Raw genomic sequence first — 144,179 nt, 5'->3', positions numbered from 1 at the left:
CTCATTATCTCTAGCCGCTTTATCCTGTTCTACAGGGTCGCAGGCAAGCTGACCCTATCCCAGCTGACTATGGGCAAAAGGCGGGGTACACCCTGGACAAGTCACCAGGTCATCACAGGGCTGACACATAGACACAGACAACCATTCACACCTACGGTCAATTTAGAGTCGCCAGTTAACCTAACCTGCATGTCTTTGGACTGTGGGGGAAACCGGAGCACCCGGAGGAAACCCACGCGGACACGGGGAGAACATGCAAACTCCGCACAGAAAGGCCCTCGCCGGCCACGGGGCTCGAACCCGGACCTTCTTGCTGTGAGGCGACAGCGCTAACCACTATACCACCGTGCCGCCCAAGGGAAGTTGTATAAAGTATTAAATGCAGGGGTGCTAATAATAGTGGCACATGTGGTTTTGTTAAAAATAATTATTTGTCGATGAGGGATTTGTTTTTCTCTGAATACATTTAGTTAAAGGTTGGAGTTTTCTGTGTGAGATGAGACAACTTCACCATAAGGTGGATTTTTTAATCACCCTTTTTACTCTTTACAAGGGGCGCTAATAATCGTGGAGGGCACTGTATATACAGACTAATATCCTTGATATGTCACAAGGCAGTGGTTTAGTTACATAGAAATCTGATTGGCTTCATGATCTTTTAAGTTTAATCCAACTGTGAAACAGGTCACAGACCTTCATGTTACACAAGTCTAGTTTTTCAAAACCTTTTCCATGTTTCTTTTAATATTTTAAACCAGGGGTTTTCAAAGTGTGGGAGAGTCAGCCATAGACATCCTATTATTACATAGACGGAGCATCCAACGTAAATTCTAAAAGCGCTGACGAGACGCGGGGCCGCCATCTTGGAGTGGTGATACGCTGTACTCAGTGTAATGCGCTGGCAGCGCTGGCTCGCATTTTTTTGTCATACATGTAGCTATGATAAAGGATAGCGGCGGGGTTATTATTCATAGTTGGCTTCACGTTAATAGAATATCCTGATATTAAGTTAACAAACGTCGGAGATTGCTGAAGTTGAGGAAACAGTGATTAATATCCGACAAAAAATGTGTGAATACTAAATACATTAGATATAAACAGCTTAACGTTTTTCTATCGGCTACAACCACCAATCTGTTGCAATGGATAGGGTAAATTCAGGTAAAGTGGGACACTTTTTTAAATAAAATGCGGTTTTAACAATCTAAATCCATTATGATTCAAATGTGTGTATGTTTTCTTTAAATAGATTGTTAAGAACATATCAAAGGGGAAATTAATCTAGTCAGTGAATTTATAAGGGCCTTTTACATCCTTCAACACAACCTGACACCCCTTTCAGCAAAGCTGATGTATTCAGGTTGAGTGGGGCACTTTGTTTGGTATGTAGGACAATGTGTGATGAGCATATATTGACCACAAACATTTTTTTTTTGTTTTAAAGCATATCAAAACATTTATTTATAACAAATTAATGTCAAACATAGGAGACGCAGGCAAGGAATAGCTATGGTCCTAGAAGAAAGAGGGATGAACATGGGATGAGTAATTTTTCACTTCACAAATATCACCTTGACACCACTAGTTTATGGCTCACATCCACATTCTTTCTAGTAGTCATCACATATAAAAACAAGTTATTTTTGAGTGTGCCAAATGAGTTGCGGCAAAACAAGTGAGATTTTAATATGTCCAGAAACATTAAGATATGACATTTAAATTAGAAATACTCACATCATTAGGCTGAGGTTGTGGGTGTGAGGTTGCCATTTCTGGGGAATCTTCAGAGGCCACCTACAGGCTTTCTTCAGCTCTTCTGGCGGTAGATGTAGCCCTGCCCTTCACCAACTGAATTGAAGAAACATCATGAATAATACAATCTATAAAAGGATAGGTTTGTTTGACAATATAATGTTTACATGTACAGTAGTGCTTAAAAGTTTGTGAACCCTTTAGAATTTTCTATATTTCTGCAAAAATATGACCCAAAACATCATCAGATTTTCACACAAGTCCTAAAAGTAGATAAAGAGAACCCAGTTAAACAAATGAGACAAAAATATTATACTTGGTCATTTATTTATTGAGGAAAATGATCCAATATTACATGTCTGTGAGTGGCAAAAGTATGTGAACCTTTGCTTTCAGTATCTGGCGTGACCCCCTTGTGCAGCAATAACTGCAACTAAATGTTTCCGGTATCTGTTGATCAGTCCTGCACACCGGCTTGGAGGAATTTTAGCCCATTCCTCCATACAGAACAGCTTCAACTCTGGGATGTTGGTGGGTTTCCTCACATGAACTGCTCGCTTCAGGTCCTTCCACAACATTTCCATTGGATTAAGGTCAGGACTTTGACTTGGCCATTCCAAAACATGAACTTTATTCTTCTTTAACCATTCTTTGGTAGAACGACTTGTGTGCTTAGGGTCGTTGTCTTGCTGCATGACCCACCTTCTCTTGAAATTCAGTTTGTGGACAGATGTCCTGACATTTTCCTTTAGAATTCCCTGGTATAATTTAAAATTCATTGCTCCATCAATGATGGCAAGCCATCCTGGCCCAGATGCAGCAAAACAGGCCCAAAACACGATACTACCACCACCATGTTTCACAGATGGGATAAGGTTGTTATGCTGGAATGCAGTGTTTTCCTTTCTCCAAACTTAACGCTTCTCATTTAAACCAAATTGTTCTATTTTGGGCTCAGCCATCCACAAAACATTTTTCCAATAGCCTTCTGGCTTGTCCATGTGATCTTTAGCAAACTGCAGACAAGCAGCAAGTTTTTTGGAGAGCAGTGGCTTTCTCCTTGCAACCCTGTCATGCACACCATTGTTGTTCAGTGTTCTCCTGATGGTGGACTCATGAACATTAACATTAGCCAATGTGAGAGAGGCCTTCAGTTGCTTAGAAGTTACCCTGGGGCCCTTTGTGACCTTGCCAACTATTACACGCCTTGCTCTTGGAGTGATCTTTGTCGGTCGACCACTCCTTGGGAGGGTAACAATGGTCTTGAATTTCCTCCATTTGTACACAATCTGTCTGACTGTGGATTGGTGGAGTCCAAACTCTTTAGAGATGGTTTTGTAACCTTTTCCAGCCTGATGAGCATCAACAATGCTTTTTCTGAGGTCCTCAGAAATCTCCTTTGCTCGTGCCATGATACACTTCCACAAACATGTGTTGTGAAGATCAGACTTTGATAGATCCCTGTTCTTTAAATAAAACAGGGTGCCCACTCACACCTGATTTGTCATCCCATTGATTGAAAACACCAGACTCTAATTTCACCTTCAAATTAACTGCTAATCCTAGAGGTTCACATACTTTTGCCACTCACAGATATGTAATATTGGATCATTTTCCTCAATAAATAAATGACCAAGTATCATATTTTTGTCTAATTTGTTTAACTGGGTTCTCTTTATCTACTTTTAGGACTTGTGTGAAAATCTGATGATGTTTTGGGTCATATTTATGCAGAAATATAGAAAATTCTAAAGAGTTCACAAACTTTCAAGCACCACTGTATGAATGCTAAGAGCCTTATGGTGATACATCTACTTTTTGGAGGTGAACCGGGAAGCTGAAAAGGGATGGAATAGCTCCATGACGTAGTCGGACAATCTGACCCGTCCAATCAAAATCAGCCTGCTTAAAATGTTGACTGCAGACTATTGAATGGTCACTTGCAGTAAATCCTTCTCTCCTCAAAGCCACTTCCCACTTCTTCCTCAAGTCTTTGTCCTTGGGAAACCTTCAAAAGTGTCAAGAGATTGATGACGATGTAAGTGCTAGTTCATTGTGCTGTGGTTTAGTAAAAACAAAGTTATGGTGTTACATGGTAGTAAACTCAATCTCCCATGATGCTGTGCATATCAGGCACGCGCATTGTATTCCATGATTTAACTGAGTGACAGTTCTAAATCAGTTGGTTGATGTTACCTTACCGCAGCGACTTTGTATCTTTTTAACTGTCAAACAATAACCGTTTATTGCAACACGCCTCATCTGTTATAAATAGTTGTGTATGAGGAACAATTTGTTTGCTCACTTCTCTCGAAAAGATCATGGAATGAGATGGCGAAGTGTAATCTTGTAGCATTTCCTCTACTGTTATTTACAGGTTACTTTAACCGACAAACTTTTTTTTTGAAACCGAGAACAATTTGACAGGTTAACGTAGGTTAACAGCCCTACCCCTAACACAATCTAGACTGTACATTTATACCCGTTGGCGTTCACAATCATCATAATTTCTTCATCATTTATTTCGACTTTATCATATTTAATTTCATTCATGTCTATTATTGTCATACTCTTATGTATTAGACTAGTGCTACCTGATGACGATTTAAGTCTCTTATGGCCCTTTTCCACTACCCTTTTTCAGCTCACTTCAGCTCGCTTCAGCTCACTTCAGCCCGACACGGCTCGTGTTTCGACTACCAAAAACCGGCACGACTCAGCTCGTTTCAGCCCTGCTTAGCCCCTAAAACTCGCACCGTTTTGGAGTGGGGCTGAAGCGAGCCAAACCGTGCCGACTGAGGTTGGGGGCGTGAGCAGACACTCCCCTGTGCACTGATTGGTGAGGAGGCGTGTCCTCACATGCCCACACACGCCCCGCGAGCGCGCTGGGATCTGTAAACACCGCAAACCCGGAAGGAGAAGAATTACGAGAATTTCTGAAGCCTTATGCGCCTCGCCTCATCTATACGCTCTTGCCAGTATCTGTCCGCGTTGTCGGTGACAACAAGCCACAGCACCAAGACCAGCAACACTAACGACTCCATGTCCTCCATGTTTATTGTTTACTATCCGGGTCGTGAGACTACCGCTTAAAAGCTCACTGAATCAGTGACATACAGAGCATCGTGGACGAGTTCGCGGAGCGCAAGGCTCGCCGTATGCCCTTCAAATAATGCGCGCAGTAGGCTATTGATGTTTTTTTTATAAGCCATGTACAGTATGTCACCTAATGTTTTTTTGTTTCTGAGTTACATGTTCGTTTGAAGGACTAAATGTACAAAATAACATAGTTGCACCCCGTAGTGTTGAAATTGGTAAACACAGTGCATTCAGTGAGGTTTGCACCGCCCTCCTTTTATTTCTGACTCTTCCTGTCAGCGTTGCAGCCTCTGAGCGCTCATTCGTATGCCCTTCAAATAATGTGCGCAGTATAGGCTATTGATGTTTTATTATGAGCCATGTACAGTATCCTAATGTTTTTTGTTTCTGAGTTACATGTTCGTTTGAAGGACTTGATGTACTAAATAACATAGTTGCACCCGGTAGTGTTGAAATTGGTAAACACCGCAGTTGCGGACATTTTGTAGCCTAAAATGATGTTATGATAAGCTTTAATAAAGGGCCCGGTCATTTGCCCCGCCCCCGGCCCGGCTCTGACTTGTTCCGCCACTGTCACTGATGTCACTGTTTGCGCTGCTTAACGACATCACGTGACGTCCACCCACTTTCGCTAACTCCACCCAATGTGTCCACCCACTTCCAGCCAGCACGGTTCAGCGCGGTTGTAGTCGAAATGCAACTCCAACAGCCCCGCTCAGCCCGACTCAGCTCGACTCGGCACGGCACGGCTCAGCCGCGTTTGTAGTGGAAAAGCGGCATTAGCTCCTTCTCAGCTCTGGTAATATACTATTTAAAAAAAAAAAAAAATAGTACGGTAATGTTAAATCTTACTCGTGAAAAGTAATCCCCCTGCTTCTGTTTGAAATGGTTCGCTCGTTTGAGCAGGAGTACGCTGAGCACCAGCCTGGCATCTTGTCTCTTGTCTTCTTCTTCAGTCGTGTAGTATGGTGCAGTAATAGACGTTACCTTGATATATATGAGGCCAAGTTTACATTAGACCGTATCTGTCTCGTTTTCTTCGCGGATGCACTGTCCGTTTACATTAAAACGCCGGGAAACGGGAATCCATCAGGGTCCACGTATTCAATCCAGATCGTGTCTGGTCCGGTGCTGTGTAAACATTGAGAATACGCGGATACGCTGTGCTGAGCTCTAGCTGGCGTCGTCATTGGACAACGTCACTGTGACATCCACCTTCCTGATTCGCTGGCGTTGGTCATGTGACGCGACTGCTGAAAAACGGCGCGGACTTCCGCCTTGTATCACCTTTCATTAAAGAGTATAAAAGTATGAAAATACTGCAAATACTGATGCAAATACTGCCCATTGTGTAGTTATGATTGTCTTTAGGCTTGCCATCCTTCCACTTGCAAGTGGTAAGTGACACGCATGCCCGACATGCACTGGGATCACACACACAGCGGCTCAGTCCCAAATCACTGCTCGTGCACTCCACTCTCGTGCTCTGTGAGCTGCGCAGGGCCGGAGTGCGCACCCTCCAGAGGGCACTCGCTGTACAGGGTGGAGTGATTTGGAGCGCAGGATGCCTGCGGAGCCGAGCGTATCCATGTATTGGTGTTGCTGTGTGCACGCAAATCGTGTATTGGCGTTGCTGTGTGCACACTAATCGTTTTAAAAACGTTAATCTGATGATCCGCTGATACGGTCTAATGTAAACCCCACCTGAGTATCTCGCGCTTATCTCACCACTCCAAGATGGCGACCGTATTTCTCGCATCAGAACAGCTAACGCTCCGTCTACGTAATAATAGGATGTCTATGGAGTCAGCCCCCCCTCAGAGAGCAAATAAACAACAGCGCCCCCCCCACAATTTTTGTTGTTGCTATACTTAATGTTCCATTCGTATTTTAAAAAAAATGGTTGTTGTACACATTTTTTTTTCTTTTACACATTGAAAACATCTTTTTTTACACATTTAAAACATATGAGGTTTATTAAAACATCTTTTTTTACACATTTTAAACATCTGTGCTTTTTTAAAATCTCTTTTTTTACACATTTTAAACATCTGTGCTTTTTTTTTTTAAACATCTTGTTTTACACATTTTAAACATCTCATAGCATCATTAGCTAGCACCTCTTGGCAGACAACACACTGTGGCAGTGGAACATCTTCAGATCCAGTCCATGAAAATCCAAACTTTAAATAATCGTGGTCATACTTCCTTCTTTTTTTGCTTGGCCCAGACTCTGTCTCCTCACTCACTGTAGCTTTAGGTACTAAAAATCGATCCATTTCGTCTCTGGCAAAGGCTAGCTGAAGTTCGCTAAATGTCCGCAATACTAACTTACTCTGGTTTATTTTTCCTCACGTTGCGCCCCCCCTGAAGAACTCTGGCTCCCCCTAGGGGAGGCACGCCCCACACTTTGAAAAGCCCTGTTTTAAACTAATACCATGTCAAGTACATAAAAAAAAAAACTCCTTGACCTTTTCCATTTCTGAAGTCAAAGAAACTGGTGAACACAATGTTTAATGGCATCCTTGGTATCTTACAGGGCGGTTTATGTTCAGGCAAATTCATTTCAATACACATTCCATGACTATTTTAAACCCTTTAAGGATATAAAAATCTCTTCACCTTGTGCAGTCCAATCAGTCTTGAAATGTTTGTACTGTATAAATACAGTAAACAGGATTATTTTAGAATAAACGTTTTACTGAAGTAACAGAAACTTGTCAATTCTATGAAACTATCAAGTTTTGTAGCTGTCCACACAATATACATTGCCATTGTGCCATTGCACTTGGCACATTATCTGCCATCATGCCCATATCATGGGCACAGGCTCACACAAACTGGACTGTCTGAGTGTGTTGTGTGTGAAAATCCCAGTTTCTAAAATACTCAAACCAGGCCACCTGGTACCAATATCCATGGCACAACCAAAGTCACAAAGATCACACTTTTTCTTCATTTTGATGTTTGATGTGAACATTACCTGAAGCTCTGATACGGTACATGGGCACCATCTGGGTGTTGTATGAGCTGCAGGGAAGACTTTATTTTTGCAGTGCTTGCCTTTAACTACTAAAACCTTACACAAAATAAAGGAACCATGATGGAGTTAATTTTTTATTTAAACATCAAATGCAATGGTTAAATAGATCAACAGTGATCATATTTTGAACAATCATAAACGATCAATCATAGCATACAAATGTATACACATACACACCAATATGTTTATACTATAACCAATAATCTTACATTTTTCAACTATTTTAGCACTTATAGCTTTAAAAAATGCATCATTTTTAAGTCTCTTTTAACTCCTACTCCTGAAATTTTCATAAATCCAAAAATTTACCAATAATAATATCAGTAAGACCAACAATGTAATTGTTTAATCATATTTTTCATAAATATTGCAATAATGTTATTCAATACAGTCCCTTCTGTAAGAGTTCGAATGATAAGGGCAATTTATGTTTGTTTGTTTGTTTGTTTGTTTTGCTATATGCTGAAGATATCTGTTTCAGATCAAAGGATGAGTATGAGATGATAGATCAAATTTCAGCTTTCATTTCCTGATATTTATATACAGGTCCTTCTCAAAAAATTAGCATATTGTGATAAAGTTCATTATTTTCCATAATGTAATGATAAAAATTAAACTTTCATATATTTTAGATTCATTGCACACCAACTGAAATATTTCAGGTCTTTTATTGTTTTAATACTGATTATTTTGGCATACAGCTCATGAAAACCCAAAATTCCTATCTCAAAAAATTAGCATATCATGAAAAGGTACTCTAAACGAGCTATTAACCTAATCATCTGAATCAACGACTTAACTCTAAACACCTGCAAAAGATTCCTGAGGCTTTTAAAAACTCCCAGTCTGGTTCATTACTCAAAACCGCAATCATGGGTAAGACTGCCGACCTGACTGCTGTCCAGAAGGTCATCATTGACACCCTCAAGCAAGAGGGTAAGACGCAGAAAGAAATCTCTGAGCGAATAGGCTGTTCCCAGAGTGCTGTATCAAGGCACCTCAGTGGGACGTCTGTGGGAAGGAAAAAGTGTGGCAGAAAACGCTGCACAACCAGAAGAGGTGACCGGACCCTGAGGAAGATTGTGGAGAATGACCGATTCCAGACCTTGGGGGACCTGTGGAAGCAGTGGACTGAGTCTGAAGTAGAAACATCCAGAGCCACCGTGCACAGGCGTGTGCAGGAAATGGGCTACAGAGAAGCAGCACTGGACTGTTGCTCAGTGGTCCAAAGTACTTTTTTCAGATGAAAGCAAATTTGGCATGTCATTCGGAAATCAAGGTGCCAGAGTCTGGAGGAAGACTGGGGAGAAGGAAATGCCAAAATGCCTGAAGTCCAATGTCAAGTACCCACAGTCAGTGATGGTCTGGGGTGCCATGTCAGCTGCTGGTGTTGGTCCACTGTGTTTTATCAAAGGCAGGGTCAATGCAGCTAGCTATCAGGAGATTTTGGAGCACTTCATGCTTCCATCTGCTGAAAAGCTTTATGGAGATGAAGATTTCATTTTTCAGCATGACCTGGCACCTGCTCACAGTGCCAAAACCACTGGTAAATGGTTTACTGACCATGGTATTACTGTGCTCAATTGGCCTGCCAACTCTCCTGACCTCAACCCCATAGAGAATCTGTGGGGTATTGTGAAGAGGAAGTTGAGAGACACCAGACCCAACACTGTGGATGAGCTTAAGGCCGCTATCGAAGCATCCTGGGCCTCCATAACACCTCAGCAGTGCCACAGGCTGATCGCCTCCATACCACGTCGCATTGAAGCAGTCATTTCTGCCAAAGGATTCCCGACCAAGTATTGAGTGCATAACTGAACATAATTATTTGAAGGTTGACTTTTTTTGTATTAAAAACACTTTTTTTTATTGGTCAGATGAAATATGCTAATTTTTTGAGATAGGGATTTTTGGTTTTCCTTTACTTTTTTGCCAAAATCATCAATATTAAAACAATAAAAGGCTTGAACTACTTCAGTTGTGTGTAATGAATCTAAAATATATTAAAGTCTAATGTTTATGAGTACATTACAGAAAATAATGAACTTTATCACAATATGCTAATTTTTTGAGAAGGACCTGTATCAGTGTGTTAAAGAAATGAGAACGTGGCATACTGTCTAATTTTTAGGCAAATAAAAGTGAGTGTTACAGTAATAAAGTAAATAACACTATTTTGTTGCATGTCCCTTGCTTGCAATAGCTGCAACAAGCTGGTGACATGACCAGTGATGTTACCAAACTGTTGCATTCTTCTTTTGTGATTGTACCTCAGCTTCTTTCAAGTTTTTCTTTCTTTTGGGGGTTTCTTCCTTCAGTCTCCTCTTCAGGAGGTGAAATGCACACTCAGTTGGAGTAAGGTCTAGTAATTGATTTTGCTAGGGTTAAACCGTTTACACTTTTTCCCCTTTGTTGTATTGGCAGTGTGTTTTGGGTCATTGTCTTGCTGCACGTTGAAATTTCTCCCAATTAGATTGGATGCATTTCTCTGTACAATGTTTCTGTAGACCTCTGAATTCATTCTGCTGCTTACCGTTATGAGTAACATCATCAATGAAGACGAGTGAGTCTGTTCCAGAAGCAGCCTGTTAGGGTTTTGCTGGGATTCGAACCTGGTTCGTTGGTGTGATAATCCAGCAAACCCCCACTAGGCCACCAGGGGGATGACTCAAATGCAGAGGCGTGAGGCGGAAGTAGAAAAATAATCAAAAGGTTTATTTAAACTATATACACTATATACAGGGCAAAACAAAAGACAAAAAAAAACCAAAGAGTATAATCCAAAAGAAAAGCAAAGTGCAAAAATTCAAAAGCTAAGAAGATCAAAAAACACAGTACAAAGGAAACTGGAGATAAACATAACAGCACAAAGACTCCGTGACAAGAGGACTGAACTCAGGGGTATAAATAGACAAACTAATTAAGGACACAGGTGAAGATAATTAGGCAATTAACACAAACACAAAACACAGGAACAGTGGCGGCCTCTAGAGGCCAAAATAAACACGACATGAAAAGGAAATAACAGCGGCCTCTAGAGGCCAAAACAGTCCTAGTCCTAACAGGACCCCCCCCTCTAGGAGCGTCTCCTGACGTTCCCAGGGCGATCCGGATGGGCCGAATGGAAGTCCCGACATAGTTCTTTATCAAGGACATCCCGAGCAGGAACCCAGCAGCGCTCCTCAGGACCATAGCCCTCCCAGTCCACCAGATATTGCAACCCGCCGCGGACCCGGCGGGAGTCAAGCAGGCGATTCACAGTGAACACAGTCTGCCCCTGGAAGATGCGGGGGGGTGGGGGGTTCCTAGGGGCAGGGGCATACGTAGACGTCAGTACGGGCCGTAACAGGGAAACATGGAAAGTGGGGTTGATCCTCAGAGTCCGGGGCAACTGGAGCCGGTAGGAGACAGGGTTCACCCTGCGCACCACCTTGAAGGGGCCAATGTAGCGAGGAGCAAGCTTGCGGTTCTCCACCCGCAGTGGAAGGTCCTTAGTGGACAGCCAAACACGCTGCCCAGGGCGGAAAGCGTGTGCAGGTCTTCTATGGCGGTTGGCCTGAGTCTGGTTGGTTCTGGAGGTCTGTATGAGGGTCTTCCTGACCTTGCTCCAGGTCTTGCGACACCGTCTCACATATTGGTTGACCGAGGGCACCCCCGCGTCCTCCTCCTGGTCCGGGAACAGAGGTGGCTGGAACCCGAATTGGCACTGGAATGGCGACAGCTTGGTGGCCGATGACTGCAGGGTGTTGTGGGCGTACTCCGCCCATGGCAGCCAGGTGCTCCACGATGTCGGGTTATCCATAGCCAGGCCTCGCAGGGTGGTTTCCAGGTCCTGGTTGAGCCTCTCCGTCTGACCATTGGACTGTGGGTGAAACCCAGAGGAGAGGCTGGCAGTGGCTCCGATGACCTTGCAGAACCCGTGCCACACTCGGGAGGAGAACTGGGGCCCTCGGTCTGAGACGATGTCCTGTGGAAGACCAAAGACTCGGAAGACATGATTAAACAAAAGTTTCGCAGTTTCAAGAGCAGAGGGGAGTTTGCACAGTGGTATGAAGCGGCAGGCCTTGGAGAATCTGTCAACTAAGACCAAAATGACCGTGTTACCTTGTGACTCAGGGAGACCCGTGATAAAGTCGACTGCCACGTGGGACCAGGGACGCCGGGGAATGGTCAGAGGATGCAGGAGACCCTGGGGACGCTGTCGTGGGTTCTTGGTTCTGGTGCAAACCTCACAGGACAGGACAAATGACCTTACTTCCTTCTCCATGTTAGGCCACCAGAAGTGTCTTTTCAGGAAGTCCAGGGTCCTCCGAGCTCCCGGGTGGGCGGTGAGAGGGGAAGAGTGACCCCACTGGAGAACCTTGGCCCGGGCTTGATGTGGGACGTACAAGAGGCCTGGTGGCCCCGTCCCAGGACCGGGGTCCTGGCGTTGGGCTCGTCGGACAGCCTCCTCAATACCCCAGCGGACAGGGGCCACAATCCGGGACACAGGGATAATAGGCCCGACTTCATTCTCCCTGTTAGTGGCAGAGAACAGTCTGGACAGTGCGTCAGGTTTGGTGTTCTTGGAGCCGGGGCGGTATGAGAGGGTGAAGTCAAACCGACTGAAAAACAGGGCCCACCTAGCCTGTCGAGGGTTCAGTCTCTTGGCTTGCTGGAGGTACTCCAGGTTCTTGTGGTCAGTCCAAACCAGGAATGGATGTTGTGCTCCCTCCAGCCAGTGCCTCCACTCCTCAAGGGCCAGTTTGACCGCTAGCAGTTCTCGATCCCCCACATCGTACCGGGACTCAGCAGGACTCAGGCGGTGGGAGAAGTAAGCGCAGGGGTGCAGCTTTCCTTCCGAACGTTGAGAGAGCACCGCGCCGACACCACTGTCCGAGGCGTCCACCTCCACGATGAATGGTTGGGAGGTGTCCGGGAGAACCAGAATGGGTGCCGTGCAGAAGCGGTCCTTGAGGTCTTTGAACGCCTTTTCTGCCTGAGGAGACCAGCCATAAGATCCACCTGTCCCTTTGGTGAGGTCTGACATGGGTGCTGCCACAGAACTGAAGTTCCTGATGAACTTGCGGTAGAAGTTAGCGAATCCTAAGAACCGCTGAACCTCCTTAACGGACTTGGGAGTAGGCCAATCCCGGACGGCCAGGGTCTTGGCAGGGTCCATTTGGAGTTGGCCTGTCCGTACAATAAATCCCAGAAAGGAGACCTCGGGAACATGAAATTCGCATTTCTGGGCCTTGGCGAACAGATTGTTCTGTAGCAGCCTCTGGAGAACCTGGCGGACATGGTGGCGGTGCTCCTGCACGGTCTTGGAAAAGATAAGGATGTCGTCGAGGTAGACAAAAACGTATAGGTTAATCATGTCCCTTAAGACGTCGTTGATTAGGGCCTGAAAAACAGCTGGTGCGTTGGTGAGTCCGAAGGGCATCACCTGGTATTCGTAGTGCCCAGACGGGGTGTTAAAGGCAGTCTTCCACTCGTCTCCCTGTCGGATACGGATGAGGTGGTATGCGTTCCGTAGGTCCAACTTGGTGAAGACGGTGGCGCCTTGGAGCAGGTCGAAAGCTGTGGACATCAGCGGAAGGGGATATCGGTTGCGCACAGTGATCTTATTCAGGCCCCTGTAATCAATACATGGTCGGAGCCCCCCATCCTTCTTGCCGACAAAGAAGAAGCCGGCTCCAGCAGGTGAAGTGGAGGGTCGAATAAACCCAGAGACCAGGGCATCTTTGAGGTATTCCTCCATGGCCTTGCGTTCTGGCTGAGAGAGTGAAAACAGTCTGCCACGAGGAGGGGTAGTCCCAGGGAGCAAGTCGATGGCACAGTCGTAGGCCCGGTGCGGAGGAAGAACGGCGGCCCTGCTCTTGCTGAATACCTCCTTGAGATCCCAGTACTCTGTGGGAACTTGAGATAACTCGGTGAGATCAGGGGGCTCGGCAGGAGACACAGGAGAGCTAGAGAGCAGACAAGAGGCATGGCACACAGGGCCCCATTCCACAACCTGGCTTGTTACCCAGTCTATGCGAGGGTTGTGGCGGGTAAGCCAAGGAAGGCCTAGAATCACTGGGAACTCTGGTGAAGGAATCAGGTGCAGGGATATTTCTTCCTTGTGACCTTGAGACTGGAGGAAAACTGGAGAAGTAACTTGGGTGACTCTTCCATCACCTAACGCTTGGCCATCGAGGGCAGACACAGACAGTGGGACTTCAAGAGGTGCAGTCGGAATATTGATGCTTTGGGCGAAGTGAATATCCATAAAGTTCCCAGCCGCCCCTGAGTCTATCAAAGCTTGACAAGAGTGGACAGACTCACCCCAGGAGATGGAGACCGGGATGTAGATTCCTTGGCCAGGGAGTCCGGGAGAGAGGGTAGGCCCCGTCACAACCCTCCCTCGGCTGGACGGGGCGGTCCTTTTCCCAAGAGTTCGGGACATGATGCTCGGAAGTGACCAGGCTTGCCACAGTAGATGCAGCACTTGTCCCTCCTTCTGCGCTCCCTCTCAGATGCGGAGAGGCGAGTACGACCCACTTGCATGGGTTCTGGACAGTCACTGAAGGAGGTAGACGGTCTCCAGGTAGAGGTAGGGAGGCTGGGGGGTCTCAAGGCTTGGTGGCGTTCTCTCATCCTGTTGTCCAGACGAATAGCATGTGAGATGAGGGTTTCGAGGTCACTTGGGCATCCAATAGAGGCCAGACCGTCCTTGATGGGGTCAGACAGACCATGGTGGAAGGCTGACACCAGGGCAGTCTCGTTCCATCCACTTACTGCTGCGAGTGTTCGGAACGAGATGGCGTAATCTGCGACGCTTCCTCCTTGCCGGATGGACATGAGCTTTCGGGCTGCGTCGGTACTGATGTCTGCCTGATCGAAGACCCGAAGCATCTCTTCAGAAAACAGCTGGAAATCAAAGCACTCAGGTCCCTGTCTTTGCCAGATAGCAGTAGCCCAGGCTCGCGCCTTACCAGCTAATAAGGTGATCACAAAGGCAATCTTGCGGCGATCCGTAGTGTAGGTGGTAGGCTGAAGCTCAAAGGTGAGTTGACACTGGGTAAGGAACTCTCGGCACTCACTGTGCTTGCCGTCATACCTCTGTGGTGCAGGAAGGCTGGGTTCGCGAGGTGAAGAAGGCAGCATTGCAGGAGGCACTGGAGCAGGAGTGGGAGCTGGATCAGGAGCAGGAACTGGATCAGGAGCAGGAGATGCAGGCAGAGATGTCAGCTGTGCCAGGGTTTTCCCAATTTGCTGAAGCAGTTCCTCGTGGCGAGCGAGGGCCTCACGTTGGCTGGTGAGCGTACGTCCATGAGCGTCCATGGTCGCTCCGAAGCGTGTCAAAGCTGCCATAATTCCCTGAAGGTTGGCCGGGTAGACAGTTGAAGCAGCCTCTGCTGAGTCGGTCATGACGGAGTCTTTCTGTTAGGGTTTTGCTGGGATTCGAACCTGGTTCGTTGGTGTGATAATCCAGCAAACCCCCACTAGGCCACCAGGGGGATGACTCAAATGCAGAGGCGTGAGGCGGAAGTAGAAAAATAATCAAAAGGTTTATTTAAACTATATACACTATATACAGGGCAAAACAAAAGACAAAAAAAAACCAAAGAGTATAATCCAAAAGAAAAGCAAAGTGCAAAAATTCAAAAGCTAAGAAGATCAAAAAACACAGTACAAAGGAAACTGGAGATAAACATAACAGCACAAAGACTCCGTGACAAGAGGACTGAACTCAGGGGTATAAATAGACAAACTAATTAAGGACACAGGTGAAGATAATTAGGCAATTAACACAAACACAAAACACAGGAACAGTGGCGGCCTCTAGAGGCCAAAATAAACACGACATGAAAAGGAAATAACAGCGGCCTCTAGAGGCCAAAACAGTCCTAGTCCTAACACAGCCATGCAAGTTCAAGCCATGACACTAACTTCACTGTGCTTGTCAATAAGCTTTATGTTTTGGATCATGAGCAGACCCTTTCCTTCTCCACAGTCTGTCTTTTCCATCACTTTAGCAGAGGTTAATCTTGGTTCCAGAACTTTTATGGCTCGTCTTTGTATTTCTTTGCAAATTCCAGTCTGGCTTTCTGATTCTTATTACTGACAAGTAGTTTGCATCATGTGGTGTTGGTCTCTATATTTCTGCTCTCTAAGTGTTTTTCCAACAGTGGGTTATGATGTGTTCACCCCTGCCCTGGTGAGGTTGTTCATGATATCGCTGACTGCTGTTTTTGGGTTTTTCTTCACATCTTCCACAATGTTTCTATCATCAGCTGCTGTTGTTTTCCTTGGCCAACCTGTTCAGTGTCTGGTTTTTACTACATCAGTGGTTTCTTCCTTTTCCAGGACCTTCCAAATTGTTATATTTGCTATGTGCCAATGCTTGTGCAATGACTCTGATAGATTTTCCCTTTTTTCTCAGCTTCAAAATGGCCTTCTTTTCTTCCACAGACAGCTCTCAGCTCCCTCTTTTTTAAACAACAAATGCAGTCTTCACAGGTGAAACCCAGGGCTCAGAGCAAAACTAGGTATACAGAGCTATTAATTCTTTCACCAATCAAACAGGGTACAGCTGGGCAACAAGAAACATCTGTCAATCACATGTTCCAATATTTATGATCACTTCGAAAATGGGTGGGTTGAAACAAAAAGGTGCAATGTTCCAAGACGATTAACACATTGAGATATTGATATACTAGTGCATCTCAAACAATTAGAATCTCGGGGAAAAGTTCAGCGTTTTCCATCAGTTATTTAAGAAAGTGAACATTGAATATATTTGAGACTAATTACAGATAAAATAAAACGTTTCAAGCATTGTTCTATTTTAATTTTGATAATTATGGCCTACAGTGCAAAAACAATTTTAAAAAAATCTCAAAATATTAGAGCATTTCATTTCAAGTTTAAAGGACCCATGGCATGGTGGTTTGTTGATGCTTTAAACGGGATCGTGGAGGCTTCCGGATGTTATATCCGCAGCCTTTCTCGAAATGAACCCTCGGAACGTAGATATAGCCTCCTGGAAGAAAGCCCCATTTCAGCCCTTTTCCCAGTGCGTCGTTTTGCTAATGAGAAGCATGGAGGCGGGGAAGGGTAGAGGGTGGGGGCGTGCCATGGGGGGAGGGGGAGGGGCTGCCGTCTGCCTCCCAAGCCGGCCGAGAGCGCTCCTCGTCGGGCACGGCCAGGCGGGCGAATGCCCTGGTCCGTCCGCCCTGTCTAAAAAAATGGTACAACTCAAGCCCATGGTAAAACTGGGACTTTGTCGGGTTTTTTTCAGCCTGAGGCCCATGGTAAAACTGAGCAGTTTTACCATGGAGGAGTGGGGACTTTGCCGTTTCCTCCCCCCAACTCGCCCCTAGGAGAACCGCTGCCCCCACGGGCGGCCGGTGCCGCTGGAGGGCCGCCCACGCGACCTCGGCTCCCGACAAAAGATTGGATCTAGGGCTGACTTTCAATGGATCGCAGCGATGGAGCTGCTCTGCCACTCACGATACCCTGGCCCAGAATCAGGGAAAAATACCGCGCGCTGACGTTATTAAGGTGCGACGCGAGGAAATAAAATAAATTCAACAAATGTTTGGGTTTTTACTGAACAAACAAACAAATAAAATGAACGAGTGACTTAAAAAAAAGAATGTGGGTGTCTATGTAAAAACTGTTTTGATTGGCTATTATAACAGAGGCGCAGAGTACCTGGCTAACTGCAGGAAGCGGTTAGCTGCACAGCTAATGTAGCCATTGCAAACGCACCGATTTTAAAACACAGCAAAACGACTTAACAGTTATACACTTACTTGTTCGGTGTTTGTGGCTGATGCGGCAGGGATGCTTAGTACGGGCCCAGGCTTCAGTGACAGTTGATGTGCAAAACCTGCCCTGTACTGTCCCAAGCTGTGGAAACATTCCTCAGGAAAATGCTTCCGACAAACATACACCGTCTTAGGTAGACTCGACGGCGTATTATTGAAGTAAATAAAATTAAGCCACTGCGTCTTCAGGGGCTCTCCCGTCGGCAGTAAAAACAGACTCTTTTCTGTGTTGTCACATCCATGTACAGCGCAATTTCCGTGTTTCGCTCGCTTAGGTGATGCCATGTTGTTGTGTCCTCTATGGTCTCCTCACTACAACTGGGCGGGCAATCCATACGGTGGGTGGGAATCCAGAGGGGGGGTGTGGGGATCATCTCCCTTGCTGACGTAGTAAAGGGAAGAGCTTATCAACGCGCCGTTTTGACGCGCCATTCTCAAATGTTGGGCATAGTTTGGTTTACACATTATGAAATTTCTAGCCACTGGGGTGACTTAAGAAGGTCAGAGGAACTCATTTTAACGTTAAAAAACCTCAGAAAGTGAAAATTTCATGCCATGGGACCTTTAAGTAAAACAGTCTAAATACAGTGCATCTCTCGGTCTAGTTCAGTACATGCAACCACAATCATGGGGAAGACTGTCGATTTAACGGTTGTCCAAAAGACAATCATTGACATCTTCCACAAGGAGGGTAAGCCACAGAAGGTCATTGCTGAAAAGACTGGCTGGAAAAGGTGCACAAGCAACAGGGATGACCGTAGCCTTGAGAGGATCATCAAGAAAAGTCGATTCAAGAACTTGGGAGAGCTTCACAAGGAGTGGACTGAGGCTGGTGTCAGTGTATCAAGAGCCACAATGCACAGATGTCTTCAGAAAAAGGGCTACAACTGTCGTATTCCTAATATCAAGCCACTCCTGAACCAGAGACAACATCAGAAGTGTCTTACCTGGGCTAAGGAGAGAAAGAACTGGACTGTTGCTCAGTGGTCTAGAGTCCTCTTTTCAAATGAAAGTAAATTTTGCATTTCATTTGGAAATCAAGGTCATAGGCTCTGGAGGAAGAGTGGAGAGGCACAGAATCCAAGGTGTTTGAAGTCCAATGTGAAGTTTCCGCAGTCTGTGATGATTTGGGTTGCCATGTCATCTGCTGGTGTTGGGCCACTGTGTTTTATCAAGTTCAATGTCAACGCAGCCATCTACCAGGAGATTTTAAAGAACTTCATGCTTCCATCTGCTGACAAGCTTTATGGAGATGTCGATTTTCTTTTCCAGCAGGACATAGCACCTGCCCACAGTGCCAAAACTACTACCAAATGGTTTGCAGACCATGATATTACTGTACTTGATTGGTGAGCCAACTCACCTGACTTGAACCCCATAAAGAATCTATGGGGTATTGTCAAAGGGAAGACGAGAAGCACCCAACCCAAAAATACAGACCAGCTGAAGGCCCCTATCAAAGCAACCTGGGCTTCAATAACACAGACTGATCACCTGGTGTAAATGGTTAGCACGGTCGCCTCACAGCAAGAAGGTTCTGAGTTCGAGCCCAACGGCCGGCGGGGGCCTTTCTGCGTGGAGTTTGCATGTTCTCCCTGTGTCTGCATGGGTTTCCTCTGGGTGCTCCGGTTTCCCCCACAGTTCAAATACATGTGGTTAGGTTAATATGGGACGGCCTTGGGCTGAGGTGCCCTTGAGCGAGGCACCTAACTCCCAACTGCTCCCCAGGCACTGTTAGCATGGCTGCCCACTGCTCTGGGTATGTGTGTGTGCTTATTGCTCGCATGTGTGTGTTCACAGCTTCATATGGGTTAAATGTGATGAATAAAGTTGTTGCTGTTCTTCCTCTTCTTCTTCTTCTTCTTCTATGCCATACTGCGTTGATGCAGTAATTCATGGTAAAGGAGCCCCAACCAAGTATTGAGTGTATAAATTAACATACTTTTCAGAGGTTGGACATTTCTGTGTTGGAAATCCTTTTTGATTAATCTTAGGAAATATTCTAATAATTTGAGATACTGGACTTCATGAGCTATAAGGCAAAATAATCAAAATTAAAACAAAAAAGGCTTGAAATATTTCACTTGGTGCATAATGAAGATAGAATATATGAAGGTTTACCATGATATGTGATGTTCTAATTTTTTATATGCACTATTGTAATGTGTATAAATATATACAAAGCATGGATATGCAGCAGTCTGCCGTGCTGTACGATGTCAACACCGTGCTGTCACTTGCACACCAAAATAAATAAATAAATAAATAAATAAATAAATATGTATATGTATATACTGTATATATATATATATATATATATATATATATATATATATATATATATATATATATATGTGTGTGTGTGTGTGTGCATATATATATATATATATATATATATATATACCATATGTACGGTGTAGGCTGCAGCTAACACCAGCAATGTCAAGGGTTTGTTCGATGGAATTAAGAAGGCCATTGGACCTACACAAGCAAAGTACGCCCCACTGAAGTCGTCAACTGGAGAGATCATAACTGAAAAGTCTAAACTGATGGAGTGCTGGGTTGAGCATTATAGCGAGCTTTATGGTGGCACCAGCTCCATTTCACCTTCTGCTCTCAACCAAATCGAAAGGCTCCCCACATTGTTCGAGTTAGATGCGATTCCCACCAAAGAAGAGCTCTCCAAGGCTATCACAGAAATATCTTCCGGCAAGGCTCATGGAATAGATGGCATCCCGGCTGAGGTCTTCAAATGTGGTGGAAGCAAGCTCCTCGACACCCTCCATCAGCTTCTCTGCAAGTGCTGGGAGTTCGGATCTGTCCCACAGGAGATGAGAGATTCCTCTATTACTAATCTGTACAAGAAAAAGGGAGACCGTAGTGATTGAAATAACTACCGTGGTATCTCACTACTATGCATTGTTGGTAAGCTGTTTGCTCGAGTAGCTTTGTGCCGCCTACAGAAACTCGCCAAGAGGGTCTACCCCGAATCTCAACGTGGTTTCTGTCCCAATCGCTCGACAGTGGATATAATATTCTCTCTGAGGCAGCTACAGGAGAAATGTCGAGAGCAACAAAGACCCCTCTTCATCGCCTTTATCGATCTAACAAAGGCCTTTGACATGGTCAGTAGGGAAGGTTTGTTCAACATCTTGCAATTAATTGGTTGCCCTCCTAAACTCCTCAACTTCATCAAGTCGTTTCACGACAGGACCCGAGGCACTGTTAAGTTCGACGGCAACACGCCCGAGGCCTTCGACATTAACAATGGTGTTAAACAAGGATGTGTACTAGCTCCAACTCTCTTCAACATCTTCTTCTCCATTCTCCTGAAACATGCTTTTGGGTCAGCCGATGAAGGCGTCCTGCTACATACTCGATCAGACGGGAAACTATTCAACCCAGCTCGTCTCCGAGCCAAGACCAAAGTCCGCAAGTGTACGCTACGCGACCTTCTATTTGCTGACGATGCTGCTCTTGTTGCACATAGTGAAAGAGAGCTGCAGATCCTCCTGGACCAATTTTCAAGCGCTTGTGCGCCATTCAGTCTTACTATCAGCTTGAAGAAGACGAAAGTCATGCACCAAGGCTCTGAAGCCACGCCTACTCTAACCATCAATGACTACACCCTGGAAGTCGTTCCACAGTTTACCTATCTTGGATCCACCACCATTGCAAACAGATCCCTGGATGCGGAACTCGGGAAAAGAATTGGTAAAGCAGTAACAAACATGACGAAGCTTTCCTCCCGAGTGTGGGAAAATAAGAAACTGACTACCCAGACGAAGATTGCTGTATACCGTGCCTGTATTTTGAGCACCTTGCTCTATGGCAGCGAATCATGGTCCACCTATGCAGGGCAGGAAAAGCGATTACACACTTTCCATATGAGATGTCTACACTGTATCCTTTCAATTAAATGGATGGATAAAGTATCCAACAACGATGTACTTGAGAGATCTGGTGTCCCCTCGCTTTTCACCCTACTCAGGCAACGCAGGTTGAGGTGGGTGGGCCACGTACATCGGATGATGGACGGTCAAATCTCAAAGGACCTCCTTTACAGCAAACTGGAATACAGTTCAAGGCCCGTGGGTCGTCCGAACCTTCGCTTCAGGGACGTATGCAAGAGAGATATGATTGCAATCGGCCTGGCTGTTGATAACTGGGATCTGCTTGCTGAAGATCGCACCAGATGGAAGACCAGTTGCAACATGTCCCTTGAAGCAGGAGAGAGGAGGATAAGAAACGAGGCTGTGGCGAAAAGGGAGAGAAGAAAGGTGGCTAGAAATGCTCCGTCAACATCGGATTTTGTGTGCGTTGGCTGTGGTCGACCCTGCCGTTCAAGGATCGGGCTCTTCAGCCATAAGAAGCAGTGTCATCTCTTGCGCTAAAGTCATGGACATGCATTCGAAGACAGCCCACTATATGTACCATAAATTGAACAATGCAGAGTACTTTCTGCACTTAAATATCTCCTATTCCCCTTTGAAAATGAGTAATAACTGTAGAAATAGGAAGATATTGTAATATATAGGTCTAGACTATCCTGGTACTCAACCCAGAAGTGAAAATAAAGGGTTTTGCTGTGTGCACTGACTGCTATTTGCAACCATCCATAAAACCACGCTCTAGGCACTGGTTGCTAGATGGCACTGTTGCATGATTTGACCTGGATTCTGTTCCTGGTATCCTGGAATTGGAAAATGAAGAGGTGTGCTATGTTGTTCATTAGTATACATACGGGCCACTTTTTCCATGGAATAAAAACATGTATTCTATTCCCTTCTAGTGGTTTATTGATGTCATGCGATATTGTTATCATATCACTTATCCTACATGTATTACGTCACTCTCCCCAATGGAGAATGAGCATGCAATATTGTCACAATATTGCACATTGTCAAGACAACACGATGTCACACGTCAGAGCTCATGCGAATATCCAATGACAACATTTTTCTGCTGCACATGTGCAGAATTATTTCTTTGTCCACCATTAAAGAGAGAAAACAAGGCTAATCCAGTGCTAGGTTTAAACACTAAATAAATAAACTGAAAACTGAAACTAAAGTCGCGCTGAACACCTGAAAGGCTACCAAAACTTCATTATATATTCTTCATGCATATTTACAAGAGAAAAACATACCAACGGACATCGAAAAACTGGAAAAGAGACATGTTGGAGATGAAAAACTTCTGTGCTAGTGAGTGACTGTGACAGCATGTAAACAAAGATGGCTGCGAGGTTTGCTTTGTTAAAAGTGGAAGATTTTGAGAGGATTTTGGCTGCCAGTTGGCTCCATTGTGTGTAGTTGTCAGTGCTGATTTTAAAAGTAACTAAGTAAATTACACAGGGAAAATAATACTAATAATATTTGACTTGATTGTGTTAGCATTGGCCTTCGCTAAAACTACACCGGCTGGAAGGTAACTGGACTGCCGCACTAACAGCACAAGTCGCTGGTAAGCTAGCGTTGGCCTTCACTAACGCTACTGCTATGCCGACTGGAAGGTACAGTGGTGCTTGAAAGTTTGTGAACCCTTTAGAATTTTCTATATTTCTGCATAAATATGAGCTAAAACATCATCAGATTTTCACACAAGTCCTAAAAGTAGATAAAGAGAACCCAGTTAAACAAATGAGACAAAAATATTATACTTGGTCGTTTATTTATTGAGGAAAATGATCTAATATTACATATCTGTGAGTGGCAAAAGTATGTGAACCTTTGCTTTCAGTATCTGGTGTGACCCCCTTGTGCAGCAATAACTGCAACTAAACGTTTCCGGTAACTGTTGATCAGTCCTGCACACCGGCTTGGAGGAATTTTAGCCCATTCCCCCAGACAGAACAGCTTCAACTCTGGGATGTTGGTGGGTTTCCTCACATGAACTGCTTGCTTCAGGTCCTTCCACAACATTTCGATTGGATTAAGATCAGGACTTTGACTTGACCATTCCAAAACATTAACTTTATTCTTCTTTAACCATTCTTTGGTAGAACGACTTGTGTGCTTAGGGTCGTTGTCTTGCTGCATGACCCACCTTCTCTTGAGATTCAGTTCATGGGCAGATGTCCTGACATTTTCCTTTAGAATTTGCTGGTATAATTCAGAATTCATTGTTCCATCAATGGTGGCAAGCCGTCGTGGCCCAGATGCAGCAAAACAGGCCCAAACTACCACCATGTTTCACAAATGGGATAAGGTTCTTGTGCTGGAATGCAGTGTTTTCCTTTCTCCAAACATAACGCTTCTCATTTAAACCAAAAAGTTCTATTTTGGTCTCATCCGTCCACAAAACCTTTTTCCAATAGCCTTCTGGCTTGTCCACGTGATCTTTAGCAAACTGCAGACAAGCAGCAATGTTCTTTTTGGAGAGCAGTGGCTTTCTCCTTGCAACCCTGCCATGCACACCATTGTTGTTCAGTGTTCTCCTGATGGTGGACTCATGAACATTAGCCAATGTGAGAGAGGCCTTCAGTTGCTTAGAAGTTACCCTGGGGTCCTTTGTGACCTCGCCGACTATTACACGCCTTGCTCTTGGAGTGATCTTTGTCGGTCGACCACTCCTGGGGAGGGTAACAATGGTCTTGAATTTCCTCCATTTGTACACAATCTGTCTGACTGTGAATTGGTGGAGTCCAAACTCTTTAGAGATGGTTTTGTAACCTTTTCCAGCCTGATGAGCATCAACAACGCTTTTTCTGAGGTCCTCAGAAATCTCCTTTGCTCGTGCCATGATACACTTCCACAAACATGTGTTGTGAAGGTCAAACTTTGATAGATCCCTGTTCTTTAAATGAAACAGGGTGCCCACTCACACCTGATTGTCATTCCATTGATTGGAAACACCTGACTCTAATTTCACCTTCAAATGAACTGCTAATCCTAGAAGTTCACATAGTTTTGCCACTCACAGATATGTAATATTGGACCATTTTCCTCAATAAATAAATGACCAAGTATAATATTTTTGTCTCATTTGTTTAACTGGGTTCTCTTTATCTACTTTTAGGACTTGTGTGAAAATCTGATGATGTTTTAGGTCATATTTATGCAGAAATATATAGAAAATTCTAAAGGGTTCACAAACTTTCAAACACCACTGTATTTTATTCATTACTATATGGTTTGTTTCATTTATTGTACATTGTAAACTACACTATACCATCAATATTAATTTGAATTGATAGATTATATATCACAAATTGATATATTTGAATTTTTTGACTGAAGGCTATTTTAATGGCTATAATGACATCTCATCTCATCATCTCTAGACGCTTTATCCTGTTCTACAGGGTCGCAGGCAAGCTGGAGCCTATCCCAGCTGACTACGGGCGAAAGGCGGGGTACACCCTGGACAAGTCGCCAGGTCATCACAGGGCTGACACATAGACACAGACAACCATTCACACTCACATTCACACCTACGCTCAATTTAGAGTCACCAGTTAACCTAACCTGCATGTCTTTGGACTGTGGGGGAAACCAGAGCAAACCCACACAGACAGAACATGCAAACTCCGCACAGAAAGGCCCTCACCGGCCACAGGGCTCAAACCCGGACCTTCTTGCTGTGAGGCGACAGCGCTAACCACTACACCACCGTGCCGCCCCAAATGAAAGAAATATTTTTCAAAATACTACACTGATTTTATCCTACCAATTTTTATTTGCAGAAATTTAAAAAAGACATCATTGTCAATTGTTCTTTTTGTGGGGTAGAAAGAGAAACCCTTATTCATTTATTTTGGCTTTGCCCTTATTCAAAACTTTTGTGGAGTAAGGTTACTCGTTTATTATCGACTCAATTCACTCAGACTTTAGTCTGAAATGGGAGAATGTCTTGTTTGGCCTTTACGACAGCAGAAATCTTGTCTCCCATTTTTAGTTGATTAATTTGTTAATAATATTGACAAAATACTACATTCATAAGTCTAACTTTCAGAATAAAAAAAACTAATTTCACAGAACTTAGTACAGACATTAAACAGTATGTAACCACAATTTCTAGCAGCAATAATAAGAAGGCTGTCAAAACACAAACACTTTTTGTGCTATACAATGTGTTTTTTTATGATCTGTTTTTTGTTTTTTTGTTTATTTATTTTGTAATGTACATCCCCCTGGCGTAGTTGCACCAATGCTATTGTATTGTATACTCTTTGTATACTTGATTTGATCTAATAAAAGGAAAGAAAGAAAGAAAGAAAGAAAGAAAGAAAGAAAGAAAGAAAGAAAGAAAGAAAGAAAGAAAGCCTGACGGAAACTGACTTGAGAAGGGTTCGCGACAGCTTTGCGACACCAGCGACTCATTTGTGGCTATTTTGAGAGAAATTTAGTCGCACGAATTTTTTGAACATGTTCAAAATTTCAGCGACGAAGGAGCGACACTTTGCGACTCATGCGAGGAAATTGAGAAGCCCCGCGAATGTTTCAAGACACTTTTGAAACTCTCTCATGAATGACGTTCGCAATTTGTCGCAGCCCAGTGAGATACTACCCTTACCCTGTTGCTTTTTTACTATATCTGGTTAAAGCTTGGCTGAGCTCAAGTCCCAGCACCACTGGTGTCAAGTGACGTCACTCTTCAAGTAAATAACGTTTAATAACATAAGAATTAATGAAGCACATACTAGAGCGGTGGCTACAATTATAGACAATCCATAATTATAACACCTTTTCAGATTTACCAATAAAAAACTATTTTACAAAGGTGCGTTTCAGTTATAACTAGAGTTGAGCCGGATACTCGGCTGAAACGAGTATCCGGTATGGATAAAGCACTTTTGCCGAGTACGAGTATTATACGAGTAATACTAGTCAATATCTGTGCTCGGCCTGAATGAAAATCCTCACACAGCGTCACAGTGCCCCTCCCCTACACACACCGCTCTGCAATTGCATGCTTAAAATAACATACTGGTTAAAGCCCCACCCGTTTCAAGACAACCAGGCCCACTTCTGGGTTAAATCTCGCCCACTTCCGGGTTAAATCTCGCCCACTTCTGGGTTAGGACCCGCCCACTCCGAGTACGGATACAGATACAGATAATTCATATGGTTAACAGATACAGATAATGCTGTACTCGCTCATCCCTAGTTATAACAGTTATTATTGGTTAATTAATCAACCGGAAGACCCGCCTCCTCCCTCGCCCTTTGATCTTGTCGTCTGATGATGCAACTCGTTAGCTGAGGTGGATTTTTTTTGCACGATCGGGAGGTTGAAGAAAAACCTGAAAGTTATCATCGCAGGTAAGCATGGTGGAAAGATCATGGACATGTTTGTACTTATTAAATTCACCGATATTTCATGATCTCCTGGTCAAAACCTACTTTGTTTCTTACTCTTTCATTTGACAGTCGCCATTTTGTATCTAAGTGCGTGTTTGATAAGTCACGTGAGGTGTCGAGAATAGTGATCACTTTCACCAGTGTCCACCATTATCGACACCCTGTGGAATTAAGTAACATTTACAATTGTTATGGATCGATCTTTGTGTAACATTGTTGAAGTCGATAAAGTACTTTAAAAAAATAAAAGTGCTGTGATTTATAATCTTTTTTTTCTGATTCATAACAGAATGGAATGTTTATAGAGTATTTAGAATTCTACTGCAATAAACAGAATTTGACCAGAATTAAATTCCTAGCATATACAAAATTCTCATCTCATCTCATTATCTCTAGCCGCTTTATCCTGTTCTACAGGGTCACAGGCAAGCTGGAGCCTATCCCAGCTGACTACGGGCGAAAGGCGGGGTACACCCTGGACAAGTCGCCAGGTCATCACAGGGCTGACACATAGACACAGACAACCATTCACACTCACATTCACACCTACGGTCAATTTAGAGTCACCAGTTAACCTAACCTGCATGTCTTTGGACTGTGGGGGAAACTGGAGCACCCGGAGGAAACCCATGCAGACACGGGGAGAACATGCAAACTCCGCACAGAAAGGCGCTCGTCAGCCGCTGGGCTCGAACCCGGACCTTCTTGCTGTGAAGCAACCATGCTAACCACTACACCACCGTGCCGCCCTCCGACATCAATATATTTATATAAAATATATTTTGTACTAAATACTGTACAAGTCTATATAAAACAAATTTAAAAACTGTTTTGTTCACTTAATACCACATAGTGATTATTTTTTAAAATAAATAATCATCTGGATGTCGATAATTGTGGAACAGTGTCACGTGATCTGATATGCTCAGCAATCGGGAATCAACTTTTTTTTTCCAGTGGAAGTTTGAGTAATTATTCATGCACAATTTACGTATTGAAAGACTTTTGCAACGGCCAAAAGATCGCTAAGCTGTCGATAATTGTAGCCGCCGCTCTATATGTTTATTTTGTGTGCACAAACATAGATGAATGAAACTACTTTGGGATCATTTGAACATTTATGGGATGCTGGGTGACGTCAGGGATAAAGAAAATAATGTTGAATAACAAGAAATAATGAAACACATGTTTATTCAGGGCGGCACGGTGGTGTAGTGGTTAGCACGGTCGCCTCACAGCAAGAAGGTCCTGGGTTCGAGCCCAGTGGCCGGCGAGGGCCTTTCTGTGTGGAGTTTGCATGTTCTCCCCGTGTCTGCATGGGTTTCTTCCAGGTGCTCCGGTTTCCTCTACAGTCCAAAGACATGCAGGTTAGGCTAACTGGTGGCTCTAAATTGACCGTAGGTGTGAATGGTTGTTTGTCTCTGGATCCAGCTTGCCTGCAGGACAGGATAAGCGGCTACGGATAATGAATGGATGGATGTTTATTTTGCATGCACAAACATGAGACTACTTCGGACTCATTTAGCTGTTAATGGGGTGCTGGGTGATGTCACGTGATTAAAACAGTTAATGTTTCATTTCTTTAAACCTGTATGAGCACACAAATTAACCGGAATACTTTTATTCACGTGGCGGCACGGTGGTGTAGTGGTTAGTGCTGTCGCCTCACAGCAAGAAGGTCCTGGGTTCGAGCCCCGGGGCTGGCGAGGGCCTTTCTGTGCGGAGTTTGCATGTTCTCCCCGTGTCCGCGTGGGTTTCCTCCGGGTGCTCCGGTTTCCCCCACAGTCCAAAGACATGCAGGTTAGGTTAACTGGTGACTCTAAATTGACCGTAGGTGTGAATGCGAGTGTGAATGGTTGTCTGTGTCTATGTGTCAGCCCTGTGATGACCTGGCGACTTGTCCAGGGTGTACCCCGCCTTTCGCCCGTAGTCAGCTGGGATAGGCTCCAGCTTGCCTGCGACCCTGTAGAAGGATAAAGCGGCTAGAGATAATGAGATGAGATGAGACTTTTATTCACTGTTCTCATCATATGGAGTGCCCACTTCATGCAGGTTTGTGGATTGAGTGTGCAGGTCTACACTCCGGACCAGCAGGTGGCGGTAACAGACCAATAAGCTGGACGCTAATCGCTGTAAGACAACAAGAAGACGACGAAGAAGACTTGGGGAACTTCCGGTAGTCGTTGTTGCGACAGCAGAGTGAAGATGGCGAGTGCTGCAGTAAAACAGCCTTCTAAAAACCCGACCAAAAGCGCCCCTGGGCCCGCCGGCGGAAATGTTCCGAGTGGTCCTGCTCTTCCTTTGGCGTCTCCACTTATGGGCAAAAAGAAGAAGCCGTTTCTCGGAATGCCAGCGCCTCTGGGCTACGTTCCTGGTCTGGGCAGAGGGTAAGACAACAAACAAGCCTTATGCTGCGTTCGCGGTGAATTTGCAACTTGTAATTCCGTGTTTACAGTCTGCTACAGAAGCTACAGAAAACGGCTTCACAACTCGAAAATTCAACTCGTAATTCCGGGATAGTCTCCTCAAGTCAGAGTTCCCCGTTTAGAAAGTGACATGAGCGCGCGCACTGTCAGCAGTGTACCGGTTCTTTTCTCTGCTTTTACACTACCGGTCAAAAGTTTGGGGTCACCCAGGCAATTTTGTGTTTTCCATGAAAAGTCACACTTTTATTTCCCACCATAAGTTGTAAAATGAATAGAAAATAGAGTCAAGACGTTTTCCTGGCCATTTTGAGCATTTAATCGACCCCACAAATGTGATGCTCCAGAAACTCAATCTGCTCAAAGGAAGGTCAGTTTTGGGCAATTCCATGTAAATGTCAACCTCACCATGCAAAAATAAAGCAACATGTAATACATCAAAACCACTCCCAGAGATCACCTAGGCCTGTATTTTACAGATGTGAATAAGTTGAACCAATTTGTAACCAACCTAATATGTCACTGTCAGTCTTTCTTTCTTATAATGTAAACCCCAAGCTAAAATCAACTTTGATCATGTACAATTCTATATTATTGCCACAAGCCACAGAAATGTATGCTAAAATCCACAAAACAGCAAAACAATAGCCATCCTAAATATTATTTAAGAACTTTGATAGTTTTAGCTGATATTTAGAGAGTTTTTCAAAGGGTTATGGTGGTTAAATTGCTGATTTTCTAAACATATGCCATGTCTATTTCAGACGCGTCACATCCGTAACGCTGACTTTTCCTTCCGAAACTCTGCATGAAATACAAAATATTTTAAACAAAGATTTTTTAATATTCACCTTGGACCCCTCTATCAAACGGATATCTCCATTTCGACATTAGGTTTACAATTTCACAGAGTTTGATAAAAATGTACAGTCACCCAAGAAAAGTGATACTTTTTCTGTCACATCCATAACGCATCTTTTATTGGCGTTTTCTGGCATGCCCTAGATGTACTATAGGATTTGTTCTTGTTCTATCACTTCTCCAGTATGGTACAGCCTTAAAATATGCAACACCTGTTTAAATACTGGGAGGCAATAAAACATGCACTGGGTCATTTGTTGCCATTTTGAGTTCAAGTGTCACGTCCATAACGCTGGAATTGCTCATTTCTTAGATGCAATTTCCTGCATTCTAATCAATTTTAGGGTGAATAATGGCAAATCCCATCTGATTCATAGCCCTCAAATTTTTATGTAAACCACAGTGGCAAGATTGGATTATTTTTATGCAAGTCACTCAAGTTTGGTGAAATCAACATCGCAATTTTGTAGGGTTAAAGATTGATTGTGGGGAAAAAAAGAGTAAGGTCAAAGCATTCATAGTATTTATTATAATTCATGTATTAGCTCTTAATTGGCTAGAACACACAGTATTTATATTTATTAAAAACATTGTGGAGTTAACAAACCATTGAAATTAAACTTAAGGTGCTGAGTACCAAAAAGCACAACATTTGTAGATTCTCAAAGAACAAATAGGCAACATAACCAGCAACATTATAAAACGTTTTAAAACAGTATATCATGCTTCAGTCTTTCAGTGTCTTCAGAATTCGTAGGTGTCTGTGTGTGTGAGTGAGAGAGAGAACGGTCAGACTCTTTGAAGTAGCCTGTGCCTTTGACATGTTCATGGAGGAATTTTACTGTACAAAAAAACTGAAATCTCAACCTCTAGGCATGCGCCAGGAAGATCATCAAAGGATAGAGCGCAGCGCGTTCTAAAACGCAACGCCTCGCGGTGCGGAGTTCGCATTGCATGCCAAAAAACATCGAGCCATAGACTCTTTATTGTAGATTACTAGTGTGCAGCACAGATCTGCAGTTTCCCTACAAAACGTTATTCTAGAACTCTGCTCTTCCAGTCTGGCAAGTCGATATTATATAATTCCGCTCATCGTCTCTAAAAGGAGGACAAATGTGCGTCCGGCTTGATGCTGCGCCGGACAAGACATTGAAAAGACGGACAGTCCGGCCTCAAGACGGACGTCTGGCCACCCTATTGTACCATTAGAACACTGGAGTGATAGTTGCTGGAAATGGGCCTCTATACACCTATGGAGATATTGCACCAAAAACCAGACATTTGCAGCTAGAATAGTCATTTACCACATTAGCAATGTATAGAGTGTATTTCTGATTAGTTTAAAGTGATCTTCATTGAAAAGAACAGTGCTTTTCTTTCAAAAATAAGGACATTTCAAAGTGACCCCAAACTTTTGAACGGTAGTGTAAATCGGGTAATAGCAGTCTTGGGTTTTAGATAAGTGAAAATGTCCATACAGTGACTTGTTAATTTATAACCGAGACCAGTCGCTGTTTGAGAACGTCGTCATCAGTAGGGGTGGGTATTGCCAAGGACCTCACGATACGATACGCATCACGATACTTGAGTCACGATACGATACTGCGATATCAAAATATTGCGATATTCTACATAGTTCACTGAAAAATGTAAAATGCATGATGCATCTTAAAATCCGAGTTGTATGTACATCAGATGATGGTGATAACACTGGGGAACAATTTGGAAAAAATTTCTGTTGAGTTAGATTTTTATGCTGATTTAAAACTAAAATCGGCATGCTGATTCCAAAATTGCAGTCAGTTTTTTTCTAGCATGTCAAGTTTTTTCTCCACAGCTTACCTTCCAGATAAGCAAAATTCCACTGTAGTAAGACTATTTGAAGGTTATGGAAGAACGTTATCAGGGTAGATGGGATGTACATATGATGGCTGACTATTGTTGGAGCATCAAACACAATAGTCCTCAAGTTGAACACTCCAGAAAGAGCTATAAATGTAAATTTTTACCTTAACTACTTGCACAGGCGGCACGGTGGTGTAGTGGTTAGCACGGTCGCCTCACAGCAAGAAGGTTCCGGGTTTGAACCCAGCGGCCGGTGAGGGCCTTTCTGTGCAGAGTTTGCATGTTCTCTGCGTGGGTTTCCTCCGGGTGCTCCGGTTTCCCCCATGATCCAAAGACATGCAGTTAGGTTAACATGGGGCGGCCTTGGGCTGAGGTGCCCTTGAGCAAGGTACTTAACCCCTGACTGCTCCCCGGGCGCTCTGGTGTGGCTGCCCACTGCTCTGGGTGTGCGCATGTGTTCACTGCTTCAGATGGGTTAAATGCAGAGGATGAATTTCACTGTGCTTGAAGTGTGCATGTGACGAATAAAGGTTTCTTCTTCTTGCACACAATTATAATTACAGTAGCCATATCCTTTGTAAAAACATAAGTGTTAAATAAACATTGCAGTCATGCCTGTTTCTTTCATATTTCATTGTATGTCAATATTTGTAAATTTTTATAAAACAAGCACATATCTGTTAAGTACAGTATTTTTCATATTTTTTAAGAAAACGGGGATCCTATAGTTCAAAAACTTGATGTGATAGAGAAAAACTGAGATCACTTTTGGATTCCGCACCCAAAAATTAGTTAAAAACAGCTGTCAGACCTAACTCAACAAAAATTGTGGGGTTTTTTTTGTTTTTTTTTCAACACATTGTCTGAAACACATTGAAAAGTGCAGCGTGCGTCTTGCATTACGTTCACGCTGCAAGGCTTAATGCTCAATTCCGATTTTTTTGTGAAATCCGATTTTTTTTGTGAGGTCGTTCACATTAACAAATATATGCGACTTGTATGTGATCCTCAGTATGAACGAAAAGCGACCTAAAAGTGTTCCGCATGCGCATTGCAGGATACGACGACGTCACACGCAGTGAGCATGGCCAGTGTTTACGGAAGTAACCTAAAGTTTCCTGTGTATGACAGTAGCCAGCATGGAGTACCTGGCGATGATGCAGTTGTTGTTGCGACGGAGCCAGAACATGCACAATAGCCTGATGTTAAGGAGGAGGTTGAGAAGGAAGAGGGCAAGGGTTTTGGCTCAGGCGTTCTGCGGGGTAGTGACTGCAACCTCCGTTCAAAGGAACGTGTGGGTGCGGAGTCGCATTGATGTCATGCGGCATGTTGTAACTTTTTTTGAGAGACCCGCCGCCTACTTCAGCCCAGAATAGTGACGTTTGTGGCTTGTTGATGACGTGTAAGTCGGATGAATGCGACCTGGCGGTTCAGACTGAAGTCGCATATGAAAAGATCGGATAGGAATCGGAATTAGGACCACATATCCAAACGGCCTGGGTCGGATTTGAAAAAATCGGATCTGTGTCGTTCATATTGTCAATAAAAGATCGGATACAGGTCACATATGGGCGAAAAAATCGGATTTGAGTCACTTCAGCCTGCAGTGTGAACGTAGTCTAAGTCTCCCTGAGCACAATTATGAAACAAAGTGCAGTGTGGGTCAGTGTCCACACATTGAAACTGAATTGAAACCTCAGTGAATCATGTTTCTTCTCAACTTAGAGTAAATACTCAATAAAATGCAGTGTCTCACACGCACTAAAATTGAAAATGCAAAATAAAGTGCAATTTCTTGCCTTTGGCCTTAAATGACAAAATTAAGTTCACAGTTACAGTAAGTCACACATCACTGAAGTAGACGGGAGGACTTTGGCGCTGTCCAGTGTAGTTTGCTTCGGGTCGGGTTTCGGTGGCTCCGGCTGAGCTAATATGTCGGGGTGGTGTTGTGCTAAGTAAGTTCGCAAGTTTGTTGTGTTACCTGAATATCTAATTGGAGCGAAACAGGTTTTGCAAAGTGTGTACTCTTTGTCCAGCTCATTGTTTTTTTTTTTTTTTCCTTTCCTTTGGAATCCAAAGTACCTCCAAACATCTCCCTTAAAGTTCTGCGGTGTCTCTAGGTTTACGTTAACAGCCATGCTTGCTTGTTTTTTTTCCTCACTGCAACCCCCGGGGAAAAAAGAGAAGACGAAGAGTGCCTTGCAGTGAGGTAGCGACACCTTGCGGAGTGGAGGTGCGGAAGTCGTACTGGATTTACAACCCGTCTGAAATATGGTTTATTATTTGAAAAGATATCGATATTCAAATTGAGTATCGATATTGAATCGGAAGACAAAGTATCGCGACATATCGCCGTATCGATTATTTTTGTCCACCCCAATCATCGGTATTAATCACTAGTCGGCTAGCTTGTTGCTAAGCTACTCAACTGCAGACCTGCAGCAGCTTCTCCTGAGCTTTAGCTTCTCTAACGGAGCGAACGAAAGATTGCAAATTACCACTTACAAGGCACAGTTTTAAGCCGCGTTATAGTTAGATTAGATTCAACTTTGTCATTGCACATGTCTCAGGTACAAGGCAACGAAATGCAGATTGCATCTAACCAGAAGTGCATAGCAGTAAATAAACAACATAAGTGTGAGATAAATGTACAGGGTATGGAATGGTATAATGATAGATATTTACAGTATGTGCAATATGAATGAACTATAGTGCAATGGTATAATAGATATTTGCAGTATATACAAAACATGGTATGAATAAACAGTTGTGCAAATGGTGAGAGTGCAGTGAAGTCAGTTCAAGTCAATAGGCCATTTGCAGGAATTGGTCACGTGTCAATTTTCCCCATAGCAACAAGCCCGTGGTGGGCGAGCTAACTTGACATTCCTTGACAACCATAAGAGTTTGACTGGCGATGCAAAGCAATCCATTTCTATGATGGCTGTTTTTACCTTTTCTACTGTCTTTTTTTTTTTTTTTACCTGAATTTTTTAAAGAAAAAAGGGCAACACGGTGGTGTAGTGGTTAGCGCTGTCGCCTCACAGCAAGAAGGTTCGAGCCCAGCGGCCGGCGAGGGCCTTTCTGTGCGGAGTTTGCATGTTCTCCCCGTGTCTGCATGGGTTTCCTCCGGGTGCTCCGGTTTCCCCCACAGTCCAAAGACATGCAGTTAGATTAACGTGGGGCGGCCTTGGGCTGAAGTGCCCTTGAGCAAGGTACCTAAGCCCTGACTGCTCCCTGGGCACTGTAGTGTGGCTGCCCACTGCTCTGGGGGTGTGTGCACATGTGTTCACTGCTTCAGATGGGTTAAATGCAGAGGATGAATTTCACCGTGCTTGAAGTGTACATGTGACAAATAAAGGTTTCTTCTTCTTCGTGTGTACTTGGAAAAGGTTTGTGGCTTCAACGTCTGTCGTAAGTTAAAGCAAATCATTGGCCGTAAAAGAGAGGTTTTTTTGGGCTCAAGTTGGTCGCCGCTGAAAGTGCAGGATCTCATGGTCAAAAAACCTGGACAGGCTGCAAACTACATTAAGCGAATGATAAAGTTAGATAAAGAGAAATTGTAAGTTATAAACATTTCTGAGAAATCCGCCATTTCGCACGTGAATTTCTTTCGGCGGTGACCAGCTTGAGTCCAAAAAAACTCTCTTTTACGGCCAATGATTCGCTTTAACTTACGACAGAAGTTAAAACCACAAACCTTTTCCAAGTACACACGGAAATTCGGGTCAAAAAAGACAGTAGAAAAGGTAAAAACAGCTATTATAGAAATGGATTGCTTCACATTGCCAGTCAAACTCTTATGGTTGTCAAGGAATGTCAAGTTAGCTTGCCCACCACGGGCTTGTTGCTATGGGGAAAATTGACACGTGACCAATTCCTGCAAATGGCCTATTCAGTTTGTACGGGGGGGGGGGGGCTGTTGTGCGGTTTAATCTAATTATTATTTATATTTATTTATAGATGGATTAACACGACAGACAGTGCTGTTATATGACAATAATACACGCCGGATACATAACGGTTGTATAATATTTGTGGTAAATCCTTCATCCCACTGGGTAACTCACTACTACATCCTTCAACGTTTTATGATTTCTGTGAGTTGGACATCAGGGTTCTCCACTTCTCAAAAATAAAAGATGGTGGCGGGGGTTTGGGGGCCGCCTAGGCCCCCAACAGGGTCCAGGGGCGAAGCCCCGGTGGGGGGGCCTTGAAGCTGACAGACTTTTGGGCTTTGTTTGGCAGTGAAACTGGCCAATAAATGGATAGGAAGTGCTAAATCATTGTTAAAATCATTTTACAAAAAAATTACCACCTTACTGTACATATCATCAGATGGACAATAGTCAGAGATGTTTTATTGGGTCCGGTTTCCCAAAGTAGCAGCAGAAATTTGACACGCAATAAATTATAATAATAAAATAAAAGTTCAATAAATTATTATAAAACAAAAGTGAAAGGTAAGATGTATAAGACAGTAGTGAGACCAGCTGTGATGTATGGATTGGAGACCGTACCCTTGACGAAGAGACAGGAGGCAAAGTTGGAGGTGGCGGAGTTGAGGATGTTAAGGTTGGACAGGATAAGGAACGAGCACATCAGAGGGACAGCACATGTGGAGAGTTTGGGGAATGAAGCTAAGAGAGATGAGACTGAGATGGTATGGGCACATCCTGAGAAGAGATGCAGAGCATGTTGGAAGGAGAATGTTGAGGATGGAGCTGCCAGGCACATGAAAATGAGGAAGGCCAAAGAGGAGATACATGGATGTGGTGAGAGAGGACATGAAAGTGGCAGGCGTGGTAGAGAAGGATGCAGAAGACAGGGAGCGATGAAGACGCAAGATCCGCTGTGGCGACCTCTAATTGGGAGCAGCCAAAAAAAGGATAAAATAAAAGTTCAAGTAATTCTCATCTCATTATTTCTAGCCGCTTTATCCTGTTCTACAGGGTCGCAGGCAAGCTGGAGCCTATCCCAGCTGACTACGGGTGAAAGGCGGGGTACACCCTGGACAAGTCGCCAGGTCATCGCAGGGCTGACACACAGACACAGACAACCATTCACACTCACATTCACACCTACGGTCAATTTAGAGTCACCAGTTAACCTAACCTGCATGTCTTTGGACTGTGGGGGAAACCGGAGCACCCGGAGAAAACCCACGCGGACACAGGGAGAACATGCAAACTCCACACAGAAAGGCCCTCGCCGGCCACGGGACTCGAACCCGGACCTTCTTGCTGTGAGGCGACAGCGCTAACCACTACACCACCATGCTGCCCCAGTTCAAGTAATTATTACAAAAAAAAATTTTGTCTACAAAACAGAATACTGTATTGCACTATGTTTGAACCACCTGATTGCATGCACATTACAGGACTACTCCATAACAGTGCCCATGACCCAACTAATCCACCTCCCTTCAGAGGGCTAGATATAGTGGCCTGTCCCCACCCACTGGAAGATACCAATTACTTTATATTACCAACGTCGCATAAACCAGGGGTTTTCAAAGTGTGGGAGAGTCAGCCCCCCCCTCGGAGAGCAAATAAACAACAGCGTCCCCCTTACAATTTTTGTTGTTGCTATACTTAATGTTCCATTCGTATTTTTAAAAAATGGTTGTTGTACACTTTTTTTTTTCACATTTTAAACATCTGTGCTTTTTAAAACATCTTGTTTTACACATTTTAAACATCTCATAGCATCGTTAGCTAGCACCTCTTGGCAGACAACACACTGTGGCAGTGAAGCATCTTCAGATCCAGTCCATGAAAATCCAAACTTTAAATAATTGTGGTCATGCTTCCTTCTTTTTTCAGTCCCCCCAGGATTTCGCGGGCCTTTTTTGTGATTGTTGCAGGCTAAAATGTCTGATGTTGCGGGGGTTTCCAAAAAATTGCAATGAAAGTTGCGGTGTTTTTTAGGTTTTTGTTGCGATTACATTGCGGGAGGAAGTGAAAGTTGCGAGAAATTGTTACGATTTTCTCTTTTTGTGATTAAAATTGAGTGATATGTTAAATATTAAGTTATTACTGAAAAACTATTGATTAAAAAAACAAAGACACTGAGAAATGGTCCTATAAACAACTTTACCAATATAAAAGATTACCAGGACTACAAAAATGCAGAAAAATAGGCTTTACTTATCCAAATGCACCTGTTGGTTCAAAAGTTAAAGTGCAGAGAACCTCACAGCACAACATGAAGTTACCTTAAAATATAATATAAATGCCTCAGCTTTCATGTAAGAAAAAAAAACTAATACTAGTACTGTGTGCAGGCAGTCTCTCCTGAAGACTAAATTAAACAGTAATTACAAACTCATCTCATCTCATTATCTCTAGCCGCTTTATCCTTCTACAGGGTCGCAGGCAAGCTGGAGCCTATCCCAGCTGACTACGGGCGAAAGGCGGGGTACACCCTGGACAAGTCGCCAGGTCATCACAGGGCTGACACATAGACACAGACAACCATTCACACCTACGGTCAATTTAGAGTCACCAGTTAACCTAACCTGCATGTCTTTGGACTGTGGGGGAAACCGGAGCACCCGGAGGAAACCCACGCGGACACGGGGAGAACATGCAAACTCCACACAGAAAGGCCCTCGCTGGCCCCGGGGCTCGAACCCAGGACCTTCTTGCTGTGAGGCGACAGCGCTAACCACTACACCACCGTGCCGCCGTAATTATAAACTAATAAAATAAATGGCTCAGGCTTCATAGAAGAAAAAAAAAAACAATTTGAACAGAATCTCACAGTATGATGCTGAAGCTGCCTAAACAATGGAAAATAAAATACCATTTTGGCAAAAATGTTGGCATCCATTAATTTCTTGTATTAAGTAAAAAAAAAATAAAGTGCACACAGTCCTTCACTGTAAACATAACACACTTTCAGTAACAGAATTTAAGCCTGCATAAACACTGACTCGCACAGCATGCAGTGTTGCCAGATACTGCTGTTTTCCAGTCCAAAATATGTTCAAAACCCGCCAAAATGCACTTGAAACCGCCCAATCTGGCAACACTGCGCACATGCTGCTTCTCTTGAACGTATACACAGAAGTAAGGCGGAAGGTAGTTTGTCGACGTCACCTCAAGACGACGCCAACGATTGGTCAAATTTGCGGGAAAGTTGCGGTGATTGGATATAATTGCAACACCGCCCTGAATTCGCGGGGATTGGTTGAATTTGCGTTGAAGTTGCAAATCGCAATATCCTGGAGGATCTGTTTTTTTTGCTTGGCCCAGACTCTGTCTCCTCACTCACTGTAGCTTTAGGTACAACCCCGATTCCAAAAAAGTTGGGACAAAGTACAAATTGTAAATAAAAACGGAATGCAATGATGTGGAAGTTTCAAAATTCCATATTTTATTCAGAATAGAACATAGATGGCATATCAAATGTTTAAACTGAGAAAATGTATCATTTAAAGAGAAAAATTAGGTGATTTTAAATTTCATGACAACAACACATCTCAAAAAAGTTGGGACGGGGGCGTCGTGGCTCAGGTGGCTAAGGCGCCATACCATAAATCCGGGGACCCAGGTTCGATTCCGATCCGAGGTCATTTCCCGATCCCTCCCCATCTCTCTCTCCCGCTCATTTCCTGTCCTGTCTCTACACTGTCCTATCCAATAAAGGTGAAAAAAGCCCCAAAAAAAAATCTTTAAAAAAAAAAAGTTGGGACAAGGCCATGTTTCCCACTGTGAGACATCCCCTTTTCTCTTTACAACAGTCTGTAAACGTCTGGGGACTGAGGAGACAAGTTGCTCAAGTTTAGGGATAGGAATGTTAACCCATTCTTGTCTAATGTAGGATTCTAGTTGCTCAACTGTCTTAGGTCTTTTTTGTCGTATCTTCCGTTTTATGATGCGCCAAATGTTTTCTATGGGTGAAAGATCTGGACTGCAGGCTGGCCAGTTCAGTACCCGGACCCTTCTACGCAGCCATGATGCTGTAATTGATGCAGTATGTGGTTTGGCATTGTCATGTTGGAAAATGCAAGGTCTTCCCTGAAAGAGACGTCGTCTGGATGGGAGCATATGTTGCTCTAGAACCTGGATATACCTTTCAGCATTGATGGTGTCTTTCCAGATGTGTAAGCTGCCCATGCCACACGCACTAATGCAACCCCATACCATCAGAGCTGCAGGCTTCTGAACTGAGCGCTGATAACAACTCGGGTCGTCCTTCTCCTCTTTAGTCCGAATGACACGGCGTCCCTGATTTCCATAAAGAACTTCAAATTTTGATTCGTCTGACCACAGAACAGTTTTCCACTTTGCCACAGTCCATTTTAAATGAGCCTTGGCCCAGAGAAGACATGTGCGCTTCTGGATCGTGTTTAGATACGGTTTCTTCTTTGAACTATAGAGTTTTAGCTGGTAACGGCGGATGACACGGTGAATTGTGTTCACAGATAATGTTCTCTGGAAATATTCCTGAGCCCATTTTGTGATTTCCAATACAGAAGCATGCCTGTATGTGATGCAGTGCCGTCTAAGGGCCCGAAGATCACGGGCACCCAGTATGGTTTTCCGGCCTTGACCCTTACGCACAGAGATTCTTCCAGATTCTCTGAATCTTTTGATGATATTATGCACTGTAGATGATGATGATGATGATGATGATGATGGGGTGGGCGATATGGCAAAAATGTCATATCACGATTTTTTAACATAAAATCTCGATTTCGATTTTTTTAATCACGATCTTCCATCGAAAAAAACAAAAACAGGCATTTTGGGGCTACAAACCTTTCTGAACAGATTTTAATGAATAGTAGCAATTTTGCATGTGCAAACATTGTAAACACACTAACACTGATTAAGTGCACTATTGGTTGTGAAGACAACAACACTAAGTAAACATCACTCTGATAAAGTGAACACCCTCACTCTGATAAAGTGCATTCTTAGAATATAAAAAAAGTAAAATATGAAATGTTGAATAACACACAGTCTTCGGTTATTTTGAAATGATTTAAATATCAAAACACCAAATAGCTTTTTGAAAATGGTCCAGACTGGTGGTGGGGAGGCTTCTGCATAGCTTTATTGTGGCTGTTTGAATGTTGCTAGCACCAGCCTCTTGTGCTCGAAATGTAGTTTATATTTAAAGAAGCTTCCCCAAACTTGACAGCCAGAGACCTCTGCACTCTCCCCAAAGAACCAGCGCGGGCACGGCGCGCCAGCCCCACGCCTCGGGATGTAATTCGCCACGAGGTGTGCTGCTGGGCTCCGTTTAGGTTTCGTTTCTATCCCGGGCTCCAGCCCGACTTTACAGTGCCTCGGGACGAAGAGCCACGGTGCTCGGCTTTAGTTTCGTTTTCCCATCGGCGGCTCCAGCCCCACTTTGGACGCCCGTAGCTCGGGCAGGGGAGGTCCCAGCCTCCCCAAGCTTAGAATGTGTAGATTCCATTTCTGACAAATTCCGTTTCAGATGCATAATTCCGCGATTTCCGTCCGTTTTCCGCGATCGCAGATTTTCAGTCCCTCTACAGGTTAAGGACATCTTGCGTCTGCCGCGTCGGCGGGAACCAGCATAGAACGTCAAGTTATTGTACCCAAAGGGGAAAAAAGTTATTGCGCTCATTGGCCAAGGCGATCTATACGATTTCTCCACTTTGGCAGATCGTCTGCGATCTTCTACTCGTTCTTATTCTTAACGATTTTATATCGTCAGATCTCACACCCCTATGATGATATGTTCAAACTCTTTGCAATTTTACACTGTCGAACTCCTTTCTGATATTGCTCCACTATTTGTCGGTGCAGAATTAGGGGGATTGGTGATCCTCTTCCCATCTTTACTTCTGAGAGCCGCTGCCACTCCAAGATGCTCTTTTTATACCCAGTCATGTTAATGACCTATTGCCAATTGACCTAATGAGTTGCAATTTGGTCCTCCAGCTGTTCCTTTTTTGTACCTTTAACTTTTCCAGCCTCTTATTGCCCCTGTCCCAACTTTTTTGAGACGTGTTGCTGTCATGAAATTTCAAATGAGCCAATATTTGGCATGAAATTTCAAAATGTCTCACTTTTGACATTTGATATGTCGTCTATGTTCTATTGTGAATACAATATCAGTTTTTGAGATTTGTAAATTATTGCATTCCATTTTTATTTACAATTTGTACTTTGTCCCAACTTTTTTGGAATCGGGGTTGTACTAAAAATCGATCCATTTTGTCTCTGGTAAAGGCTAGCTGAAGTTCGCTAAATGTCCGCAATAGTAACTTATTCTGGTTTTATTTTTCCTCACGTTGCGCCCCCCCCGAAGAACTCTGATGCCCCCTGGGGGGGGGGGGCGCCCCACACTTTGAAAAGCCCTGCCATAAACCATACATTTACATAACAATTTCAGGTCTAAGTGCATGCCAGTAATCTCTATAATTCATAAACAAAATACCCAATTACAATAAATGCTTACATTTTTTTTTTACAATACACATAATTAATGTTAATTGGGTGAAACCACTCCAATCCATGCACGAGCTGGTGCGTATGCACGAGACTGGCACTGCAAAGCCACCCCGGCCTCTGTAGTTCGGGTCCTTTGACCCAGGAACCCGGAAGTCCTGCAGTAAACAAACAGTGAAGCACCGGGAAAATGCAGCTCTCGCCTACACAATCACATACCCCTTTTCCACCAAATCAGTTCCAGGGCTGGTTCGGGGCCGGTGCTGGTTCACAACTCGTTCAACTTTCGAGCCAGCTGAGAACCAGTTTGCTTTTCCATAGCTCGGGGTGCTAAGGGGAGCCACGTCATTACATCACTGTATACGTCAGTTACGTCGCTGCGTTTGCATAAACCTTCGCGCGAACGTCGAAGCAACAACAACACGGAGAAGAAGAAGCAGCAGCAGCAGCAACAACAATAATGGATGACTTCTGCTTTACTGCATCCATGATATCTCGTTGCTTATTTAAAAATGGCGCCCTCTCGCGGTCTCGCTATTGTCGTTGGTCTTAAGCGGTTCTTTCCTCTGGCCCAGCAGAGAGTTGGTGCTACCCTGGAACTGTTTTTTTCTGGCCCAGAGCCAGTTCTTTGTCAGTGGAAACAGAAAACCCAGTTCCAAACTAAGCACTGACCCTGAACCAGCCCTGGAACCGCTTTGGTGGAAAAGGGGTAAAAGATATGTAAAATAAAAGACCTGAACTTAACTAGTGTGTGCACGCTGTTATATGATTGTGTATGGTCAGAAAAGACGATAGATAAGCGTAACCGTTGCACGGCGTGTGCACCCGCAAAGTTATTTAGCTGCTGGCTAGCTGCAGCTTGTAGCTTCCAGCATTACTCCGTGTCAGTATGGTGTACTGTGGTGTGGTGTAGTGTAACACAGGGATAGACCTCAAGCTGCAGAGCTCTGTGTCACAATCTGTATGCAGCCGGCCGGATGGTTTTCTATTGCAATCATGTGGCCGCTTCAGGTAGCCCCATATGCATTCGTTTAATGGTCTTCTGCGTGTTAAATAGTTACAACATTATAATAAAGCGAATACTTTACGATTGATTTGGTGGATATGAATGAAGTTACTTTTTTTTGGCCAAGGGAAGGGTGGCAGGCCAGAATTATAACGTGGTGGTGCGCCATTTTAAAAGCGCCTGTGGAGAACACTGGACATCCCACTAGGTCATTAGTAATATAGATATTTAGGCAGTGCCTGAAAGTGGAGCTCCTGATGAGTGTATGAAGATATTATCCCGATACATTTTCTCCATTTCACGATATATAACTCGATATATTTAAATCTCCTCTAAAGGACCCCATGAAATCTAACTTTTACTCTTTACTGTTTTCACTACAATCCCTGCAGATTAAATAACATTCTTGGTTAACTTTACAGGTGGTTTTCAACAACACATTTTAAATTTTCATGTTAGTGATTAATCACAGTTGAGTTGAAATAAGACTATTTTTATTCAACAAAGATGTGGCTCGTGGGCAAGTAGTTCGGAGTTTAAGAGACTCTTCATACTGTACCGGGTGAGTTTGAGGTGATGGAACATATTTGTAGTGCTGCTGCCTTTCGTGATGACTTTTTTTTTTTTGCACACTTTACAAACTGGCATTTGCTGTTCCACGTCCTCCTCGCGATATCCAAAAAATGCCAGTTGACTGACCCCTTACTAGTTCTTTTAGGAAGTAATTTGTCGCTGAAATTGACAGAGCTTACACGGTAGCCTGTGCAGAATCAGCGATTGCACGAACTGTCAGAGTCAGCGCTGTAAACCGAAACCAGGAAATCTTCCCGCCGGCAGTGTTGCCAGATACTGCTAACGTTTTCCAGCTCAAAATATGTTCAAAACCCGCCAAAATGCACTTAAAAGCACCCAATCTGGCAACACAACCGAAACTAGAAAATCTTCCCGGAAGTTCCTTTCAGCACCGAGATGTCGCCCGGGATTGGTTGGTGAGTGTGTGACGTTATTGTTTTCTTTACCCTTAGGCAGCCTCTCACGTTACTGCCTGAGGGACAGGGAGAAAACCACCGGGAAAGGTTTTAAACAAACATGAAACAAACGCAAGTCGGAAGATGACCATAAAATACTGGATAGTTACGATATAATAATTTTATGTATCGCACACAGAATTTTCGCGATATATCGAGTATATTCGATATATCGGACAGCCCTAAAAAAAAAATGGATATTTCACAGTTGCATGAAGATATGATGTGTATCTTCGAGTGGTGAATAATATATATGTTACGAGTGAGCGAAGCAATGTATTTTTCAACACTAGAAGATAAACTTCATATTTTCAAGCCAATGTGTGACATTGTTTTATTATATAGACATGTTCACCAATAAAAAACACCCAAATTTATCAAAACAATCCATCGATTTCCTCACGAGTGACACAGATTTATGTCACGGTTTTGGTTCTTCATGTCCCGGATGTAGCTCGTATGAAAAATACAAGTGGTGTATTTCCCAGTAGAACACTCATGTCCATATATTACAACAGCATATGAGCATCAAATTGTGTAGTGTTGTGTATTTGGCGTCAATAAATTGCTGCTTTGTCTTGACAGTGATGCTGATAATGAGACACATCACAGTTACGAATACAGATTTATTCCTTTCTTTGACACCGCATGCCATGGACCAGAAACACCACCATGACATTTATTATGGTGTGACTCTGCTGGGTGCCTGGCGGACAGCAGTGAACCAGCGCGTTGACTTTACGTCGTTACTATATAGTTACGATCGTATATCAAACTTGCTGTGTCAAATAGTTGTCTGGTTACATCTCTCACATCCCACGCGCTTTGGAGCTTGGCGCATGCAGCCGCAGACTGCAACGTGTGCGTGTGCCATTAGGACTAATTACCATGCACCTGTTCCTGATTAGAGCTCAATCACAACACATACATATAAGGACTCTCAGTAACGCGCAGATTTTCCGAAAGCCTTATATTCATCTCATCTCATTATCTCTAGCCGCTTTATCCTGTTCTACAGGGTCACAGGCAAGCTGGAGCCTATCCCAGCTGACTACGGGCGAAAGGCGGGGTACACCCTGGACAAGTCGCCAGGTCATCACAGGGCTGACACATAGACACAGACAACCATTCACACTCACATTCACACCTACGGTCAATTTAGAGTCACCAGTTAACCTAACCTGCATGTCTTTGGACTGTGGGGGAAACCGGAGCACCCAGAGGAAACCCACGCAGACACGGGGAGAACATGCAAACTCCACACAGAAAGGCCCTCGCCGGCCACGGGGCTCGAACCCAGACCTTCTTGCTGTGAGGCGACAGCGCTAACCACTACACCACCGTGCCGCCCAAGCCTTACATTTTGTATCTTTTTTCTGGTTTTGACCCTGTTTGTGTTTTTGGACTTTGAGTATTGCATTACCCCTGATATCCTGTCTGTACCTCACTTGACCACTGCCAGTTTTTCACTCTGCCTTTTCTCCGTTTTGGATCTGTTTGCTAGCATGCTTTCATGAAACTCTTCCTGCGCTTATATCCGTCTGTCGCCCTTACATGACAAACTGTCAATTGTCCAACACGTTAGTGGACTAATAAAACTGTTTGTTAGTTTTCTATTAAACTTTCATGAATCTTTTCTGTAAAATGTTAGTAAATAATCCCATGTTATGTATTTAAAAAGCATTATTAAAAAATTTAAAATAAACCCTGGATAAAAACCCTTCTGTAAAGCGATTAATTTTGTTGTCAGGTGTTTATGAACTACGTTGCCTTGCACTGATGATTGGGTTCCCTGTGGTGGTACATGTTCGTCGTACGGTCAAAGCCATCAAAAATCAGGTCGATGTCTTACCATATTCTCTGAAGTATGGGGCTCTGCTACTTATTATTGTTATAATAATCCAACCGTTTGTTGCAAATGAAAAGCAGAAGGACTGCTTTTGGAAAAAGAAAAACAACTTTAGTTTGTGTTTAAATTTTTTTTTCCCCCCCGATTGCCAAGACTTTGGAGAACAATTTTCAAAAGCCAAAACCCTTTTTCATTATTGTTCTCTGTGTGATTTTTGAGTAAAGGTTTGTGTGATTCAATTTGTTTTTGTTTTTTTTTCTCGTCTTTATGGTCATATACCTATTTATATATTCATGTGGCATCACTGCAGCATTCATATTCTGATGGCCGAGATTGTCCTGAGTGGGGGGGGAGTGGAAGGACATTCCATGCAAACTCATCCAAAATTCAGAACTTTTCCCAGTTCTTGTCATGGGTTCATGCGGGTCCCTTGGCGAGTTGTCATGGAATGTTGTGTGTGTATCAGGGCTGTTGGCGAAGATTATTTCCCAGCACTATGACTTGCTACTGTTAAATGCACAGTTGAAAATTTGTTTGTCTCCTCTAGAGCCACTGGTTTCACCACACGATCCGATATTGGTCCTGCTCGAGATGCGAATGATCCAGTGGATGACCGGCATGCACCTCCGGGCAAGAGGACAGTGGGTGATCAAATGAAGAAGAACAGCCAGGATGATGATGACGAGGACCTGAATGACACCAACTACGATGAGGTAGCTGGCTACTCTTGCCAATTTTTGCGAATGATCTAACAAGCAGTGCATATATTTATTATAGTATTAGTGTCTCGGGGTGGCATGGTGGTGTAGTGGTTAGCGCTGCCGCCTCACAGCAAGAAGGTCCGGGTTCGAGCCCCGTGGCCGGCGAGGGCCTTTCTGTGCGGAGTTTGCATGTTCTCCCCGTGTCCGCGTGGGTTTCCTCCGGGTGCTCCGGTTTCCCCCACAGCCCAAAGACATGCAGGTTAGGTTAACTGGTGACTCTAAATTGACCGTAGGTGTGAATGTGAGTGTGAATGGTGGTCTGTGTCAGCCCTGTGATGACCTGGCGACTTGTCCAGGGTGTACCCCGCCTTTCGCCCGTAGTCAGCTGGGATAGGCTCCAGCTTGCCTGCGACCCTGTAGAACAGGATAAAGCGGCTAGAGATAATGAGATGAGATTTATAATGACTTTTGAATTGATGCTACTATCTATCTATCTATCTATCTATCTATCTATCTATCTATCTATCTATCTATCTATCTATCAGTTTTTAAATCTCACGTACCCCCTGGAGTGCCTCCAAGTACCCCCATTTGAGAACCACTGGTATAAATAACAGTAGCCTACTGCTTGTAGATCCTCCATGTCTTTTGGAATTTATTTATTTATTTAACTTGAGCAACTTTTATATTCTATGTGTCAGCCCTGTGATGACCTGGCGACTTGTCCAGGGTGTACCCCGCCTTTCGCCCGTAGTCAGCTGGGATAGGCTCCAGCTTGCCTGCAACCCTGTAGAACAGGATAAAGCGGCTAGAGATAATGAGATGAGATGAACTTTATATTCCATGTTCTGTAGTTTAATGGGTATGCTGGTAGCCTGTTCTCAAGTGGACCTTATGAGAAAGATGATGAAGAAGCAGATGCCATTTATGCAGCGCTGGACAAGCGGATGGATGAGAGACGGAAGGAAAGAAGGTCAGCGCTTCCTCTTTTTAAAGACAGTAGACAAGAGTTAGACTTGGAGTACTGTATGTCAGGTCCATAGGTGTTGTCAGCATTGGTTTCTGTTATAAAGTAAGGTGCACGATGGTGTTTCTCTAATAAGTCTGTATTAGTATGTGGTGGTTTTTTTTTTTTTTTTCTCCTTTTTCCTTTAAACATTTATTATGTTTGCTCTTGCATAGGGAGTTGAGAGAAAAGGAGGAGATAGAGAAATATCGTATGGAGCGGCCCAAGATCCAACAGCAATTCTCAGATCTGAAGGTACATTTTGTTCCCTGTACGTTCTTGTGGACAGTGAACATTGTTTATTTGATTAGTTGTATCATTCAGTTCCAAAAAGGTTGGGCTACAGTGTAAACTGTAAATAAAAACAGAATGTGGTGATTTGCAAATCATGGAAACCTTATATTTCATTAAAAATTGTACAAAGATGGCATATCAGATGTTGAAACTGAAATTTTGTGTTTTGAGAAATGTTTATTTTGAATTTGATGCCAGCAGCATCTTTCAGGAAAAGTTGGGACAGGCAGCAAAAGACTGGAAAAGTTGTGTAAACCTTAAAAAAAAAAAAAAAAACCTAATTTGGTTAATTGGCAACAGGTGAGTAACATGACTAGGTATAAAAGGAGTGTCCCAGAGAGGCGGAGTCTCTCAGAAGTAAAGATGAGGAGGGGTTCACCGCTCTGTGAAAGACTGCGTGGGCAAACAGTGCAACAATTTAAGAATAACGTTCCTCAATGTACAATTGCAAAGAATTTGGGGATCGCATCATCGTGGTACATAATATCATTAAAAGATTCAGAGAATCTGGAGAAATCTCTGTATGCAAGAGACAAGGCTGAAAACTGACAGACACCCGCAATCTTCATGCCTTCAGGTGACACTGCATTAAAAGCAGACACGTGTCTGTAGTGGAAATCATTGTATGGGCTCAGGAACACTTCAGAAAACAATTGTCTGTGAAAACAGTTTATTACTGCATCCACAAATCCAAGTTGAAACCATATTTAAACAATATCCAGAAAGACCACCACCTTCTCTGGGCCTGAGCTCTTTTATGATGGACTGAGGCGAAGTGGAAAATTGTCCCGAGGTCTGACGAATCAAAATTAGAAATTCTTTTTGGAAATCATGGATGACGTGTCCTCCAGGCTAAAGAGGAGGAGGACTATCCAGTTAGCTTATGAGCACACAGTTCAAAAGCCAGCATTTGTGATGGTATGTGGGTGCATTAGTGCATGTGGCATCGGTAGTTTGCACATCTGGGAAGGTACCATTTAATGTTGAATGATGTATACAGGTTTTGTAGCAACATGCTGCTACCCAGACAATTTTTTCCAGAGACGGCCTTGCTTATTTCAGCAAGACGATGACAAACCACATTCTGCATGCATTGCAACTATGGAACCATACAGTAAAAGAGTCTGGGTGCTAAACTGGCCTGCCTGCAATCCAGACCTGTCTCTTATCGAAAACATTTAGTGCATTATGAAGTACAAAATACAACAAAGGAGAACCCAAACTGTTGAGCAACTGAAATTGTATATCGGGCAAGAACGGGACAGCATTTCACTTTCAAAACTACAGCAATTGGTTCCCATACGTTGAGTGTATTGTTAAAAGTAGAGGTGATGCATACCTCTGATCCAACTTTTTTTTTTTTAAATCTGGTGCTGGCATCAAATTCAAAATGAGCATGTATTTTCCAAAAACAGTAAAAACTTCTCAGTTTCAACATTTGATATGTCATCTGTGTACTTTTATTTCAATGAAATATAGGGTTTCCATGATTTTGCGAATATCACATTGTTTGTGTGGGTTTTAATTTACATTTTACACAGCATCCCAACTTTTTTGGAATTGGGGTTGTACATTGTGTGTGATAAGCATGTGCATGTAGACAATTAAACCTTTTATAGATTTCCTGTTCTTGGTTTGTGTAGAGGAAACTAGCTGAGGTGACGGAAGAAGAGTGGTTGAGTATTCCTGATGTGGGTGATGCCAGAAACAAGAGACAAAGGAACCCACGTTATGAGAAACTCACGCCAGTGCCCGACAGCTTCTTTGCTAAACATCTGCAGACTGGAGAGAACCACACTACTGTTGACCCTCGTCAAGGGGTAACATTCTTTAATGGAATTTTATTTTTCTTAATTTTTATTTTTCTCACTCATTTGTTAATTTATTGAATACACAAAGCCACGTTATTAAAATGTAATAATGGATAGATAAGTTTATTAGTTTATAACTGATTGGGAATCTGTTCCGTTTATAATTTATCATTTTAATAATTCCCCCCCAAAACTGGCAGCAAATCTCTACTAGATGGCTAACTATCTAAATATATTTGGACAACTGTTGCAATACAAAAAGGCCTGAAATGTTATCAATTATTTAGAGACTTAACCAGATCCAGTGTAGTTTTAAAATTAAGACAGAGCTTTATTTGTATATTCTACTCCAGACCTGGGCATTTTCCGGCCCGCATCCGGCCCTTTGGTTCATTCTGACCGGCCCGCGTAAGGTTAATTAGAAATTACAAAATAAACGTATTTTCTAATTTTACCTCATGCATGGACTGAATGCGCATTGCTTTTATTTTGAAGTTGTGTTCAACAAAAACGCAATGCGCACGACATGAACATGACATGAAATCCCACGAAACCTAATCCCGCGATAACTACTTCCGTAATTTGTCCAGACCAACCACAAACTTGTACATCATCCTTCAAACGGTCCAGCCAATCACATAGTGTGACGTCACCAGCAGGCGCCGGAGCCCGAGCCGATCTGTAGATCTGATACCTACACCGAATCGACTGATGATCATCTGTCAGCTGTGCTTCACATCTCCACCTCAGACATTCAACCTGACTCTGACGCACTCGTTAAAGACCAACAGAGACTAGATTTCTCTCACTGAACAAATAAAAAACACCAAATGAGGTGATTAGACTACAAATGTGGGCATCATTATTATAATATGATGTATCTTGCTTGATATTTGGAGTAGAAAGACAATATTGTGATGTCTTTATTGTGTTTTGGGGTGAATGTGACTGAAAAAAATGGTACAAACGTTCACATTTTGTGAACCATTGTTTTGGGAAATTTGATTGAATAAATGACATTTTTTGTAAGGCAACTTCGTTTTTTCCATACGCTTACCAGTCTTAGCAGCTTGTAAAAACAATGTTATTTACTGCTTTATATAAAGAAATGCAATTAATATTATGCAGAATTTAGTTCAGCCTTATGGTCCGGCCCTCCACAAAATTTTCTGTTTCTCATGTGGCCTCATGGAAAAAATAATTGCCCACCCCTGTTCTACTCGATCTGTTAATGGATAAATGGCAAAAAAGACTTGGGGTGGGGGTATTTAATGTTTGACTCGCCAGAACCCTCCTTCTGTCAAGCTACAAATTCTGAGACATTTAGCTTCCCTTAATTTTACAATTTTTTTTTCTAGTATAAAAAAGTAGCAACAGCTCTGTCTAGTACAAGATGTATTCAGCTTCTAAAATGGAAGATTCACAGTTGAATATTTTCCAGTTTATTGCCTGATGAATATAGTAAAACAAAGTAAAATACTTGCATTGACAAATAATTAATTGCTTGCTCACCAGTAATAAATCACGTATTTTAGAAGTTACATTTTATACTAGACAACAGACCCTGAGCGTTTTATGTCTCTAGCTTGAATCATTCTTAAGTGTTGACTTGGGGGAAACTTTCTAACTTTTTTTCTGTAGCACTTGTTTTCTAGTAAAATTAGGACTATGCCCTTTTAAAGCCTCTATCGTCAAATGCAGATTAAAGCCTGAAATTTTGCACACTATTTATTGGGGATAGTGACACTTGTTTTCAGAAAGTATGAAACAAATCGAAGCTGGTTAGTTGGAACGCCTCTAGTGATTTTCATATAAATTAACCCATATGCCAGTTTTGATTGCATTTGATACTGCATCAAGCATTTCATATATTTAGCAAGTTTCATCTTCATAACATATCGGCTATACTTGAATTGTTAAATAATTAGTGTTTCAGAAAAGGGGATGTGGCAAGTTGTCAAGTGTGTGTCTGGCCCAGACTTTGAAATGTGAAATTTTTAAAATGTATTTATTTTATGCATTACAGAGGACATAATTTGTGCTCGCTTCGTTTGATCAGCTTGGTGACTTTTGAATTTTTTTTTTTTTTTTTATCCCCCTTTGAGCTTGAGTTTGCAGTGTCTGCTGCTCTGACACAGGCCTGAGGAGGGGTCCCCTTCATCAGCCCCATGTAAATAGTATCCCAGAGGAGCATATGATGCCCCCTGCCCTAAATAAATATTGCCCTTGCTCTGCTACTTGGGAGCCCAAACTGCCCTGAGTCCGTGTACAGCAAGACAGTTGAATGAACTGATCAAATCCTACCAGCCAACAGTAGTTGGCATCCCTGTAGTCATGTTTGCATGCTGCAGTTTACAGATTTTGCATGTTACTGTTCTTGCATTAAAGTAACTGAGGAAACAATTTAATTGCTCTTAAAATGCTGTAATTACGTAGCTCACTGAACACCTCAGACATAATAATATAGCTCGCTGAACACCTCAGACAACCTAATAGCTTCCTAATCAAAATTTTACTGAATTGAGAAGGGGGGGCCCTAAGCCTCTAAATAAAACGCTGTTGATCCAAGCATAATGCAGAGCTCCATCATTGCATGTGCTTCATTTCTTTCGGTCTTTACAAGTAACATCAGTAGACATCAACAGAAAATCTGAAGTTACAATACATTTTCAGATGTGCATTTCTAATTGTATAATATCCTGTTTTGCCCAGCAATTTAGTGGTTTGAACACGCCTTTCCCTGGGGGATTAAACTCACCCTATCCAGGGGGCATGACGCCAGGGGCTGGAGAGCTGGACATGAGAAAGATCGGCCAGGCCAGAAACACCCTAATGGACATGAGGCTCAGTCAGGTATGTAATGAGTAAGCAAAGGCTTGTATGATGTAAGGTGTCTCCTTTGCCTTTGTAGAAGCCATGAGAAAACCTATTTAGTGGAGTTTTGCTAATTTACCAACAATAACTGGCTTTAATAGGGGTGTAAACCTTTTTCTTCCATGCTATGTGATGTCAGTTCTTAAGGGAATAATTTGATATTTGACAATACCACTGAAATGGATAGGCCTGCTGTTAATTCATAAGTGTTTAATATTTTAAGTATCCATTATAGACAAATCACGCTGCTATCCTCATCTCATCTCATTATCTCTAGCCGCTTTATCCTGTTCTACAGGGTCGCAGGCAAGCTGGAGCCTATCCCAGCTGACTACGGGCGAAAGGCGGGGTACACCCTGGACAAGTCGCCAGGTCATCACAGGGCTGACACATAGACACAGGCAACCATTCACACTCACATTCACACCTACGGTCAATTTAGAGTCACCAGTTAACCTAACCTGCATGTCTTTGGACTGTGGGGGAAACCGGAGCACCCGGAGGAAACCCACGCGGACACGGGGAGAACATGCAAACTCCGCACAGAAAGGCCCTCGCCGGCCACGGGGCTCGAACCCGGACCTTCTTGCTGTGAGGCGACAGCACTAACCACTACACCACCGTGCCGCCCCGCTGCTATCCTATTTACACTATTTAAAATGTATATTGCACTGTTATCGGTTCTGTTTTTTGATCAGTTGTATTTCATAATAATCCATTTATGGTTATTGCCTTGATCCATTTCAGTGTTTTCAGATTTTTGAATTGATTCATTGATCAAACTTTTCCAATTGTTACACCCCAATATTTCACTAAGTTGCTGTGTTTTCTTTAGGAATGGCAGGTTACACTAGCATTGATTGCAGTAGATAACATAAATATCATGTAAACGACAATCATTTTATTTTGGGTTATTATAGATGATCATTAGGGCCTGAGCATCGAAAGTGCAGGAGCCACTGGAGGCTGCCTGCACCATGGGTTCAAGGCCCTATTGTATTCACAATAGCCCAAGCTATTGTTTTTGGTGTTTTTCATTAACGGGGCCCTAGCACTGTAGGTCATAGAAGCCTTTTGGATCTGTAAGGATTATTGGTGTGGGTGTTTAATACATTTTTCATTTATTTAACTTTCCCTTCAAGCCTTTCTATGAGGGCGCCTACTACTACTGCTACTACTACTACTACTACTTGTATAATAATCCAACTGTTTGTTGTAAAAGGAAAAACAGAAGGATTTCTCTTTTAAAAATGTAAATGGTTTGTGTTGTGTGTTGACCTGAAGGAAAATTTTTTATATGAGTGATTCCACGCTTATGGGTACTGAAATGGGGACATGAACTTATTTTTAAAAATTCACCTAAAACCATTTCTTTTTTTACCATCAGGTCACAAAACATGTAATCTTTAATGAATGATATGTTAAAAGATAACTTTAATTTTCTGAGATGTAATAAAAACATATTTATATGCCAAAGTCAGAACGTAACAGAAGTGTTGTGGACATATATATTCTCAATTTTAACAATGTAGAATTACTTTTTGAAACATAGGAAGGTGATGTTTTAGCAAATATAATTAATAAACATGTGTAGTAGAATAAACATACACATTCTTTCAATAAGATAAACATGGTATATAGCTAGATTGTAATTAATTTGTAACAGACGCGAGATGGACAATCGTAACAGAAGTAATGTAACAGACATCATTTTGGAACTCATAGGCTTGACTTTGGCATATAAATGTTTTTATTACATCTCAGAAAATTAAAGTTATCTTTTAACATATCATTCATTAAAGATTACATGTTTTGTGACCTGATGGTAAAAAAAGAAATGGTTTTAGGTGAATAAGTTCATGTCCCCATTTCAGTACCCATAAGTGTGGAATCACTCATATATATATATATATATATATATATATATATATATATATATATATATATATATATATATATATATATATGAATTATTTTTATTTTTTTTCTTCCCCTCCCTGATGACATGGGAGAACAATTTTTGAAAGCCAAAACCCTTTATTATTATTCTCTGTGAGGTGTGAGTAAAGTTTTTTTGTAAGACTCAGTTTGTTTTATTTTTTCCCTTATTGTCTTTTTATGGTCATAACTATTTATACGTCCATGTGACATTACTGCAGCATTCATATTCTGATGGCCCAGGTTGTTCTGGGGGGGGAAAAATAAGTTTGTAACTTGATTTGTATATTACAGGGTTGAGGTTATGCAAGCATTATTACACAAGGAAAGCGGGTAGAGAAAAAGTAGGAAAAGGTGGCTTGGACCGAAGAGTTTTAAGAGAAGCCGACGTTGTATTTTGTTACTTTAGTTAATTGTGGTGTTAATGATGATAGTCAGGAATGAAGGTTAGCGAAGTGTCCCTATATGTCCTGAGCTTTACATATCGCTCTGCACTATTCAGGAAACAGCACAACTCTTATGAATTGCATCAGTTTACATATGAAATCAATGTTCTTCACTAGTGGGATCGTAATGCATCGTACAGCAGCTCATGAAGTTTAAACTGCACAAAATATCGATACTGAGCATGATGACTTGCATACCAAGCCTGTTGTGCCTATATACACACAAACTGCTGCTTATAGTATTTAAAAACTTTTGTGACCTTTACCACACACATTTAAAGTAACCATACATTCAAAACAGATAATTTCACATGCATACAGAAGTTGGTCTGAAATCGTGGCGGTTAGGGTGCATCAGTTGCCCTCAATTTCATAAAATCTGATGCATTTTTGTTTGGGTGTTCCTTTTCACCAATAAAGACATCCTGTAAAATTTTTTGACCATATTCAAAAGTCTAATGGTGGCACCATGAGGTTCATTTTTTGCCAAAAAACGCTTATTTTATGTTTTCACGTAAGGTTTGAATCACAATGTTGGACTCCATTTATTGATTCCTTGTGAGCCAGAGATCATGTTAAGAACCTTCGCAAGGGATTGAGAAGCATTAATGTGATTCATAATACATTTGTATTGTTTAAAAGTAGTTGAACAATGATTCAATGAACAGCTAAAACTCAAACTGTGCTTGATAATATATTTAGAATATGTACTAAAAACGTGTATCTGAGATATTTGGTATACTCTATAAGGTGCCATAATGTTTCATGAAAAGTGATCGAAATTTTGTCATAAAAGTCATAAAATAGCAGCTTTTTCCATAACTTTGAGCTCCTGGTGCCACCTAGCCTAGTAAACTAGACCCAACCGCCTAGCGGCCAAAAATATTTTTTGCCTAGCGAGTGGGTCTAGCCTCGCACCATATAAACAAAAACACCCCGGGCATCAAATCGTGCCCGCCAATCACAACGCAAGGTTTTTGTTTGGATTCTTTGGGCGGGCTTTTGCAGGAATGATGACAAAACTGCGCGACGCTGGAGAAAGCACAGCAGGAAAGATGGCTACGGCTAGTGAACAGCGCGCGTTTGACTCCGCTTTGGAATCAGTTTTAGAAGAATTAGACTTGGAGTTTTCGTTGAAACATGAGCAGGAAGAGGCTCTCCGCTCATTCCTTTTCAAGAAGGACGTTTTCGCTGTTTTGTCGACCGGCTATGGCAAAAGTCTGATCTACCAGCTGGCTCCGCTCGTAGCCAAAAGGATGGGCTAGTTTGTGCAGTACGAAGAATTAATAAACAGCTTTGAAACATTACTTTTTGATTGTTTCTTATTTTCCCGTTATTTTAAATTTAAGGGAAATTATTTCACCAAGCACCACTAAATAAAAACTCTCAAAAACAGGTTAAGCAAACCCTTGAAAAACACTTGGAAAAAAATGTGTATATGGTACAGACTCCAAACTTGTGGTCATTATCTCCGAACTTCTTAATATCTAGAACCTGTTTATTAATTAATACGCATTTTGAAAAATTATTTATTTCAAGGCCTCCCCCACTGCTTTCTGTCGCTCTGACTACGTCACAGTCACTGTTGCGCTGATTGGTCAGAGCGTTGGCCTATACGCACAGAGACAGTTTGAAAGACGGCGGTTTGTTCCTCCTACCCGCTTCGGAAATGTCTACGGATCGAGGCCAGACTAAATATTCACATTTAGTCTGGCTTGCCAGGCTAGGTGCCACCATTAAACTTTTGAATTTTGTCAAAATATTTCACCCAGTGTGTTTTCTTACCAAAAGGAACATAACAAAAATGCATCATGATCGGAGGAACTTTTCATTTTTAGGGGGCAACTGATGCACCCTAGTGGAGGTGTGTGTGTTAGGAGGGAAATCCACCTTTGTGCAGTCTAGGAGCCTGAATGATCTGGAGAGATTGTGTAAAGAGGAATGGTCTCTGATGCCCTGCTCTGCATTTCCATTTTTATAAAATGTGATCGGAGAAGACTCTGTGCTGTTTTACTGCCAAAGGGAGGTTGTACAAAGTATTACATGCAGGGGTTCCAATAATGGTACCAGTAATGGTAACTAGACAGGGACACACTAACGAGTGCAAACCCCGCCTGCACAGCCATCACTAGGGGTTAACGATCAGTGACAAACCTTGACAATGACCTTAACCTTAGGCCTTTTACTTTGTTCACAAGTTTTAGGTCATTAATACATTTGGCGAAAATTTCGAAGTTCTGCCATGACCTTGACCTTTGACCTTTGACCTCCAAAATTTAATGGTTTCCTTCCTGGGTGATTGGCAACACGTACAAAATTTGGTCCAAATCGATCCATTGGTTCTTGAGATATCTTGCAGACACACAGACAGACAGATACACACACACACACACACACACACACACACACAGACTGACGCAGGTGAAAATAATAACCCCTCCGACTACTGTCGGCGGGGTTAATTATTAAAAGTAGGCAATTTAAAACTGATCAGCAAGTCTCTAGATCAACTGAAATGAAACTTTGTGATGCATTTTCTAGCTATATTGCCCATGTACTTCTAACTTGCTTATTCTGAACCACTGGGTTTTAAAAGGTCCCCAGTAATTTGAAGGTTTGCTTGACTATATTGAATATGCTGAGCCTGGTTGGCCTTGGTTTAACTCTGACTTGTCCGTCAGCTTAATAGAAGTTTTAATTACTTGTATTCAAGACTATTCCTATTCAATTATTTAAGTATAATAGGTAGAATGCTGGGGCGGCACGGTGGTGTAGTGGTTAGCGCTGTCGCCTCACAGCAAGAAGGTCCGGGTTCGAGCCCCTGTGGCCGGCGAGGGCCTTTCTGTGTGGAGTTTGCATGTTCTCCCCGTGTCCGCGTGGGTTTCCTCCGGGTGCTCCGGTTTCCCCCACAGTCCAAAGACATGTAGGTTAGGTTAACTGGTGACTCTAAATTGGCCGTAGGTGTGAATGTGAGTGTGAATGGTTGTCTGTGTCTATGTGTCAGCCCTGTGATGACCTGGCGACTTGTCCAGGGTGTACCCCGCCTTTCGCCCATAGTCAGCTGGGATAGGCTCCAGCTTGCCTGTGACCCTGTAGAAGGATAAAGCGGCTAGAGATAATGAGATGAGATGAGGTAGAATGCTTTCATTAAGCACTGACCAAGCTGAAACTATCCTGTATCATTAGGGGCTATAACGAAATTTAGCATTTTTTGCTCAGGTTTCTGACTCTGTGAGTGGACAGACTGTGGTGGACCCTAAAGGCTATCTGACAGACCTCAACTCCATGATCCCAACACATGGAGGTGACATCAGGTAATTTACTTGTTTCCTTTTTATACAGGATATCCTTCAAATAGTACTGATTTTTTTTTCAATCAATTAAATGCATCTGGTTATTAAATATTTAGTGAATGATTTGTTCAACTATTTAATTTTGAGTGTGTTAATGCTACTCTTGAATATATCCCCAGCCATAAATGATTCTCCAAGCTTTCATGGCTTATCTGATTGTGCGTGTGGTTTTTGTGTAGTGATATTAAGAAGGCACGTCTGTTGTTGAAGTCAGTAAGGGAGACGAACCCTCACCACCCCCCTGCCTGGATTGCCTCAGCACGTTTGGAAGAGGTGACCGGCAAATTGCAGGTGGCCAGAAATCTCATCATGAAAGGAACTGAGATGTGTCCCAAGGTCAGCTGAACTCCTCTTTCATACGCAGTCATGCACACGTTCCATGTGTGTGTTCACGTAATGCTATACAACAGTTAAATATACCCACACCCTCTTTGAGACATTAGATTGTACTCAAGGTAAATATACCCTTTGTCAGTAATATCAATAAATCACATTAACTAAAGTTGCTCTATGATAACTATCAAATGCATACCAAATTTTTTTATTCTGATAGGCCTCATTTAAAGCAGGTTCTCTGAAACGATTATGGAACTATCCTTGGCTTTGTAATCAATAACTAAAAATTTCATCATGGCCCAAACATGACATGGGCTTCTCCCTGTCTTCCAGTTATTTTACACACGTAGGGACTGCCCTTAGGAAGGTCTCGTATAAATGAACAGGAACTGAAGTACTAGCTGAAAGAGAAAAGTCAGCTTGTGTTGCTTACTGAGGTATGGTATCCACTGCTGTAACGACCAAAAAAAAAAAGTCACAGATCCCTGGTGAGGCTCCATAGACCCCATAAGGCTAATTCGTTAAAAAGCAGTATTTATAAACACTCTAGCTTCTTAAATGGAGGGTGGCACGGTGGTGTAGTGGTTAGCGCTGTCGCCTCACAGCAAGAAGGTCCTGGATTCGAGCCCAGCGGCCGACGAGGGCCTTTCTGTGCGGAGTTTGCATGTTCTCCCTGTGTCCGCGTGGGTTTCCTCCGGGTGCTCCGGTTTCCCCCACAGTCCAAAGACATGCAGGTTAGGTTAACTGGCGACTCTAATGCCGCTTTTCCACTACAAACGCGGCTGAGTCGGGCTGAGCCGTGCCGTGCTGAGTTGGGCTGAGTCGAGCTGAGCGGGGCTGTTGGAGTTGCATTTCGACTACAACCGCGCTGAACCGTGCTGGCTGGAAGTGGGTGGACACATTGGGTGGAGTTAGCAAAAGTGGGTGGACGTCATGTGATGTCGTTAAGCAGCGCAAACAGTGACATCAGTGAGCTTTTAAGCGGTAGTCTCACGACCCGGATAGTAAACAATAAACATGGAGGACATGGAGTCGTTAGTGTTGCTGGTCTTGGTGCTGTGGCTTGTTGTCACCGACAACGCCAACAGATACTGGCAAGAGCGTATAGATGAGGCGAGGCACATAAGGCTTCAGAAATTCTCGTAATTCGTAATTATTCTTCTTCCGGGTTTACGGTGTTTACAGATCCCAGCGTGCTCGCGGGGCGTGTGTGGGCATGTGAGGACACTCCTCCTCACCAATCAGTGCACAGGGGAGTGTCTGCTCACGCCCCTAGCCTCACTCGGCTCGGTTTGGCTCGCTTCAGCCCCACTCCAAAACGGTGCGAGTTTTAGGGGCTAAGCAGGGCTGAAGCGAGCTGAGTCGTGCTGTTCTTTGGTAGTCGAAACGCGAGCCGTGTCGGGCTGAAGCGAGCTGAAGTGAGCTGAAAAAGGGTAGTGGAAAAGGGCCATATATTGACCGTAGGTGTGAATGGTTGTCTGTGTGTCAGCCCTGCGATGACCTAGCGACTTGTCCAGGGTGTACCCCACCTCTCGCCCGTAGTCAGCTGGGATAGGCTCCAGCTTGCCCATGACCCTGTAGAACAGGATAAGCAGCAACAGATAATAGATGGATGGACACTTAAAATAGGTTGAATGTTCTGCAAGGTGTTTTAAATGGTCTTGTATTACTACATATATGGTCATAAATAATAGCTGTGATTTAATGAATAAACCACTTTACAGTCAAAAGTGGCCCATGTTTTGATATAGTAACAAGCAAGGCTTAACATTTATATGCAGTACTGTGCAAAAGCCTTAGGCTTTTTTTTTTTTTTTTTAATAAATACACTACCGTTCAAAAGTTTGGGGTCACTTTGAAATGTCCTTATTTTTGAAAGAAAAGCACTGTTCTTTTCAATGCAGATCACTTTAAACTAATCAGAAATCCACTCTATACATTGCTAATGTGGTAAATGACTATTCTAGCTGCAAATGTGTGGTTTTTGGTGCAATATCTCCATAGGTGTATAGAGGCCCATTTCCAGCAACTCTCACTCCAGTGTTCTAATGGTACAATGTGTTTGCTCATTGCCTCAGAAGGCTAATGGATGATTAGAAAACCCTTGTACAATCATGTTAGCACAGCTGAAAACAGTTGAGCTCTTTAGAGAAGCTATAAAACTGACCTTCCTTTGAGCAGATTGAGTTTCTGGAGCATCACATTTGTGGGGTCGATTAAACGCTCAAAATGGCCAGAAAAATGTCTTGACTATATTTTCTATTCATTTTACAACTTATGGTGGTAAATAAAAGTGTGACTTTTCATGGAAAACACAAAATTGTCTGGGTGACCCCAAACTTTTGAACGGTAGTGTATGTTACAGAGAGCACTTTTCAGATTAAAAAAGAAAATATAATGAAGGCTACTGGGTTTTACTGCAAAATTAAGAAGCAAGTGTGACAAAATGTCCAGAAGAACTGTGGCTGGTTCTGCAAGATGCTCAGTAAAACCTACAGCTCATTTCCTTATAAAACTGCACTCATTGTACCGGAGACTGCTTTTTTTTTTTTTTAAGCAAAGGGTCGTCTCGCACCAAATACTGACTTTTTTCATTTATTATGGCTGACTGCTGTTTAATAGTGTGTTTTATGTTGAAACATTCTTTTTTTTAAACCATTTTTGATTTACAGCATTTCTTTACATGTGCCTAAGACTTTTGCACAGTACTGTATGTTAATAACAGTAAGACGTGTGCATATAAGAAGGGCTATCGTGAAGTAGATATGTATGTTTTAATATCGAGATTTAATTCATAAGCAACATACAAATTCTATGAAAGCATGGCTGGATCGTTCAAAAGTAGCATAATTATTTCAGGGAAATCATGAACCTGGTAACACTTGTCACTAGTACCCTGTCCACACTAGGGATTTTGTACCGATACGATACTACTTTCGTACCGCAACACCTGTCCACACTAGCAACTATACCGGTACTGTAGCGGTATAACTGTATCGGTACGAAACCCACAAATGTATGGGTTTTGTACCGGTACAGTATCGGTACTGTAGCGCTTCGCTGTAGTGTGGACAGATGAAGCAGCTCTGTATCGATACAAATATAATGCGCATGCGGAAATGAAACGACCGTGGAGCTACATGGAGCAAAGAAAGGGAAAGAGGGAGGAAGAAAGGAGGAAGAGGGGGAAAAGGGAGAGAAAGGGAGGGGAAGAGAAGGAAAGAGGGGAAAAAGGGAGGGGAAGAGGGAGAAAGTGAGGGGGGAGAAAGGGAGATTCGTTTTCTTTGTTTCTTTCTCAACTGCCTCGCACGTTTTATACGATTCGACTGAATAAATGACCACCAGAAATACAGACTGTACACTGACAACAAAAAGCACACACACGTTGTTTCATCCGCCATATTCTCGGAAGGAAGTTACTCGGTAACCATGGAAACATTTCGCGCACGCGCATTTCAACTTCTGTGAAAGAAAACCGCAAACATTTCTCACTAGTGTGGACAGATGCACTAAACTGTACCGGTATACTTTGTATCGATACAGTTATACCACTATCGTACCGGTATAAGTGTGAACACAGCATAGGTCGTCTTTTGAAGTTATCGGGATGCATTGCTTATGACACTACAATGGTAATGTGGCCTCAAGCTTCTAAGAGCACCTTAGCACACCGGCGCGGGTGCGGGGGGTGTGGCAGCACCCCCTGGTGGTGGACCCTCAAAACTGACATGAACATAAAACAAAACTTACGTGAAAATATATTTGCTTATTTATTGGTTTTCATTTGGCTCTGCTGATTTTATATGTCATGTTTTAGATGTAGGTTGATGAGGGCTACATTTTAGTTATTTAAAAAAGGATTTAATTAAAACTTGTAACTTAATATGTAGCCTAGTGGACCATCAGAATTTTTTTTTTTGTCGTGACGTTGACGTTCAGCTTTTCAGCGCGCGAAATTACAACAGGAAGCGAGTACGAGTCGACCGTCTGTAGAGAAATACAATGTTAGCACATTTCCAGCTTGGTATCTGCGTTGGGTGTGTTAAACCGTGTGGATTTAAGTGGAATAATTGCGAGAAGTCATATGATCAAGACAGCGTTTTAAGGTAAGGCCATTTGGTTATTAATTTTGCCCGCTGTGTCGTGTTCACTTGAGCCTATTTGGTATGCCTTGAACAAGTGCAGGTGTTGCTAGCATCGTGCTTTGAAGTTGACTCAGATGTAACTACAGTCTTAAAAAAATGTTCGTTTAAAACGGTGTGTCCATGCTCATCATGTTTTACTTTTACTTTTCTCAATGGAGAGTGTGAAATACCGCTGCATCACTTTTATGAGTAATTTTTGCAATAGAACACTAAGTTAGTGTCACTAACCCATAGTAGTAGGATGAGTGGGTTCATGGATTTCGGTCTGTTGATTGAGAGAACCATGGTGTTTGTGTTGTTCCAGCGAGAGTGTTGTTCTGTTTCGTGTGTGTGCGTGCGTGCGACTAACTACTGTATTTGAAATGCACACTCGCTTGACTGGATCTGGGTATGTAAGGCTGTAATCGGGTGGAATCCGCGTCTCCTTCAGTTTATCTAGAGCAGATGTAAAACCTGTGACTGTTAAACCACAGCTGTGTGCTTCTGCTTCTAAAATAACCTGTCCTTCGTAATCGTGTTAACTGAGAATTGTCATTGACAGACAGGCTTCAGATTCTTCCATCATCACTCAAAAAAAAAAAAACAAATGTCGTTTTTACGGATTAGGCCTATAAATAGTAGGCAGTTTAACGAAATATTGCAATTGCAAGCTTAAAAGGATTTCGGACGCCTGATTGGTTAAAATGCAGGAAATTGCATCTAAGAAATACAAAATTTTCTGGGGGAGGACCCCCAGACCCCCCTTCAAAAAAATGTCCCAGGTCACGTCACAGCACCCCCTGCTGATAATGTCTTCCCGCACCGCTGCCTTAGCAAGTGGTCTGGGTGATGGGATCACAAGACATGCTTGACCCCATTCGCGCACACTATTTAGTGCTGTCCACTTGTGAGGTGATTCCCAAAAATACCAAGTAGGTCTGATTGGGGCCACTGTTTTCCAAAATGGTTGCATGTGCTATAGAAATGTGGACAAATACAATTCATTGGACAGTATTAAAAATTTGTAACAAAGAAAAGATTTAACCTGGGTATTAGTTATTACAAAGGATGTTATTCACAGATTAACAGGAATGTTGAGCTCTGGCTAAACGTAGCCTGTTTAAAACCCCAAGGGATTGGTGTTTACGTGTGTGTGTGTGTGTGTGTGTGTGTGTGTGTGTTTTGTTTGTTTGTTTGGTTTGTTTTTTTATTTTTTGTTTTGTTTTTTAAATGTGCAGAGTGAGGATGTATGGCTGGAGGCTGCACGTCTGCAACCAGGAGACACTGCAAAGGCAGTTGTTGCTCAGGCTGTGCGTCACCTCCCTCAGTCTGTGCGCATCTACATTCGAGCAGCTGAGCTTGAGACAGACATCAGGGGCAAGAAACGAGTCCTGCGCAAGGGTCAGTGATTGAGTGTCTGTCATTTAAAGAAAATTCCACTGTTTCCGACAGTTTTGAAATATTGCATCTTTGTTTAAGTTAATACTAAAACAACTACCTTCTGGTTTCTATTAATTTCTTTTTCTGTCCTCAGTAAAGTCATTTAAAAAAAAAAGTACAAGTCATACAGATTTTTCTCTTTTTAAAGGGATCCTCCAGCAGATTTATTCTCAAACTTATTTGAAGTAAAAGTAGTCACAGATTTCAAAAATCAAACTTTCATTTTCCGAGACCAAATATCATTCGAGAGAAATTAATTTTCCTTAAAATGCCAGATGGGCTTCCTGCGGTGGTGACGTATGCGATGACGTCAGGTAGTGGTCGCTTGGAGCAGCTCAGCTGTTTATATTCTCTGTTTACATCATAGTTTTGCTGGTTTTAAAAGCATTTTTACCAAATTTGTCAGTTTTTAAATAAGTATGTCTCATTGTGTAGCATATAAATGCCACAATGATGCTAAAAAGAATGCACAAGCTGGAACTAGACTGCATTTCTGCAGAGAAAATGCCAAGTGTGCTTGCTCAGCTGTGGCAGAGGGTCACCGACAGAAACTGGATCAGACATGAGACATCATGCTGCACACACACACCCCACACACACACACATGCGCATGCACGATCTACAGAAAGTGTGTGAGACAAAGTGTGTGATTGGTCAGATATTCAGTTGATTTGATTTTCATTTAATAGTAGCTAAATTGTTTTGTATATCTGCAAACTGCTGTGGGGGTACTGGGTCGGTTGTGGGGTAAAGGGAGTCACTGTGCTGTGCTCCGCTCTTTGGTTTCCTGACTTTTTTTTTTTTTGTTCTTCGCATGCCTGTTTAAAGTCAAGGTATTGAAGTAGTTACAGGCAGAAAACCTCAATTTCAAAACTTGATTTTTCCTCACTTTTGGCCATAAATCAGCCACAGCAACATCCAGTAAACGCCCATCAAGTGCATTCCACCACATAGAACCATTTACAAGGCAACGCTCATCAGGATTTAATCAGCGCATTGTTTTATACGTGTGCGGGTTTTTTTTTTTTTTTTTTTTGTCTCGCTATTCGTGAAATATGGAGCTACAACTCACAATTGGTGCCAAGCACTGTAATATATTGCACAGTATTCCTGGAACTTTTTTTTTTTTTTGTGTAATGAATTTCCTGGTGTGTGTAAATCCACAACCGCAGCTCTAGAGAACGTATCTAAATCAGTGCGCCTGTGGAAGACAGCTGTTGAACTGGAGGAGCCTGAGGATGCCAGAATTATGTTGAGCCGAGCTGTGGAGTGCTGCCCAACCAGTGTAGAGGTACAGTCATGCTCTCAAATTGCTGTTTAGCCATATACCGTGTGTATGTATGGGTTTTTTTTTTTGTTTGTTTGTTTTATACACTTTTTTTTTTTTTTTTTAATATTTATATATTATAAAATACATACATACATACATACATACATACAGAACTGTATCCCTCTCACACACCATTTCACTGTGCTTTTAGCTGTGGCTTGCCTTGGCCCGGTTAGAGACTTATGAGAATGCAAGACGTGTTCTGAACAAGGCTCGTGAGAACATTCCAACTGATCGGCACATCTGGATCACAGCCGCCAAGTTGGAGGAGGCCAATGGCAACACGCAGATGGTGGAGAAGATCATTGACCGAGCAGTCACCTCCCTGAGGGCCAATGGGGTAGAGATCAACCGTGAGCAGTGGATACAGGTGAGCTACGAATGCTTACAAATGGTCATTTCTGAGCTAATTTTGCTTTGTAGCTGCCATGTTAAAATAATGAATTCCAGTGATGCATGACCAGTATGAAATGTGTTTATTTGAATCAGTTGTCTTTTATCGGAAATAGATTTTTGAAATTTTTAGCTTCCAAGATTGCAATTTCAAAATTTGAAGGTGATACTTCAATGGATTTTTGGCTGTAAATGTTTCCTGTACGACTGGCTGCCACCGGGGTGGTCCTGGGAGCGGTCCGACCGGGCAGCCAGCCGGGGCGGCATCACGGGGGGGCGGCGCGGGCGCGAAAAAAAAAAAACGGTCCCAAAAAAAAAAGGTCCCCCGAAAAAAAACATTGTACTAGTCATCAAAAAGACTTTACTACCATAGTACTACACTACTATGACATTACACAGAGTCTTAAGTGATACATTACGACTTGATCATTGCCATTCTGGTAACAGCAAATTTATAACGGGCCGTGTCCGCGACGTACAACACACGGTGAGAAATGTTTAAACGACCATGTAAAGCTGTTAACATTCTGTTGGCTAATACAGAGCCTAACGCGGGGGGGGCACGAGCGCGAAAAAAAAAAGGTCCCCAAATAAAACCCCCCGAAAAAAAAAACGACGGGCCGGGGGGGCGCCGGCAGGGGGTTTCGCCCGGGGAGTAAATCACTCTAGGATCGCCACTGGCTGCCACATAACTCGAGCATTACTGATCCACCCTCATGCTTAACAGGTGGCAAGGTGTTCTTTTCCTCAAATGATCCATCCATGCCGCCCCCCCCCCCCCCCCCCCCCCCCAAAAAAAATGTACATTGGATGACTTGTTTCTAGAGTTCCGTTTTTTTAGTTCATCAGTAAACAGCACTTGTTTCCAAAAATTATCTGGATGTTTTGCATTCAGACCTTCACTTTTGCGATGAGGTTGCAGGTAAAGTTTCCTTCTGATGACTCAACCATGCAAACCATGTTTATGCAAGGAACACTGTACAGTACAACAGTGCACCACCACTCCTGTGTCAGCTAAACTCTTCTGCAGCTTCTTGCTGTCATCTGGGGATTTTGCTTTGAATGTGCGCTTCTGTCTGAATGTTTTCTTGGTATTCTGCATCTTGCCTTGACTTCCACGCTTCCCTTAACTGCCATTTCTTAACATTTGACAGTGTATATTGGATGGATATATATAAATTTAATTAATTTTTTTTTATTCTATCTACATTCACTGGATATGACCAATCGCATGCTCTGATTGGCTACTCGAGGATACCGGCTCATATACTATGAGTAGAGAAAACCAAAACGGTGGAGCGTTTTGTTCAACTAACCAAGGATGAAATAAAAACTCTGCTCGAAAACAAAACCCCAAAATATACAAAGAAACAAAATATGGAATAAAAGTATTTGATGAGATTTTTTTTTTTTTATTTCAAGAATGATTATAGCAGCATTTTTCACAAATTGCCACTGTCATTTTGCCGGTTTGTTTACATTCTAAACGGAAATGATTTTGTATAAAGTTTTTATTTATCGAATTTGCAAAAAAATAACAAAAATGCTCCATTTCTGAAAGTCCTGTGAATGGAATAAGTTATTCCACTCAGTCTCATCGTACATGGTTTATAGCCAATTTGGTGCTACGCGCAGGGCCGTGTTAACCCTTGCCGAGGCCCTGGGCAGACACCCCCCCACCCCACCCCCGCCTGTTGTCAACTGCACTCAGCAAATTCACCCCCTCAGACGTGCCTGTCTAACTAGACACAGAAACTTAAATAATGACAGTGGCACAATTAGAAATGCTATTGAACGATAAAACTTTATCCATCAACACCTATTTAATCGAGAAAAAGCAATGGTGAAATAGGCAATTGCATGGTGAAAAAATCCATCAGACATCACGGTTAACAAGTCTGGTTAACTAAAGTTTAGCCTCAAGAAGCCTTTGAATGAGTGAGTCAATGAACAACATGTCAAGAACATAACCTCGGCCTACAACAGTTTCTTTAGTATTCAGAACAAGAACATTCATTTGGTATATAACCATTCGTTTTCATTTTGGAATCCAGGCGACTTTTAACTTGTGAAAACAAAGAGTGATAACAAAGAAAAATATCTTGCTTCTCAGAAATAAATCTCAAAATGTTAGGCGATGTGAAACATTTCATCCTTTCACACACGTAATGTCCCAAACAGCAGTGGCACACAGCTTCGCGCATTCAGTTTGACAGCCATGGGTCAACTTACAAGGGCACTTTCCTACTTTTCTGGAAAGCGAAGTCATTAATTAAATCATTGAACTCAAGCTGGCGTAGCGTGTGAAGACATGGTGGACAGTGATCATATTGACAATGACGGGTGATTTATGCGACGGGACAAGGTGGGCTTCCTTACGGGTGGCGAAATGCATCAGAAATGTTATCAATACGATCAAAACTTCTGAAAATATCGTTTCATATTTTCCGATCTCGCTACCCTCCGAGGCCCCCTAGTGGCCGAGGCCCTGGGCAGCTGCCCATGAAGCCCATTAGGATAACGCGTCCTTGGCTACACACCTCATCAGCTATCAGCACATATACGACTCAGTTTCATGGAATAGCTGTTAAATAGCCTTCACTTGCTTTGTATGACGAGGTTAAATTCATTTTCTAATCCTTAGTCAGTTGCTTAGAGAGAGAAGTACATGGCTGAGTGTTCGTACACCGTTTGAAGTCAGATTGCATTATCATCTGGAATTGTTATTCCTAATGCCAATGAGGGAAATGCCTGCCTAATGAGTCTGAATAAGTCAGAGGAAGGCTAATTAGTTAATTAAAGGAGACTTACCCCTTTTCCACATGTTGACACAGTTCTCTGAGATCTTGATGATGATTTTGACCAAAGACATGCTTTGGTCAAAATACCACAAGACTAAGGCCCTGTCCACACGGCAACGGATTCAGGTGAATCTGATAAAATTGTTTATCGTTTCGGCCTGGCGTCCACACGGCACCGGCGTTTTGGGTGTCCCAAAACGAAATCTTTTGAGAACGGGTTCCAGAGTGGAAAAATCTGGCAACGGCGCTGTTGCAAAGTTGTCTGGATGAGTAGAACGGATTTGTTTACGATGACGTCACAACCACATGACAATCCCGCCAGCAAAAATAGGGGGGGGGGAAGGAGCGATCTCACCTCTTCAGATGTTGGTTTAAGTCCGACAATACATTCCTCAAAAAGGGCGTAGAAGAACAAAGTAATCCATCAACGTGTAGCATTCAATTTATTCCGGACCATTAAAGAATTCTGGAGGATCTCAGAATGTTGGTGTACCGGCTTCCATCTACCCCCGTTCATTCCTCTCTCTCTCTCTCTCTCTCTCTCTCCATCTACCCCGTTCATTCCTTTTTCCGCGTCTCCATTCAAAAAACGAGCACGTGATTTAAAGGGACTATATCCATAGGGTAGGGAGTGAGAAGGTGTGTGCGTGTGACAGTGACAGGGTGAGTGACAGGGAAGAACCTAGGCTCATGCTCGCCCTGAATTTCTCTTAAAGTGAAGGCAGAAGAACGTTCAGCGCCTGGCCAGGCTTTCTATGTATTAATTTACATAGACGCTTTAATATGAAATATAAATAAGTGTCTTAGACAATAGATACTATTTTACGCTACTGACTAATAATCAAAACTTTATGTGGCTGATGCTACAGAAGAAGGGGTTTATGCGCATGCGTCTACTACTTCTATTGTTCTGGTGTCTCCTATGGGACCGTCTTACAGCGCACGTAGAGGTGTGGTATGTGTATTGCATCGTTTTCAGCAAGCGTTGCGTTGCCATATGAACCTGATATTTTACTGATCCGTTGCCCATGTGAATGCGATATTTAAAAAAAAAAAATCTCATTGCCGTTGTCGTGTGGATGTAGCCTAAGGGCCTCTGCATGCTCTTGCGACAAGGCTTTCGCAGATAGCTTTTCGCAGACAGTTGTAATTTATCGTTGAGCGGGGAGTAATAGGTGTGCGCGATGTTATTCACCGCCACAACGCAAGGGGGCGCGAAGTCGTGGAGTAGTTGGTGGGTGTGGTTAGTGGAGTGTTTATCCTCCGGTTACTTATAATGACTAGAACTGGAGTCGTATAGATGTCCGTACTTCCTCACTTCCTCGATCAACCGCTCTTCGTGCTGCTCCATCTTCGCTCGTGTTTTTAAAAATGGCGGTCGTGAAAACAAACCAAACCGGGAAAGTAGGGAAGCGGAAGTGCGTGTACAGCGGATGTAGAGTGGACCAATCAGAGCCCTCTTGTCTGCGATGCTGTCTGCGAGGCTTCTGCGGTGGTCACAATTTTTGGGAGGTGCGCGCAGAGCGTCTGCGAAGGTGGGGGGGCTACGCGGACGCTATCTGCGACGCTATCTGCGAGGACTGCGTTGTCAGCATAAATTGGCCTTTAACCACCATAGGACCATTCTCACCAGCTAAACGACCCTGTTCAGAACAGCTGGTTTGAATGTCTGTTCCTATAAATGGTAATGAGCCACTGCTTATCACACCCCCCTCTTCTGCAGGGTGTGCCAAAGCGAGTATGGCTTTGTGTACCATTGCAATTGTTGAGCGTTACCTGTATTGTGGATCTTGCAGCAAGTAATGCACATAACTTTGGTTATTGGTTGTTTGGGTGGTAGTATTTTATAATGACCTCCCTCTCTTGACACAAGGAGGGGAGCCGAATCTGAATAACTTGTTGAATTATGCATATTCTGAGCGACGCAAACCCCCCCCCCCCCCCCCCCCCCCCCCCCCAAAAAAAAAAAAAACTTGACTGGGTTGTCTTGACTTTGTGGGTTAGTAGGCACTCCAGATGCCCAAATGTACGAGCACAAGCACTGAAAAAGTAAGTTGTTTCATATGTAAGTTATATTTGGTAACTGTGCATTAGTGTTTGCAGAATCTAGCTAGCGAGCTTGCGGCAGTTGCATCTATTTCTTTTCACTTTCAAAAATCAATAAAATGTGTGATTTGGCCAGACTTCCCCAAACCTTTGCATGCAACTGCATTGATTATGCTGTACACTTCTTAAATAAGTCTGCACAACATTTAACCTTCAGTCCAGTTCATATGTCTCTCACTTTTTTTTTTTTTTTTCTTTTTCCTTTCCTGCTCCATACAGGATGCTGAGGAGTGTGATAAAGCTGGCAGTGTTGCCACTTGTCAGGCTGTGATCAGAGCGGTCATTGGTATTGGCATTGAGGAGGAAGACTGCAAACACACATGGATGGAGGATGCCGAGAGTGTAAGCACCTTCGTTATTAGAATATTTGGACTGAAGGTCCGAAGTTTCCCTACCCCTACGTCTTGCAGTGGTGGAAACTCGGCTGAGGGTGACGTGTGATCAGACAGAATTAATTCGAAGACACGACTCTGAAGTTAATTATCGTAGATCCAGGCGGATGAAATTCTAATGCTCAACTCACGGACGTTTTGAGTGGATTTTATATTGAGGTGTGATGAGGCAGGTCAGGCTTCCTGCCTCTCCTTGTTTAGTCGTGCAGATTGGTGGTTGTTCAAAGGGAAGTCCTGGGGTGAAATTCCAGTTCAGACCCTCTTAAGGGCTACATTTTGGGGACACCATTTTTCATGTTTGAAAAAACGCATAGATCATGAACCTGTTGTACACTCCTGGAACTTGGACCAAAGTTCCAAGCATGATTTTACGATGCATGTAAATGCAAAAATCACCTAGTTGTTGAGTTCCCTGTGCCTTTGAGAAAAACAGAGCAGGTCATATTCATGGAGCATGCAATTTTCACACACACCCCACAGTACATGAAAGTTAAGTGCATGAGGGAGCAGAGTGGTCTGGAGTCTTTGGTGTTGGGGCTGTCCTGGTTGTTGGTCTTACAGATAACCTCAAGTGAACTTTAAGAAGCAGTTTATGAGCCGTGTCCTTCCTAACCACACGTCGCACTGTCTTGGTATGGTTTCTGTAGTGTACATGAAAGGTCATACTTTAGGGGCAGTTTCAATGACACATTTTCTACAGTTGCACACTTAATTTGAGTGATGTATATTATTTACCAGCTGGGAGGTCCGTATCGTGAAATACCGTGACCGAGGTCTTGAAAGTACTGAGCGAGGCCCTCTGGGCCGAGGTCAGTATTCAAGACTGAGGTCACGGTATTTTACCATACGGACCGACCTTAAGCTGGTAAATAATATATTTATTTTTTTCTTTCCTAAATTCTAACAGAAAACGAGAGCGCCCGAAAGGGAAAACCGAGCCAAGCCGCCGTTTTGAATCTTCATTCACGGCTGTAATTCAAATAGCTTCCTCCTCGGTATACAAGTGCACTTCCATGGCAGGAAAAAAACTACATTTTGCCACCTATGTAGTCCCCTGTTTATACAAAATTGAGTCATTCATGGGGGCGTCGTGGTTCAGGTGGATAAGGCGCCATACCATAAATCCGGGGACCCGGGTTCGATTCCGGCCCGAGGTCATTTCCCGATCCCTCCCCGTCTCTCTCTCCAGCTCATTTCCTGTCTCTACACTGTCCTATCCAATAATAAAAGGGTGAAAAAAGCCAAAAAAAAAAATCTTTAAAAAAAAAAATTTGATTCATTCAGGATTCAGCCATGTTTTTGCTCTGCGTTAGCAACAGATACAGGTTTTTAGCTTTCTCCTGAAATTTTTTTTTTTTTTTTATTTCATCTTCCTCAGGGTAGTAAAACTCGCTTTCACTGTGAAGACTGTCGTTATCGCTATCCATGCTGTAAAATTAATGCTATTCTCCTGAGAAATGTGAAAATAAATGTTGACAAAAATTGCTACTATGTTTGTTGTGAACGACTGAGTCGCCAAAGGTCCATAACCGGGGTCCGTATCGTAGGACACGGACCCGCTCGCCAGCCAATCAGAGCGCAGGATTTGATGGAAACCGGACTGCAAAAAAAAAAAATTTTATTGGTTTTAATTGTTTGTGTTTTATATATATATATTTTTTAATTCTAACTTGGACCTTGTGTGTGCGTGTGCTAGTGTGTGGCTCATGGAGCAATGGAATGCGCTCGTGCCATCTATGCCCACGCATTGCAGGTCTTCCCCAGCAAAAAGAGTGTGTGGCTTCGAGCAGCTTACTTTGAGAAGAGTCACGGTACACGGTAAGACGGCAGTTCTAATGTAGATAAATGATTAGTAACTCTTCCTATCTTGAATCAGCCAGAGTCAGTTAGAGCAGTTTGCTCAGGAAGAGTGGGCCAAATTACTTGTTGGCAGATGCAGAAGGGTGGGGGGGGGTCACCTTGATAGATTTTTGCTTGGAATGATCAGTTGATTTTGTCTTTCTCATTCTCTTAGAGAGTCTCTGGAGGCTCTTCTGCAGAGGGCTGTGGCTCACTGTCCCAAGGCAGAGGTGTTATGGCTGATGGGGGCCAAGTCCAAGTGGCTGGCTGGAGATGTCCCTGCAGCAAGAAGCATTCTTGCACTGGCCTTCCAGGTGAAATCCAAATCTGCATCATTTTCACTCCTACAGTATAAACTACACCATGCATGGGTCTTAAATGTCTTAGCTTCACTGTAACTTAAGACCTATTTCTAAATAAACAGCTAAACATAACTTGGAGCATTATATCCACACTGTGATACCACATCTCAATATTATACAAGAATAAAATATTTGTCAGGTTTAGACATTATAATATAATGTCAGTGAATGGATTTGTTCGTTGTAGTAATGTTTTGACAATTACAGTGGATATAAAGTTTAAAATGGCAGGTTTTTGTGATGTGATTTAAAAAAAAAAAAATTCTATCTTTATTGTGAATTTGCAGTTCTGGATGGAAGATCTCCTCCATAAATCGTGGATGGCAGCTTTTAGCTCGAGGGTGACAGGGTTATGCCACAGTACTTCAGAGACTTTATAGGGGTGTTCACACGGCAACTTTTACTCCGGTATAGCACCGGGGCTGCCCCAGTAGAGCGTTCACACGGTACAAAGTTATACCGGCGTAGCCCCTGAAAGCTGCTTAAACTGGTGCAGATCTAACCCTGCTCGGGAGGTGGTTTAAGAAATTTACTCCGGAGTAAATGCTAGTTTGCGGGGCAGCACCGATATAAAATGGGACGTCTGAACGCTACAGGGGTAGACTCGCTACGCGTGAGGAGAGTTGATTACATACGGGCATTGCATAATTTGCATCCTGGTATTTTGCGCTTCCAAAATGGCGAATATCAACAACAACAGAACTGCGTGTCTTCATCCACGTTGTTTTCCCGGCGCTTGGTGATGCCATGACAACCGTCCACATGGCCATGAACGACACGAAGTCGTCGATTTGTTGCCGAATGAATTGTAGAATGCGTCGTTTTCGTGCTCTCTTGTACTTGTGCAACCTTTCCTTTCTCTCTTTTACCCTTTTACGGTGTCTGATAGACCACAACGTAGAAAGTTTGTCTGGAGAAGTATAAACCATGGTTTTTCGATATATCAATCACAAGGCAGGAAAAGGAAGTACGTTTTCACGCATGCGCATATTTCATTTCCGCATTATTACTATCGTATAGCACGGTCACAAAAACTGCCGTGTGAACGCAAGTGGGGCTGCACCGGTGCTAACACGCTTCTCTCTAGTAAGCAGGTTTGTGACGTGTGAACGCTCCACAAAATTTACACCGGTGTAAGATATATCGCAACAAAATACATCGGTGCAGCATCAATGCAAATATGTGCCGTGTGAACACCGCTTATGATGCAGTCCTTAAATCGCTTCTTTGGTCTTCTGATACCTTGCTCTCAGATGACCAGTTCTCCACAGAATAGTTTCTTTGGGATTCTATGGTTGTCCATATGGACCAGATGCCCAGTCCACTGTAGCTGGTGCTTAATGATCATGCGTTCGACAGCGGAGCAGTTGGTAATTCTCTGTCTAGTTAGCCGTCACTTGAGAGCATGCTTCCTGATATATATGAATGCGTCTGTGTTCTTTAATTGTTGGCCATCGATAATGATGGTTGACTCAGTGTATTCTGCCTTTATCCTTGTAGAAGCATTCTAATGCTGTCAGATGGGCTGGGCATCTCCTCTGCACAGCTCTGTTCTTCACCCCACACATTTTCGATTGAATTTAGACTTGGACTCCAGCTGGGCCATTCCAAAACCTTGATCTTGATTTGGTGAAGCCATTCCTTTGTCGATTTGAATATGTTCTGTGGGTCATTGTCATTCTGAAAGGTGAAATTTCCCTTCATTACTCACAACCCACTGTACGTGCTGCTACGGGCGGTCTACGGTAAAAAATTTGGCAAAACCGTGCTTGAGACTTGCGCGTGTTCAGCGCCATAGAAGGTCGCAGACTGCCCGTGGAGACGTTTGGTCCTGCACATGCAAATTCTACTGGCCTTGCGACAAATCAAGAATGCATACACTACGTACGGGACCCGTACTCCTTTTGTACGCCTGAACCAAGTCAGCAGCACGGCTAGTAGGGGATTTTTGCGATGACAGTAAGACACGAGTGGCGCCCGGTTATTATACGAGTGGCGTGCCTCAGAAATACTACACAAGTATTCCACACTTGCTATTTGTGCGGCCCGCAAGACAGAAGTACGTCTCACTTTCTACCCCTATGTGCGGTGTGCACATGACCTGCACGCAGTGCACGCGACACGAGGGGCAAGACTCTGGGTATATGTATTGGGAAGGAACCGATCATGTAGCGTGTAGCATTGTAGAAAGGACATTTGCTGTTTTTATTTGAGTATATGTTAATTTACCATGCAAACGTCAAATAATAAAACATGAGTATAAGGGAATAATGCATTTTATTACATTGTAAAAAATCCCAGCTAAATAGCCCAACAGTTTGAGCACTGAAACTCACTCTGACTCCGAGCTGCTGTCCTGCTCCTACTCCTGCTGAGTGGTGGGACAGGGTGTCGGGATGTCCTTGTCCTTTTCACTGAGCATGGTACAATGGCCTGACAGCGATGATGGGATTGCAATGTCCTCACTTCTGGGCGTCGTTAGCTGAAACATACATGAAAATCAGCATATATAATATTAATTGCATAAGCATATAGATACTGAAATGAATGTTTAAAGCATGTGTATTTACCTGTGAAAATCCCTCTGGCAGGGTGCTGTGCCTTCTGCCAGCTTGAAGGCATACTTCTCCCTGTCCGTGCAGGGCTCGCCGGTGCTGCTAACATCAAATTCTTCCTCCTCCTCCCCCTCTGCTGTTTCAGGCTGGGTTACTTCACTTTTGCTCGCTTCTTCTTGGGTCCCATTTTCTAAACTTTAAACTGAAAATTTTTACATTTTTCCCACAAAATATCCAGTGGTCTTCAGTTGAAAGACAGATACAGACTGCTGCAGACATGCTGGTTTTATACCCACTCCTGGCTTGCATCACACGCAAGTTATGAGTTATTGTAACGTGCTAATCACATGCGTCACAAGTGCGGCCCGTACTCGTAGCGCAGGAAACTGGTAAAATGCAAGCCGCACTCACTGAGCATGCACTGATGACGTGTGTCAGACATGCGCTTTCCACGGGCTAACGGCGCAATTTTTCCCACGCCTCAAGGAAGCCAGGCGTGCAACCTGTACTTGACAAGTACTTTGCCCGTACTCCTCCTCCAAACTTTCCCCCGGGTTCACCGCAACCCTGCAGCACGGCTACGAGCTACCAGACCCTGCTACCCGTGCATGTCCAAAACACTTACAGCGGGTTGTGAGTGAGACTTAAGTATTTTAGCAGAAACCTTAAGGTTTTGCACCAAAATTATCTGGTATTTGGAGTTATTCACTATTCCCTCCACCCTGATTAAAGCCCCAGTTCAAGCTGAAGAAAAGCAACCCCAAAGCATGACGCTGCCACCCCCATGCTTCACCATGGGAATAGTGATGGTTGGTTGAAAAAAAAAAATCATATATTTTGGTATTCTGGCCAAAAGGTTCAGCTTTGTTCTCATAACACATTGTCATGTGATTTTGGGGAATACATTTATTTTGTTAAAAGGCTTCAGTCTTGCCGCTCTACCCCATAGCCCAGACGCATGATGTAATCAGGAGATTGTCACATGTAGGGAGCAACCAGAACTTGCTTTTTTTTTTTTGTCCTTCATTTTGTTCTTGTCATCTTGGTAGTCTTTGAACATTGTGTTCTTCGTAATGCCACTGCTATAATAATAATAATAATAATAATCATAATAATGTTAAATTTATATAGCGTCTTTCAAGAAACCCAAGGACGCTTTACAATTATAGACAAAGAAAAATAAATAAATAAATAAATAATAAAAAATTAAAAGTCCACCAAGTAGGGGTCAAGATGCAATTCCAGTGGTGTAGCAGCCACAGTCCCACCAAAAGGCGCATGAAAACGAGTCCCACATCTCCAGCACAGCCGCCGTGACGCCGTCAGCAACATCGCCCGAACACCACGCCGTGGATCCACAAAGCGAGCACAGAAGCTCCGCCACGCAGAGCGCTGGTGTGTCCCAAACCGCCTGCACAGCCACCGCAACGCCACCGAGCAACATCGCTCAGAACATCACACCAAGCGTTAAAGCACAGAGCGCTGGACAACCACGATGTTAAATGAGCAACGAGGTCACTGCAGTCCACAGCTGGGAGCGCAGGCATCACCCACAGTGAACTAAGGCCTGGAGGGAACCGACGCCCAAAACTGGGTCCGGAGCTACACCACAACCCGCGGACAAAACACTCAAACAAACATCAGACTACACAAACGCACAGGAAAAAAAAATGAAAATTGAAAAAGAAAATAAAAAAAGCTCTGGTGAGAAGCGGCAGCCAGAATGCGCACGACGTACTCTCAACCGGAAACGAAAGAAAAAAAAACTGCTGCGTCATATTGTCTTCAGTGTTCCATGGTATAGACCTTGTGCATGTGATGTCATGGTCATGTGATTATCTGTTTACACCGCCACATTGGGGATCACGCTGTCGCAAGTTTGTAAGTGATACCCGCTGTCGCGATGTCGTCTTCTCAAGTCTGCCTCTCGACTTATGCTGAATCCCTGGATGTCGCAGCAAAAAATCGCTATAGAGATAAGATTGCTGTCTTAGGGGTCGACCCATATATCATTTAGTAAGAGTGAAACCAAATCTGCGCTTGATTGTTCAAGCTGCCAGACGCAAGTTACCCCGATGTACATCACTATCTAATCAACACGCCAGGGGGTTACAGTGGTCAGTCACTAAAAGCCTACAAGTCACTAGAAGCTTACAGATATTTCTCCTCAGCATGGGTTCGGAATGTGCTAGTTCATATGCGTGAAAAGCATTTTGTTATTTCTTCACAGGTGCGTACCATACATTGACTTTTCAGAATAGATCTTATTTGCATATCGCGATTATCGATGTTGAAACGAAACGTGATACAACGACTCATGTAGCATGATGCTGTTTTTTTAATTAGTAGTAGTACTAACTATTATGTATAGATATTACTAGATCTACTACTAGTTTTAGTAATGGCAATGTAGAATGCCACGAGTCAGTGATTTAGGAAACACAAAAATTGAAAATGCACAAGCGTATCATGTTTATTACAAAAATTTATATTGTTTACGCGTTATACTGAAACCGTTCACGTTACGGGGTAGAAGCCACTTGCCTGACACGAAATGTTGGGTACACAATCTCGAGTGTTCGCTTGGTTCCCAGTCAACACGTTTAACGGCACCAATCCACTTCTTCCTCCGCTCGTGATCAGCGGGGAACCGGTAAAACGATAAACCCTTCGTGCTTTTTCTGTTAGAGCACCCTACTGCCACACAACAAGCCATTCTGACTGAAAATGTTAATCACGCTCCAAAAATTTCCACGTGTGAAGTGAGCTGCGGCTTGATACCCAATACGGCGGATAAACAAACTTGACCTATGACGTAGGTGCACAAGGTCTATATCCAATGCCTTGCATTTTTTTTTTGGTATCCCTCTCCTGACTTTTTTTTTTTTTTCTTCCCAACACTGAACTCCAGTACTTGCTTTTTAAGCTCTAAGCAGCCCACAGCCTTTCCAGTTTGATGTTACCAAGATGTCAGGAAAGTGCTATAGGAGCAATTGTACATTTTGGAGGGTTAATCGGTCACTTTAATTGATGGGAGGTGTATTATTAGTAGTATTTAACACTAGTTTGAATGTGATTTTGATTCAGAGCACTGCCACATTGCCAATTATACTGTATATGGGTGTTCACAATTCCGCAAGCTGAGTATTAGAAGTTGTCCCCTCTCCCCCTGAAACATTTCCAGTTGTCACTTGATTTTTGTATGTTGCAATTTCACATTAAATCAAAGGTTTGACATGGTTTAATTTGGTTTCCTTTGTTTACATCACAAAAACCTGCCATTTTAACAGTGGTGTAGACTTTGCATATCCGCTGTAAATATGTGCACTTGCACAAAACCACCTGCAAAATATTTTCATTATTATAAATATATAGTACCAGTCAGAAGTTTGGACATGCCTTCTAATTCAGTGGTTTTCCTTTATTTTTATTAATTAAGACCCTTCATGTCTTAATGATGGATGTCATTTCTCTTTACTTAGTTGAGCGGTTCTTTACATAATGTGGAATAGGGCTATTTACTGTGTTTTTATTATTTACTGTTTGATCTCAAACACATTAAGGCGGCAAGAAATTGCGCTCGTTAACTTTTTTACGAGGCACATCTGTTAATTGAAAAGCACTCCAGATGACGACCTCATGAAGCTGGTTAAGATAATGGCAGTAGTTTGCAAAGAGTCATCAAGTGGCTAGTTATGGTGGCTACTTTGAAGAATCTAAAATATGAAACAAACAAACAAAAAAACAAAACTTTGTTTAACGCACAATTCCATGCACGTTCCATATATGGCCCAAAGTTCATATTTGATTGGTGCATGGTCGCACATGCCAGTAGTGATTCATTGTTGTAGCGCCACCAATTGGCAACATGAAGTGTGGCTTATAAATCAAATTTTTAAATACTCCTAGAAGATTCATCTGATTTGGTCACCTAAACAGAGCAATAGTGAACTATTGTCATATTCCCAACAACAATGAACTATTTTAATGTTCTTATATTGTTTATCATGTTTAAATCCAACTTTTAGATTAATATATTCTTGATCTCAAATGGTATTGCCATGGGGAGAGCATCAGCTATCAGTTCGTATTGTTATACAGTGTAAACAGGAAGTGTGGCATAATTCCATTGTATATCATGCAGTGTGGCTCAAAGCTCACATATATGTACTGTGATGAGGCATATTAACAGCAACATGCTAATCCTGGCTGTTACAGCACACTGCTGTGCCCTTGGTTGCTTGTGCCTGTTAATCACCCTATTATATCATCAGCTATATTTTTATTTGGAATTTGCTGATACAGGTAGTCGTCGACTTACGACTGCGTTTGGTTACGACTGACCGGTCGTAAACCGATCTGGTTGTAAGTCGGCCTATGTTAAATGAACGGAAGTATATTGTGATGTGTAATGATATTGTAATCATCTTAAAGTCTTATTTTATCAACATTTTCTTATTTCATTACCTTGGCTCATTATTTGGTTTAAGACAAACACTGCATACTACACTGCGTACAGTACAATTCGTTTAATATGTGCAAAACAAAAAATACGAAATACGGGTGTGAAAAATAGAAAACATTTTCGTTTGAAACATACCAAAATACAAATGTAAAACATAGCAAAATACAAAATTTAGTGACCGCTGGCATCACTGGTGCTTGGCTCTGGGTTGTCTACATCATCAGCTGTTGCAGCGCGGGAGCATTTGCTCATTTCATAAACCAGGAGCTGGGGCGGAAACTGGATGACTGAGGGCGCGTGAGAGAGACTGCGCATGTGCCTGGAGCTGGGGCGGAAACTGTTGTACGCGGCGAGAGGCGCTGCCGGGAGCTGGGGCGGAAACTGTCGTACGCTCAGCTAGCTCAGCTGGGAAACACTTGCCAGTCATAACCAGACGGTCGTAAAGTCGATCAGTCGTAAGTCGCATAGGTCGTAAGTCGACGACTACCTGTATATTGATCCTTGCCAGTTGTGTTACTTGGTATTTAAATAACGAGGACATTTATAGTTAAAACTAGATACCTTCCTCCAAGAATTCCCTAATTTTACATCAATTTAACTGAACAGCAAAGTGTTTGGTCTGCATTCAGTTTTCTACACAAAAAGTGATGCATCATCAATGTAACAAGTTTTAAACGTGTATGTAATTGGCGTATAATGTTTGTCTTCGGGACATGTCTATCATTAATGACCTAAATTTATTCCCCAGGGAGGTAACTTGAATAGTATTAAGACTATGTACTGTTGCAGTTTAAAGAGCAGATTTCAGCTTTTCAAACCTGATATAATTTAGGAGGGTTCTCTCTCTCTCTCTCTCTTCCCTTTTTGGGTCATGTTTTTGTCTCTGGAAGCTGGTTCATACAATTAAAATCTTGTGAACCCAACAAGAACATTTTCTACTTGTGTACTTTAATGTTCTCACACAAAATGTGCTTTGTTTTCCCTTATCTAAACTTATCATGCATTATAAGGAGGCTTGACGGCCACAGCCTATTATATAAAAACCCAATCCCAAAGCAGTGGAATGGTTTGCATTTTAAATTAAAATGCAAACCATTCCACTGCTTAATTAATAATGATTGACAGTCAAGCCACCCACCAAAAATAATATTTGGGAGCACTTTTTAACCACTTATGTATTTTTTTTTTTTTAATAATTTGTTTATTGCAGTTTGGTGTGATTGCCATGCCCCATTTTTATGCCTCCGCCACCGTAAGGTGCAGGAGGCATTATGTTTTCGGGTTGTCCGTCTGTCCGTGCGGCCGTCCGTGCGTGCATCCATCCCGAACCTTGTGAACGCGATATCTCAAAGGCTAATGAAAGGAATTTCACCAAACTTTCACCATTTCTGTGCTTTGGGACAAACATGAACTGATTAGATTTTGAGATCAAAAGGTCTAAGGTCACTGTGAGGTCGAATGTCTGTCCGAGAACCTTGTGAACACAATATCTCCAAGGCAGATGAAAGGAATTTCACCAAACTTTCACCATTTGTGCGCTTTGGGACAAACATGAACTGATTAGATTTTGAGATCAAAAGGTCTAAGGTCAAGGTCACTGTGAGGTCAGAAGTCTGTCTGAAAACCTTGTGAACACAATATCTCCAAGGCAGATGAAAGGAATTTCACCAAACTTTCACCCTTTGTGCATTTGGGGACAAACATCAACTGATTAGATTTTGAGATCAAATGGTCTAAGGTCAAGGTCACTGTGAGGTCAAATGTCTGTCCGAAAACCTTGTGAACACAATATCTCCAAGGCTAATACAAGTAATTTCACCAGGTCAAGATTACTGTGAGGTCAAATGTCCATCCCCAAATCACAACTTAATAAGGCGTGTAGTCTGCCGGGTGGAGGCATCCCTATCGATGCCATAGGCGTAGAGTTCTATCTAGTCATGTATATCTTCAGGAAGAGCACCACAGAAAGATCCATGTTTTAATGCAGCAAAAATATTGGACATTGAGCTCAACTTTTCAAATGTGATGTAATTTAGTACTGTTTTGTCAGGGGGAGTTCCCTTTTTTTTTTTTTTTTTTAATTTAATTTTGTGTTTTTTATTTTAAATTTCTTCAGATGAACGGTTTCCCTTATGCCTGCTTTTGTCCTAGCAAGGAGCGTAAACCCATGTCTCTTGTTCCAGGCTAACCCCAACAGTGAAGAGATTTGGCTGGCTGCTGTGAAGCTGGAGTCGGAGAATAATGAGTACGAGAGAGCCCGCAAACTGCTTGCGAAAGCCCGTAGCAGCGCTCCCACTGCCAGGGTGAGTGATCAAGAACAAATTTCAAGTTTAGCCAGGTCTGGAAAAGTAATGATTTGAGAAGCTGTGTTGAAGGCTTCCTCCTCACTGTGTTCACCCATACTTGGGTCCCCCTCCCCCCCTCACTTTTCATCATGAGCACAATTCGGAGATGCACTTTGGTAGTTAGTCAATCTGTGAGTTATATTCCAGCTTGTACAACTAAAGCTCAGTGCACTTACATGTTACTGGCAATTATTAATAAAGCACCAATTCTGATCACACAGTGATTTCAACATTGTCAAGTCTCAGTAAACATGATTAGTTCCAGGATTTGACCAGCTACTGCTTGTTCGCTTTATTAAAAGTGGTGTTTTATGCTTTATATTCTGTATATGCCCATTTTAAATAAACCATTAACTTGGAGCTTTTATAATTGTTCTCGTGTTCATGGAGTTGGTTACAATGCTCAGAGGTTTTTTAAAGCTGGTTGCTTGTTGACGATTTTTCTCATTTTTACGGCCGAGGTTAAGATAAAGAGCACCATAAAGTGCTAGAAAAGGTCTTTTCCTGGACTTGTCTTCCATGCTTGCTCCAGGTACTCGTGTCCACATCAAGGCAATTCTTACCCCATCAGAATGTAGTACAGGTGCTTGGCCTGAGTATGAAAATATATTATTATATTTTCAAAACTGTCACTTTTTTTTTCTCTCCTCTCTTTGTATCTCTGGAAACTGTTTGTTTTAGAAAAAGGAAATGAGAAAAAAATCCTCCAGTCTACTACTACTTTTGGATGCTCTTGTTTGGGATCACAATAGTGGATTATCCACTTCCATCTCATCCTGTCTTCAGCACCTGCCTGTGTCACACCAACCACCTGCATGTCCTCTAAACCACATCTCTAAATCTCCACTTTGGCCTTCCTCTTATCCTCTAGTCTGGCAGCTCCATCTTCCGCATCCTTTTCCAAATATACTCTGCGTCTATCCTCTGCACAGAAGTATACTTCCTCCTCCATATACTTTCCTGTACTTCCTCATTCCACCACCATGTCTCGTTGTCTTCTTTCCTCTGTCCAGATGACACACCAAGTACATTCCTGGCTGTCTCCTTTGCCACTTCTGCAGTAGATGCTCAGCCATCTGGCAACTCTTTCCCATCACCCAGTGCTTGCCTTAACTACTACTCCTTGAACTCCGCCCTACAGTCTTCTTTCTTCAACTTCCACCATTTGATCCTTGGCTCAGCCTTCACTCCCTTCCTCTTCTTAGTCTCCAGAGTCGTCCTACAGAGCACCATCCAATGCTGCCTAGCTACGTTCTCCCCTGTCACCACCTTGCAGTCTCCAATCGCTTTCAGATTGGACCTCCTGCATAGGATATAGTCCACTTTCTTCCACTTTTGTACATCACCCTGTGTTCCTCCCTCTTCTTGAAATATGTATTCTCCAGACTTTTCTCAAAATCCACTACCATTCGTCCTTCCATGTTCCCCTCATTGACACCATACCCTACCAATGTGCCCATTGCGGTCTGCTCCAATCACCTCTCTCTTCCTTGAGGACACTGTACCACTTCATCCAACTCACTCCAGAAATCATCTTTCTCTTCCACCTTGCACCCCACTTGTGGGGCAGACGCAACATTCATCATCACACCTTCGATTTCCAGCTTCGTACTCATCACCCTGTCCAACACGCACTTTACCTCCAAGGTGCTCTTGACATACTCTTCTTTCAGAATAACCTCTACCCCATTTCTCCTCCCATCCATACCATGGTGGAACAGTTTGAACTCCCCTCCAATGCTCTTGGCCTTGTTCCCCTTCCACGTAGTCTCTTGCGTGCACACACACAGTATATCCATCTTCCTTTTCTCCATCATATCTGCCAGCTCTCTCCCTTTACCAGTCATAGTGCCAACATTCAAAGTTCTGACTCATACCTCCACACTCCTCCTACCCTTCCTCCTTTCCTGCTGTCTCTGGAAATGCCTTCTCCGTCCCCTTCTTTTTTGCACAGTAGTAGCGTAGTTTTCACTGGCACCTTGCTGGCCCACAGTACCGGTGGGGGTCATTGGTAACCCAGGCCTCGACCGATGGGGTATGGAAATCCAATTTATGATCTGTGTATTTAATTTGGTGTAAATTTTACACCAGATGCCCTTTCTTATGCAACCCTCCCCAGTCTATCTGGGATTGAGATCAGCAATAAGAATGCACTAGCTTGTGCAAACCCAGTGGCTGGGTTATTTTCAAATTCTACAGTATCAGGATGATTTACAGCCACAGACTGTTTTTCTCAGATAAAAATCAGCATATGGTAATCCCGGTGCAGTGAAGGAAGAGGTCGCTATCAGTGATGGTAGTAATGGGCATGTTTTTGTGCATGTTGATTGAGAGTCAGGCCAAACACCGAAAATATTTGGGTACACGGTTGTTAAATGTTTTTAAAAGGGGAAATATTTTAATAATTTGATTTTATTGTAGTTCAGTTTGATTGCCTTTCCACACATTCACATGAGCACTTTTTTTTTTTTTTTATTAATTGATTTTCCACGTAACGATCAATTTGTTTACCTTCTGACAGAACACCACTGAGAGAGCAGTTTTAAAGGAACAGTCCACTGTATTTCCATAATGAAATATGCTCTTATCTGAATTGAGACGAGCTGCTCCGTACCTATCCGAGCTTTGCGCGACCTCCCAGTCAGTCAGACGCGCTGTCACTCCTGTTAGCAATGTAGCTAGGCTCAGTATGGCCAATGGTATTTTTTGGGGCTGTAGTTAGATGCGACCAAACTCTTCCGTGTTTTTCCTGTTTACATAGGTTTATATGACCAGTGATATGAAACAAGTTCAGTTACACAAATTGAAACGTAGCGATTTTCTATGCTATGGAAAGTCCGCACTATAATGACAGGCGTACTAACACCTTCTGCGCGCTTCGGCAGCGCATTGATACGGAGCTCAGATATCAATGCGCTGTCAAAGCGCACAGAAGGTGTTAGTACGCCTGTCATTATAGTGCGGACTTTCCATAGCATAGAAAATCGCTACGTTTCAATTTGTGTAACTGAACTTGTTTCATATCACTGGTCATATAAACCTATGTAAACAGGAAAAACACGGAAGAGTTTGGTCGCATCTAACTACAGCCCCAAAAAATACCATTGGCCATACTGAGCCTAGCTACATTGCTAACAGGAGTGACAGCGCGTCTGACTGCGTCTGACTGACTGGGAGGTCGTGCAAAGCTCGGAGAGGTACGGAGCAGCTCGTCTCAATTCAGATAAGAGCATATTTCATTATGGAAGTACGGTGGACTGTTCCTTTAATGCAGCAATAATATTGGGACCCGGGCCCTCATTAATCAGCATTGCATAGAAAGGGTTCGAAATTGCTGCAGTGCATAAAAGTTAGAAATCTCTTATGCACAGTAAACTTGGGATGAATCAAATGTGCATATAATGTGTGTACAAAGTGTAAGCAAAAAAAAAAAAAAGCTTAAGACGGGATCTTTTGTAGACAGGGCGGCACAATATTGTGGTGGGTAGCACTGCCCCTCGCTGCTCCAGGGTTCCTGGGATAGGTGAAAGGGTTACTGCTAGGCAAGATATCAGCTAGGGTAAAGAGATTTAGTGAGAATGCAGTGTGTGTGCATGCGCATATCACTTGTATACGTGCACGGTACAGACATTACAATAATTATATGCATTTTTGGACACAATTTATGTACAGATTTGTATGTGTGCGGCCATAGATAAATGAGGGCCCGGGTGTGTTGTAAGCAGAGCTGCTTTACCTCTCTGTGCAGGTCTTTATGAAGTCTGTCAAGTTGGAGTGGGTGCTGGGGAACATTGTAGAAGCCCAAGAACTGTGCTCTGAGGCCTTGAAGCACTATGAGGATTTCCCCAAGCTCTGGATGATGAAAGGCCAGATTGAGGAGCAGTCTGAGAACATGGACAAAGCCCGAGATGCCTACAACCTGGGGGTAAATTTTGTATCGTGGGGCATAGACAATTTTAGCAATAATAGGCAATAATTTTATACTGTTTCAAGTTGTAATAAATCAACATTTCAGTTACCGAGAACGTAAATGTAGCATGCACAATTGGTTGAACACAAGAGTTTGACTGAACTTGTGTACCAATAAGTGGATTTATAAGATTACGTGTAATTGTCGTCATACAGTGTATTCAGAAATGAGCCTTTCACTTTTTCTGCATTTTGTTATAATCATTGTGGCAGTCCTGACGGACACTGAAGTGGTGACAGCATCTAAAAGCATTTTAACACTCCCTTTAAATTCTGAGAGACACTGAGGACATTTGTTTTATAAATGAAAAGTTTTAAATGTTATTTAACGAATATTCTGCCAACCATCCAGCTTTTCCCTTATCATATGATGATTACCAACTGGGGAGGCCAGCGCAAAGGCTCAAATATCATTCCTTTTAAGTAGACCGATGCAAGCTGGCTACAGTGCTTATCCTCCGGTCATTTGGAGCGTCACTTGTCCACAGAAATTGATGACATGTTTCTATGGTATAGTATCAGCTGTCTGCGACTGAGTAAACAAATTAACATTGTGTCTCATATTGTATGCTTATTCTATTCGAGACTATTTATCGTATTTGACCAAGCAAGTCATTAAGAACATTATTCTTGGCTGCCTGGCAAAAGGGAAAGACTCTTGAAGGGTGTTTTTGAATTTTTTAAAAACTTATCTGCTCCTCGGACCTGCCTGATCCATCCTGGTGCCCTGTGTCTGGTTGGAGTCTCATCGCATCGCTCCTGTGGAGGGCGGCCCCATGTGGACAGTTGGGGGTCGCGCCTGGAGGACACTCTGGACTCTTGCAGTGGTGCAACTGCAGTTGACTTGCTGACTTTGGGACTGCAGTTGTCGTGAACGGTTTTGCGCTCGGGTTTCCGTCGGTGGGGGGTTTACAGCATCAACGAAGCTGACTTTGTTAGGACTGTTAATGTTAGTCATGTTGTCTGTTGTTGCCCGAATGGGGGTGGGTTCCCTTTTGAGTCTGGTTCCTCTCGAGGTTTCTTCCTCATGTTGTCTGAGGGAGTTTTTCCTTGCCACCGTCGCCACAGGCTTGCTCATTGGGGATAGATTAGGGATAAAATCAACTCGCGTTTTAAGGTCGTTTAAATTCTGTAAAGCTGCTTTGCGACAATGTTTATTGTTAAAAGCGCTATACAAATTGACTTGACTTGACTCATGTAACCTTTAAATCTACCAAAAGGTCTGTTGTGAGCATCAGCTTTCTAGTACTTATGATTACAATCACACTGATTTGCAAAAAGTTTCAAACTTGCATTTTGAATTTGTGATCCCTCATTGATGGGGCAAATACTTTTTCTGTTGTGCTACTCAAAAAAGGAATATATTTAAGTTGTATGTATCTATTATGACCAGGGATAGACGATGCATCAGTGTAACATGTTCTCTATAAATGACTTCACTTTAAAGTGACGCTTCAGTGAGCATGAGGGTCTTTTTGGCAAATATGTTTGGCTTCTGTCGCTCCTATATACACATTTTAGGGAGAGGAGAAGAGACCTAAAGAAGAACATGTAAGTCAGGCAACTTTTTCTTGTGTATTTGTTGATCAGCTGAAGAAGTGTCCCCACTCTATGCCTCTGTGGTTACTGCTGTCACGTCTAGAGGAGAGAGTGGGCCAGCTCACACGTGCTCGCGCTATCTTGGAGAAATCGCGCCTCAAGAATCCACAGACCCCAGAGCTCTGGTAAGGCACGTCTTTTATTCTTGGGTCTAGACTTCTCACAAAATTTGCTTCAAACTTGAGATATTTGGATGGAAGCACCTCTAGCCCTGTGTGACTGTTGATCTCCTTCCCCACCTCCTAGGTTAGAATCAGTTCGGCTGGAGTACAGAGCAGGCCTAAAGAACATCGCTAACACGCTCATGGCTAAAGCCTTACAGGAATGTCCCAACTCAGGTTGGCTGTGACTGTTTTTTCTCTATTGCTGGAACCACTTTTCACATTCTGTGGCTATTACATTCTCAAATGATGTTTTCACACACGTTAGCCCATTTGCCAGAGCAAAATTCACACTTTTGGTTTATTTTGTTTGGTTTAGGGTTATACTGTACATTTCCAGTATTGGAGTACAGATACAGTATGGATACAGTGGGCTTTTTGACTGAAGTGAAATATTACTAATGAATGTTACAGTATGAATACTGTAATGAAGTCATTAACAGTTAAAACTAGTTATCTATTGGGCTGCATGACTGATTCAATTAATTGGACGTGATTTGAGAAAGTCACACGTTTTTGTATAAGGTCCCACAATTCGGTGCATGTCTGGACGAAAAACCAAGCCACAGATTCCAAGGAACTCTCCATAGACTTCTGAGATCAAATTGTCAAGAGAATGGCAATGTATCAAAATACAGTGGTGCTTCAAAGTTTGTGAACTCTTTTTAGAATTTTCTATATTTCTGCATAAATATGACCTAAAACAGATTTTCACACAAGTCCTAAAAGTAGATAAAGAGAACCCAGTTAAACAAATGAGACAAAAATATTATACTTGGTCATTTATTTATTGAAGAAAATGATCCAATATTACATATCTGTGAGTGGCAAAAGTACGTGAACCTTTGCTTTCAGTATCTGGTGTGATCCCCTTGTGCAGCAATAACTGCAACTAAACATTTGCGGTAACTGTTGATCAGTCCTGCACACCGGCTTGGAGGAATTTTAGCCCATTCCTCCATACAGAACAGCTTCAACTCTGGGATGTTGGTGAGTTTCCTCACATGAACTGCTCGCTTCAGGTCCTTCCACAACATTTTGATTGGATTAAGGTCAGGACTTTGACTTGGCCATTCCAAAACATTTAATTTTATTCTTCTTTAACCATTCTTTGGTAGAACGGCTTGTGTGCTTAGGGTCGTTGTCTTGCTGCATGACCCACCTTCTTTTGAGATTCAGTTCATGGGCAGATGTCCTGACATTTTCCTTTAGAATTCACTGGTATAATTCAGAATTCATTGTTCCATCAATGGTGGCAAGCTGTCCTGTCCCAGATGCAGCAAAACAGGCCCAAACCATGATACTACCACCACCATGTTTCACAGATGGGATAAGGTTCTTATGCTGGAATGCAGTGTTTTCCTTTCTCCAAACATAACGCTTCTCATTGAAACCAAAAAGTTCTATTTTGGTCTCATCCGTCCACAAAACATTTTTCCAATAGCCTTCTGGCTTGTCCACATGATCTTAAGCAAACTGCAGACGAGCAGCAATGTTCTTTTTGGAGAGCAGTGGCTTTCTCCTTGCAACCCTGCTATGCACACTATTGTGGTGGACTCATGAACATTAACATTAGCCAATGTGAGAGAGGCCTTCAGTTGCTTAGAAGTTACCCTGGGGTCCTTTGTCACCTTGCTGACTATTACACGCCTTGCTCTTGGAGTGATCTTTGTTGGTCGACCACTCCTGGGGAGGATAACAATGGTCTTGAATTTCCTCCATTTGTACACAATCTGTCTGACTGTGGATTGGTGGAGTCCAAACACTTTAGAGATGGTTTTGTAACCTTTTCCAGCCTGATGAGCATCAACAACGCTTTTTCTGAGGTCCTCAGAAATCTCCTTTGTTCGTGCCATGATGCACTTCCACAAACATGTGTTGTGAAGATCAGACTTTGATAGATCCCTGTTCTTTAAATAAAACAGGGTGCCCACTCACACCTGATTGTCATCCCATTGATTGAAAACACCTGACTCTAATTTCACCTTCAAATTAACTGGAGGTTCACATACTTTTGCCACTCACAGATATGTAATATTGGATCATTTTCCTCAAGAAATAAATGACCAAGTATAATATTTTTGTCTCATTTGTTTAACTGGGTTCTCTTTATCTACTTTTAGGACTTGTGTGAAAATCTGATGATGTTTTAGGTCATATTTATGCAAAAATATAGAAAATTCTAAAGGGTTCACAAACTTTCAAGCACCACTGTATTGGCAAGGGTATAAAACTGTCTAATGCTTTGAATGTTCCCAGGAGCGCAGTTGTAAAATTGAAGATTAGGAATAATCCTTTTTCTTCTACAAGCGCAATTACAAAAAACCCTTTAGTTTCTGGAGTTTTTTTTTTTTTTTTTTAAATCCCCCACTGGCCAAAAGGCCTGAAGGGGGATTATGTTGTGGCGATGTCCGTCCGCCCATCCCTCTTGGGAAGGGTGCTCACGTTCTGAAATCAACTCCTCTCTCAATTTTTGGAGGAATTTCACAAAACTTGGCAGGATTCTTTGTTGGTAATACGCATATTGTAATTTTAAATTCAGTCACATGTTACCAGAGTTACAGTCCTTGATTAACAAAATTATACTTTTGACAATTTCATGAAGGTGTGCTTGCCTTCTGACATCTCTTATTTTTGGACAAATTTCTCGAAGCTTGGCAAAAGGCTTTGTTAATACGACTAATACGCATATTGCGATTTAATTTCATTTGTGAACATTTTCCCAGTTTTGATCTTTTGATTAAATAACTTTGCCAATTTCATGAGGGTGTATGTTCTTCTGAAATCAACTCCTCTCACAGTTTGTGGAGGAATTTCATCAAACTTTGCAGAATGCTTTGTTATATGACAGTGGTCCACACATTGAAATTTTGTTTAATTTGGGCAAATTTTACCAGAGTTATGCCTTTGATTATTAACAAACTTGTACTTTGGCAATTTCACCAAGTTGTGCTTGTTTCCTGAAATCAACTTCTCTCACAATTTTTATCCCCCGCTGACCAAAAGGCCCGAAGGGGGATTATGTCGTGGCGATGTCTGTCTGTCCGTCCGTCCCGGGAAGGGTACTCACCTTCTTAAATCAACTCCTTTCACAATTGTTGGAGGAATTTCACAAAACCTGACAGGATTCTTTGTTATATGTCGGAAATACGCATATTGCAATTTCGTTAAATTCAGTCACATTTTACCATAGTCCTAAATCCTACTGTTTTGCACCCATACTCCTAATATTACATCACACATTCTGCAAGGTAGACTACTATAGTCTAAGGAAAATCCTACATGGTTGTCGAGGCATTTTTCAGACAGTTTCTTAATGGTCCTTGCTGAAAGATTAGCTTAAGCAAGTTTTAGCAGGAGAACATTTTAAAATGTATTTCAGTGAGAATCTTTTGTCACTTCATATTTTTCATTTTATTTCTTGAGAAATAGGAGAGAATCTCAAATATGCAATATGTCCAATATCAAGGAAATTTTATAACACTGCTCAACATATCGTAGCCAAGTACATATTAGAAATAACAATTACCTGCACGCACAGATCATAGAGCCAGCACTGAATAAATTACTAGATAATTATGTAAATAACCCGTTACAACAAAAGTCACTGCAGAGTAGTTCAACAGCTTCCATGTACAGAAAAATGCTGCCTGCTACACAAAATGCACAGCATGTTGGGTTGATGTCCTGCAACTGAGTCCATCCATCCATTGGTCCATTATCTGTAGCCACTTATCCTGTCCTACAGGGTCGCAGGCGAGCTGGAGTCTATCCCAGCTGACTATGGGCGAGAGGCGGGGTACACCCTGGACAAGTCGCCAGGTTATCGCAGGGCTGACACAGACGACCATTCGCGCACTCACCTACGGTCAATTTAGAGCCACCAGTTAGCCTAACCTGCATGTCTTTGGACTGTGGGGGAAACCGGAGCACCCGGAGGAAACCCACGCGGACACGGGGAGAACATGCAAACTCCACACAGAAAGGCCCTCGCTGGCCGTTGGGCTCGAACCCAAGACCTTCTTGCTGTGAGGCGACAGTGCTAACCACTACACCACCGTGCCGCCCCCAACTGAGTCTTTTCTTAATTTAAATGAACCGTGCTAGAGGTCGACTGGAACCACACTGAGCAAGTCTCGCTTAGATCATCTCAGACTGTTTGGTTTGTACCTTAGTACAAGTCCTGTGTTCTCACTTGAATGTAACGTGTCAAAGGGGAAAACATGCCAGGGTTTGATTCAGACTGACTAAATGCTGCGTAATTGAAAGCACCCAAAGATGTCCTTTGCTTACTCTAACAGGAATCCTTTGGGCCGAGGCTGTGTTCTTGGAGGCTAGACCACAGAGAAAGACCAAGAGCGTTGATGCCCTGAAGAAATGCGAGCATGATCCCCATGTTTTACTGGCTGTTGCAAAGTAAGACTCCATATATCATGCCTGCCTGACTGCCAAAAAAAAAAAACCTGAAACTGCAGTGTAATGCACTGAAAAGAGATGCTTGTATGATGAATTTAGTAGGTGCAAATGATGCTGCTGATATATTTTTCCAGATCAACAGATTTTTGGCCATGCTTGTGTTCTGCCAAATTTTAGAGGCTCACACACTTCCACTGTGATCCACAGGTTATTCTGGAGTGAGAGAAAGATAACTAAAGCTAGGGAATGGTTCCTGCGCACAGTAAAAATTGAGCCAGACCTGGGTGATGCCTGGGCGTTTTTCTACAAATTTGAGCTACAGCATGGGACAGAGGTAAGTCTATGTACAACCCCTGGCAAAAAATATGGATTCAAGCTTAAACAATTGTCACCCAGCTTTTTTTTACTACTTGGCAAATAAACCAAGCATAGATATGAGATGAGACAGAAAAATTTTCTTAATAGCTGGATATGCTGGCTTTGTGAAACATCCCTCAAGCAAAGTAAATTTTGGTTAATGGCATTTTTCCTGATTAAGTAGAGGAAAAATTATTATTGAATCCCTCAATGTTGAGGGGGAAAAAATTATGGAATCTCCTTGTAATTTGCATTTCTAAAACACATACCAACACAAGTATGAAAATGCAAATTAGTCTGCAGTTAGTATAGGTAATCGTATGGGGCCGAGTAAAATTAAGGATTAATTTCACGAGTGATTTCGAAGTTTTGAAAATTGCCCACAATTTCAAAACTTTTTGAAATCACAAGTGAAATTGATCCTTAATTTTATGAGGAACCATACGATTACTTGTTTATAATATATCGGGCCAAATTCATACTTCAAAAGCCATTCAAGTTCACAACATTTTGTCATTTGCGTTTTCTGAACCAATCAGGGCGCAAGACTATCTTGCACGTTTGAATCAGTTTCTAAAACGTCTTTCATCATGACACGGCGACACGACACGAGGATTTTGAAAGTGGTTTACAAAATTTTATTGGAACTTCTTTACAAAAGCCATTTTGTTGATAAAATTTGCTAATTTTTGTAACCGTAACCAAGCAACGAACTAGCCAATAGCATTTCAGAAATACGGCCCCGTGTTAAGGAAAAAAGCCCTCCTTGATTGACCAATCAGAATTGAGTAATTTGGAAGGAAACGTGGCTCCAACAAGACTTGTCAATTGAAACGATGGAAAAGCTTATCGTCCTTCGAAAGGAAATCCAACGCTGAGTGTGGCAATCGATGTTGGTTTTTCCCAGTCAACCGTGTCTAAAATTTGATCCAAGTATCAACAAAATGAGAAGGTTGTAAAAGGGAAACATGCGGGTAGACCAAGGAAGACATCAGTATAGAAAGTGTCAGTATGGAAAATTCAAAGCCTTGAAATAGAAAATGAAAAACAAATGGGTGGAAACAGGAGTCGGTGTGTGTTTGTGTCGGAACCGTAGGAAGTCGGCTGAATGAAATGGGATTTGCATATAGAAAAGCCAAACGAAAACCAGCAGTCGCACCTAAACAAGAAAAAACAATTGGCTGAAGATGAGCAATGGCCGAATGTGGATGATTCACATGAAAGTGATATTCTTTGATGAATCACGAATCTGCATTGGCCAAGCAGATGATGCTGGAACTTTTTGTCTGGTGGTGTTTTAATGAAACAGGGATGACTGCCTGAACAAAACGTGAACCAAACAAAAGGAACTCGCACACCTATATGCCGATGTAATAATGTACTTTTATTGCATATTGAAACAAACAAAAAGTGCTACCCAAGTGAAAAGTGCAAACGTTTCGGTCACAATCAGACCATCCTCAGTGCAGTCTGATTGTGACCGAAACGTTTGCACTTTTCACTTGGGTAGCACTTTTTGTTTGTTTCAATATGCAATAAAAGTACATTATTACATCGGAATATACAGTGGGGCAAAAAAGTATTTAGTCAGCCACCAATTGTGCAAGTTCTCCCACTTAAAAAGATGAGAGAGGCCTGTAATTTTCATCATAGGTATACCTCAACTATGAGAGACAGAATGGGGGGAAAGAATCCAGGAAATCACATTGTAGGATTTTTAATGAATTAATTGGTAAATTCCTCAGTAAAATAAGTATTTGGTCACCTACAAACAAGCAAGATTTCTGACTCTCACAGACCTGTAACTTCTTTAAGAGGCTCCTCTGTCCTCCACTCGTTACCTGTATTAATGGCACCTGTTTGAACTCGTTATCAGTATAAAAGACACCTGTCCACAACCTCAAACAGTCACACTCCAAACTCCACTATGGCCAAGACCAAAGAGCTGTCAAAGGACACCAGAAACAAAATTGTAGACCTGCACCAGGCTGGGAAGACTGAATCTGCAATAGGTAAGCAGCTTGGTGTGAAGAAATCAACTGTGGGAGCAATTATTAGAAAATGGAAGACATACAAAACCACTGATAATATCCCTCGATCTGGGGCTCCACGCAAGATCTCACCCCGTGGGGTCAAAATGATCACAAGAACGGTGAGCAAAAATCCCAGAACCACATAGGGGGATCTAGTGAATGACCTGCAGAGAGCTGGGACCAAAGTAACAAAGGCTACCATCAGTGACACACTACGCCGCCAGGGACTCAAATCCTGCAGTGCCAGACGTGTCCCCCTACTTAAGCCAGTACATGTCCAGGCCCATCTGAAGTTTGCTAGAGAGCATTTGGATGATCCAGAAGAGGATTGGGAGAATGTCATATGGTCAGATGAAACCAAAATAGAACTTTTTGGTAAAAACTCAACTTGTCGTGTTTGGAGGAGAAAGAATGCTGAGTTGCATCCAAAGAACACCATACCTACTGTGAAGCATGGGGGTGGAAACATCATGCTTTGGGGCTGTTTTTCTGCAAAGGGACCAGGACGACTGATCCGTGTAAAGGAAAGAATGAATGGGGCCATGTATCGTGAGATTTTGAGTGAAAACCTCCTTCCATCAGCAAGGGCATTGAAGATGAAACGAGGCTGGGTCTTTCAGCATGACCACGATCCCAAACACACCGCCCGGGCAACGAAGGAGTGGCTTCGTAAGAAGCATTTCAAGGTCCTGGAGTGGCCTAGCCAGTTTCCAGATCTCAACCCCATAGAAAATCTTTGGAGGGAGTTGAAAGTCCGTGTTGCCCAGCGACAGCCCCAAAACATCACTGCTCTAGAGGAGACCTGCATGGAGGAATGGGCCAAAATACCAGCAACAGTGTGTGAAAACCTTGTGAAGACTTTACAGAAAATGTTTGACCTCTGTCATTGCCAACAAAGGGTATATAACAAAGTATTGAGATGAACTTTTGTTATTGACCAAATACTTATTTTCCACCATAATTTGCAAATAAATTCTTTAAAAATCAGACAATGTGATTTTCTGGATTTTTTTTTTCTCATTCTGTCTCTCATAGTTGAGGTATACCTATGATGAAAATTACAGGCCTCTCTCATCTTTTTAAGTGGGAGAACTTGCACAATTGGTGACTGACTAAATACTTTTTTGCCCCACTGTAGGTGTGCGAGTTCCTTTTGTTTGGTTCTAGTTATTCTATTGGAACTTGCGCACCCACCAGGCATCAAATTTAAAGGCGCGGTACCTTCATTGGAATGCCTGAACAAAACGTACATTTCCCCATTCGTTTATGATCTTGGGTTGCTTGTCAGGTGAATGACCAGGGTGATGGCACAGGTGTACGTTAAAAATTTGGACACTGTAGAGTGTTAAAGCTTTTCTTCAGGAAAGGCATGGAATTGATATGACATGGCCAGCAAACAGACTGGATCTCCTGTTAAATTTATGGGGGGAATAAATTGGCCCATGATGAAGCTCCATCCTGCAAAGCTGATCGGTCAGCTGCTACTTGCTACTAATACAACAAGAAAGTTGTAACCAGCTTGATGGCGAATATTTTTCATTAGTGAAGGCCATGCCTCAAAGAAGCCATGCCTCAAAGAATTCATGCTGTCACAGAAGCCCAAGGAGGAACGACAAAGTACTAATTTTTGTTGATCATTCCATAATTTTTTTTTTTTTTCTTCAACATTGATCCCCCCCCACTTAATCTGGAAAAAATGGCATAAATTTTAAATAATTTAAGATATGTTTCACAAAAGTTAGAATGTTCAGCTATTAAGTAAAAATTGTCATATCGATGATTTATTTTTGCTATGAAGTTAAAAAAAAAAACTGTGGGAGTATAAAACAGTTCAAATCAGCTCACAGACAAGTGGAAATGAATAGATGCATTTCTACAACCACCACATAAACTCCCACATGCAACTCAGTTTTTTTCCCCCCTTATACTTTCATCACCCACACTTGAAATACTTTGTGCAAAAGTAATTTACACACCATTTAAAAAAAATAAAAATCTCCATTGTTTTGCCTATCTGACTTTTTACTTGATGTATGCTCATGTTTATGGACTTATTCATTAAACTCATGCTAGTATTTCAGGTAACGCATAATTTAAAATTATGGCTAGGATGAGACTAGATAATCAAGACTTCAGATTTCCTAAAGTATCCTCAAAGTAATTGTGATAATGTCTTCTCTTTTATTTAAAAAAAAAACCCTGTCTTAAAATCTCTGCTGTCTCACCACCCCTACAGGAGCAGCAAGAGGAGGTGAAGAAACGCTGTGAGAACGCCGAACCCAGACATGGGGAGTTGTGGTGTACGGAGTCCAAACACGTCCTCAACTGGCAGAAAAAGATTGGAGAGATCCTGGTTCTCGTGGCTGGCAAAATCAAGAACACCTTCTAAAGTCCATTAAACCCTTTTAATAAAAAAGTCTATTATTACGCTAGCTCTGCTTGTACTTGTGCATATTTTGTACTTCGTATTTTAATGAACTTCCAGGATTTTTTTTTTTTTTTTTCCTGTTCTAGGTAGATCCAGGTGTGGTGTTTCTATATAAGTGCTAAGACACTTAATAAATGAATGTAAAATATGACACTGTGTCTGTGTATATATGAGCGAGAGAATATACACAGTTGCACAAAGATATGAAAGTTCATCTTCAAGTAGTGAATATACTCGCGCGTGAAAATATTTTCAACATGAGAAGATAAACTTCGTATCTTCGGGCCACCGTGTAACGTTCTTGATAGAGGTTCATGTCATGGTGGCCGTTCTCAATGTCCCAGGTGTAGTTCATGAGCCAAGAAGCTAAGAACCCTTTGTCACAGACTTAAGCATACAGTGAAATTTAATCCATTTGAACACACGTAAGCAATGAGCACATACAAATACTCAGAGCATTGGGCAGCTATACTACAGCACCCGGGGACTAGGAGTGGGTAAGGTGCCCTTGCTTTAAGGGCACTTCAGCCCATCCTCAGGCCATGGCTGCCCCATGTTAACCTAACCACATGTCTTTGAACTGGAGCACCCAGAGGAAACCCTTGCAAACTCCACACAGAAAGGCCCCATTGGCTACTAGGCTCGAACCCAGAATCTTCTTGCTGTGAGGCGACAGTGCTAACCACTACACCACTGTGCTACTAAAATATTTTATACACACACAGGTGCTTGAAAGTTTGTGAACCCTTTAGAATTTTCTACATTTCTGCATAAATATGACCCAACACATCAGATTTTCACACAAGTCCTAAAAGTAGATAAAGAGAATCCAGTTAAACAAATGAGACAAAAAATATTATATTTGGTCATTTATTTCTTGAGGAAAATGATCCAATATTACGTATCTGTGAGTGGCAAAAGTATGTGAACCTTTTGTTTTCAGTATCTGGTGTGACCCCCTTGTGCAGCAATAACTGCAACTAAACATTTCTGGTAACTGTTGATCAGTCCTGCACACCGGCTTGGAGGAATTTTAGCCCATTCCCCCGTACAGAACAGCTTCAACTCTGGGATGTTGGTGGGTTTCCTCACATGAACTGCTCGCTTCAGGTCCTTCCACAACATTTTAATTGGATTAAGGTCAGGACTTTGACTTGGCCATTCCAAAACATTATTCTTCTTTAACCATTCTTTGGTAGAACGGCTTGTGTGCTTAGGGTCGTTGCCTTGCTGCATGACCCACCTTCTCTTGAGATTCAGGTCATGGGCAGATGTCCTGACATTTTCCTTTAGAATTTGCTGGTATAATTCAGAATTCATTGTTCCATCAATGATGGCAAGCCGTCCTGGCCCAGATGCAGCAGAACGGGCCCAAACCATAATACCACCACCATGTTTCACAGATGGGATAAGGTTCTTATGCTGGAATGCAGTGTTTTCCTTTCTCCAAACATAATGCTTCTCATTTAAACCAAAAAGTTCTATTTTGCTCTCATCCATCCACAAAACATTTTTCCAATAGCCTTGGCTTGCCCACGTGATCTTGAGCAAACTGCAGACGAGCAGCAATGTTCTTTTTGGAGAGCAGTGGCTTTCTCCTTGCAACCCTGCTATGCACACTATTGTTGCTCAGTGTTCTCCTGATGGTGAACTCATGAACATTAGCCAATGTGAGAGAGGCCTTCAGTTGCTTAGAAGTTACTCTGGGGTCCTTTGTGACCTCGCAGACTATTACACGCCTTGCTCTTGGAGTGATCTTTGTTGGTCGACCACTCCTGGGGAGGGTAACAATGGTCTTGAATTTCCTCCATTTGTACACAATCTGTCTGACTGTGGATTGGTGGAGTCCAAACTCTTTAGAGATGGTTTTGTATCCTTTTCCAGCCTGATGAACATCAACAATGCTTTCTCTGAGGTCCTCAGAAATCTCCTTTGTTTGTGCCATGATACACTTCCACAAACGTGTTGTGAAGATCAGACTTTGATAGATCCCTGTTCTTTAAATAAAACAGGGTGCCCACTCACACCTGATTGTCATCCCATTGATTGAAAACACCTGACTCTAATTTCACCTTCAAATTAACTGCTAATCCTAGAGGTTCACATACTTTTGCCACTCACAGATATGTAATATTGGATCATTTTCCTCAGTAAATAAATGACCAAGTATAATGTTTTTGTCTCATTTGTTGAACTGGGTTCTCTTTATCTACTTTTAGGACTTGTGTGAAAATCTGATGTGTTGGGTCATATTTATGCAGAAATGTAGAAAATTCTAAAGGGTTCACAAACTTTCAAGCACCACTGTGTGTGTATATGAAAGAGAGAGAGAGAAAATGGATCTAGTTGCAGGAAGTTAGTTGGTGTTTTCAGGGCCGTGTTAACCCTTGCCGAGGCCCTGGGCAGCTGCCCATGAAGCCCATTAGGATAACGCGTCCTTGCGTGTGCCTGGCGCAAATTAGGTATCGGACGCGACACAGGGAGGCAGTTCCACAATCATGATTGTCTTTTTGAAAAACACGCAAGGACGTGTTATCATAATGGGCTTCATGGGCAGCTGCCCAGGGCCTCGGCCACTAGGGGGCCTCGGAGGTAGCGAGATCGGAAAATATGAACCGATATTTTCAGAAGTTTTGATCATATTGATAACATTTTTGATGCATTTCGCCACCCGTAAGGAAGCCCACCTTGTCCCGTCGCATAAATCACCCGTCACTGTCAATATGATCACTGTCCACCATGTCTTCACACGCTACGCCAGCTTGAGTTCAATGATTTAATTAATGACTTCGCTTTCCAGAAAAGTAGGAAAGTGCCCTTGTAAGTTGACCCATGGCTGTCAAACTGAATGCGCAAAGCTGTGTGCCACTGCTGTTTGGGACATTACGTGTGTGAAAGGATGAAATGTTTCACATAGCCTAACATTTTGAGATTTATTTCTGAGAAGCAAGATATTTTTCTTTCTTTGTTATCGCTCTGGGTGGCACGGTGGTGTAGTGGTTAGCGCTGTCGCCTCACAGCAAGAAGGTCCTGGGTTCGAGCCCCGGGGCCGGCGAGGGCCTTTCTGTGTGGAGTTTGCATGTTCTCCCCGTGTCCGCGTGGGTTTCCTCCGGGTGCTCCGGTTTCCCCCACAGTCCAAAGACATGCAGGTTAGGTTAACTGGTGACTCTAAATTGACCGTAGGTGTGAATGTGAGTGTGAATGGTTGTCTGTGTCTATGTGTCAGCCCTGTGATGACCTGGCGACTTGTCCAGGGTGTACCCCGCCTTTCGCCCGTAGTCAGCTGGGATAGGCTCCAGCTTGCCTGCGACCCTGTAGAAGGATAAAGCGGCTAGAGATAATGAATGAATGAATGAATGAATGAATGTTATCGCTCTTTGTTTTCACAAGTTAAAAGTCGCCTGGATTCCAAAATGAAAACGAACGGTTATATACCAAATGAATGTTCTTGGTCTGAATACTAAAGAAACTGTTGTAGGCCGAGGTTATGGATTGTTTTACAATCAGGGTACAAAGTTTGTATCACAGGGGTCCAAAATTCAAATTGATTCAAACTGGTTCTTGTACCAGTTTTTAAGTGAAGGACAAGTTAAAGAACAGATTTCAGGTAAATTTTTGATGTGTGTGTATGGTAGTTTTGTGCAGGGGCGGTCTTACCATAGAGGCATAGGTAGGCGGCTGCTTGGGGCCCCCCACCAGTGGTCGTAGTAGGGGGGCCCCCAACCAACCTCAAAAAAAAAAAGAAAAAGCCCCTTATCATGATTCATGAACACTTCAAAAGTATGGTACATTTTACTAATATTCCTAAGAAATACGTCGAAGTAGTAGTTAAAATGTCCAGTTCATGGTTATCTGTCCCTACACATACACCCCATACTTTCACAATGAAATGGACTAGTCCATAACGCTGCGCAGCGCAGCGCGAAAGGTAAACACATAGTGACCGGAGTCTGAACAACGCGAAAATGAAAAGGAGTTACCCAAGCGGATCAAAAAAAGAAAAAAGCGAAAAGACGCTGAGAAATATGTGACAATGCTGCCTAAGTTGGGAAACTTTTTTACAACTACTGTTAGCAATAGAGACCGCGACAACAACGTCAACGTCATTCAAAATGTTGAACATGATGCCGGTAGAGCAGCAACAGCTAGCTGTTGTGAAGTGGCACTAGCTGAGGAGGATAACGTCAAGCAAGACACGTTGTTGCCACCTTCCATCACCGACAGTGTCAACGTTGACACAAATGAGGTGGAAGAGTTATCCAGCGATGGCCATTTTGACACCGATGATGATGACCATATTGTTAGTTGGTGACAATGTTTTTTTTTATTATTATTATTTTACATTTTCCTACATCTGGCTGTGCACCATGTACGTGTGAAGACCTGTGAGAAGACATCAACAAGTAGGACTCTGATGTGGAGAACAATCTCTCTTTTCTCTCTCATAGACTCTCTCATTCATTCACTCACCCTCTCTGTCTCACACACACAGAACACTCTCTCTCTCTCTCACACTGTCTCATTCTCTCTCACTCACTCACTGACACATACATTCACATGGATGTGGAGTTGCTTAGAGCCAAATGCCACCTCATCTCTCCTCAGTCCACACTTCTTACCTCCCCTCACTCACTCACACACACACACTCACTGACTCACTCACTCACACACACTCCCACACACACAGAGAAACACTCACTCACTCACTCACACTCACTCCCACACACACAGAGAAACACTCACTCACACACAAACACACACAATCATGTACATAGTTTTATTTATAGAATGTTTGAAATGTTCTGATCTTTAAAAAAAATAAACAGTGCTGGTTTTCCTGGCATTTTGGCAAAGACAGATGTTATCTGAAATTTTGTTCTCTGTTGGGTTCCATATTAGTTTGTGTAGTGCTACACTTTGTGTGTTCTCTGCTTTCCATTTTCATTTTGGAGTAAAGAAGTGTATGCAGGGTTTAAAGGGGAATGTTTTTTTTTTCTCCTCTCCAACCTTTACTTCCCTATAGATTAGCTTTACCTGCCTATCCACCATGCAGTCGGTACATTTTTTTGTTTTTTTTTGTTTCGGATCGGATGGGGGGGGCCCCATACATACCTTCGCCTGGGGCCCCCAATTTGCTAAATCCGCCACTGGTTTTGTGTAATCTGCTATAAGATAAAGAAGATTAAGTGTAGCTTTAAGCAGGGCTGGGAGAAACAAATGAAGTGATTCTCGGAGAGGACTTTTTTTTTTTTTGACAATTCAGAATCCACTACTTCCATAGTGCTTTTAAATATAAGGCTGTAAGTTTTGTATTAGTTGTCACTAATATTTATGTCCCAATATCTTGACCACATTTTAGGATGAAAATAATCATTTTAGATATGTTATTTTATATTGAAAAATTAGCTGTCTCGGAGAGGACATTTTTTTGACACAATTACATACTAATTTGATCAAAATAGTCTGAAAACTTACTGGCATTCAACATTAAAACTTAACTATGTTTCCAATGATATGGAACCAAATATTTGTCTCATCTCATTATCTCTAGCCGCTTTATCCTGTTCTACAGGGTCACAGGCAAGCTGGAGCCTATCCCAGCTGACTACGGGCGAAAGGCGGGGTACACCCTGGACAAGTCGCCAGGTCATCACAGGGCTGACACATAGACACAGACAACCATTCACACTCACATTCACACCTACGGTCAATTTAGAGTCACCAGTTAACCTAACCTGCATGTCTTTGGACTGTGGGGGAAACCGGAGCACCCGGAGGAAACCCATGCGGACACGGGGAGAACATGCAAACTCCGCACAGAAAGGCCCTTGCTGGCCACGGGGCTCGAACCCGGACCTTCTTGCTGTGAGGCGACAGCGCTAACCACTACACCACCGTGCCGCCCCGCCCCCCCCAAATATTTGTTTTATGGTATAAAGAATGATTTAAGTGCATCCCTTTTGGAGCTACCTGTGGTCAAAAAAAGCACTTTTTCTAAATGACACGAGTAATTTTGCTAAATATGACATATATTGCCATACATTCACCAAAAATAACGTTATCACCAATTTTTTTTTTGCATGGTAAATAGAGCTATCACAGGGCTACAATAAACAACCAATTTTATTTAGTCAAGCCTTTTGATATTGAAGATAAGTGTTAAATGTGATTTTTAGCTTGCGTACCCTGATTGTAAAACCACCCACATGTTCTTGACATGTTGTTCATTGACTCACTCATTCAAAGGCTTCTTGAGGCTAAACTTTAGTTAACCAGACTTGTTAACCGTGATGTCTGATGGATTTTTTCACCATGCAATTGCCTATTTCACCATTGCTTTTTCTCGATTAAATAGGTGTTGATGGATAAAGTTTTATCGTTCAATAGTATTTCTAATTGTGCCACTGTCATTATTTGAGTTTCTGTGTCTAGTTAGACAGGCACGTCTGAGGGGGTGAATTTGCTGAGCGCAGTTGACAACAGGCGGGGGTGGGGCCTCGGGGGGGTGTCTGCCCAGGGCCTTGGCAAGGGTTAACGCGGCCCTGGACACACGCGGCACAAATCGGTCAGAGGGCGCGGATAGAGTAACCACAGTTACCACTTCTGAGGCAAGTTAAAAGCGTCATTGTATTCACACCTACAGCCTTTAAGGCAGTGAGGACCGCAAACATATAACCACTTCCTTGTTCAGTTTTTGGACGGGGAAGGAGGAGTCCATAACTTTTTTTTTTTAATTGAACAGTGGAAAAATACAAACTCTCAGATAGGATAATGGATTAAAATTAAAGATTAGGGGATTCATGTGAGAAAAAAAATACAATAACAAAGTGCATGTAAATTACATTTTAAATTAGGCATTTAAATGAACACATAACGGAGCAGAGACACAAAAAGGAAAAGGATTCATAAATTACAGTAACAACAAGCAATGTCTATACTTGTTTTTCTTGCAATTTTACAGTCTATTTTTTTGAGAGACAAAAAAAAAAAAATTTTCAAGTCAGGCGGCACGGTGGTGTAGTGGTTAGCACTGTCGCCTCACAGCAAGAAGGTCCTGGGTTCGAGCCCCGTGGCCAGCGAGGGCCTTTCTGTGCGGAGTTTGCATGTTCTCCCCGTGTCCGCGTGGGTTTCCTCCGGGTGCTCCGGTTTCCCCCACAGTCCAAAGACATGCAGGTTAGGTTAACTGGTGACTCTAAATTGACCGTAGGTGTGAATGGTTGTCTGTGTCTATGTGTCAGCCCTGTGATGACCTGGCGACTTGTCCAGGGTGTACCCTGCCTTTCGCCCGTAGTCAGCTGGGATAGACTCCGGCTTGCCTGCGACCCTGTAGAACAGGATAAAGCGGCTAGAGATAATGAGATGAGATTTTCAAGTCATTAATGAATCCAGGGAAGGAGGGCTTACAGTTTCTCCATTTTGCACAGTGAATATGATATTTTATTAAGGGGTAAATTATGTTAATAATGTCTGAGACAGAAGAGGGCAAATTATCCATGTAGAAAATAATATGATATAATTCAAAGGATGGAACATCATTAATTTTAAGTGATACCCAGTTTTTTATATCTGACCAAAAACAATGAGATACAAGACATAAATAAAACAAATGCTCCAGTGTTTCATCATCATTATTGCAGAAGGAACACTGATCCACCTCAAAATTAAATCTTTTTTATAGAAGCTCTGCCACAGGATAAATCTTATTCATGATTTTGAAATGTGTTTCTTTAACTTTAGGCAAAACAGGCCATTTAATAAATTTTGAATATGCTTTGTTTAAAGTGCCCGAAGTTACCAAATTAGAACCCTGCCAAGTTATCCCTCTGCAATAATCATATCTGTGAAGATACTCAGTCATCCAGGTACATAGTAATCTGTGGTTGGTAGAAGAGAGCAACTGGATTTGCTTGAAGATTCTTGAAGACGTTTCACCTCTCACCCGAAAGGCTTCCTCAGTTCTGTCTGACTAATAGGGAGTATCCAGTATTTATCCTCTCATGGATCATAATAGAATCCAAATCAGAATGCTGATGGCTGCATTGAAGGTGGCTGATAGATGTCATAGACACCCACCTCTGTTCAGTGATGGTCGTTCCAGGTTGACAAAAATGAACGATCCTCTCTGGCTAAGATGTCTGCCAGTTTTCTGGAAGTCCTCTCATACTCCCGCACTGTCAACCTGGAACGACCATCACTGAACAGAGGTGGGTGTCTATGACATCTATCAGCCACCTACAATGCAGCCATCAGCATTCTGATTCGGATTCTATGATGATCCATGAGAGGATAAATACCTGATACTCCCTATTAGACAGACAGAACTGAGGATGCCTTTCGGACGAGAGGCGAAACGTCTTCAAGACTTTTCAAGCAAGTCCAGTTGCTCTCTTCTACCAACCACAGATTACTATGCAATAATCATGAAACATTTTGGGTTTCAAAACATTACTAATGAACTTGTTTTTTTATCAGTCAGATTATATTCTCCAATCAATAGATTTGGTAGTACTGTTAAAGGATTATTGTATACTAAATAATTGTGAATCAACTGGATCAAAGGTAAAGGAATCACATTACATATTTGGTTATATTCTCTTTGAGTACAATTTAAGTTATATTTTTCTACAAAGTCTGTGTAACTTAAAATGATACCATTACAGTCAATTAAAATCAGTTACAAAAATAACACCTCTTTCAAACCAATTACTTTTGAAGATTGATTTCCTGTTTATTGTGGTTACTCTGTTGTTCCATAAAGTTGAACTATGAGGAGAAAAATTGTGGGTAAATATCATTTTCCAAAAATGAAGAATCTGTTTATGAAAATTAGACAACTTTATAGGGATCCTGTTCACATCAAAGTCACATTTCAAAATAAAATCTAAACTTCCTTTTTTCTTAAACAAAGACCTTGGGATGTGAAACCACATTGAATTTGGCTGTGACAGACAAGATTTTATCCAGTTTATTCTAAAGGTGCCGATCATAGATTCAAATTCTGGAGCTTTAATACCCTACAGTGCATAACTAATCCCTCTTTCCGCAGACCAGAACCACCCAGTGCTCCATTCTTTTTTTTCTCTCCTTTAAACTTTATTAAGTACAATTAAACAGCGCGAAATCAGGAGCAAAATACAGATATGAACAAGACATTCCAAGAACAGACTTAAAAAAAACAGGATAGACAAGAGAGTAATTAAATGTGCGAGAGCATATTTCATGTAAACAAATTTAACAATTTGCAAATGTTGATAGTCTTTAAAGTCTTTGTGTTTTTCGATGAAGAGATTGTCCTCGGCGGCATGGTGGTGTAGTGGTTAGCGCTGTCGCCTCACAGCAAGAAGGTCCTGGGTTCGAGCCCCAGGGCCGGCGAGGGCCTTTCTGTGCGGAGTTTGCATGTTCTCCCCGTGTCCGCGTGGGTTTCCTCCGGGTGCTCCAGTTTCCCCCACAGTCCAAAGACATGCAGGTTAGGTTAACTGGCGACTCTAAATTGACCGTAGGTGTGAATGGTTGTCTGTGTCTATGTGTCAGCCCTGTGATGACCTGGCGACTTGTCCAGGGTGTACCCCACCTTTCGCCCGTAGTCAGCTGGGATAGGCTCCAGCTTGCCTGCGACCCTGTAGAACAGGATAAAGCAGCTAGAGATAATGTGTGTGATGTGAGATTGTCCTCATATATTGTTCAAGTTCTTTTTTAAGTACAAAGAGTTCAGTCTGTGGGCGGCACGGTGGTGTAGTGGTTAGCGCTGTCGCCTCACAGCAAGAAGGTCCGGGTTCGAGCCCCGTGGCCGGCGAGGGCCTTTCTGTGCGGAGTTTGCATGTTCTCCCCGTGTCCGCGTGGGTTTCCTCCGGGTGCTCCGGTTTCCCCCACAGTCCAAAGACATGCAGGTTAGGTTAACTGGTGACTCTAAATTGACCGCAGGTGTGAGTGTGAATGGTTGTGTGTGTCTATCACTACGTTCAGACTGCAACCTGAAACGACCCATATCCGATTTGTTGTGAAATCCGATTTTTTTGTTAGGCCGTTCACATTACCAATTATATGAGACTTGTATGCGATCTCCAATATGAACGGAAAACGACCCAAAAGTGTCCCGTATGCGCAAATTGACACGTAATAAGCACATCTACGTAATACGTAAACAAAAAAAAAGCGCACTCTTCAAGTTTGCAAGTAAAGCATGGAGATGAGGCGAGACCTGGCGATGTGGTTTTTGTGGTGGCGGCGGAACTCACACAATAATCTGATTAATGTGGGCAGCAGACTAATGAGACCGAAGGCGTCAAATTACTGGAAATTTCCAGAACAATCTTATAATCTTGTAATACAGGATGGTTTAACATCCAGGTCCCTACCAAATCCACCATTAGCTTGATCAATTCTATAAAAGTCTATTTAAATTCTGAAAACTGTACAAATGTTGTTGTTTTCCACCAAAGAGGTGGGATTAGCCAACGCAGAATAGTGACGTTTGTCTCTTGTTGATGACGTGTAGGTCGCATGAATGTGACCTGTCCGGTCAGACTGCAGTCGCATGTGAAAATAACGGATATGCATCGGAATTAGGACCACATATCCAAGCGGCCTGGGTCGCATGTGAAAAAATCGGATCTGTGTCGTTCAGATTGTCAATAACAAATCGGATACAGGTCGCATATGGGCAAAAAAATCGGATATGGGTCGTTTCAGGCTGCAGTCTGAACGTAGTCTATGTGTCAGCCCTGTGATGACCTGGCGACTTGTCCAGGGTGTACCCCGCCTTTCGCCCGTAGTCAGCTGGGATAGGCTCCAGCTTGCCTGCGACCCTGTAGAACAGGATAAAGTGGCTAGAGATAATGAGATGAGATGAGTTCAGGCTTTCTGTTGATGAATTTGCACTTGTGTATGTGAAACTTTGCTAAAAATAAAAACATGTTTATAAAAAAGAATGCAACTTTATCTTTGTGATTAAAATGATGAAATCCAAAAATAACATTCTTATAGTAAAGGTGAAAATCAGAAAAGACAGAATCAGCAACATACCTGTGGAAGTCCCTCCAGAATTTATAAGTGAATTCACATGACCAAAATAAGTGAGTATATGTTTCAGGATGCTTTTGGCAGAAAGAACAGTTAACATCAATATCATTCTTAAATCTTGATAAACTTGCAACACCACTCGCTTATACAGGAAGGGACAGAGCAGGCTATACTTCCTTAGGGGGCTGCGGTCCTTTAGCATCTGCAGGAAACTCCTGTGGATGTTCTATCAGTCTGTGGTCGCCAGTGTCCTGTTTTACACCGTGGTGTGCTGGGGGGCAGCACATCCAAGGAGGACACATCCAGGCTGGACAAACTGATCAGGCGGGCCGGCTCTGTGGTCGGCATGAAGCTGGACACACTGGTGACGATGACAGAGAAGAGGTCTATGGACAAACTATTGAACATCATGGACGATGCCAGTCACCCTCTGCACACCGTCATCAGCAACCAGAGGAGCCTGTTCAGTGACAGAATGCTCCTTCCCAAGTGCAGGACGAACAGACTCAAAAACTCCTTTGTCCCTCACACCATCAGACTGTACAGCTCCTCTCTGGGGGGGGACAGGAGGACGGGAAGGAGCAGTAGCCTAGCCTGACAATAAGCAATACCGGACAATGTGCAATATAAAGTGCAATATCTTTCCTGCTCCCCCACCCACCCACACACACACACACACTTACCCTAACCCCCACTTCTCTCCCCCTTTCTCTCTTCCCCATATCTTCTCATCTCATTATCTCTAGCCGCTTTATCCTGTTCTACAGGGTCGCAAGGCGGGGTACACCCTGGACAAGTAGCCAGGTCATCACAGGGCTGACACATAGACACAGACAACCATTCACACCTACCGTCAATTTAGTGTCACCAGTTAACCTAACCTGCATGCCTTTGGACTGTGGGGGAAACCGGAGCACCCGGAGGAAACCCACGCGGACACGGGGAGAACATGCAAACTCCGCACAGAAAGGCCCTCACCGGCCACGGGGCTCGAACCCAGGACCTTCTTGCTGTGAGGCGACAGCGCTAACCACTACACCACCGTGCCGCCCTCCCCATATCTTATTCTTTTATATTTGTATACGTAAATACTTAATTTATTTTAATTTATCTAGAAGTTTTCTCTATTTCTTTTCTCTGTTTATCTGTAATGATGCTGCTGAAATCTTAATTTCCCTGAGGGAACCCGCCCAAAGGGATCAATAAAGTTTTATCTATAATCTAATCTAATCTAAATATTGTTTTGCAGGGTAGAATTTGTGTATCAATTTAAATGAGATCTCTTTGACTTTGTTTAATAGAAAAAATATTTGTGGTAACGTCCAAACTTTTTTCTATTCAATATCAAACACAAAATGGGCCCAATAAAATGATGCTGGTGGGACAGAGACAAGGCCATCCTGAAACATGGCTCTTACTTTGGGGTTAAAAAGCTTACCAGATGAAAAACAAACCCTACCAAGAGAAGACTGTGATACATCAGGAGGACTGAATGATAAGGGAGGAGAGCTGTAAGAGCCCCTGAATAACATACACAGACCAGAAGGAATAGCATCAAAAACCACTGGAAATTCTCTAGGTGTTATTGGTACATTATATCTCATAAGAAATTCAGAATAATTATGCAGCAACCCATCTTTTTTGAACAATCGACTAACCGTAACAATTCCGTTGTTAAACCATTTATCTAAAAATTGTGTTTTGTTTTTATAAACAATATTACGGTTATTCCAAATGAAGCAACTTCGCGGAGAGAAACTGTGTTTGTAAATCAACGTCCATGAGAGAAGAACCTGTCGATGGAAGTGAGAAAGTTTCAGTGGTATTTTTGGAATGCTGTAATTGCAGAGCAGCAGGAAATTAAGGCAGACTAAATTTGAGAATACATGATCTCATCTCATCTCATTATCTCTAGCCGCTTTATCCTGTTCTACAGGGTCACAGGCAAGCTGGAGCCTATCCCAGCTGACTATGGGCGAAAGGCGGGGTACACCCTGGACAAGTCGCCAGGTCATCACAGGGCTGACACATAGACACAGACAACCATTCACACTCACATTCACACCTACGGCCAATTTAGAGTCACCAGTTAACCTAACCTGCATGTCTTTGGACTGTGGGGGAAACCGGAGCACAGAAATGCAAACTCCACACAGAAAGGCCCTCACCGGCCACTGGGCTCGAACCCGGACCTTCTTGCTGTGAGGCGACAGCGCTAACCACTACACCACCGTGCCACCCAGAATACATGATGCGAAATGAAATTCCAAATAGATGTGGGGCTCCATTCTTTTTTATTATTATTATTATTTTAATTTTAATTTAAGATTAGACAAAGGGCGGCACGGTGGTGTAGTGGTTAGCGCTGTCGCCTCACAGCAAGAAGGTCCGGGTTCGAGCCCCGTGGCCGGCGAGGGCCTTTCTGTGTGGAGTTTGCATGTTCTCCCCGTGTCCGCGTGGGTTTCCTCCGGGTGCTCCGGTTTCCCCCACAGTCCAAAGACATGTAGGTTAGGTTAACTGGTGACTCTAAATTGACCGTAGGTGTGAATGTGAGTGTGAATGGTTGTCTATGTGTCAGCCCTGTGATGACCCGGCGACTTGTCCAGGGTGTACCCCGCCTTTCGCCCGTAGTCAGCTGGGATAGGCTCCAGCTTGCCTGCGACCCTGTAGAACAGGATAAAGCGGCTACAGATAATGAGATGGGATGAAGATTACACAATACAACAAGAAAACAGTAAGAACAAGTGAAAGACAAAGTGACAGACATTCCAAGACATAACAAAGGCATAAATAAAAAAACAATATATAAAAAAGGGGGGAATAGGGATGATAAGATAAATAAGTGAATAAAATAGCATAAAAAATAAATAGAAATAAGTTTAAAGAAAGAAAAGGAGATATCAAACAGGGTGCGGGGCTCCATTCGAGTCAATGAGCAGCTCAGTTTGTGACGTCAGGTGACACGCCCACTTCTATACCCGGAACTGTTCCACTTTCGTTCCCATAGAGATGAATCATGCTCCTCCCTCTCGGTTTATTCTCAGACTTATGACTGAACGCTTTGCCGGGTTTTGTTGTGCGCATGCGCGGCAAGTGTACTTCCTGTGTCAACTGAGCTAAGAAGATATCGGAAGTATCTTGTAATAAGTGTACCTTGGAATTATTATACTGCATAATTTTTCTAACGTATCACAGCTTCATGCTTACTTTCCTGCTTAACGCCATCTTTTGCGCATCATACTTGTCACCGATCAACAGCCATGAGTTCACCAAGCAGGAAATGTCTCATTACAGGTAAGGGCAACAGGACCTGATGGGGCAAAACACACTGGCTCGGGTTGGCATCGTTATAACTAATTAGCTCATAAATACAGTGATTTATTCACAACGAAACAAACTGCAGTGTTGATTGTTTGCACCGTTGTTTACCTTTTCAGGCGAAAGTACAAACATATGCTCAAAAAGTCGCCTGAAGTCACCACATAGACTAATTTTTCATACCGAACTGCCAGATACATTTGTAGCTGTGTTTCATGAAGAAGGAAGACTGTCTGAAGATGGAATATAAGAGAAAATAATAGAATAAGTTATCAGAATAGAAAAAAACTTTTATAGAAAGAAGAGTTATTCGGTTTCACAGACTTTACACACACTACAATTTCTATCAAGAACACAAACAAAGGGAAGCAGACACAAATTAGTGAATTATGTTTGGTATAATTAACTTTTTATTACTTTTATAACTGTAGCAGAAAGAAGGTGGGACAAACGGTCAAAACTTGTTCACTTAACAGGGGAACAGCTGCTTTTTTTCAGACTTCCAACCAGGAAAAAACAAAGAAAACGCACCTCAACTCGGAACTCCTACTCAGGAACTCTATGGGGTTTCTCAGTGTTAAATCTGCCACGTCATCAAATCTCGCCAAAGGACTGTTCCGATTCTCCCAAAGACTGCATCCTTTTTTCAAGGATGCATGTGTGGCTTTTCGGCGGTCTTAAATTACCCACAGTCCTTTGCGCATGTACAAGGCAGAGCCTTTTCAGTGACTCATACAGTACAAACACGAGCTTGAACTGTAGTCTAAGATTAATAGGAAACCCTCAGTCGGGGGCATGTTTTTACTGGGAGGGAAGTGTACTTTTAGAATACAGGGAAGAAAATGGAGGCGTTAATGTTTGCTATTTATGACTTGAAATTGGGGAGATTGTCTCTAAACCCCACGCACTACAGGGCATAACTGGGAACAACAACTACTACTTCTTTTGGCTGCTCCCGATTAGGGGTCGCCACAGCGGATCTTTCGTCTCCATCGCTCCCTGTCTTCTGCATCCTTCTCTACCACACCTGCCACTTTCATGTCCTCTCTCACCACATCCATGTATCTCCTCTTTGGCCTTCCTCATTTTCGTTTGCCTGGCAGCTCCATCCTCAACATTCTCCTTCCAACATGCTCTGCATCTCTTCTCAGGATGTGCCCGTACCATCTCAGTCTCATCTCTCTTAGCTTCATTCCCAAGCTCTCCACATGTGCCGTCCCTCTGATGTGCTCGTTCCTTATCCTGTCCGACCTTAACATCCTCAACTCCGCCACCTCCAACTTTGCCTCCTGTCCCTTCGTTAAGGGTACGGTCTCCAATCCATACATCACAGCTGGTCTCACTACTGTCTTATACATCTTACCTTTCACTTGTGCTGGGACTTTCCTCTCACAAATGACTCCCGAAATCCTTCTCCAACTGCTCCACCCTGCCTGCACTCACTCTCTCACCTCACTATCGCAGCCCCCATTTTCCTGCACAGTTGACCCCAGGTACTTGAATTCATCAACTTTCTTTACGTCTACTCCTTGCATCTTCACTACACTCTCATCTCCATTCTCATTGATGCACATGCATTCTGTCTTGCTACTGCTCACCTTCATTCCTCTTCGTTCTAATGCATCTCTCCAAACCCAACTCAACCTCCTTTCTACTTTCACCACATTTCACAATATCATCCTCAAACATCATGTTCCATGGTGACTCTTGCTTCACTTCATCCGTCAAGCTATCCATCACTATGGCAAACAAGAAAGGACTCAAAGCAGATCCTTGATGGAGTCCCACCTTCACCTTGAACCATTCAGTCGTTCCAACTGCACACCTCAGTGCTGTTTCACTCTTCTCATACATGTCTTGCATCACTCTAATATACTTCTCATTCACTCCACTCTCTCTCATAGAATACCATAACTCATCTCTCGGCACTCTATCATATGCCTTCTCCAGGTCTACAAACACACAATGTAGCTTGGGCAGATAATTGGGAACGCTCCTACAAATATCAGAAGGAGTGACTTGGACCCAAAATCGGCCCAGTTATCCTGTAGTGTGGGGATAGCCTTAGTTCACATTCTTCAATGTATTCATGCAGAGTCTGAAAGAAAAGGTCCCTTATTTCATCCCAAAATGTTTCATAAAAATTTGCTGTTCGCCCATCTGGGCCTTGGGACAACTTTTTAGTTAAATGCAGCAATGAGCTTGTCCAAGTACAACTCAGATAGACTTTAACAAATGGTAGTGAGTCAAGTCAATTCATCGTACGCATAGTATGGCAAGACGTATACATTGAAATGCTTGTGGATACATTGAAAAGCTTGAGTGACTTGCTACTGTAACAGAATATATGACCCCAAAATAAATTCACACACGCAATGTTTAAAAAAAGTTCTGATTAAAAAAATGCCAAAACTGCTCTCTCAACATATTTCATCAGCATGGTATATAAAGCTGCAGCCTGAACAACCAGTGAACATGACTAGTAGGTGGAGACACTGTCACTCATTATATTAAAGATTTTCACTGTCACGAAACATTTGCGTTGGTCAATCAAAAATGTGAAGGGAGAGATGATAAAAGATGGTGATTCATCATCTTTTATTTAGCCAGGTAAAACTCACTGAGATTAAAATATCTTTTTTTCAAGAGGCAAACTCCCACGGTGACGCTAAGTGCTAGGAGTGTAACCGAATACAAAAGCATTACTTGGACTGAACAGAAAATGTATACTAAATAAAGATTAATACAGATCCAAACTGTAGATGGAGTATTCAGGTGAGGGTTTTTTTTTTTTAATAAACAATTCAGTTACAGGGCGGCACGGTGGTGTAGTGGTTAGCGCTGTCGCCTCACAGCAAGAAGGTCCTGGGTTCGAGCCCCGGGGCCGGCGAGGGCCTTTCTGTGTGGAGTTTGCATGTTCTCCCCGTGTCCGCGTGGGTTTCCTCCGGGTGCTCCGGTTTCCCCCACAGTCCAAAGACATGCAGGTTAGGTTAACTGGTGACTCTAAATTGACCGTAGGTGTGAATGTGAGTGTGAATGGTTGTCTGTGTCTATGTGTCAGCCCTGTGATGACCTGGCGACTTGTCCAGGGTGTACCCCGCCTTTCGCCCGTAGTCAGCTGGGATAGGCTCCAGCTTGCCTGCGACCCTGTAGAAGGATAAAGCGGCTAGAGATAATGAGATGAGATGAATTCAGTTACATTTTTATACACAGACTTAACAATGGCCATTATCACAAAGCAGCTTCTTGATATGGGTCAACTCATGTATAATCACTATAGGCCTCCCAACTGACCATCTCAGATTTGCTTCATACTTCCTGGACATAATATCACTCTTCCCTATAGTGTGCAAGTTTTTAAAAGGGGCATGGCCCAATTTTACTGAACAAAAATCAAACGCTACACAAAAATTTACAAAGTTCAATCAAAAATCAAAGTCCTTCCCACACCATGTGGTACATAGGGCGGCGCCGATCTGTGTTTCGTAGCCCTCGGCCTCTCTCCTATTACATAGCTAGGGTTACAGTGGGGGGTTAGTCCTCTGGTAACCATGAGAGTTTGACTCCCCACTTGCATCTGTATTGCAGCGTGCCTTGCCAGACGGCAGTAGGTGCCATTTTTACGATGGTCTTTGGTATGACCCAACCGCGAGTAGAACTCCTGATCGCCCAATCAAGAGGCGGACACGCTAACCATTATGCCAACTCGTGGTACAAAGTTTAATAGGTTATTATTTAGGAGCTATTCATGCCGAAAGGGGTTGTTGCTTCATATAAGATGTCTTTAACTTCTAAAGTAGAAGGTCCACAGTTGTATATTTACCAATGGCCTGTTGAAAATTGTTCTTTAATGCTTTGCAGCAACTTTGGCCCTTTATAACTCTCTTTTCGCTTTCTAACTTTTGAGTTGTTTTTTTTTTTTTTTGCTAATCCAATTTATAGGTGTTCAGTATCTTTCAAATTCATTTCTGTGATTAGCCTCAGACTGTGGTAAAGTCTGTCACATTTTTTTTTTTCTGCTGTTCCCTGGCATTTGTACTGGTCTTCAGTTATGTTCCTGTTCAGCGATTAGTGCATCTGCAATTAATTCTCAGACAAGTTATTAATTCTCAGTTGCAAGTGATTTTTCCCTGACTGTTTCTCTCATCAGAGAAAGAATAAAGTCCATGTTTTACCATGCCTACAACAACTACTTGGAGAATGCATATCCGTACGATGAGCTCCGGCCATTGACGTGCGATGGACATGATACATGGGGCAGGTATGTACACCCAGCATTGTGTTTTCACAGGTGTGCGTTTTAAATGTGCCTTGGTCGAAGTTACAAACTTGCATGACGATGTGCATTCGTAATCATGATTATATCTAATACATTTTCTTTTCTAATACCACAGTTTTTCACTTACTCTTATTGATGCCCTGGATACCTTGTTGGTATGAATTTGCTTATACATTTTTTTTCATATACACTTGCAGTCAGAGGTTTACATACACTCATCGTGGACATGAATGTCATAACAATATTGGACTTTCAATGTTGTTTTCACTGTTTTTCTTGGGAACGATTATTGCACGCCATACGTCTCATCTCATTATCTCTAGCCGCTTTATCCTGTCCTACAGGGTCGCAGGCAAGCTGGAGCCTATCCCAGCTGACTACGGGCGAAAGGCGGGGTACACCCTGGACAAGTCACCAGGTCATCACAGGGCTGACACATAGACACAGACAACCATTCACACTCACATTCACACCTACGGTCAATTTAGAGTCACCAGTTAACCTAACCTGCATGTCTTTGGACTGTGGGGGAAACCGGAGCACCCGGAGGAAACCCACGCGGACACGGGGAGAACATGCAAACTCTGCAGAGAAAGGCCCTCGCCGGCCACGGGGCTCGAACCCGGACCTTCTTGCTGTGAGGCGACAGCGCTAACCACTACACCACCGTGCCGCCCACGCCATAAGTCTTTCATAGAAAAAAATCAATAATTTGGTGCGCAAGTCTTAATTTAATTTCTAAACTAAAACTTGTGCACTACATTTTTTTTTCAAGTTGTATGTTGTACAATCTTTTATATGCAAATAAATCACTGAAAGCCCAATAGTGTCATTACATTCATGTCCACAATGAGTGTATGTAAACTTCTGACCGTAACTGTATGTATGTGTGTATGTAGGTATTTGTTTTGGTTGTCAAAGCTTTTGAGTTCCTTTCTCTCCTTCTTATCTCAGATACTCGGGAACCACACAGAGTTTCAACGGGTAGCCGCTCTTCTTCAGGACAGTGTGAATTTTGACATTGATGTAAACGCCTCAGTGTTTGAGACAAACATACGAGGTAAGCATCCAACACAACTCTCAGCCCGGACAATTTTTTTAGATTTATTCACGTTTACTGTCCACCTCAGTCAGATAACTTGCATGCAATGTTTGATTATTGATTTCGGCCTAGGTGTTTTAGGAACTGCAGCAGAACAAAATGTATAGGGAACCAAGTGCCAAGCAAAATCCAAATGCCTGCCGCAGCGTTGAAAGTACACAGTTGTCTAGAACAGCATTTCCAAATTAAAGGTTGCAACCCAAAATGGGTCACAGACCCGTTTTTATTGACTTGTCAATAGGCAGAGTTAAATGCTTAAAGTGCATATCCTGGACCAATTTCATGTTTTTTTATATGAAAGTATGTCCCTTTACACACACATCCAGAAGGGTAATTTTGCACAAGGCCATCTGTCTACAGCAGAAAAAAATAAAATAACAAAACGCGTCTGGAAAAATCCCAAGGGAGTCTGGAGCCAGATTCGTGACGTTACCTGCGGAAGCGCCAGCAGGCTGCGAGAGCTTTGCACGGTTTCAGTGCACAGCCTGTGTAGACCAAGCACTCCCATTTCTCTCTCATTGTCCTGTCTTTTGGGAAACGATGAGTACTAATCCCATCATGATTGGTGTTGCTACACCCTCCTACGATCCATCTGTTAACCATTTTAATAATTACGCGATAACGTTGAAGAAATTTGCAGAAAACCACCAGGTCGTTTTCTCATAAACAAACCAGCGCTGACGTAGGATTCAGAAGGAGGCGTCCCGCACGCGACGTCACGAAAATCAATGTTTCCCGGGAAATCCAGATGCCAAGTTTTTTTCAGAGGCGGACCAATTTGCCTCAATTCAATTTAATTCAAGTTAAACGATCTAACCGCTGACTGGGCCATAGGAAGAAACGTTCTATTAAAATCGCCAGCCAAGATGAAGGCACAGTTTGGGTAGGAAGCTTCCAAAGACACGAGTGAAGTGTCATATTATAATATTTAAATTTTATATGTAATGCATATATATTTGTGTAAATATTCACGTAATTCAGTCTTTCGACTGCAAAGTGTTTTTGAAATAAACGGTCTATCAAATGGCTCGATTTCAACTGAATTTTTCTGGTATTGCGCAAGGTAAAAAAAAAATTGCGCAAAATGTGACAGATGTTTGACCAAAGTTTAATATAAAATAGGAGAATTACATTGATCTTGCTCCTGAATTTACCCGTGATATGCACTTTAAGAATGCTATGATATGTGGATAATATTTTCTTAATTTTTCTTTAAAAATAGAGCAATCTTTTTTGCTACTCTGGTCTGTGTAGCTCAGATGCTGTGTGTAGGGCTTGTTCTCTCTCCTCTCGTAGGATTACTGCAATCTCTCCTCTCTAGGTCTAGAATATCTTTGTATGCTGTTATTTAAGATTTCACTTAACTGGAATTCAGGCTAAACCTGTTCCATCATGACAATGCAGCTATGCACAAAGCATCGCTTAAGTGGCTTTCCAGAGTGGTCGTTTGCCAGCACAGGGACGGAGGACACGCACTAGCGCTCTCTCTTTCTCTCGCAGCTCACAGTTGCTTGGCTGTGTGGGGCGGTTCCGAGCTGGTTTGTCTAGCTGAAGGATGAACACCACTGGTGCCGAGCTCTGATTGATTTGTCAAGTTTGAAATTTGACCTTTTTTTGTTTTTTCCCCCTCCTTCACGTACATTTAAAGATTTGCATTATAAGCTATTATATCAGACTATTATATACATTATAGCCTATGTATCACAGATGTATAAATCAAATATGCAAACATCAGCTAGAGTTCAATTATCAACAGCAACGCTATTGACCACAGCAGTGATTTCTTTCCATATTGCATTTTTCTGGCATCCTATGATGCTGCCAAATAGAAATAACTTCTTCAATTGGACTTGCGATGTTAGATGTTAGAGCTTCTATTTTGAGGGCAGAGAAGTTTCTCTTCTTGGCAATATTACGCCTAGGGGTGCGGTCTCTAAACCGAGAATTGATAGGGGCGTGATATTTAAATGACTATGGTTTTCAGGTGCCACATTTATCAACACCCAATCATTCTTATGCTGTGATTGGCAAGATACGAATGTTTCATGAATCACACACAAACCCTGTCGTATGATGATTTCTGCACTCAGATCACGGCTTGTGTCTTTTATTCCTACATAACGAAGTTGTGTGTGTTTCTTAGCACATCATTTCTGTAATTATTGTGTAAAATGCAGTCATAAAATCACACAAGTTCAGCCCCCCCCCCCCCCCCCCCAAAAAAAAAAAAAAAACGTCCTTACAACTGCGTTCTAATTCAAGTTGCCACCTTCCCCACCATGTATGAAGAAGTTTTCTTTTCTGTCCTTCATGCAGCAGTTCAGACACTTGTATTCATGTTTATGCTAAAACGTCTGGTCATACTAATTTCTTAAAACTTTCATCAGACTGATTTGTTAAATTGTCAACAATGTGCTTAATTTGCTCAGATTAATTGGAATATGTGTTTGGGCTTCTGCAGTGGTCGGTGGTCTCCTCTCAGCTCACTTGTTGTCCAAGCAGGCTGGGATTGCTGTTGAGGAGGGCTGGCCATGCTCTGGTCCTCTGCTCCGCTTGGCTGAGGATGCAGCACGCAAACTTCTCCCAGGTGAAAAAAAACCTACTTGGAATACAAACATATATGTTACGTAATAAAAATTCTGCATTATTTATTTTCAAAATGTTTAATAATATTATTTGGTATTGTACAGTATATAGTTGCAGTCAGTTTACATACATTCATCATGGACATGAATGTCATGGCAATATTGGGCTTTTAATGATTTCTTTGAACTGTTCTTTTTCTCGGGAGAATGACTGTACTACGTACATCTTTAATAGGAAAAAGAGAGAATTTGAAATTCCAAGAATTTGGTGCACAAGTTTTAATTTATTTTGGGTTTTCGGAAATCAACACCGAGTCAAAATTATGCAAACACCCACTTAGATTATTCAATAGAATAGAGTAGATGCAAATTAGCCGTTGGCTATAATCTTGCGTATTTACATGTAAATGTTTTTATTAATATGCATTGTCCCTGTTAAAAGAATAATATAAAATAAAGAAATAAAATAAAAAAATAAAGAAATAAATAAAGATAACTCGGTAGTGCAGAACATGGTGCTGAAATATATAGTGAAAATTCATTATGTCTGATTATTATAACTATTCTTTGTTCGTTTCTTAAGACACGTATTTTTTAGTATGTTACCTCGTTTGTTGACAGTTTCGGCGAATGCTTCCGCCCTCTTCAAAACAGTCACCAGATGTCGAGTGGTGACGTGCCTTATCAGCTGATGTTACTCTATGGAGGCGTGAACGTCCCGCCCAATTTGACAGGTAGTCCACGCCTCAATTTGCAATGGGGGACCCGCTATCTGCCACTCTATGCAACTTTTTTATGGAGGATCTGGAAACCCGAGCCATAAAAACAGCACCGGATGACTGCAAACCTATCTTCTGGAAAAGATACATTGATGACATTCTTGAAATAACCAAAACAGGCCACACACAACAACTCACGGATCATTTAAACTTCATAGACAAGACAGGCAACATCAAATTCACACACGAAGAGGAAACGGACAAGACAATAGCATTTCTGGACCTAAAAATACACCACACAGAAGAAGGTAATATCAGAATTACAACATAGAGAAAACCTACACATACTGACCAATATCTTCTCTGGACATCTGAACATCCCATAGCACATAAAATGTCAGTAATCAGAACACTATACGACCGAACACAGAACATCATGGAGGAGAAAGACAGACAGGAGGAGGAACAACACATCCAACAGGCATTAAAAAACTGCCAATATCCACCGTGGGCAATTCGAAAAGGAAAATTACAGACACAAAAAAAGGAAAAAAACAAACAAGAAAAAACACAGAAAAAACAAACCGGGGCTTTGTCACATTACCATACATAAAAGGAGTTACAGAACGCATCCAACGATCCATGAGGAAATACCACATCAGCACCCCGGTCAAACCATACAAGAACCTCCGACAGCTGCTAGTTCACCCCAAAGACAAAATACAACTGGACAATAAATGTAATGTCATATATGAAATCCCTTGCCGGTCATGCAATAAAGTCTATATTGGTGAAACGGGCAGATGCTTCCACACTCGCAGGAAAGAACACCAATTAGAATGTGAAAAAGAAACAACAAAAAGACTCACAAGATCCGAAAAAGAAAAAGCAAACCAAGAAAACTTAAAATCAGCCATTTCAGACCACTGCAAACGACAAAATCATATTATGAATTGGGAAGAGGCCAGAGTCATTCGCGCTGAAGAGAATAGATATCAGCGTTGGATTTTGGAGGCAGTGGAGATACAAAAGCAGGCGCAGAGGACGATGAACCGGGATGAGGGAGCGTACGCGCTGTCACACACCTGGAGCGCAGTCCTGGGGCAGCGACCTGACAGCAGGAGGCGTGGACTACCTGTCAAATTGGGCGGGACGTTCACGCCTCCATAGAGTAACATCAGCTGATAAGGCACGTCACCACTCGACATCTGGTGACTGTTTTGAAGAAGGCGGAAGTGTTCGCCGAAACTGTCAACAAACGAGGTAACATACTAAAAAATACGTGTCTTAAGAAACGAACTTAAAGAATAGAATGGTGCTGAAAGTTCAAGTTCCATTATGTCTTTTAACTTCCTGTTAGTGATCATGACTGACTTGGTAGCTTCTCGGTGCCAACATAAAAAGGGTTCGTTTGACAAGTTATTGGGAGGTGTAGCCACTTTGCCAAAGATTGGAAAAAAGACCCAAAGTGTCACCATCAGTTGAGAGGAAATTGGTTTGGATGATCAGCAACAACCCAAGAACCACCAAGGCACAGGACTGCCATGAACTGAAAGCTGCTGGAAACAGCAGTGTCACCACTATCTTCAGTCAAATGCATTTTACATCGCCATGGACTGTGAAGCTCCCATTCAAGAAAGAATTCCCTGTTCTAAAAAGCAACACCTTCAAGCTCGACTCAAGTTCACAGTTGACCACATGGACAAAGAAAAAGCCTTCTGGAGGAAAGTGTTATCGTCAGATAAGACAAAGGTTGAGTTGTTTGGCCACAATGACCAATGGGGGGTATGTTTGGGGGAGTAAAGGTGAGGCATTCAACCGCAAGAACACTGTAGCAACTGTTAAGCATGGTTAAAGCATGGTAGTTTTGTTGTTGGGTCCTCCCCCAATGTTTTTGTAAGAAAAAAGTTTGCGTCAGCTACCTGTTTTTAACAATACATATACAATTATCACTTTAAGCTTTAACCCATTGCTAAGCTCATGGTGAGTATGTCTTCTCCAGCATTCCACACACCCACTGGTATGCCCTATGGCACAGTGAACCTGCTGAGGGGTGTCAGTCCCACTGAGACTCCCATTACCTGCACAGCTGGCGTGGGAACTTTCATCCTGGAGTTTTCCACCCTGAGCCATCTAACTGGAGATCCTGTGTTTGAAAACGTGGCCCGAAAAGCTCTTGCTGCTCTCTGGAAAACCAGATCGGATATTGGCCTGGTAAGAACCACTCCCTTCGAGTAATTTTTAGTGTCAGTATTTGAGTGTCATACCTGGCTCGAACAACGATCGTAGTGTTGTTACATCAAATTTCATACGTTATGGGGGCGTCGTGGCTCAGGTGGCTAAGGCGCCATACCATAAATCCGGGGACCCGGGTTCGATTCCGACCCGAGGTCATTTCCTGATCCCTCCCCGTCTCTCTCTCCCACTCATTTCCTGTCCTGTCTCTACACTGTCCTATCCAATAAAGGTGAAAAAAAGCCCAAAAAATATCTTTAAAAAAAAAAATTTCATACGTTATCTCTTTTAAAAAGAAACTCAAATTCAGAGATCTGAGAGTGGCTTTAAACCGAGGTGCCACTTATCCCAGAGGCTGAGGTTATATGATAAGCCTTCAGTATCTGAATACTCGCTATGCTTCCTGGATTATGTGATCCACCGACACAGCAAAATATGGGCGTGAGTAGTTATCTAGTTGTAATATAGCCTTTTATTTGATTTGTGTAATATTGATTTGGCTTGATTAATTTGCCTTTGGCTTGATCCGCAAAAAAAAAAACAAAACACATGCAGGTCTACATACTAGATTGGTGTACCATGTTCTGTACTTAAATATGCTGTTGCACTCTTGGATTTGGCTCACATCTCTGCTTTTCAGGACACTAAAGGAACTGCCCTCTTTCTTGGGATTGTCTTCCTTGAGCCTTCTGCCCACTTTTGTTTCTGCTGCTGCAAAGGATCTTGCCTTTCATTCTTGCAGATTTGTAGTCATATCTGCTGATCGCTTCACTCCTCACTTACCCCTTTTCCACCAAATCAGTTCCAGGGCTGGTTCGGGGCTGGTGCTGGTTCACAACTCGTTCAACTTGCGAGCCAGCTGAGGACCAGTTTGCTTTTCCATAGCTCACGGTGCTAAGGGAAGCCACGTCATTACGTCGCTGTATACGTCAGTTACGTCGCTACGTTTGCATAAACCTTGGCGCAAATATCGAAGCAAAAACAACACGGAAGAAGCAGCAACAACAACAACAATAATAATAATAATGGATGACTTCGCGTTTGTACAGCTGCTGCTTCTCGTCGCTTAAAAATGGCGATCTTTCGCGGTCTTGTTATTGTTGTTGGTCTTAACAACTCCGCCCCCCCGCTGACGTAAGCGGTTCTTTCCTCTGGCCCAGCAGAGAGCTGGTGCTAGCCTGGAACCGTTTTTTCTGGCCCAGAGCCAGTTCTTTGTCAGTGGAAACAGAAAACCCGGTTCCAAACTAAGCACTGGCCCCGAACCAGCCCTGGAACTGCTTTGGTGGAAAAGGGGCTTATGACAGCGCTAACCACTACACCACTGTGCCGCCCTAAAGTAGAATTTTATTTTTAGTTAAAATAGATTTTTTTTTTTAATGCCCTTGCCATCAGGGAAGAAAAAAAAATCCATTTGTGTGATAACCTGGTTGTTCATTCCATTCAGGTAGTCAGCTGACTTCATTTAATTGCCACATAATGTTGCTGAGCCTCGATCTGACCAACTGGAACAAGTCCAGATCATAACACTGCCTCCAGAGGCTTGCCACTACGCATGACTGATGCATGTGTTCTGGACTCCCCAGACCACATGGCCTTTTCCATTGCTCCAGACTCCAATCTTTATGCTCCCGAATTTATCAAAACGATTCACGGTTGTAGTTCTCAGTGTCCCGGATGTCGTTCGTATGAAAAATGTGAGTGGCATGTTTCCCAGTAAAACACTCGTGTCTCTGTAATTTTATGTAATCTATACCGCTTTTAGGGGCTTTTCACCGACGCCAGATTTTTATGCCTCCGCCACCGTAAGGTGCAGGAGGCATTATGTTTTCGGGGTGTCCGTCTGTCCGTGCGTCTGTCCGTTCCGCAACCTTGTGAACGCGATATCTCAAAGGCTAATGAAAGGAATTTCACCAAACTTTCACCATTTGTGTATTTGGGGACAAAGATAAACTGATTAGATTTTGAGATCCTAAGGTCAAGGTCACTGTGAGGTCAAATGTCTGTCCGAAAACCTTGTGAACACAATATCTCCAAGGCTAATACAAATAATTTCACCAGGTCAAGATTACTGTGAGGTCAAATGTCCATCCCCAAATCACAACTTATTAAGGCGTGTAGTCTACCGGGCGGAGGCATCCCTGTCGACGCCGTTGGGGTCGAGTTCTATCTAGTTGTTTATCACGCAGCGTCTGCCATGTTGCCAGGCAAACAAAGAAACGTAGCAGTGGCAGTTAATAATGACAATCGAGACAGCTGCAGTCAGTACAATCTCTCTGAAATGATTAAAAATTTAAATTATACCAGCAGATCGCGTTACATCCAAAAGCTGAAACATGCAGACATCACAGATCCATATAATTTACCCATACAGTGCCTTGCAAAAGTATTCATACCCCTTGAACTTTTTCACATTTTTCCACCTTACAACCACGAACTTAAAAGTTTTTTATTGAGATTTTATGTGATAGACCAACACAGAGTAGCACATAATTATGAAGTGAAACGAAAATGATAAATGGTCTTCAAAATTTTAAATTAAAATCTGAAAAATGTGGTGTGCATTAGTATTCAGCCCCCCTGCATCAATACTTTGTAGAGCCACCTTTTGCTGCAATTACAGCTGCAAGTCTTTTGTGGTATGTCTCTACCAGCTTTGCACATCTAGACACTGAAATTTTTGCCCATTCTTCTTTGCAAAATAGCTCAAGCTCAGCCAGATTGGATGGAGATTGTCTGTGAACAGCAATTTTCAAGTCTTGCCACAGATGCTCAATGGGATTTAGGTCTGGACTTTGACTGGGCCATTCTAACACATGAATATTCTTTGATCTAAACCATTCCATTGTAGGTCTGGCTGTATGTTTAGGGTCATTGTCTTGCTGGAAGGTGAATCTCCTTCCCAGTCTCAAGTCTTTTGCAGCCTCCAACAGATTTTCTTCCAGGATTGCCCTGTATTTAGCTCCATCCATCTTCCCATCAACTCTGACCAGCTTCCCTGTCCCTGCTGAAGAAAAGCATCCCCATAGCATGATGCTGCCACCACCATGTTTCAAAGTGGGCATGGTGTGTGCAGGGTGATGAGCAGTGTTAGTTTTCCGCCACACATAGTGCTTTGCATTTAGGCCAAAAAGTTCAACTTTGGTCTCATCTGACCAAAGCACCTTCTTCCACATGTTTGCTGTGTCCCCTACATGGCTTCTGGCAAACTGCAAACGGGACTTTTTATACCTGTCTTTCAACAATGGCTTTCTTCTTGCCACTCTTCCAAAAAGGCCAGATTTGTGGACTGTACGACTTATAGTTGTCCTGTGCACAGATTCTCCCACCTGAGCTGTGGATTTCTGCAGCTCCTCCAGAGTGATCATGGGCCTCTTGGCTGCTTCTCTGACCAGTGCTCTCCTTGCTCGCTCTGTCAGTTTAGGTGGACAGCCATGTCTTGGTAGGTTTGCAGTTGTGCCATACTTTTTCCATTTTTGAATGATGGATTGAACAGTGCTTCTTGAGATGTTCGGAGCTTGGGATATTTTTTTTTTATAACCTAACCCTGCTTTAAACTTCTCCAGAACTTTATCCCTGACCTGTCTGGTGAGTTCTTTGGTCTTCATGATGCTGTTTGTTCTTCAGTGTTCTCTAACAAACCACTGAGGCCTTCACAGAACAAGTGTATTTATGCTGAGAGTAAATTACACACAGTAGGACACTATTAACTAATTAGATGACTTCTGAAGGCAATTGATTGCACTGGATTGTATTCAGAGGTATCAGAGTACATATCACATAAAAACTCAATAAAAAACTTTTAAGTTTGTGGTTGTAAGGTGGCAAAATGTGAAAAAGTTCAAGGGGTATGAATACTTTTTCAAGGCACTGTAAATTTATTCTGCTTACTACGCGCTCGCTCTGTGTGCGCGCACGCACTCATTGCTCACTTTTGCATGTGTGTGCATGTGTGTTCATTGCTTCAGATGGGTTAAATGCAGAGAAGGAATTTTGTTGTGCTTGAGAGCCCATGTGACAAAAATAAAGGCTTCTTCTTAATTAGCCTGCAAATATGTTTATTCCGCTTGAAAAGTGTTTGGCAAACCAGCTACCGGATTTGGGACACCGCGATATCCTGAACTATTTAGTATTTGTGACTTCTAAATACACTGGAGGTGGTAAAGGTATGCAAAAGTACAAATGTGCACCAATATTTTAAGGCAGGTTTCGTGCCGGAATGTTATGGGACGTTCCCGATAAAGAAAAATACCTTATGACAAAGATAAGCTCAAACATGGACTTCTAATAGTAATAAACAAGCCAGAGAGAGATCTAGCATATTTTATAATCTGTGGTTGGTTGAAGAGAGCAACTGGACTTGCTTGACGATTCTTGAAAACGTTTCGCCTCTCCTTCGAAAGGCATCCTCAGTTCTGTCTGACTACTAGGGAGTATCCAGTATTTTATTCTCTCATGGATCATCATAGAATCCGAATCAGAATGCTGATGGCTGCATTGTGGGCGGCTGATAAGATGTCATAGACACCCACCTCTGTTCAATGATGGTCGTTCCAGGTTGACAAAAATGAACGAACCACTCTGGCTAAGATGTCTGCCAGTTTTCTGGAAGTCCTCTCATACTCCCGCACCAGTCGAAGGGACGACTGAGTTTCTTCACAGATATGTTTCTACGCACTTTGGGATGAGATCCCTTCGACTGGTGCGGGAGTATGAGAGGACTTCCAGAAAACTGGCAGACATCTTAGCCAGAGTGGTTCGTTCATTTTTGTCAACCTGGAACGACCATCATTGAACAGAGGTGGGTGTCTATGACATCTTATCAGCCGCCCACAATGCAGCCATCAGCATTCTGATTCGGATTCTATGATGATCCATGAGAGAATAAATACTGGATACTCCCTAGTAGTCAGACAGAACTGAGGATGCCTTTCGGAGGAGAGGCGAAACGTTTTCAAGAATAGTCAAGCAAGTCCAGTTGCTCTCTTCAACCAACCACAGAGTACTATGTACCTGGACGACTGAGTTTCTTCACAGATAAGCATATTTTATAGTGTTTAGCCGAGTCTACATTATCAGTACAGGACAAACATGCTGCTAGTCATGCCAAGCATTAGGTCTAATAAAATATATCACCTCCAAAGCCCACATCCAGATATACATTTTAACGTTGCACAGAGCTTTTACACTAACCTCATATAAAATGTTCTCCAAGAAGAACAACTACTTTATCTCACATACGCTTAAGCATAAAGAAATTCCTCTCTGCATCTGAAGCAGCGAACACTCACATGAGCATTGAGCACATACACATACCCAGAGCAGTGGGCAGCCTGGAGAGCAGTTAGGGGTTAAGTGCCTTGCTCAAGGGCACTTCAGCCCAAGGCCACCCCATGTTAACCTAACCGCATGTCTTTGGACTGGAGGGAGGGAACCGGAGAACCCGGAGGAAACCAACACAGACACAGGGAGGACATGCAAACTCCACTCAGAAGGGCCCCTGTCGGTTGCTGGGCTTGAACCCAGAACCTTCTTGCTGTGAGGTGACAGTGTTAACCACTACACCACTGTGCCACTCCACACACGCGGGAATGTTTTGTTAGCATCCAGTCTTCCCGTTTAGCTGCAGCTCGCCATTTTTCTCATCTTTCTAGCTTTGCTGGGAACCAGTGAAAAGGCTGATCTCCATGTCTGTTATTACATCCAAAAGCACTACAGGTCTCTGTTGCTCTTTTAGATGTAATTTCTACAAGTTTATCTGTAGATGTACTGAATTGGGCTTACAATCACTTGCGTACACTTGTGCCGGTCGCTGTCAAACACAAAGCTTGCCCGACAATCTGGCTTCATAAACAAATTTGCAGCTATGATGACATCATGTGAAAGGCTCCTGTAGATCCAGGTCACAGAGGAAGCTGGAGCCAATCCCAACTGACTTTGGGCAAGAGGTGGGGTACACCCTGGGCAGATCGCCAGCCTGTTGCGGGGCTAACACCTGAGATGAGCAACCATTCACACCTCCAGGCAATTTAGAGCAGTCAGTTGACCTAATCCGCATGTCTCTGGACTGTGGGAGGAAAGCCACACAAGCCTGGGGACAACATGCAAACTCCACACAGAAAGGTCCCACTTAGCCCAAAGACTGCCGCTGTGTGTACGCATGTCTCTCTCTCTCTCTCTCTCTCTCTCTCTCTCTCTCTCTCTCTCTCTCTCGCTTGCTTGCTCGATCTCAGCAGATACCTGTTTTAATACCTGTACCTTTTAATACGTTTGTCTCCATCCATCCATCCATCCATCCATCCATCCATCCATCCATCCATCCATCCATCCATCCACATACAGTACTGTGCAAGTCTTAGGCACCCTATTTTTTTCATACAAACTTTGTCGTGGATTTGTATTTTATGACTTCTATATTGAGTCAATCCAAAAACAGTTTAGATTTCCAAACCATTTTCCAGCACAAAATTAAATATTACTGTCATACAAACATTTTTCTATGAAGAAAGCAGTATCTTACAAATGAGAGCCAAAAAAAAAAATACTGAAGGTTGCTGGGTTTTGCAGGCAAAAATAAGACGCAAATGCAACAGTCCAAGCCTTCAAAAGAACTGTGGCCAGGTTTCCCTATGAAACTGCACAAATTGTCACAGAGACTACAACTGTTTTTAAAGCTAAGGGTCATCATACCAAATGTTGACTTTATTTATTACTGTTTACTGCTCTTGATTAGTATTTTTAATGTCGAAACATTTAATTTCGTTAAAAAAAAACAGTAGTCCCAGGTATAATTTGTGCAGTTTTATCATGAAATTAGCTGGTAAGTTTTACAGAACATCTTGCAGAACCAGTAACGGTTCTTCTGGAGACTTTGACTGTCACTCTTGCTTCTTATTTTTGCATGTAAAGCTCAGCAGCCTTCATTATATTTTTGTCGAAAGTGCTATCATGTGTGCCCATGATAGCCAAGAATGGGGTCTCAGGCTGACAGGAGCAGAACCCAATGTGGTGGTCTGTTGTAGCCTGGCCACGTCCTGTATCGATGTTTTGTGCATGCTGAGATGCTTTTCTGCTCACCACAGTTGTAAAGAGTGATTATACGAGTTACTGTGTCCTTCCTGGCAGCTCAAACCAATCTGGCCATTTTCCTCTGACCTGTTTTATCAACAAGGCGTTTCCACCCGCAGAACTGTGGCTCACTCGGTGTTTGTTTTTTGCACCATTCTGTGTAAATTTTAGAGACTGTTGCATGTGAAAACCCCAAGAGATTAGCAGTTTCTGAAATACTCAACATCCATGCTACGATCAAAGTCCCAGACATTACGTTTTCCCCCCATTCTGATGTTTTATGTCAACATTAACGGAAGCTCTTGCCCTGTATCTGCATGATTTTTTGCATTGCACTGCTGAAACAGATTATTGACAGATTAGATAACTCCATCAGAGGTATAGATATTAAAACTAGATATCAAAAAAACAGGCATTGGGTAGAAATCAACATATACTTCTGCGTTTTAAATTATGAATAAATCCGTTACTAATTCTTTTATATGTTGCTGTTCCGGTACTTGACTGCCCTTTACTGAATGATATAGAAATTTTCTTCATGTAATTTCTGTTTCAGTTTATAGCTGTTTGATGTCTTTTACTTACTGTAACGAGTACAGGGGTACATACTCCTACTTAAATGACGTTGAGGGTTAATCATTTAAAATAAATAAAAAGCTCATAATCAACATCTTTTCAGGTTGGGAACCACATTGATGTCATTACCTCAAAATGGGTCGCTCAAGATGCAGGTATCGGGGCAGGGATTGATTCATACTTTGAGTACTTGTTAAAGGGTGCAATCTTGCTGCAAGATGAGGAACTTCTGAACATGTTTCATGGTATGCAGACATGGTACTCTATATTATTTGCCATTATGGTGTGCTGTTCCGTATTACCTTAATATACCTTGACAGTTCCTCAGAATGTCAAGGCATATTAAGTACTCTTTGTCCTTTGACCTAAGCTGTTTTTGTATTGCAGAGTTTGACAAGTCCATAAAGAACTACACTAAGTTTGATGACTGGTACTTATGGGTGCAGATGCATAAGGGTACTGTTTCCATGCCTATATTTCAATCTCTGGAGGCATTCTGGCCTGGTCTGCAGGTGAGCGCACAGATAGTGTCCTCTAGCTCAGGATAACTAGGTAACTAGTGCCTTACTTTTGCATCACTCAACAATCCCTTGGTGTACTCATTAACCCAGTGTGGTTTGTATGAAACAATTTTAGAGTCTTATAGGAAACATTGAGAGTGCGACAAGGACCTTCCATAACTACTGTACAGTGTGGCGTCAGTTTGGGGGCCTTCCCGAGTTCTATAGCATTCCTCAGGGCTACACTGTTGACAAGAGAGAAGGATATCCTCTACGACCAGGTACTTGCATATTACAGCAAACCCACAGATCACAAGGCCAGCAACAAAATAGAAGAAATGTGTGATTGTATGTCAGGATTTTTGATGAAGTTATAAAGTGGCACACTGCATTAAGTTTTAAAGCATAAGATCGGATACTAATATGCCATCTGTGGCTAATAGCTGAAGGATTACCGCACTATGAAGAAAGAGTATTTCTTCATCCCTGTATTTATCATTGCGTATATTTTGGCACTATTATGTTACTGAGCAACTGCAAGCAAATCTGAGTTGCTAAAGCTATGGTCATACGACAGCTCGCGATGCTTTGCGATGGGTTATTGATGAAAATGAGGCGTTTTGATGACAATTCATGGCGAGATACCGGCAAGTTAAAAGTTGTGGTCACACAGCATGCAAACACTTGACCTCAACACCTTTTGTGCACTTGAGCAGCCACGCTCGCTCACAGGACCCAGTCGTTATGGGAAACACCTGATGCTGATTTGAACGCAATCAGTGCGTGCATATAAGGACACAGAGGCTTTGCGAAGTAGCGTCCTTATATGTGCGTTCTGATTGTGCTCAAATCAACATCAGGTGTTTCCCATAATGACTGGGTCCCAAGTGCAACGTGCTCCGAAGGATCCCCGAATGCAAATGCACTTTTTAAGTCTCACTGAAGGTTAGGCTATGCTGAGCCGCTGTGGTGTTGAGGCTCTCGCGAGCATCGGGGATATGGATTTGAGACAAATACATCTCAAGAGGCTCCCCGAAGGTTCCCCAAGCTTCAGGAAGTATTCCCAAACCTGACAAAGACATCGCCACCAAGTTTCAATGCATGCACTGAAATTTTTTGCAACATTTTTGGCCGCTCACAAGGCAGAGACACACAAAAACAACTCGCAAAGCTCGGAGAACAATTGTCGTCTATTGCACGATCGGTGGCGATGCTACCAATTTTTCATCGACAAGTTTACACAAACCCATCACGAGCTGGCGTGTGACCAGGGCCTAAGTGATGTTGCATTGTGAGTTCTGGAAGACACTGAAAGAAAGAATGGCAACTACCAAGCTGATCAAGTACTTGAAGTTGCATTGTAAATTTGGATTTTTTTTTTTTTTAAGATGGATTTTCAGATTTCACACTTCACTATATATTTACAGCATGACACACTGTTCAAATTGTTAAACTTAGCAAGGCTGTGTAGATAACTACCCTCAGTAACGATAAAGAATAATTGCCTTACTTTTTTTCCCCAGAGTTGATAGAGAGTGCAATGTACTTGTATAAGGCCACTGGTAACCCGACGTTTCTGCAGCTAGGCCGAGATGCAGTGGAGTCCATAGAAAAGATAAGCCGTGTTAAATGCGGATTCGCAAGTGTGAGTATTTGAATACTGACCCAGTTTTCTCCACACCTAGGAAAACATTTAGAATTAAGAAGTATGCAGAAGTAATTTAGTCTGTCACTAGGTTTCTGTCTCCAAACAACTCCCTTCAAAAAAGTTAATAAATAGGTATTTAAAGGGCATATTCTGGACCAATTTCTTTTTTTTTTTATATGAAAGTATATCCCTTTACACACTCATCCAGAAGGGTAATTTTGCACAAGGCCATCTGTCTACAGCAGAAAAAAATAAAATAACAAAACGCGTCCAGGGGTTTTTCTAGAAAAATTTAGTACTGTATGAGGGCGCTCACCATGGCAAGGGAGCGATGGTGCGGGGAGGTTGTCCGTCCCCTCCCTCTGCCATGCAAAGCCTTTGAAAAATTGAGGCTACAATGGGACATTCTGAGGCTATCTGAGAGGGAAATTGTAACAAATTGTTTGTCAACATTGAAAAAGAAAGAAGTAATCTTCTTCTGCCCCGGACAGTCTTTGGCTTTCTTCCGTTTCGTGCCGCGGGATGACATCTTTAAATGCCCAAGTCTCAACAAAAACAACTCGTGAACTACTTCTGTCAAAAGCTCCCGTGCCGGTGGGTGAAAGGTCAATCAGTCTTGAGAAATCTCGCTCTACAAGTCAGCTGACCTTGTATGTAACCCATGTCAAATCTCGCGAGAGCAGCCGCGACAAGTAAACAACATGGCGCCTCAGTCTGGAAAACGCCAATTCGGATAGTTTTTGCACCGTCTGGCGGTGTATCTACTATGATTGGAATATTTTTGGAGTAATTATAACGTATTTGATGATCAGACACGTTGTCACGTGGTGTTGCTGGGATGTTTTCACGGAGAAAAGATCGTTTTGAGAAAGATTGCATGTTGTGCAGTAGCATATAAGTGCATGGCCTAAGTGTGACTTGGGGTTCAATCGGCATTTTGGTAAGAGGGCGCAGCGCCCCTGTTCCCCGGTTTAGACGAAAGCCTGGCATCTGGAAAAATCCCAAGGGAGTCTGCAGCCAGATTCGTGACGTTACCTGCAGAAGCGCCAGCAGGCTGCGCGAGCTTTGCACGGTTTCAGTGCACAGCCTGTGTAGACCAAGCGCTCCCATTTCTCTCTCATTGTCCGGTCTTTTGGGAAACGATGAGTACTAATCCCATCAAGATTGGTGTTGCTCCACCCTCCTACGATACATCTGTTAACTGTTTTAATAATTACGTGATAACGTTGAAGAAATTTGCAGAAACCCACCAGGTCGTTTTCTCATAAACAAACCAGCGCTGACGTAGGATTCAGAGGGAGGCGTCCCGCACGTGACGTCACGAAAATCAGTGTTTGCCGGGAAATCCAAATGCCAAGTTTTTTCAGAGGCGGACCAATTCGCCTCAAATGGCTCGATTTCAACTGAATTTTTCTGGTATTGCGCAAGGTAAAAAAAAATTGCAGAGAATGCAGAATGTGACAGATATTTGACCAAAGTTTAATATAAAATAGGAGAATTGCATTGATCTTGCTCGTGAATTTACCCGTGATGTGCACTTTAATGTCCAGACAAACATGGGATCATTTTATAGACTAGCCTTTTTTTTTTTTTTGTCCTCCGTCCAGAGCACCATCAAAAATGTAGTATAAAATAAACATTATGTACACTGATGATCCAAGTAGCATACAAAGTGTTTGGAAGCAGCTGAAAGTGATGAAAAACAAAGTAAGGGAGAATGCCAGAACAGGAGAAAGAATAAATAAAACTTGATGGAGACTGTGACTGAAGTCACAGTAATTTGTACTAATTGACCTCTGTCAATTGAAGGTCAAGGAAAAGTTCCGCCCTGAACAAAATAAAAATTACTGATTGAAAAAAATCATGAAAATTAACAGAGTTTTCAGGCCTTTCAATTACATAATTTGGGCTACACCCTGTATTTCTGAATTTGGGCTTTTTCCATCGTGATGCAGGGTAATTTGGGCTTTTCTGCACGCGCAAAGTGGTGTTTTCCCAGTGCTCTGTGTTTAAACCTGCTGCTTTTTTAGCTACAAAGTTATGAATAAATAAAGAAATCTATGAATGTTATTTTTACCTTTATTGCAAAATGTCTACAGCATCAATCCCTCTTGATGTACATGACAAAAATAATTAGAATACAGTTAGGATTTAAAAGATGTGTTGGGGCCTGTGGAGAGCCTGGAGGAAAGGAGCCTGGGAATGAAAAAGCAAGTTCTGCACTGTTGCCATCAAAGAGGCAAACCTGTAGCAGACCTGCGACACAAAAGGTTTTTCAGTCACATCACAAGAATCGGCAGTGCGATTCACAGTATGTAGTCGGGTAAAAGATCTTAGTTTAAATGAAAGGCCAGTGTCTAAGACCATCATCAACAAGAGGACCAAGCTCCAAGTCACTGATTCCACCCACACTTGCACAACAAGATGCAAGCTATATCTTAAATACACACAGTTGTGTCCTGAATAGCTCTTTTATTCAGTCTTTTACCTGATTTAAATCATATGATACGAGGTATCAGAGAGATATTGCAGTTGAGTTCAGATAATGTGGGATATAGGGCTATTTTTAAGTTTTTAAATGATACAGGAATTATTCGGAGAATTTAGCACAATAGTGTAGTAAACATTCTGGTTCACACTCCAGTCCAGAAGGTGGTGGTAATGCACCTAAAAGCTGTTTGCCAACCGCCATAAAAGAAGAAGAAAGAAGCTTTACCTAATGTGGAAATCCCGCTCTGGTCACTGGTACGCGAGTCTCGCTCCTCCACGAAATCATGGCATGCCGATCGCCGTTGATGGAGAATTTGTGCTCTGCACGAGGCTTACAGCTAGTTCGATGAACCCGGAACAACATGGGAATGGTACGGATTTCGCGTCAATTATGAGAAATACATGCTAATTATCGCTAATTTCAGTGTTTTTAAAGAAGAAAGTCAAGACATTGGGTTTTATGGAGCCAAGTTTATTTAATCAACATTTTGTTGTTTTTTTTTAACCCCGCCGACAGTAGTCAGAGGGGTTATTATTTTCACCTGCGTCAGTCTGTGTGTGTGTGTGTGTGTGTGTATCTGTCTGTCTGTCTGTATGTCTGCAAGATATCTCCAGAACCAATGGATCGATTTGGACCAAATTTTGTACGTGTTGCCAATCACCCAGGAAGGAAACCATTAAATTTTGGAGGTCAAAGGTCAAGGTCATGGCAGAACTTCGAAATTTTCGCCCAATGTATTTTAATAGGGAAAAGGCGGGGTTTGCACTCGTTAGAGTGTCCCTGTCTAGTTTTTTTTACTTTTGGTAGCGTATTTTGGGCGCTTGACCTTAATTTGGGCGCCTTTTTAATTTGGGCGTTTACGACGTTATCCGTCGCAGGGTTCATGTAATTGAAAGGCCTGGTTATAAGTGATTGGAAAAAAAATCCCATTTTTCATGGATCGTTTCGGCTCAGCGATCCAGATCACCACCAAAAGTCATAGCAATGTAATTCAACCCAGAGGTATCTTCATGTGAAATTTGGTGGTGATTGGTTGAAAACTGAGGAAGAAATAGCATCCTAAAAATCGTTAGGAGAATATTATTATTATTATTAAGAAGAAGAAATTAGAAAGATCCTGAGTGAGAATAACAATTTATGCTATCTCTGCTAGTGCAAATTAATAAGGACAATAACTAGGGATTTGAACCAGCAACCTTTTGGTCCCAAAGCTGCTTCTCTAACCATTAGGCCACGGCTTCCCCTTTCACAGAGTGATCCAGTCGTTTTATATTTTAATTTTTTACATTCATAAGAAAGGTGGCAATAATTCTGGTGTTGACTACAATAACACTCTCCTTGAAATGTTGTCTTTATACTTTGTTTGTTTGTTTGTTTGTTTGTTTCAAAAGGTGAAGGATGTAAGAGACCACAAGCTTGACAACCGGATGGAGTCGTTTTTCTTGGCTGAAACCATCAAGTACCTTTACCTGCTGTTTGATCCTGACAACTTTATTCATAACACAGGCACAACATTTGAGCTGGGTGGGGTACATGGGGACTGCATTCTGGGGGCAGGGGGTTATATATTTAATACAGAGGCACATCCACTTGATCCAGCTGCTCTGCATTGCTGCAGCAAGGACCAAGATGAGCGCTTGGAGCTCCAGGACATCCTCCTGAGCTTAACAGAGCGCAAAAAGCCTTCCATGGACCAATCAGAGGAGGCTTTGGGAGACAGAAATTCAGAAAGAATAACATTAAACCCTGGAGAAAGAAGAAAAACGTTGCGGCTCTCGTGCCCAGTGCAAAGTTTCAGTTCTCGATTTGCAGTCATGGGTCAAGTCTTTTCTGACAGCACATGAGCAGAAATTGTTCAGAGATTAAGATGTAGAATATTAGATATTTTATATGCTCACGAAACACATGAAATTTTCCCACCTTATATGGAAAACTGAAATATGTGCGGCAGCCTGGGAAAACCCGTCGGATATCAGTGAGGCTGAATAAAATAAATCATTCAACTGCAGATGTACAATAAAAGAATAAAATAATTATTGGTAACACTATGGTAAGGGTACATGAATTATCATGAATTCATGCATCAACTAATGCATGACTTGGGTATTACTTCATGAATCATCAGGAATTAACATGAGTTCAAAGTCTTTCATTCATGATCTAATGCATGAACAATAAGTTAAAGCATTAACTAAGGTGAGTACGTCATGAATTATGCTTATTAAGCACGAACATAATGTATTTGTTTAAAAAATGTGGCCTTTACTATTCATTGTGGGCAAAACTACTGTTATTGTACAGGAATTATAATGAATTCATGTTTGAAAATTGACCGTAGGTGTGAATGCGAGTGTGAATGGTTGTCTGTGTCTATGTGTCAGCCCTGTGATGACCTGGCGACTTGTCCAGGGTGTACCCCGCCTTTCGCCCGTAGTCAGCTGGGATAGGCTCCAGCTTGCCTGCGACCCTGTAGAACAGGATAAAGCGGCTAGAGATAATGGATGGATGGCTAGTCAAGAATCCACATTCTCATGCATTCTTACATTTATTGACCTACAATATATCAGCTAATGTGAGAACTAATGTTTTTCAAATTATCATGATCTCTGAGGTATTATGTATGTTCATGTTTTCTTCAAAGTAGCCTGCAGGTAAATGGACAGACCCCAAAATTTGCCAGTCACAGCACATGGCACATGAATTCTGTTGATGTCCAAATACACTACTCATTAACTAAGCATTTGCTTCTCATGACCTTCATGTTTGTGGCCCCTCAACCAAAGTGGTCCTTCTTTAACTCTGATGAACGATGTGTTATTAATGATTACATAATTGTGAAATGACATGACTATGAACATGAAAGCTCAAAATTTTATACACCATGCACTGTGGCCGAAAAGGGTAATTTATCTTTGCTTCATTCTGAAACATTATTAAGCATTTAAATCAACAGCAATGTCTGCGAAGAGTGGACATGCATGTTTAGTCGAAAGTCCTTCCCGCACCATATGGCACATAGGACGGCGCCGATCTCCATTTCTGTAGCCCTCGGCCTCACGCCTATTACATAGCTAGGGTTACAGTGGGGGGGTTAGTCCTCTGGTAACCGCAAAAGTTTGACTCCCCACTTGCATCTGTATTGCAGCGTGCCTTGCCAGATGGCAGTAGGTACCATTTTTAAGATGGTCTTTGGTATGACCCGACTGCAAGTAGATCTCCCGATCGAGAGGCGGACACACTAGCCACTAGGCCAACTCGTGTTTATTTATGTTTAGTGCATGTACTTTAACACATGAACTTTCAGTTCCTGTATATTTGAAATAACTTCTCAAACTTGGGGAAGTCATGGCCTAATGGTCAGAAAAGCAGCTTTGGGACTGAAAGGTTGCCGGTTTGATTCCGTGGACCATCAGAAATGGCTGAAGTGCCCTTGATCAAGGCACCTAACCCCAGGCTGCTCCGAGTATGTTGTACGTTGCTCTGCTAAATGCCTGTAATGTAAACTTTAAAAAGTTACCATTAATGTCTATAATGGTGTTAAAAGTGAACAAAAAAGGTGTCACAAACAATGTGATCTCTTCTTTTAAGGTAAAAATAAAAAATACTGCTGCTGTGGGCTCCTCATGAGGTATTTAATGCTGCAAGATTTTAAAAGGAAAAAAGTGCAATTAAACACATACAAACTTGGGGGTGTCAGAATAATTTTTAATGGGGGGCACACTGGCGGGGGGTTTGGGGGTCCTCCCCCAGAAAATTTTTAATTAATTAGATGCCATTTCCTGCATTCTGGTGTATTTTTAACATGTTGTTAAACAGCTAATTTTACCGACAAAAGTCAATTAATTCAATGACTATTTTAGAGACTCAACAATAAGTCCTCATTCAACAGCTAGTCCATATATTCATCAGCCTGTTTTTAAACCCACCGCTCTGCCTAAGATAATGAGATGAATGTGACGCAATTTATCACCAACAATGACTTTATGGGTGCATTTTACTTTTTTTGTGTTTCCTTTTTTATTTAGTTTTAGATGCAACACAACATGCCACTGTGCCAAGCAATAGTGACACTCAACTGTCTGTTTAAAAATAAGAATACTAGTGCATCTCAAAAAATTAGAATACCATGAAAAAGTTCCTTTTTTTCATAATTTAATTCAAAAAGGTAAACTTTCATATATTCTATATTCATTACATGTAAAGTGAAATATTTAAAGCCTTTTTTGTTTTAACTTTGATGATTATGGCTTATAGCTCATGAAAATCAGAAATCCAGCATCTCAAATTATTAGAATATTCCCTAAGATCAATCAAAAAAAGGATTTACAATACAGAAATGTCCAACTTCTGAAAAGTATATTCATTTATACACTCAATACTTGGTTGGGGCTCCTTTACCATGAATTACTGTATCAATGCGGTGTGGCATGGAGGTGATCAGTCTGTGGCACTGCTGAGGTGTTATTGAAGCCCAGGTTGCTTTGATAGTGGCCTTCAGTGTATCTGTATTTTTGGGTCGGGTGTTTCTCATCTTCCTCTTGACAATACCCCATAGATTCTCTATGGGGTTCAGGTCAGACAAGTTGGCTGGCCAATCAAACACAGTAATATCATGGTCAGCAAACCATTTGGTAGTAGTTTTGGCACTGTGGGTAGGTGCCAAGTCCTGCTGGAAAAGGAAATCAGCATCTCCAAAAAGCTCGTCAGCAGATGGAAGCATGAAGTGCTCTAAAATCTCCTGGTAGATGGCTGTGTTGACTTTGGACTTGATAAAATACAGTGGACCAACACCAGCAGATGACATGGCACCCCAAATCATCACAGACTGTAGAAACTTCACACTGGGCTTCAAATACCTTGGATTCTGTGCCTCTCCACTCTTCCTCCAGGCTCTAGAACCGTGATTTCCAAATTAAATGCAAAATGTACTTTCATCTGAAAAGAGGACTTTGGACCACTGAGCAACAATCCATTTCTTTCTCTCCTTAGCCCAGATAAGACACTTCTGACATTGTCTCTGGCTCAGGAGTAGCTTGATATTAGGAATGCGAAAGTTGTATCCCCTTTCTTGAAGATGTCTGTTCGTGATGGGTCTTGATACACTGACACCAGCCTCAGTCCACTCCTTGTGAAGCTCTCCCAAGTTCTTGAATCAACTTTTCTTGACAATCCTCTCAAGACTGCGGCCATCCCTGTTGCTTGTGCACCTTTTCCAGCCACCCTTTTCAGCAATGACCTTTTGTGGCTTACCCTCCTTGTGGAGGGCATCAGTGATCATCTTCTTGACAACAGTCAAGTCAGCAGTCTTCCCCATGATTGTGGTTGTGTGTACTGAACTAGACCGAGAGATACACTGTGTTCATACTGTTTTACTCAAAATGAAATATTCTAATATTTTGCAATGGTTTTTTTTTGTACTGTATGCCATACTGATTAAAATAGAAAAATGCTTGAAACATTTTAGGTTGTGTAATGTGTCTATAATATATAACATTTTCACTTTCTTAAATAACTGATGAAAATATTGAACTTTTCACAATATTCTAATTTTTTGAGATGCACTAGTATTCATAATTTCACACAATGAACAGGCATAACATGGCATCATGCAAACTTCATAACACAAAATCACACTGTGTCAAGCAACGGTGACACAAAAAATAACTTCACACAATGAACAGGTGCAATTTTGTTCACCACCAACAAACAGTGACTTTAGTGGGTGCATTTTACTTTTTTCCGATTTAGTGATACTCATAACAAAAATGACATGGCATCATGCAGTCTTCACAATACAAAATTACACTGTCAAGCAACGACACACTATGTGTCAGCCCTGTGATGACCTGGCGACTTGTCCAGGGTGTACCCCGCTTTTTGCCCGTAGTCAGCTGGGATAGGCTCCAGCTTGCCTGCGACCCTGTAGAAGGATAAAGCGGCTAGAGATAATGAGATGAGATGAGATGAGATGAGATAAGAAGCAATGACACAAAAGTGAACTTCACACAATGAACAAGTGCAGTTTCGTCAACCTACATGCAATGGTGGTACTACAGTAACATTTACAGGTTAGTATAACAAATAGATTTATAGCTATAACTCCTTCTTACATTGGTGCCACCACAATTTCTACCACTTCATAACTTTTATCCCCCTTTCCTTCACAATCCACCTGGAATAACATCCAGCATAATGGAATACCCCATTAGGCTAAGCTTATTTCATTGTTTAGTTGAACATTAATTTAACGTGGCCTAGGGTTAATTTTGAGGGCATATAACAAAATAAAGTTTTAGCAAAAGCTAGACATTGTGAGGTAGCAATGGGGCTGACGTCACCTCCTCCACTTTCGAGCAGCCTGCACCTTGCACCAAAATGTCTCTGCTTGCACTGAGATTCACTTCACTTGCGTGTGGTGAGTTGTTGTAGGTAACGCCCGGAAAACCCGGAGTGGATTTTCAGTGGGATGTGTATTCTCTGATCAATCAAGTGGAATGGATTCTTTCACGAAGCAATAGAAACAGCGCTGGGTGAACTAATATTTTATGTTAAATGTGAGGGGGTCCAAAAGAAAAATTATGAAATGTGAAGGGGACACGTCCCCTTCGCATTCAATGATGGCGACGCCTATGTACAAACTGTTCAGTTCTTGTAAATATCCAGTAAGAATCAATCATCTTTTTTTTTTAGGATAGCTGAAGCTATAGGGCCTACTAGCAGTTATTGTCCATGGAAGAGAGGAGCCATAGTAGAAGAAGAAGAAACCTTTATTTGTCACATGCACACTTCAAGCACAGTGAAATTCATCCTCTGCATTTAACCCATCTGAAGCAGTGAACACATGCACACACACTCACCCAGAGCAGTGGGCAGCCATACTACAGCGCCTGGGGAGCAGTCAGGGGTTAAGTACCTTGCTCAAGGGCGCTTCAGCCCAAGGCCTCCCCACGTTAACCTAAGTGCATGTCTTTGGACATCAGTTAGTAGTTATTGCGTGTCACTGAGGAGATATAGACTCAGCCCTAGCAGAAGTCTCCAGAGAGCAGCGCTGATTATGAGGTCCCGTACAGTCCCGCTCAGGTGAGTGGGGGAGGGGATTCCTTGCCGAGGCTGCGCACAGTGTGTTAGCGTGAGCGTGTAGCCTATGGGAAATTAATAGTGTGTTGGATTAGCACTCATCCCGTGTTTTGGAAAATTGAAAATGTTGTCTTGGGCCCCACTAGTGTGTCACCTATCCATGTGCAAAGTATAGCGTGTGTGCCTCCAGCTGTGTTGATTTACATAGGTGAACAGACAGACAGCCTTCCTTGAGAATAGTATAGATAGTGAGAAGAACAGAGAGCAGCGCATGCGTCTGGACGTGTGTTTTGGGGGGTATTTGCCTTGCAGACCAGCCCCGGCCCGAGGGCCACCAATTGAAAAGCCCGGCAATAGGCTCTTGCATACAAAAGCCTCTACAAGTTTCAGCAAACCTTTTCAGGCTGTCCTGTCTTTTAAAAGTTGACCTCAAAGTCCTGAACAGTGCTGGGTTAGTCACTGTGAGTTCTGCAACTGGAGTGTGATACACAGTAGAATTGCAATCTACCCCAAGCCAAGCTTAAGCTTTGCTGATGCAATCCTTTTTAATTTTTTCCAATACTGTGCTGTAGCAGTGGATTGAGTCATCAGGGGGTTTTTCCTTTAAGACGAGAACACACAAATTAATGGATGAATCATATTAAGTCAAACCAGCGCCTAGTGATAGTGCTGCACTACAATTTACAATTCTATATTTGCTTAGTCATTAACAAAAATCATTTACACGGTACAGTCAGTCAGGGCCGGCACGGTGGTGTAGTGGTTAGCGCTGTCGCCTCACAGCAAGAAGGTCCGGGTTCAAGCCCCATGGCCGGCGAGGGCCTTTCTGTGCGGAGTTTGCATGTTCTCCCCGTGTCCGCGTGGGTTTCCTCCGGGTGCTCCGGTTTCCCCCACAGTCCAAAGACATGCAGGTTAGGTTAACTGGTGACTCTAAATTGACCGTAGGTGTGAATGTGAGTGTGAATGGTTGTCTGTGTCTATGTGTCAGCCCTGTGATGACCTGGCGACTTGTCCAGGGTGTACCCCGCCTTTCGCCCGTAGTCAGCTGGGATAGGCTCCAGCTTGCCTGCGACCCTGTAGAACAGGATAAAGCGGCTACAGATAATGAGATGAGATGAGATGACAGTCAGTCAGCGCCAACATACACTCATGTGAACACAATGTGCAGGAATAAGGCCACGTAAAATAATACAACATACAGACTTGGGATAGCCTTTACGCTGATGTTGCATCGGAAATAAAACTGA

General features: G+C 42.5%; 2 protein-coding genes across 2 annotated transcripts; both read left to right on the top strand.

Annotated features, from left to right (window-relative positions):
• Positions 1–29,159: 29,159 nt before the first annotated feature.
• Positions 29,160–98,469, top strand: prpf6 (PRP6 pre-mRNA processing factor 6 homolog (S. cerevisiae)). Its single transcript, XM_060937894.1, has 21 exons — positions 29,160–29,386; positions 46,992–47,157; positions 48,000–48,118; positions 48,328–48,406; positions 50,089–50,265; positions 52,969–53,109; positions 58,734–58,828; positions 59,047–59,203; positions 64,566–64,728; positions 65,940–66,058; positions 66,249–66,467; positions 71,617–71,739; positions 73,486–73,607; positions 73,804–73,942; positions 83,194–83,313; positions 87,104–87,280; positions 88,915–89,048; positions 89,170–89,261; positions 93,386–93,500; positions 93,708–93,834; positions 98,127–98,469. The coding sequence occupies exons 1-21, from the start codon at positions 29,205–29,207 to the stop codon at positions 98,277–98,279; spliced, it is 2,919 nt and encodes a 972-aa protein (XP_060793877.1). The 5' UTR covers positions 29,160–29,204; the 3' UTR covers positions 98,280–98,469.
• A 13,964-nt stretch (positions 98,470–112,433) lies between these two features.
• Positions 112,434–139,466, top strand: edem2 (ER degradation enhancer, mannosidase alpha-like 2). Its single transcript, XM_060937893.1, has 11 exons — positions 112,434–112,631; positions 116,806–116,916; positions 117,050–117,089; positions 117,889–117,994; positions 120,498–120,623; positions 123,343–123,554; positions 131,320–131,461; positions 131,604–131,728; positions 131,853–131,997; positions 133,240–133,361; positions 137,247–139,466. The coding sequence occupies exons 1-11, from the start codon at positions 112,537–112,539 to the stop codon at positions 137,697–137,699; spliced, it is 1,677 nt and encodes a 558-aa protein (XP_060793876.1). The 5' UTR covers positions 112,434–112,536; the 3' UTR covers positions 137,700–139,466.
• The last annotated feature ends 4,713 nt before the right edge of the window (positions 139,467–144,179 follow it).

The sequence above is a fragment of the Neoarius graeffei genome, chromosome 13, assembly GCF_027579695.1.
Source record: "Neoarius graeffei isolate fNeoGra1 chromosome 13, fNeoGra1.pri, whole genome shotgun sequence".
NCBI lineage: Eukaryota > Metazoa > Chordata > Actinopteri > Siluriformes > Ariidae > Neoarius > Neoarius graeffei.
The sequence above is the reverse complement of the archived record's forward strand: the minus strand, read 5'-3'. Positions and strand labels throughout refer to the sequence as shown.

What these genes read in the sequence shown, in the direction of transcription:
- prpf6 (XM_060937894.1), top strand. Translation starts at nt 29,205, where the DNA reads ATGGCGAGTGCTGCAGTAAAACAGCCTTCTAAAAACCCGACCAAAAGC. An exon ending in TTCTTGCACTGGCCTTCCAG is followed by an intron (nt 73,943 to 83,193) that starts GTGAAATCCAAA and finishes CTCTTGTTCCAG; the next exon opens with GCTAACCCCAACAGTGAAGA. An exon ending in AGCTACAGCATGGGACAGAG is followed by an intron (nt 93,835 to 98,126) that starts GTAAGTCTATGT and finishes CCACCCCTACAG; the next exon opens with GAGCAGCAAGAGGAGGTGAA.
- edem2 (XM_060937893.1), top strand. Translation starts at nt 112,537, where the DNA reads ATGCTTACTTTCCTGCTTAACGCCATCTTTTGCGCATCATACTTGTCA. An exon ending in CAGGAAATGTCTCATTACAG is followed by an intron (nt 112,632 to 116,805) that starts GTAAGGGCAACA and finishes TTCTCTCATCAG; the next exon opens with AGAAAGAATAAAGTCCATGT. An exon ending in GTTTGAGACAAACATACGAG is followed by an intron (nt 117,995 to 120,497) that starts GTAAGCATCCAA and finishes GGGCTTCTGCAG; the next exon opens with TGGTCGGTGGTCTCCTCTCA.